Genomic DNA, 118,762 nt, shown 5'->3' with positions numbered 1-118,762 from the left:
AAGCGGTCCGACAGAGATATGAACAATATTCATCTGTGTTGAAAAAATCATTGCTCTAGCTTCAAAACCCACGGAGGAAACAGTCGAGTACGTTTGTATGGAGAAATGACCGCTCCTGTTGGCTCTTAAGACGATCACCGCACATTGGTGCTCGCATACTAATTGGAAGACGCGAGCGCTCATAGTTGCGTCCACTTTTACAAGGTATCAGTGGCGGCGCGTCAAACATATCCATAGGCAAGCCGGGGCTAATTTGGCTTACATATTTCCTTTACAACTCTGCTCAAATGTCCAAACACAGGCAAGCCGGTGGGAATCTGCTTTTATGGACGCGCCGCCACTGCAAGGTACTCAAGTCAAGCAAGTGTCAATCGCATCAACGTTGCCGATACTTGTACTCTATTAAGGTAAAATTGAGTCCTTTACTCGTGTAAATTAACAATAAAAGTGTCGGATTGCAATCGGATGTTTATAAAACTAAATGCCGAAATATCATGACATAGATATTTCAGTGCTATTTTGAAAAGTACTGGTGTTGTAGCCTTAAGCTTTGGATTCCTCCGAAAACGGTGCCGTTATATGACGGCCGTCATATAGCGGCAGCAAAAGACGGCCGTCTTTACGGTGGCGACATGTGGAAAGTACCACGGCGTCATAACACACCGTCATCCACCAAGGTCAAAGCGGCAAATTTGAAAAATGTAGGCGCGATACGATAACGTCCCATAGAAAATTTGAATTTCGCGCCTTTTCCTACTGACAAGATTTGCTTGATCATCTATAATTTACTTTGAGGATGAAATATCATCAGAAGAGGAAAATAATCGTAGTACGGAATCATTTATTCAAATCTCGTGTCATTTATTCCAAAATGGCGTCACCGCTATCTAATAAAACGTTCACGAAACTATCGACACCGTCATGACGGCCGTCATCTTAAGTTCGGTTTTCCTAGGATAGCGGTGCCGTCATATAGCGGCCGTCTCCATACTAAATAATACGGCTAAATATGGATGTCGTAGTATTTGTATGGAGACGGCCGCTATATGACGGCACCGCTTTCGGAGGAAACCAAAGCTTTACGTTACGTTGACAATCAACGTAACGTACCGCCGTCTAGGAAACCGCGCCATCTTGTTTACATAGACAACGTTCTAATGACGTCAGTCAACGCTATATAGCGGCCGTAATATGACGGCACCATTTTCGGAGGAATCCAAAGCTTTACCATAGACAAGGATAAGAGACGTGCGAAGTAATAAGATTTGTAAGCCTAGTTTTAGCAGCTGAAACTATACTTGGTCAAGCAAATCTTGTCAGTAAAAAAAGGCGCGAAATTCAACTTTTCTATGGGACGATATCCCTTCGCGCCTACATTTTTCATATTTGCCGCCTTTTTCTACTGACAAGATCTGCTTGACCAAGTATAATATGGCAAAATACCATCGTGTATTTTGCGGTATACGTTTGACAATGAAGTAAGTAATAGTGAAGCGAAATTACTTTACTTTGTACGTCTTATTCCTTTGCCTATGGCGTTGCTGAATCAATTTATAAATTAAATGGTCGTGTTCCGAACAGAAGTACGTATAAAAATGTACCTACACTTGTTTTTTTAAATAATGCGTAAAAAAGCAATTATAATCGAAGCTGTACTTTCTTATCTTATGTATTTACAATAAGGTTTACGATTGGTCAACTTATTGTGTTGAAATGGTACTTTGACCGACATGTAAATTAAATCGTACCTGCTATGTATTTCTATGAATTACATATATAATTTGCTCATCAAATTGAAAATATAACGATTAAACCTTTTTTATCGACGTCAGTTTAATTTTTTGTCGGTCGCCTATCAAAACTATATTGTTTGTAAATATATTGTTGTTTATTAAAAACCCGTTTAATTTATGTTTATTACATTTCCAAACATTTAAAGTGCTTTAAAATATGTGTAAAATATAAAATCACAACTAACTGTAAGTATTCGTCTATAACTGTTGGGTGAATTTGTAAATATCAATTGTAAAATACTTTTTATCAAACGCTGCACTGTATTATAAAGCTCATTTAGACAGTGCGAGAGCTATTTGATCGAACGGTTGAATATATTGCCACGGATCTTTATAGAAACCGTATATCAATAGCAAAGTAGGTAACAACTTTGTTTGCTATGAATAAAGGCGTGGTTAGACATTTGTGAGCACCTTGGCCGCTCCGATGTTTCTAATGGCGACTGTACCTCAAACCTCAGTATAGGTGGCAGTTTACCTAAAGGCCCCAGTACACAATAGGCCATCGCCGGCCACTCCAAGGGACGCATTTATGCGTTAGAGGGAGCAAGTGATATTGCTATCTCATTCTACCGCATGGCTGCGTCCCTTGGAGTGGCCGGCGATGGCCCATTGTGTACTGGGGCCTTAATTAAACTCGCATGCGAGTTCTCGCATTGTCTATCGGAGCTTTTAAAATTAACTAAGCAGTGATTTTAAACGCCTTAAGGATTTGGCCACTCTTTTACTATTCATATTCTAATTTATTTTCGGTGTTGTTTAATATTATGTCAAATATAGTCATAGAGCCTCCGGTACCGTGTAAGGAGGTACCTACATGTGATGTCGTGATGTTATTAACCTTTTCACTGCACATGATGCGATATAGCGTCAATGCGCTACGCCGGGTTTTCGCATCATGCGGTAAACTGTGGGTAAACTTGTAACGGGTTATCTTCGAATATGTAGGATTTGATATGATGCACAGGTTTTCTCAAGGAACTATCTATATATATAAATGCACGTGTCCTGATTGACTGACTGACTGACTGACTGACTGACTGACTCATCAACGCAGCGCCGAAACTACAAACGCTAGAAAGTTGAAATTTGGACACTAGGTTGCATTTATAAAATGTATAAGAGCTAAGAAGCGATTTTGAGAAATTCAACCCCTAAGGGGGTTAAAAAGGGGATGAAAGTTTGTATGGGGTTCAAGTTTTATTTTTAGCTAGGAAATTGAAACTTCGTAAAAAGATATATTATTAAAATACACGAAAACTAATTTCAGCGTTTTTGAAAATTCATCCCCTAAGGTGGTGAAAAAGGGGTTGAAAGTTTGTATGGATATCAAACATTTTTTTGAGTGCGAGACTTGAAACTTTGTGTATGGAAATATTATTAGAATACAGGAAAAGTAATTTTTGCGTTTTTAAATTTTCATCCCCTAACAGGGTTAAAAAGGGGTTGAAAGTTTGAATCCATTACAAATGCTTTGAAATTTCTAAGAAAGGCATAATAGCCGATTTAAAAAAAAACTTATTGCGACGTTTTTGGAAATTCAACCCCTAAGGGGGTTAAAAAGGGGATGAAAATTCGTCTTGGGGTGCATATTTTATTTCAAGCTAGGAACTTGAAACTTTGTAAAAAGGTATTATATTAAAATGGAAGATAACTAATTTCAGCGTTTTTGAAAATTCATCCCCCAAGGTGGTGAAAAAGGGGTTGAAAGTTTGTATGGAGATAAAATATATTTGTGAGTGCGGGACTTGAATCTTTGTATAAGGACATATTATTAGAATACAAGAAAAGTAATTTCAGCGTTTTTAAAAAAAAATCATCTCTTTAAAGGGTTAAAAGGGGGTTAAAAGTTTGTATAGGGTTCAAATTGTCTTTTAAGTTAGAAATTTCTTACTTCGTAAAAAGTTATTTCATTAAAAGAAAAGAAAACTAATTTCAGCGTTTTTAAAAATTCATCCCCCAATGTGGTGAAAAAAAGGGTTGAAAGTTTGTATGGAGATTACATATTTTTATGAGTGCGGGACTTGAATCTTTGTATAAAGGCAAATTATTTGAAAACAAGAAAAGTGATTTCAGCGTTTTTAATAATTCATCCCCTAAAAGGGTTAAAAAGGGGTTCAAATTTTATTTAATTCTAGGAACTTAAAACTTTGTTAAAAGGTATTATATTAAAAGAGAAGAAAACTGATTTCAGAGTTTTTGTGAATTCATCCCCCAAGGTGGTGAAAAAGGGGTTGAAAGTTTATGTGAAGGTCAAACATTTTTTTTTTGAGTGCGGGACTTGAATCTTTATATAAAGGCATATTATTAGAATACAAGAATGTCCTAAGCTAATGTAGAAGAAAATAACCACCAACATACAAATCCACGCGTACGAAGTCGCGGGCAACAGCTAGTGTATACATATTATTAAGTTAAAAAAAAGTATAGTTTCATTTAGTTGTTTTCCTGTAAGCATACAATTGATACAATTATCGAATCATATTCGAATACTTGAAACTTTCAAACCCTATGGCGTGAGCGACCCGAATCATCGACAAATGCGGTGAAAAATGGGTGAAAAACAATGTTTTAAAATTTTGCGTCTGAATTTTGAGGATTTAATATTTTTTATTGGATTGTTAAATTAATTTGTAAGTGTTTGAACCTTTTCGTTCCTATTTATTCTGGATTTGAATATGTATTGTAGTTGGTAAAGTAAACCTTGAAATGCTCAATATTTTTGATAAAGTTTTCTCGAACAAAATAAAAATCAATGGCTTGTAAATAATTTCAATGATGTAACTGATGAGGCTTCGAACAAATATGATGATTAGACTGTTTATATAACCCTTAAATGCATATATTTCTCGTAAAAATATGTTTAAAGCTTGCTAAACCACTTGCTAAACTTTAGACTATCAGCTGTTTACAAAATTGCCGCCATTATGCCAAATAGCACTTGTCATTTGTTTAAATTTCTGGCAATCATATCCAAAGACAATAGATTTGTTATATATTTTTTGTTAGGTTAACTATATTTTTCTACTCCAGCACTTAAATGTGTCAATTAAATGACTGACAGTGATATCTAAAGCAATGTCATTTGAATGATTTGTCTATAGGCTCATAAGATGACTGCTAGCAGTCATCTTATGAGTATAATACAACTGCTTTATTTTTTTTAAAGATACAAGTTCCGATCATCTTGATTGAAAGAGGTATGTTTTCATTTACAATAATAACTCTTTTTTTTTTTAAATAATAACTCAATTTTTTTTAAATAATAACTCTTTTTTTTAATAATTTTTTTGCTGCAGCTGTCATAGAAAAAGTAATGTATGCAACAGCTCATAATTGGTTCTTAAAATTCTCGGGTCTTTTTTTACAAAACTCGACTACGTCTCGTTTTGTAACTTCGACCCTTGAATTTTAAGAACCCTTATTATATCACTGTTGCATAAACTACTATAATAGGCTCATACACCATGCTTTAAGGGTTAAATGAACCGATCTCAATGTCAAAATACTATACCAAATAAATATATACGAGGGGTGTTCAAAATATTCTCGGTATGAGAATGAAAAGAAACAAGTACGAAAAGTTTGATATTTTTATTTTTCAATATACTCCCCCCCTATGTTCATACACTTAAAAGATCGATCAATTTTTTTTTTTAATCCTGCATAAAAATATTTTTTATCTTTGGTGTAAAAATGCTCCTCCACTGCCGCCTTCAATGCTTCATCATCGGAAAATTTATTTCCACGCAGATCCTTTTTAAGATTGGGGAACAAAAAGAAGTCGCTGGGGGCTAAGTCCGGACTATACGGTGGGTGAGTAACAGTTTCAAACCCACATTCAACAATAGCTGCCTTGGCAATATGAGCAGTATGGACGGGGGCGTTGTCATGCAGAAGCATAACACCTTTGGTTAACTTTCCTCGCCTCTTTTCTTTGATTGCATCCTTTAATTGACGTAGAATGTTAGCGTAGTACTGTCCTGTGATATTTACACCTTTTTCTTTATAATCGATCAGTAATACTCCTTCACAATCCCAAAATATCGTGGCCATGACCTTGCCAGCTGAAGGGATGACCTTGAACTTCTTGGGATGAGCTGAACCCTTAATGTGCCACTGCATGGACTCTTGTTTACTCTCTGGGTCATAATGATGAACCCAGGTTTCATCTCCAGTAACTATTCTTTGCAGCACCTCATCAGGATTTTCACCGCACAGGTCAATAAAATCGGAACAACAAGCTACACGCATGTCTTTTTGAAGCCGAGTCAGCATTCGCGGAACCCATCTTGCACTTACTTTTGACATATTAAGATTGTCATGGATAATATCATGTACGGTACCAATAGAGAGATTGGTTACTTGTGCTATAGATTTTACCTTCACTCGACCATCTTCCAATATAAGTTTTTCCACTTTATCAATATTTTCTTGTGAAGTAGCTACTACAGGCCGGCCAGGTCTAGGGTCGTCTTCAACACTCTCCCTTCCACGTTTAAACTCGCTTGACCACTTTTGAATGGTAGATAAAGAAGGAGCAGACTCACGGTAAACACAATCCATTTCCTCTTTTATGGTTTTTTGATTTTTACCCTGTTTTGTCAAGAATTTTATCACGCATCGATGTTCTAATTTAGTTAACATTGTCAATTCCCACATGATGTTCATGTTTGTTCAGCAATTGCAGAAAAACAAAAGAACATCTCGGTTCGAATTATACTTTTTTTTAATGTCAATGAATAAACCTTAGCGGCCAGTAACGAAAGAAATTTTAGAAGAGGTTGTAAGATATCAATACCGAGAATATTTTGAACGCCCCTCGTAACAAAATACTCGGTATTAGTGGAAAGATGAAGGCCTTCGATTATTTTATGAAAATTATTGGTTTGAGAACCCATATTGATCTGATCAAACGTATCGATTGAAAAGAAAAATAATGCTGTGTTAATCCAGATTTACTTCATTTGCCTTAGAATCTCTGCTAGAGTCCTTGTAGTTAATAGTACAGTTCGAACACGAAAACCGTGGGTCCGGGGTCTGGGGAAGCAGAATTTCGCTTTATTGGACTCGTGTCCGAACCGAAAAGGGTATTTTTATGTTTATTCTGACTAAATCGAATATACGTAGAGGAAATATGTAATATAGTTTAAATCATTGATTATTTTGGGACTGTGTCTCGGCACTCGAATCGGTTCTGGCACAGACGGATCTGTGCACAATGCGCGCTATAATCAAAATTTGGGCACATATAGCTATCTATTCTATACCTTTTGACCGCCACGCCACGACACCTTTCCTCCCGCTGACGCTCCGGCTGTGGGATGAACCTGCCGAAGTTTTCACGAGGGGCTACCGTATGGGGTTCTTAAAAAAAGAGTGTACAGATTTTTAAAGGGTTGGCAACGTGCATGTAACACCTGGAGTTGCAGGCGTCCATAGGCTACGGTGACTGCTTAAATAAGCTATTACACGCAATACTACACTTTATAGGATTGTATTAAGGTTCATTTTATACTGTAACTGTATTGTCTGCTATGGCCGACTGTGGCGGTCAAAGGGTAGCTCAAGATCAAATTTTAAAAGAAAACGTCTGATTTTGATAACTCGCGACGCCTTTTACTTTACTAGTAGTGTGCTCAAGGGGGTTCTGATTAAATTAAATTATTTTTCAAATTGGTTTATATAGTATCAAATCTAATTGGGAGTTGTTTTATATCTACCTACAATTTTGTGTTATTTTTATACTAATATTTTTCGTAAATCTCCGTATGATTTCAATAGTTACTGATAAGTTATTTAACTTTGTCGTAAGTACGTATACGGTACTTTAATTATTGTTCGTTGTTAAAATTGCTTTAAATGTCATATTTACTGTTTCGTGAAAATTATTGAAATGTCAATGCAATATTTAACAATATCTGTGATAGTGAATAGCTGCTTTGAAAGCATTATTGTCAGTATTCTATGCACGAATATAATAAGAATACACAATAACTGTATTATATTTGTTTATGTATGAGATTGTAAAAAAAACTATTTAACGATATTTTTGTAGAATAAAATGACTAAGCGATATTGTTGACTACAGAAATTCATTGTATCGAAATGAACCCAATATTTAAAATTTTAAACAAACACCAGCCTTAACAAGGAAATGAGACGAATGATAGATAAAAAAATTGAAATAGATTATGACCAAGCTGTTAAGTCCAAAGTAGAAAACTAGTCACTGATATCATACGATGTCTTATACTAACAACAATAAACAAGTATTTCGAATATAAATTAACGCTAATTATATTTGTTTTATTATGTTCCCCATGCCTATACCTACCATACCCATAACTCCTAAAGCTCACGGTCCTACTTATCCTATTAACCTTTTAACCGCCAGCAATATTTGATCGAGCGTGCTCGTGTCGCCACCGACAGTAATTGTACCACGCAGAGTAAGGTTGGCATAGTCACGGTAGTTATAAATGTGCTGTAATAATTTTTAAGAAAAAAAAACCGACTTCTATGCGGCCCGGTGAAAGATTATTGTAGATGGTGCGCTATGTAGAAAAGGAAGCATTTCGTTTCTGTAAGGCTCGCAGTTCTAACCTAACCTAACCCACTTTTGTTCGGTTCTGTGAGGATAGCAGTTCAAACCTAACCTAACCCACTTAACGGCGCATGCGGTGCGGTGTACGGGGGTTTGAGCGGGAGGGGTTTGGCCTCATCATACTTTATACCTACATTTTATGGTAGGTAATCATAGTGGTTTATTTAGTTTAGGTATCATAGTGGTTTTCCGGGTCAAGGTCGTCGGGTCTGTGTCCGAGTCCGGGTCTAGTCCAGGTCCGAGTCCAGGTCCGGGTCGGGGTCCGAACCGGATCCGGGTACGAGTCCGGATCTGGATCCGAGTCCGGGTCCCAGTCCAAGTCAAAGTCGAAATTCGAAATCACCAAACATGTACTATGTGTCGTTGAAGAGTTCTGTTCTGATCAACATCAGCAGTTCCAGTTCATCAAATGCGACAGTTTTTAATGTTAATGCTTTATTTTATGATGAAAATACAGAAAATTCTATACGTGTGCCTTTAAGATTTGAGGAGTTCCCTCGATTTCTCATGGATCCCATGTTCAGAACTTGAGCTTGACATAAATATGGCTTAAAAACCTAACTTGCTTAACAAACATAACGAAAAGAAAAAATCGCCAAACGCGAGCTATGCGTCGTTAAAGAGTTTCGTTCTGGTCATCATCAGCAGTTACACTTCCTCAAATGTTACTTTTTAAATGTATATGCTTGATTTGTTGATTAAAACACAACAATCACTATATGTATGCCTTTAAGATTTGAGGAGTTCCCTCGATTCCTTATGGATCTCATCATCAGAACTCAGAACTCGAGCTTGACAGAAATGTGGCTTAAAAACTAAACTTGCTTAACAAACATAACGAAGAGGACAAATCGCCAAACGTGAACTATGGGTCGTTGAAGAGTTCTGTTCTGATATCATCAGCAGTTCCACTTCATCAAATGCGACAGTTTTTAATAAAAATGCTTGATTTTCTGATGAAAATACAAAAATCTCTATACGCACACCTTTAAGATATGAGGAGTTCCCTCGATTCTTCATGGATCCCATCATCAGAACTCGAGCTTGACAAAAATGTGACTTAAAAACTTAACTTGCTTAACAAACATAACGAAGAGGACAAATCGCCAAACGTGAACTATGCGTCGTTGAAGAGTTCTGTTCTGATCATCATCAGCAGTTCCACTTCATCAAATGTCACGTTTCTGAATGTATATGCTTGATTTGTTGATAAAAACACAAAAATCACTATATGTATGCCTTTAAGATTTGAGGAGTTCCCTCGATTCCTCATGGATCCCATCATCAGAACTGGGTTTTGACAAAAACGGGACCAATCTGTATGCATATACATACAATCAAAAAAAGAATTTTCAAAATCGGTCCAGTAATGACGGAGATATGGAGTAACATGGGAGTAACAAACATAAAAAAAAAATAAAAAAAAATAAAAAAAAAACATACAACCGAATTGATAACCTCCTCCTTTTAGATTTGGAAGTCGGTTAAAAACCAAATCAGATCTTTGTCTTATTTATCAGACTGTGGCGAAATGAGCTGGATATGTAATGTCTTATATATCAGACTCTGGCCTCTGGCGGTTAAAGGGTTAATAAGTAGGTACTAATAGGGTAGGTTGAAATTTCACAGGAAAATTTTGGACTTATCTTGTATGGCTGGGCGTTAGAAAGCTAAGTACCTAGTCCATTCCACGACAGACCAAGAGGAAAATAAATATTAGGCAAGATTGCGAACATTGCGATGAATACGAGTAGAGAATAACAACTGCTAGGAAACGCCCTATGGCATCGAGATTTTTGCATTAAGAGCCCATCAACGTGCACCTAGCGCCACTGCTAAATAATCGTGATTATTTAAATTTAACGAAACATATTTTTAAAAAAAGGGGGCCGCTACGTACTGTATCTTGTATTAAAGTACCTTTTGAATACATCAAACTAGTTACTATTTTATGTTGCTGGATTCGTCAATCTATGCGTCCAAAGTTAAAACGGCCGTTTTTGTTTTGAGTTTCTCTGCGCGATAGAATCAGATATAGGATATCCGTAGAACATTGTTTCGTAGGTTGCAATAAATAAAAACCCAAAGATATGTTAATCAGGTTTATTACACTAATCCTAAGGTAGTAGTGAACATGATATCCAACAAATAGGTTACAGAACAGACATCCATTACTCAGATAGGTAAATTGACTTTTTGGTAAACATGTCTAACCAGTATAAAATAATTTACAGACACTCTAAAATTTCATCGAGTTTAAAATCAGTAATGTTTAACAGAGCAAAAATTTCAAAACAAATCAACAAGGGATTAAAATTAATGAACATAATTCCTATGCTGTGCAAGTAAAAACTAAGAAAATAATATTTTTAAATAAGATCGTGTTTTATTTTTATTACTTACATAATATCAAGGTATGTTCCCGGTACAAATGCATTAATAAAACAATGTTGCGAGGTAAATCCTGATGCTTGATTATGGGACACTATTGGGTACCAACATGGAAACTCCTTATACCATAAACTTACCTAAATTTTAAGTATTTCGAAATGTACACTTGTATGCCATCAGTTTAGTTAACAGAATGCCTAGAGCCAAGAATAACCTATATTTTACACATTTGAATGATGAAAACTTAATTACAACTGCAAAGGTTTTAATAATAATAGATGGGCGCCAATGCTTGATATAACATAATATTGACATAATGTAACATAATTTGTAAATTTTTTTCCTATGTTTGATATAATGACTTTGTTTGATGATGTCATGATGTGATATGATATCAGCCATTACGCCCAGCCCTAGTAACACGGTCGCATTTTTATCGTTTATCACCATGCCTGTCACGTTCTAACAAGTATGTAAGTGCGAAAATGACGGGCATAGTGATAGTCGATAAAAATGGAACCGTGCTGAGCCCGCAGGGTTCGAAATTATCCCGATAATTAGTCTTTGATAATTATCCGATAAATATCGGATAATTATCCCAGGTATGGATGGTGCTATATTTATTTTCTTACAAATCTTTGATAGTAACAAATAATGATTGGGCCGTTTTTTATTATATTTTAGGTGGTTATCAAATCTATAATGATCAGGCATAAAAATCACGATAATTATCAAAATAACTATCATTGATAATTATCCTTTCGAACCCTAATTAAGCCATGGAATATTATGAAAAATAAAGTTATATCAAGCATTCCACCTTCAAAGTCACTATTAACACTAAATTGCAAACATTACATTAACAACATGTTGAACTTATCAATAATGTGTTCTGTACAATATATGACATTGATATAAGAGAAGTATTCAGTCATATCTATTGTTTTATGGCCTCAATTTCCACAACCACATTATTAAGTCCATCTATTACATATATTGCAACCAACAGCGTAACTTTGCCATAACTGTTACCCTATTTTCTCGTGGATGCCAATAAATATTAAATATTCGAATATTATATGAAGTCATGATAGGTCAATCCAAGAGGCCAGGAAAGTCATTGCCTCGTAAGGCCCAAGGTCCTACCTATAGGACTTATTCAGCACATCAATCATATCATATCAATTGGAATAGTGTTGCGTTTGTTTTGTTTCGTTCAATTTTCAAACAATAAAATCAACTGTATTCCCTGCACTATAGGTTCAAATTTCAGTGGCAAATTTTGGTTTTCTCGTTTGTATGGCTGGGCCTCAGGAGGTTATCAACCTTTGACAGACAACCCGAGAGTTCTACTTAGTTTTTTACATAAAAATACCTGGAATTTACAGTTCCTGTAGGGGTCAAACAACACCCTATTGAGTAATAAGTTAATACCATTATTAAATTGTAAACAATGCTAAAACAAGTTTTTTTAAACTGACTTTTAGCATTTTTTTTTTATATTGCCAGTAAGAGATTTCATATTATGCTAAAACTTAAGTCCTATAATCAGTAAAATTGAACTAGCCTTTATGTTTAGGTACAATATTAAAAGATTATTTATTTATTAAAATGTATGTATGCATTTCCTTAGACTTTAGGTAAAAAATTGAATAAATTATGTTCTTTTTTTGTACATTTACAGAAATACACAAGAAATAGATTATACACAGAGAGAAAAAATACTTCATTTATATATGTAGTTTGAAAAAAAAAAAAACTCTTAACAGATAATTTTCATTGAACTAGTGAAAAATATTGGGTACATGATCTTATTGGGATAAGCCACATACATTTAAATACTACCTATGTACAGTATTGTACCTTCTACATAGGCTAAATATAAGTGTATATTACATACAAAACGAGATGTAAACTAAGAAATGTCCTCCTTGAATTTGCCTCAGCTGGCAATTACATATGATCTGAGGCTTTCTTATTTACTGGCCGAGGTGTGTATACTACTTTTCAGATTGACAGAGCCGGAAAGCATGAAGTTTGTTAAGTGCAGCAGGCCGAAAGTTGACGCTTTGCGGCCTGCCGGAAAAAAATTTTTAAAGGCTAGTAAAATTTTATGATTCCCACCTGTCTTAATGGTTTCACACACAGGCAAAGTTACATTTGTAGGCCTTTGGCTTAACATTAATTTATGACTGTATGTATACTTAGTGAGTGACTTATGTTTTATACAAATGTTGTATCACTTGGCTTCACAATTATGACCAGTTATCCTTTCTATGATGATTTCTTGCTCTGTATCAAGTAGCAAATACTTCTGACAGTCAAATTATTATTAGATGTCACTATACCTATGACATTCAAATTACCAAGCAATATACAATTATCACAGGAATTGAATAGGTACTTGTCCAGAAAATTTGGTTACAACACTAATTCAAACTATGTTGCCAGAGCATTTGGCTAATTAAGAGTAGATAAAATAAATCATATAAAAGCAATTGGGAAACCAAATTACGAAAATATAGAAAAGAAACCTATACATATCGCCGCTATACTTACTCAACCTCGTATCTGCAACACTCATTTGATGACAAAAACACCCGTATTCCGAATGAAAGAAAAGCGACATTTCCATCAAATGATTGTTGCAGATATGAGGTTGAGTAAGTAAAGTATAGCAACGATATAGCGTTTGTGTGCTTGCAAGGAAGAATGAATGATTTTAGAATATTTTGAAAGACATTGTGACACAACAGCAACTGTACCCAAACAAGTACAGTTGGCACTGTTGGATACATAGCTTAGTATCAAAATTTCCATGACCATGGCACTTTAGTACTGAAAAGTACAGTTGTACAGTGAAAGATTTTTCTTTATGACCCATTTCATACCTTGTCACAGTCACAAGGTACAAAATGGGTCTGAAATTAAAATCTTTGACTGTAGTTTTCAATTGCCACAATATACTAGAAAAGAACGAGACAATACACAACATCTAGCAATAATTTAACTGTAAGAAGCCTGTCATAGCACTATTTCATCATACAATGGTAATTTCAGAGCTTTTTGTACATACCGAGTTTCACAAGCTCAGTCATGCCCGTTTGTTTTGGCATGTGGCACAGTGCCGTTGGACATGGGGGCGCTCTGAGGTTCTCTGATGGTCTTCTGTAGCACGTGTGCGTCTGCCGGCTCTATCCTCTTGTAGTAGTGCTCTTTAGTCTCAACAATTTCAAAGCCAAACTTCTTATAGAAATCTATTGCACCCTCATTGTTTACTTGGACATGTCTGAAAAGATAAGCATGTTTTTTTAGATTTCTAAAAATAATCTAGATGCAAGTTCATGGAATTATGAACAAAATTCAACAACAAACTTCTTTAGCAACAGAGTGGTCAAAGCTTGGAACAAACTCCCAGAAGACGTAGTATCAGCCCAAAGTGTCAATGAGTTCAAGAACAAATTAGATAAGCACAACGCAAATTCTACTCAGCACGGAAAACTCTGTTGATGACTCTGGATACAGGCATTATCAGTTATTTCAACTGCCTGCCTGCTTTATAAATAATAATAATAATAATTCAAGCTTAGCCGATTATAGATTTGAAGAATCTGTGATATTGCTGAAGTAATAATATTGAAGTTTATTCATATTTTGTTGGTTCCACACTCATGAACCTGACATTTTCCTAATATCTAAATCTAACAGGGACAGGAATCACCAAGATATTTACTGAATGAAAGAAAGCATTACAATATTATTGATTTGTCACTATAAATAAAATGGATCAATATGTATAAGTTGCTTAAGGTTATGTACATAGGTGTAGTACTAATCTCTGTAATACATACAAACATAACCTTCAATTATGCTATAAGACATTTTCTTAGTTGCTTCAGACATAGCATAGTATGCTTCCTTCCACATCAATATGAAAAGATTAACTACTTGTTTTATTAAAATGCAAAATTAGCTTCAATTTAGTGTACTTACAAGAAAATGCTGTCAAAATTGCCCTCTTGTTCAACATATTTGAGCACATGTTCCACCATGAGAGACCCAATGCCCAATCTTCTGTATGGGTACAGGCACCCTAGCGTCATTATGTACAATCTCCGGGAGTTTTCCGATGTGTCTATCCTACAGCAAACTGCGCCCACCACAATATCATTGTAGTAAACTAGCTTGGCCAATTCACCTGCCTCCAATACATCCTTGTAGAACTTATCGTTGTATGACACGGGGAATACAACTGTGTTTAGCTTTTTTAGTTGCTTTATATTGTGAGGCGTCACATCGCCTAGTTCTATTTTAGCTCTGAAAAGGCAAAGGTAATCTTTTATAGCAAATATGAGGGATAGAAGTCAGACATACCTATTCCAAACCAAAATCTCTTATCTATAGGGTGAAAAAGATATATGATGGAGTATACATTTTCACACTTTGATAGCACATTTACCTAGTCATTTTTATAACTATTCTATAATATACACTAAAAATTTAAAAACTAATCTAACACAGTTATATCACACGGAGATCACTCCCGCCATCTACTACTCTCCGAACAATCGTGTTACTGAAGGGTTTTTTTAGACCCTTAAAGCCAAACGTGATAGGCAAAGATTTATTTTTTATTATATGCAACTTATCAATTTAATAATAGATTATAATTATTTTTATATCAACTAAACTAAAGCATAAAATAAGAATTTCACTTTATTGCATTATATAAATTTGTAAAAAAATACATCGAGAATAATATAAAAGAACACGTTTTCTTTTAAGCATTCCGTAAATACACCCTTAATATTTTTTTTATAATATTGCCATTATTCAAAATTAAAAAACTACTACAAATGTAGAGCATTCTCGTGTATATCAAATTTAAGTAGAGTGACGACGAACCATAGACTGATTAAGATGGCGCCAAGTTCGAATGATATTCACATTCTTTTGTTTGTATTCCAATGTCAACTTGGGTCGTGTTTCAGTCTGGAAACAAAGATAAATATTTCTGTTTCAAAAGTAAAATTTATTAAAATGTTCCTAAATAAATTGAGCGGTGTTCAAACGAATATAATCTTCAACTTATGTCAGAGGAAAATATGTTCGTCGTTTGTCCGGATGCAATCAGTGAAGGCTCAAGAAATGCCGAATAAATTAAACAATCGTGAAATCCAGATAGATTCCGCTAACGAGACGGTTACGGATATATATCCAGCTCCACGAGTTGTTCCTATGGTCGTATCAAGGACGAATAATACTGAAGTTTTGTCCTTCGATCACGTACCGGGGCCCAAAGCTTTGAAATATTTTTCCAACCTGCGTCAATATTCTTTTCAGATTGGAACGCAGTTGACAGCAGGACTTCTGACCTTAGCATTTAACATAAGTAAAACATCATCAACTATCTATATTATTAAGTGTATTAGATGTGCTATTTACCTAAAGTGTTTGCATTCTGTTGCTTTAGGAATTAGGACCTTACCTTATTCCTAGGGTTACCATACGTCCCGTATATACGGGACTGTCACAGTATTTAAGTATCACGTCCCGTATTTTTACTAGTCCCGTTTTTGTCCCGTATATTAATTTCCCGTATTTTGTCGACCGGTCTGGCCTAGTGGGTAGTGACCCTGCCTATGAAGAGTATGAAACCGATGGTCCCGGGTTCGAATCCTGGCAAGGGCATTTATTTGTATGGTGATACAGATATTTGTTCCTGAATCATGGTTGTTTTCTATGTACCTATTTAAGTATTTATATATTATATCGACTACCGTAGGCTCAAAGGGCGTAAGGGACAAAATGACGAAAATGAGTTATGAATGCAGTTATACTCAGTATTTTTTTCTCTATCGATTGGTATATTTAACGTCTCCATAACTTGAAAAAAATGTCCGTTAAGCCCTATGAAAAATCAATGCGTGAACACAATTTTCCAACGCATTTTGACGTATCTGCCAATTCAAATAAACGTTGTGAGACATTTTGGCGTAACTCCCAACTTTTTGTACGATACGCCCTTTTGCATCGGAAATTTTATTAAATTTTTGCTAATTTATTGACAGTTACGCCTATTTTTTGAGTGCACAACTAGTGGATATTTATACGAGTGTTAGAGAATTCAATGTAAGAGATACGCCAACATACTATGTACAATTTCGAGTTTATTAAGTGAGATGACCTAATACTTTCCTTGTCATTTTTTTTATTAAGTAGGTACTTGCAGTAACTGCTCATGTGCTCATTAATGCTTTATTTATAGAGTTACTAAAATTTTACAATGAAAACTGAACTAGTGGGTACTCTTTTCATCAGTTTTATGAAAATAATAAAACACGACCATATTCAAATGATAATTATGGCGATTGAGTAAGATTAAACTGATAACTTTTAGTTTTGTATGCGACTGGGCCATTTGCAATTTTGATTAGACGTAATATTAATACTTTTTTGTTTAAACCCTAATTTATAGGATTAACCTTATGAAAGTTACTGTCTATAAACGTTTACATAGAAGTACGTAGGCCTGGTCATTTGTCTTTTTTGCTACCTACTCTGATGTTATATCAGAAATAATTATATATTCATTAAGTTTTACTGAACAGACATACGAGATGTCAAAACTACTATTGTACCTACCTAATAGTATTATGGTATGTAAAAGTAAAATTGATGATCAAATTAAGATTACAAACAGAAATAACGCATACATACTGTCTATAGTAAAAGTAAGTATTATAAATTGTTTTGATATTAGTATATACATATATACAGATGGTAGGACAGCAGTGATTCTGTTGAAGTAATATAAACAAATAAAAAACAAAACATTGGTTATGTGGCTAAAAAAACGACCTTTTCCACGTTTAAGTATCCAAAATAACAAAAATGGGGAAACAATTTAACAATGAATACATCTCTATAAGTTGTAGAAAAAAAAATGTAAATTATAGTACTTAGAAGTATAGTGTTCCTTAAATTCAAGTTGCCATATTGCAACAATTGTTGGATTTACGCCAAATGCTACTGAAATAGTAATTTTTTTTGTACATTACGCCCTTTTTCGAATAAGATAATCCATAAAAAAAGAGGCGTAAGAGACGCCCTTCTTAAAAACAGTCGTGTTTTTTGGCGTAACGGACATGCTATTTTCGTAACTAAGCATTGTATTATAAGTTCAAGCAATCAGATTAAAAGAGCTCATAAAGTTAAGAATTAGCCACATACAGGCATCAGTTTATTGAAACAAACAAAAAAGTTATGATTTTTTTCTCAAAAAAAAATTGTTTTTTGGCACTCCTGAAAAATCACATTTTGTCCGTTAAGCCCTTTGAGCCTACGGTAGTCGATATACGAGGGGTGTTCAAAATATTCTCGGTATGAGAATGAAAACAAACAAGTACGAAAAGTTTGATATTTTTATTTTTCAATATACTCCCCCCCTATGTTCATACACTTAAAAGATCGATCAATTATTTTTTTTAATCCTGCATAAAAATATTTTTTATCTTTGGTGTAAAAATGCTCCTCCACTGCCGCCTTCAATGCTTCATCATCGGAAAATTTATTTCCACGCAGATCCTTTTTAAGATTGGGAAACAGAAAGAAGTCGCTGGGGGCTAAGTCCGGACTATACGGTGGGTGAGTAACAGTTTCAAACCCACATTCAACAATAGCTGCCTTGGCAATATGAGCAGTATGGACGGGGGCGTTGTCATGCAGAAGCATAACACTTTTGGTTAACTTTCCTCGCCTCTTTTCTTTGATTGCATCCTTTAATTGACGTAGAATGTTAGCGTAGTACTGTCCTGTGATATTTACACCTTTTTCTTTATAATCGATCAGTAATACTCCTTCACAATCCCAAAATATCGTGGCCATGACCTTGCCAGCTGAAGGGATGACCTTGAACTTCTTGGGATGAGCTGAACCCTTAATGTGCCACTGCATGGACTCTTGTTTACTCTCTGGGTCATAATGATGAACCCAGGTTTCATCTCCAGTAACTATTCTTTGCAGCACCTCATCAGGATTTTCACCGCACAGGTCAATAAAATCGGAACAACAAGCTACACGCATGTCTTTTTGAAGCCGAGTCAGCATTCGCGGAACCCATCTTGCACTTACTTTTGACATATTAAGATGGTCATGGATAATATCATGTACGGTACCAATAGAGAGATTGGTTACTTGTGCTATAGATTTTACCTTCACTCGACCATCTTCCAATATAAGTTTTTCCACTTTATCAATATTTTCTTGTGAAGTAGCTACTACAGGCCGGCCAGGTCTAGGGTCGTCTTCAACACTCTCCCTTCCACGTTTAAACTCGCTTGACCACTTTTGAATGGTAGATAAAGAAGGAGCAGACTCACGGTAAACACAATCCATTTCCTCTTTTATGGTTTTTTGATTTTTACCCTGTTTTGTCAAGAATTTTATCACGCATCGATGTTCTAATTTAGTTAACATTGTCAATTCCCACATGATGTTCATGTTTGTTCAGCAATTGCAGAAAAACAAAAGAACATCTCGCTTCGAATTATACTTTTTTTTAATGTCAATGAATAAACCTTAGCGGCCAGTAACGAAAGAAATTTTAGAAGAGGTTGTAAGATATCAATACCGAGAATATTTTGAACGCCCCTCGTATATCGTTGTCTGAGTACCCATAACACAAGCCTTCTTGAGCTTACCGTGGGGCTTAGTCAGTTTGTGTAAAAATGTCCTATAAATTTATTGATTTATTAATAGCGCTTTAGAATACCACTGTGTCCACTGTCCCTTATCAGTCCCGACTAATTATGGCAACCCTACTTATTCCCCCTCTTACTACTGTTAAGGTTCCGTCACACAGGCGCGTTTTCCGGGAGGGGCGTGAGCGTTTTATATGTAAACTAGCGACCCGCCCCGGCTTCGCACGGGTAAACAAATTATACATAAACCTCCCTCTTGAATCACTCTATCTATTAAAAAAACTGCATCAAAATCCGTTGCGTAGTTTTAAAGATTTAAGCATACATCAGACAAACAGACAGCGGGAAGCGACTTTGTTTTATACTATGTTGTGAAGAAGCGGCGCGCCCCGCTCACGCCCCGCCCGGAAAACGCGACTGTGTGACGAAGCCTTTAATTTTTTAGGTAACTATGTAAACTTGAAAAACCCTTTCACAAACATGTCCGCACTTTTCGACGAGTACGGTCCCGTGGTGCGTTTCGTAAGCCCTGTGGGGGCCGACATCGTGTTCGTGAACCACCCTGAACATATACAGAAGGTTTTCTCTATGGAGGGCGAATACCCTGTGAGGTCGGCGCTTGACTCGCTTGATAAGTACCGCGTCGAGAAGAACAGTATTTTGGGATTGTATTCTATGTTAGTAAAACCCTTTTTATCACAAATGTAAAAGTGGAAAAATTACTGTCTTGGATGAGACTTTAACTCACGGCCTCTACTCTGGATCGATAGGTACTCCAGCGCTCTGCCATCTGAGCCAGCAAGACCTCATCCATAGCCGGCAAATCTTTTCCATCATAAGTATGGGTCAAGACGACCCTAGCGACTTCTACCATAAAAGCGTTACACTTCTTAAACGACTAAGTACCGGTGTTCCAAGTCATATTGGACATTTTCCAACGTCAGATCAAAACGTTTAGTTTACCGCCGGTATAGTTTCCTCGGCAGCACTGTTCTCATTAAACGGATCCTGTTATCTTGATGGGACCTTGCCACGCTGCGTAGTCTGGTACGTGGCCATTACTAAAGAGATTGCATATAGTGGCCATCGGTTTTATTGAAACTTTTTTCTAACTAACTACTTATTTAAATTGTCTTACTAGGACCTCCAAATCTTTGCAGGAAAGGTGAAGACTGGGCCCACAGAAGGTCCCTAGTATGCGCGCCTTTGCATACGACAGTATCTCAAAACATGCAGAGCCTAAAGGACGTGTGTGACGTTCTCTTGCTTAAGATTTACACGCAGAGGAACCATCAGGACGAATTGAATACAGATCTGTATAAGGAACTGCATAAATGGACGTATGATTGTATGGGTACGTCATACCATGGTTATAGTTCTGTTTTACAGCCCTATCAGCCCCTCCACACTTGTGCGCGAAGCTCGTTCGCATCGCGATTCGCGCACGAGTGTAGAGGGGGCTTACTAGTTGTGCCCGCTACTCTGCCGCTGACGTCTTCTGCAGCGAATTAGGTATACTGGGTCAACCAAATCTTTTCAGTAAATAGGAACAAAAAAAACTATACTCATCCTTTTCTTTTGGGTGCTAGTACTAGTGTAATACAAAGATAGTATGACTCTATCTATGTTTGAAATCAAACAGACCTTTGACACACTATATATGTTATGTGTTGCCACTGCCACCCCTCTATACCTAAGCTTTCTACTTGTCTCATCCAAATCGGTTCAGAACTTTCGTATTTATAATATTTGGCAAGGATTATAGTTATACTTATTATGATTCGGCTTCGGCCTGTAGGTAAATTTTCCTTCCTTTATTACAAACGTAGGTAGGTATCCCTAGGGCCAAACTTTCGTATAGTCGACATCAGATATATCGGAGCGGTCAGGGTGTTCACAAATATCTTAACAAAAACAGCCATATTCGAACTTTAAGATACGTCAAATACTAGATATTGAAACGATATGGATTAGATATGTCAGTGTCAAAAGTGACGTGTTTGTTTGAAGAAACGTCACTTTTGACACTGACATATCTAATCCATATCGTTTCAATATCTAGTATTTGACGTATTTTAAAGTTCGAATATGGCTGAAAGTGTCTATTATCAAGACGCTAAAGTGCTCGTTCAGATATGTTTCAGCACCTTGGCCGGTCAGATATATCTGATGGCGACTGTACATGCTGTCTATTCACAAATTTTAACACTTGCCTACCTACTCTCACAACGATAATATTCGTTGAGATTGGCAATTAGGTACTGTTAGGCAGGTAAATAAAGTTTTTCTTACTCATTTAGGGTTGATATTATTTGCGCAAAAGTTCAACATGTTGGAGACGGAAATAATACACAACCAGAACGACGCGTCATGGCTGTACAACAGTTTGGTAAAGGCCACTGACGCCATAGTCAAGTGCGAGTCTGGGTTCCACATGTGGAAACTGTTTTCTACCCCTGCCTGGTTTTCGCTACGGAAGCATTGTGATGTTATAGATGGGTAAGTTTTTTTACAAAATATGGCATAAAAGCGTACTGCGGCGCCTCTTAATACGTCAATCGTAGACACTTTAAAATATAAATTTTCAATAATTAAACTTTTTCAAGTTTTATATTAAAGGATAAAGTTACGCTTCCGGCAGGACTTGAACCCTTGCGTTGCTCTTAACCAATAACCAACGCACGGATTGCGGAGGATGCGGGTTTAAGTCCTGCCGGAAGCGTAACTTTTAATATATAAAACTTGGAATATCGCTCGCAGACGAAACTGCTTGTTAAAAAATGAAACTTTTTTTCACAAGAATTACCTTACCTTAGGTACAGTCAGCACTCAGCAGCAATAGTTGCTAAGCGCGCGAGGTGTTCAAAATGTTATTGTTAAGATTAAGAGAAAGTCAAGGTAATTTCGAACACCTGGCCCGCTTCTGCTGCTAACTGTACCTACCATCCTAAAACTAGATTTATAATCTAAGATCGAGTGCAATAAATATTTGGTTTGCCAATATTTTCAGATATTGGCCCTCGCTCTTGAAATCTATGTACCTATATTTACCATACTTTGCATATTAGGTACAATATCTGGGTGACCGAGCTTCGCTCGGAAAACATATAATAACTCGGAAATGCGCGTTTTCCCAGAGATAAGACCTAGCTAGATCGATTTTTCGCCCCCGAAAACCCCTATATACCAAATTTCATCGAAATCGTTAGAGCCGTTTCCGAGATCCTCGAAGTATATATATATATATATATATATATATATATATATATATATATATATATAAATGAATAAATAAATAAACAAGAATTGCTCGTTTAAAGGTATTAGATACTTACTTTTTCATACCTCTAGATTGATTGGTAAGCACGTGCTGCAAGCAAGAGAGGCGTGCATCGGCGACGACACCTTCAAGAAAGGTAAGCTTAAATAAATAAGTAAGATCGACATAGCAAATATTTTACAACAGTACGCCATATTCTAGGTATGGAGTCTGTGGCAACGGCGATGATTGTGGACCAGCCTTTGAGCGTGGAGGACGTGGCCACTGTGTTGATGGATATGTTGCTGATTGGAGTTAATACGGTATGATCCCACTTCTGATGTTCGCTAGTTTCTAAATTAAGTAATGGTCTACTACGAGGGTTAGTCTTAAAAACAGGGTGGTCCAAACCTTGACGTCCAAACATTTTTTTTTAGATTCCTCACGTCGTGGGCTATCAGAATATAGGTTTAAAGATCTTTATTTCTCATAAGAATACATAATATTCACTTACACGAGAATTTCTTATTTTTTCATGCAATATACATATTTATTCGGTGAGCGCACACGTAACTTATAACCACTTAAAACTGTAGGTACTTACATATTATGACTTAAACAAAAATTTACAAATTAAACTAAATACACCTTTTTTTTGTCGGGTAAATCAATACTTAACTTAATAAGTAAACAAAACATGCAATGGTTATACTGCGCAAATTTTACTATGTGACCAACCCCGAAATCGCGGAAAAAAAAATTTACTTTTAATTAATTTATTTTATTAATTTATTTTAATTAATTAATTTATTTTAATTTACCACAGCCAAAATGTATGAAAGCCTAATTTTTTTTTCGCGATTTTGGGGTTGGTCCCATAGTAAAATTTGCTCAGTATAATCCCAAAACCTCCCTGGCAACGGGAATGCAGTTATTTTTTAGCCACCCTATATGGGAACCCCGGAATTTGATAACAAAAGTTAAAGTTTAAAAAATCATAACTCGAAAACTACGAAAAATCGGCTAACATACATGGGGTATATTCTGATAGCCCACGACGTGAGGAATCTAAAAAAAATTTTTGGACGTCAAGGTTTGGACCACCCTGTATAATAACTATTCGCATTCGTTTGAATATTTTTCAAATAGAAATAGAAAAATAGAAATAGAAATTTATTTGCTAGAAATGTGGTAGGTACAGAAATTAGGTAGTAACATGCAATTTAGCGAGTTCAGCACATTTCGCCAATAATCTAGGCATGCAAATTATGTTTTGTTTTAACCTATATTGTACTATACATTATTTACAAACTATTTACATAATATCATAAACTCACCATCGCATTACAATGCCATGGCCAAATGCATTGAAATATCCCTCACAATGGTATAAATAATATTCAAGTCGCATGAGTATAGCCGGAGCAGCAAACTACTTACTTTAGAGCCAACACTCGTGCCTTTTATGAAACTCTCTTTCAGCTCGTTATATAAACCCACACTCGTATTTTAATGCCTTCAATTATGCGACAGTCACATAACCTATAACATTGTATTAATCTTTTGTCTACTTTACACGATTTGAATCAAGATTTCATCCTCAACTTCCTTCTTAATGTACTACTTGGCGAAACACCAACGGGCACAAAACATCCTTGTGCAAGAAGTCGATGCCCTAGTGTCAAGTTCCATGGCGAGTGTGCAGACGCTGAAAGATACCACGCCGTACCTACAAGCCTGCATTAAAGAGACATTGAGGTATTAAATAATTTTGTTATACTCCTATGCAGAATGGCTAAAAAATAACTGCATTCCCGTTGCCAGGGAGGTTTTAGGATTATACCGAGCAACTTTTACTATGGGGACCGAGGACCAACTCCGAAATCGCGAAATATTTACCCTCCCATAGAAAATGAACCAGTCAAATTTCTTTTTCGCGATTTCGGGGTTGGTTCCATAGTAAAAGTTACTCAGTATAAAGCCAAAACCTCCCTGGCACGGGAATGCAGTTATTTTTTAGCCATCCTGTATACTACTCAGCAACGGGTACAAAATGCGCTCATGTAAGATTGTTGTGTGTGCTCTTGAATTATTAATTCAATAAAATCTTGTTACTGTCAGCAGCAGAAGTTACTAAGCGGGAGGTGTTCAAAATTACCTTGATTCTCTTAACAATAAAGTCGCGACCAGATCATTTTGAGCATCTCGTCTGCTTAGCAACTATTGTTGCTGACTGTACCATCCTAATGATACGTGTGTAATTAATTATTCTACTTCTAGATTGGTGCCTCCCATGCCAGTAGTTTCCAGGATACTGCCAAAGAATATAATATTGGACAAATACAAGTGAGTTGATATAATCATACAAAATCGATCGAAAATGTTCTCACCACCACGACACATAAAAAAAAACAACGGGTTGCACTCAAGGAGTGCCGGCAGAAGTGAAAACTCAATGACTAATACAAAATACACTATTGAGGTTAACGCCATCTAGCGTTAGCGTTAATTACTTGAAACCCCTAAGCCAGCGGTTCTCAATCTTTTTTTTTGACGGAACCCTTTTGGAAAGCGAAATACTTGATGGAACCCTACAATAAAACAATAGTTTTTAGAAGTGTATTTTTTAATTAAATAAGTATAATTCTAAATTCTTGCGGAACCCCTGCAGGGGTGTCGCGGAACCCTAGGGTTCCGCGGAACACACTTTGAGAATGGCTGCCCTAAGCACATCACTGTTAGTACTCCAGTTATATTAATACCAGTTACAGCGAAACTAGCTAGATGGCATTTAAATCAATAAAGAAAACTCAATGACATTACATGTAACAGTTTTTCAATCAGGTCACGTGTCCGTCTTACGGTCACGTGATCCGTCTTACGCTGTCTCGAGTTTAACATTTTTTCCCCACCTCAAAAAGTGCACAGCGCCGCTAAAGAAGTTTTCACTTCAAAATTATACATTTTCTTTCAGTATCCCGAAAGGGACACTAATAATAATGTCGAACCAAGACACCTGTCGAAAAGAGAGTAACTTCGATGATGCTGACAGATTTTACCCGGAAAGGTGGCTCAAGGAAGAGTCTCGCGGTTACCATGCTTTTGCCTCCATACCCTTTGGATATGGAGCCCGCAAGTGCCTGGGACAGAGTATGGCTGAAGCCATGATGTCTTTGCTTACAGTCCAGGTGATCTTTCCGATTTATAATTATAACAAGACGTCGTAACCCTTAGATGCATAATCAATACTCATACTAAAACAACCAAATTCACTTCATTTTAGGAGCATAACCAAAAAGAAAAATTTGGTAAGTAGGTACAACAACAAAAAAAAGCGGCCAAGTGCGAGTCGGACTCGCCCATGAAGGGTTCCGTATTTAGGCGATTTATGACGTATTAAAAAAAACTACTTACTAGATCTCGTTCAAACCAATTTTCGGTGGAAGTTTACATGGTAATGTACATCGTATATTTTTTTTAGTTTTATCATTCTCTTATTTTAGAAGTTACAGGGGGGGGGGGACACACATTTTACCACTTTGGAAGTGTCTCTCGCGCAAACTATTCAGTTTAGAAAAAAATGATATTAGAAACCTAAATATCATTTTTGAAGACCTATCCATAGATACCCCACACGTATGGGTTTGATGAAAAAAAAATTTTTGAGTTTCAGTTCGAAGTATGGGGAACCCCAAAAAATTATTGTTTTTTTTTCTATTTTTGTGTGAAAATCTTAATGCGGTTCCCAGAATACATCTACTTACCAAGTTTCAACAGTATAGTTCTTATAGTTTCGGAGAAAAGTGGCTGTGACATACGGACGGACAGACAGACAGACAGACAGACAGACATGACGAATCTATAAGGGTTCCGTTTTTTGCCATTTGGCTACGGAACCCTAAAAACTATCAAAGTTAAAAATTTTGTTAGGTTTTTTTTGTATAATTATTGGTGCAATAAGAATATTTACTTCCTTACTTAACCAACAATCATCATAACAAAGTTTTTATTTCAAGAGAATTTTATAGCCACGCCACATGTCTTGTTTCAGTGTCAGTATTGATTAAGTACATGCGTCTACGGGATAACTTTTCTACCGCCAAGTACAAGTGTTTTACACACGCCAACTGTGGCTGTCGTGAATTATAGACCTCGTTTACAAAATCTGGCTTACCCCCCTCGTTGCACAATGTACTATTGTGGCCCATAAAAGTCAATCAGTCGTGCACATAGCCAACTGTTGCAACTGACATTGCCTTCTTGTTTCAGATATTGAAAAAGTTCAAACTCGAATATCACTATGGAGATATCAATCCGACAAAACAATTCATTTCCAAACCTAACAAACCACTGAAGATCAGGTTTGTGGATAGAAATAATTAGTAACATGCTGTTAGTCTATAATGTATGTGAATTTCCGTGTTTTGGTTTCGTATTTCACCATTATTATGAACCTACTTTTGTTTGGCTATTCAAAAATTCAGTTTTCATGTTTGTCTAAAAGCCTTGTAACCTTGTTGATTCCACAAGAGTTAAAATAACAATTATCTGGTTGATTAACCTTTTCGACGCCGTGTCAAACACAAAAGCTGTCACTCAGACGCCACGTCATTGAAGTGTCAAAACTGAAGTTGAACTTTATGTATATGCACGTAGGTCGATCTTGCTCTGTGGTCTGTGACCGATTAATCGGTCTTTGGCGTTGAACCTACGGTGCGGATATATCGCTCATTGGCGTCCAAAAGGTTAATTTTTTTTGTAAAATAATCATTCAGTAACTATTATGTTACCTGTAATCCCAATTACTTATGTGATATGGTGATATCCAGCATACAACAAAATGTGTTAAAATTGAACATGGACAAAGCTAACAGACAAGACAAGACTTTTGCAAATGCTAACAGCAAAGAAATTACAGCTGAAAAATATTATTACGGCTTCAAAGTGAAATTTTCCTGAACTATATTATAAATTATAGCTGGTCAAGCAAATCTTGTCAGTAAAAAAAGGCGCGAAATTCAAATTTTCTATGGGACGATATCCTTTCGCGCCTACATTTTTCAAATTGACCGCCTTTTTCTACTGACAAGATCTGCTTGACCAAGTATATGTATATCCTATACCTCAGAATAAATAATAGTACTAGGTACAGAAGACTCACTCTCTAACAAAACGCGTCTGTTACGATCAGCACAGATATGGCCGCCAGGTGGCGACAGCGCCACGCGCGGCTTATGGCTTTCCCCAAAATTGGGGTGGAACGGATGTACTTTTAGCTACCTGTAGCAAAGCGACGAAATCGCGGAGTGAGGCCACGCCTGCCTATACCTAACTTCACTATTTCAACAAGATCAGCATGGCTTCAATTTTAAAAGTAGGTCCATGATTAGAAGTATGGAAGCTCTAAGCATAATTTATAATTGTATAATGATGTAAGACAATGTGAATTTCTTTCAAATTAATTTATTTTACAGTCTTAGCACTTAAACTAAATTTGTTAACATTGTGTAATAAAATGTTATTTGGGATAAAATAAATTGTTTTCTTTCAACATACTTTGTGTTGGGTGAAACTAGCATATACTATTCTAGGAACTGAAAATGAGACGAAATTTTATCTGACTATGGAATGGCTATAATTTTAGCAGTCTATGTAGGTACTAGCTTCTGCCCAGAACATGAACATAATATGTGCCATACTCAACCAAAAGGGTACTTATTGTTGGTTGTCAATAAGGCACTATTTCCATATAGCTTCAATTTGAAACCAACCTTATCGATATCCACCAATGTGGTACATTTTGGTTGAAAATGTCACCATATAATGATGATTTCCGACATAAATGATCATAGTTTTTTCTCTGTCTCCATTATCTCCATTCAAAACTTCATCTAAATTGGATCAGCAGTTTAAGAATGAAGAGGGAAACAGAAATTTATATTAGCTATGATTTAACTCGACAGTAGTACAGTCAGCAGCAGAAGTTGCTAAGCAGGCCAAGTTTTCAAAATGATCTTGGTGCGACTTTATTGTTAAGAGAATAAGAGTGTGTCAAGGTAATTTTGAACACCTCACCCGCTTAGCAACTTTGGCTGCTAACTTTACAATTACATAATCATACGCACATTAATAGGTTGCTAAAATCATAACCTTTACCGGATGTCGGCTCAGTCAATATATGCCTATGATAAAATTTTGTTTACGAGTATATAATGTTCAAGAAAATTTTACTGAATTAGGATTATTAACTCAGAATTATGACAACGAATTTGTACTGTAACTAAAAATATATAGCTTCTATTAAGTTTAATTATAAATCAAACAGTTAAACAGTCTGTCGAGTTTATACCTCAGGTTTTAGTTAAAACTTTGATACTTTTTGTTTGAAACATCTAAATAAAAGGAGTCTACAACAATGAACATAAACCTGAAAGATATTAACAAGTAACAGACTACAACTTATTGACTAACCTGAATAACTGCTAAGTAAATTACACTAGCGGTCTATCGATTTCTTCTTGCAAATATATTCAGATATTTCCCTCTTGTCATTTCCTTAGCCTCTTCTAGTCCCAGTTGATATGCCATGTCATGCAGTTTTTTCACTTCCATTATAAGGCCACTAGTTGAAAGAGCTGCCAGTTCTGTAAATTGTAAACAAAAACATCACCATTGATAGCATGATAACATCACATCACCACATTAACGATTCAGTAAACATAACCACAGGAAGAACATCACACTTTACTATGGAGCCTAGTTCACGATTTGTAATACTTACGTTGCATTACAACCACGTCTTCTTTTGTGAGTCCTCTGCTCCAAGCGGGAGGTGACTGGTTTGGGTTCTGAAGCGGTGCGAATTCGGACACTCCAGGCACTGCGAAATCATCAGAACAAGGGGACCCATTATCAGCCTGCGATGCATTACCGTTTCCATCACCCATGGTAAAATTAAAAGTTCAAAAGCAAATCGGTTATAACCGAAATGCCAGAAATCATAATCCGATACGTAACGTAATGGAGGACGGAATGACAACATGATGGAAGAAACCAAAATCCCGCGCTTTTTGAAAATTAATCTGCTTGGGTTATGACAAATAAAACAATAAATATCTTTATAGACTTACTTTGTTCAGGCCATAGCTCTGGTGATGCACGATCAAGCTTTTCTAGGCTTAAAAGGCTTTCCTCGAGGGACGCCAGAGGAATATCGTCGGGTGCTGCTTGCCCTAGAACGTAATCAAAACATCACCAACAAAGAACAAAGGTTCACTACCACGAACACGTAAGTTGTATTGGACAATAGTATATAACAACTTATGCATTATATAATGCAAAATAACGTAAAAATGAGATAGTTTAGAACGTAATTTGCAATATTATCACCTTCTTGTTCCATTGAACTCTGTTTCGCGGCCATTTTCCAATTTATGACAACATTGAACTATAGACTAGCTAGACGTTAAGTCCATGTTAAGACAATTATACACTTATACAGTAAATAAAATAAAGCAATAACATTGAAAATATATATTTAATTATATCATTTTCCATTAACTTTCACAACATTTTTTGAAATAAATTGCATATTCTTAAAAACATAAACATTGTTTATGGATTTCATTGATTTCTACTATATAAAACAGTAAATAATATTATTTTAAACTAAATTAAATGCTACTGATTATTTATTAAATATGCAGCAATATGAAATTAATTCGTTTCGTTTGTAATTTAAACATAATAATTCTAGTCATTCTAGATCAATAACTTAAAATTACTATTAGTAGATTTTAAACATTATAATGTCAACACTGTATCTTTTTTTTTTCGTTCTTTCTTCCGGTTGACAGCCAAAAGCAAGGTGGGTTATAGCCGCATGGGAGTTTGATTATCTTGTGAAATTATAAAACAGTTTGGTATATTTGTGATATCTGAAAGTTAAGGTAATGTCTAAACTACCGTTTTGTGCATTTTGGCTTTGAAAGAGCGAATTACTTTCATACTTGAACAGTTGGCGTATTCGAACTGTCACGACACGAGCGTAGATGCCATTCCATTAGTTTTTCTTATAATTTCAGCAAAATTATATTGTCGAACACTCGTTTAGTCAACTATACCTGATATTCTTCTATAACAGTCTAAAATTTGTCTTGCATCATATATTATAAACAAAAATCTATTTCTTATAACATAACCTAACTTTTATACTGAAGCACGAAGCGTTTCAGGTTCTTTAGTTGGAAATTCGTGGAGTATTGCCGTCAACAGCTGTGAATTTAGTAGTACCGCTTAAACGATAATTAAATGGAATATATTTAATATTTCAGATGCGTTCCGTCACGCTCAAGGATGTTGAACAAGACAAAGTCGTCAAGACCGTCGCTGCCCACTTGAAAAAGTAAGTAATTTGTGATTATTTTATGTTTAAGAAGTTTGTATGGTTGGATATAACATAACTTCATATAATAACTGCCATAAATTGTGTCCCATTTGATTATATTTCCTTAATTTCCTCAATAATGCACTACATGATCATTATTCAGGTGTTTGTTTGAAATAACTTTTGTACATTTCATTCACAGCACCTTCGTATTCTACAACTAATTTCTAAAATGTAAAGCCATTCAGAAGGCCACTCATCAGATTTCTATGAAGTTAACATTTATATCCAATATTTCAATCCAATAGTTCAATGTTTTTCTTCGTCTAATTACAGGACGGGCAAGGTCAAGGTCCCAGAACACATGGACCTTGTGAAGACCGCTCGCTTCAAGGAGCTGGCTCCCTACGACCCCGACTGGTTCTATGTACGCTGTGCCGCCATTCTGCGTCACATCTACATCCGCTCCCCAGTCGGAGTCAAGACTGTCACCAAGATCTTTGGTGGCCGCAAACGTAATGGTGTCACACCCTCACACTTCTGCAGGTAAAGATTATGGTCAAATGTTTTGCTAACACATTTTACATATACAAAATTTTTAGTTGAATGTGAATTTTCTATGAAACTTCTGAATTTTATACATAGTGGAACTACAGCATAATAAAATTGTAGCGTTCTTTGTCAGTAAGCTTGAATATTCTCGGCTAAACTGAAACTGGCTTTGTTGTTTTTGGTCAAACCACATTTGTCAGTAAATAAGAACATGTACAAAACTATACTCATCCTTTTCTTTTGGGTACTAGTGTAAGACAAAGATAGTATGATTCTTTGAAATGAGACAGTCCTTTGACAAAGTATATGATATTATAGAAATAAGGATGTGTTCTGATATATTTGATCACTTTTGCTATTACTATTTGATGGTGATTATACTAAACACATTATGGCATTTATGACACATGTACAGTCAAGGTATTAAATATTAATATACAATAGTATACAAATGTTTGGTACTTTGTTCACATCTATATTTAATATCTTGATAGTAACACAAAAGTTGTGTGAATTGCTTTCAAGCTGTTGATGCTTGTATTTGGTTACATAATTAAAATGTCAGCCTCAGATTAATTTGATTCTTGTTTTATCAATGTGTTGGGGGAACTAAAGGTTCCGTCATACAGACGCGTTTTCCGGGCGGAACGTGAGCGGGGCTGAGCGTTATATATGTAAAAGCTGCGCGCCCCCCCACTCACGCGCCGCCCGGAAAATACGCCTGTGTGATGTAACCTTAAGAGTGATGAAAATGCTAGTAAGGCCCTTTTCTCACGAGACTATTCAAAAGCTACACGACTGAGATGCAAATCATGATCGCCTACTGGTATGCTACTCGTTTCCGCACACGGTGCTACGTAAATGAGACTATTTTGTATCATTTGCGGAACAACATTCATACGACAATGTCTAGTGACTCCAGCGATGAAGACAATCTTCTTCTCTATTCTCAATTCTTTATTCGTCCAATTATTGTGTATACATTTAATAGAAAAACTAATAAGTTGAGGGAAATATTTCTCGCACATGTATTCATTGGGAGGATGAACTCAAACTCACAGCAGTCCTGAACCGGAGAAGAGTGGCCCACAACAGACCCCAATGGAAAGAGCTAGGGGAGGCCTTTGCCAAGCGGCACACTGGGTTAGGAGACATACTCAAGACATACTGGAGTCAATCTCCACACCCACGACTATACCCTCATAATTTTGTATTAAATTTATTAGTCATGTATATTATAGTATAGTACTAAGTAATTAAATAATTTGTTATGTTTAATAACTTACATGTCTGGTTTAACTGTAAATGTAAGTTAGTCAATAAATAAATAAACAATACTCTAACTCAGAATAAAAGGGCTTAATAGATAGAATAACCATTATCTTCAATTTCAGATCGTCTGGCAGCATCGCCCGCAAGGCGCTCCAGGCCCTGGAAGCCTTGAAGCTCGTCGAGCAAGTCCAAGATGGTGGCCGCATCCTCACCGTCCAGGGCAGGCGTGATCTCGACAGGATCGCCGCTCAGGTCAAGCTAAAGGCCAAGCAGGCGGCTAAGCAGCAAGTCATCGTGCTGTAAAATGTAATAAAAATATAACAAAATTTTGTTTGTTTAATTTTTTTCTTAGTACCACAACTGCAGTTTCACATTCGTCTTCATGAGGCACTTAGCACACTGGATACGATTCGCACGTCGTTACGATCAGGGACCGGAACCGGTTACCTTAACCGGGGTTTTTCATAGGGTTATTTTAGAAGTGGTTATAAAAACCCCTACCATAACGGTAACCGTCTGATAAGGTAACACTTTGATTCGGTAACCGTATCAGATCGAGTTAACCCCTGTTACCGGTAACCGAAATAAAAACCCAGTCGATTCTGTTACCTCATAATAAGGTTTTGAACCAGTTCAAACGATTGTAATCTTTACGCAGACTTAAATTCAACTCATTATTGAATAACCGTGGTTGGCATGGGCGGTCTATGAAGCCTCCAGCACAAACAAGTTTTTTTGCCGGTAACTTCGCTTATTGTCAATTCAAACAATATTGCACTTTGAGTCCTTAAGCTAAAGTTGAAAACATAAGTGAGCGATTACAGTATTATTTTGGAGCGACAGCCGCAGGCAGCGTGGTTATTCCTTTGTTTATCTTTATACCTGTGTGTTCCTATTGTTGTGTTTCGGAGCAATTCTAGTTTAGAAATGTTTAGAAAAGGGGTTGCAAGTAAACAACATCCTATCCTAGTAATATCTGCTATTATTTACATAGTTATATTTTATGCTACTTAGATTATTATTTTTATTTTCGGGTTCACACTTGGTATGTACCTACAGATTAAAGACTGATTTAAAGAAAAATTTTTACCTAACTAGTAATTTTACTGGTACATAGTTAGGTATAATTTATCTTTAGATTCCAGAGAATAGAGATAGAGTGATTAAAAAAAATCACTTTGTGATAAAGATACATGCGCTAGTGGATTGTGGTAGATATTTTACCATTGTTAACAAATGACATATGTACTAGTTATTACGAGCTTATTTTATAATAAGCAATTAAAGTCTATTCTTTATCCGGTAGACTAAAATGACATTTCACAGTATGAAATGAAATGACACATGATGTTCATTCATACTATGAAATGTCATTTTAGTCTACCGAATAAAAAAATAGACTTTAGTTTAAAATGTTTTCATATGCGGTGAGTTTGTATGAGCTAAAAGCCGTAATTTACCTTGTACCGCTTAATGCAGCGATCAGAAAATATATATCTATAGCAGTGATAAATAAACTTATTTTAATACTTCAAATCTTTCATTAATACCAGAATTCATTATATTTATTGGGTATCTATAACATTGCTAGGTGAAATAGTTTTGTTTAAATTAAATAGATACATACATACTTAGTAAGCAGTGTTGGTCATTCAAGAATACAATCATTATTTAAATAAGAATAAAAAAAAAAAAAAAAAGAATTCCTAAGAATAAAATCATGTTGATTTTATTCCCGTCAAAATTATTTAAATAAATTTGATCGGAAATAATTAGTATGTGAAAAAATTGAATAAGAATAATTCTTAATCAAATAAATGTAATCCCATCAAAAACATTACATGTAAAAAGGTGCAAGTCTCGCAACGCTTTTACTACAAAAAAGTTTTGAGATGTAATGTGAAACCAAGTCGGTTATTTTAATCAGTGCCAGGGGGTGTTAAAACCGTATCAATAAGATATCTTTAATTTGTAATACGTATAATGACTTGGCCATCGCACGGCTGCATAATGGCAAAAGGATCATCGTCACCTATTAAAATAATTCTAATTGAACATAACGCTAGCGCTAATTGCAGTTTGAGCATTACACATATTTACGAGTACGGTACGAGTAAAGCATTATGTGCGATTGCCAAGTCATTATATGTATTACAAATTAAAGATATCTTATTGATACGGTTTTAATACCCCCTGGCACTGATTGAAATAACCGACTTGGTTTCACATTACATCTCAAAACTTTTTTGTAGTAAAAGCGTTGCGAGACTTGCACCTTTTTACATGTAATGTTTTTTTAAGGGATCTCATCTCTTTTTGTAGGCAGTCCTTCTTTTCGGGTACTCATACCCATACTATGTATACACATATCATAACTAAATATATCTTCATTTATGAACTGCAACAGTAAATTTGTAATATCATATATTTATATGGGATTACAAACTTACTTATGCAGTTCTTAGATCTTTAAAACGTGAGTGATATTGCAATATTTTTAGGTGTACCCTTTATGTGGCCATTAAACCCTAACTCTGTACCAAATTTCAGCTCTCTGAGTTTATGGGAAGTACTAGTTCTATTCTGATGATCATGAGTGAATGAGTGTCATAAATGCGAAACTTTGCTTTCGCTTAACTTCGGAACTAAATGACCTACAGACTTGAAATTGGATTTTAAGTATGTGATTATAACTTACTGGATGACGAAAATTTCTGCGTTCTGGTCTTATCCAGAGGTTCTCAAATAGGGGCCTGAAAATGCGGCGAAATGGTTCCAGTAAAGGATGGTACGGCAGTGTTTGCTTCGCGCTCGACTTGGCGGGGGCACTACCGTGCCCCAAGATCATGATTTTATATTCTAAATAATATTCCTAGATTAAACATGCAGTCTGGGTGCCGTATAGGCGTTACGTATAGATAGAAGTAAATTAGACAAGAAACTACTATGTTTCTTGTCTAATTTATACCTGATTTTATGCAATAAAATCTTACAAATTTAATTTACTGCCGCATAGTCTTGGTATTGGACGATACCCGTATTTCTTTTAATGTGATCTAAATCATCAGGTACAATTCAGCTGCTATGAATAAAAAAAACCGGCCATGTGCGAGTCTGACTAGCGCAGGAAGGGTTCCGCACCATTACGCAAAAACCAACAAAAAAATAACGTTTGTTGTATGGGAGCCCCACTTAGATATTTATTATATGCTGTTTTTAGTATTTGTTGTAATAGCAACAATAGAAATTCATTATTTGTGAAAATTTCAACTGCCTAGCTATCATGGTTCATGAGATACAGCCTGGTGACAGACAGATGGACAGCGGAGTCTTAGTAATAGGGTCCCGTTTATACCCTTTGGGTACGGAACCCTAAGAAAGATGTTTTTAAAGGTAGGATAAGGAATGGCTCGATATGGTGTATTCCTATTTCTCCCCGCCGGGCACAGATGGGAATAGGGGCTTCATTTAAATCATTCCCATATGTCCCCGCCTCATGTATCGCGGCGGTCACGTTGGGCAGGAACAAATGGGGAAAATACTCATGTTTATTTTCTGTTTTCGAATTATGTTTAGTATGTGGTTTCAGTGTCCGAGTTACTACCAAGACTTATGGTGTTTTTAAAAGTTCTTCTGATATTTAAAATTTGCATTTATTATTTAGACGGAAATTAACAGATATTAATATCGTTTGACACAACGCTTGCCGCACGTGTTTAGCAAATGCTGACAAAGAATTCACCACGCCACGACTTAATCCTATTGTTATTACCAATGAGTAATAAATGACGGTCTCAAGTGGAAACACGCCTGCAACTTTCTGCAAATCTAGTGATAAGCGTAGGACTCTTTTCTTACCTGCAGTAATTTACTATCTCATTCACTTTCCGTAGGTGTGAAAGAGATAGCACACGTATGACCTCAAGGCTGATAGGAATCATAAACAAAATACATACATACTTAATACGCAAAGAAATATACATTGAACCATCATAATTATAATTTCGCAGTTTACTTTATATGTAGCTTCATTATAAAATTATCATCACCGTTTCGAAGACTTCAAAAAATGTACCTATCTATCACAATAAAATCTTTTACGCTAAAAAAAAATTCAAATCAATCCGACCATTGAAAAGAGGGGTGAAATTGAAGTGGATTATGTATTGTATATTTAAACACGTATCATCGTTGTTTCTTATTTATTAAAAAAGAATACATGTTTTTGGTGCAAATCTAAATAGAAAAGTCACACTCTTTTAATATGTCAATGTTTTAAATGTATAAAATCAATATAACTAAACGGAGAAGGTTTTAATACCGAACATTCATTTTACTATCTATCTATAGTTAACATTCTAATTGAATAAAACGTTATTTAGAATAATCCTACACCTGGAATAAATATTCCGTTTTTTATTTTTCATTTAATAAAATAAAAGTGACATGATTTATTAACTTTTATTTTATTCTAAAATAACGAGTGTAAGAATTATTCTTATTCAAATCGATTGGAATAAGAATAAAATGTATGTTCTTATTCTTCTTCTTATTCAAGTTATTTTTAGTCCAACTCTGAGACTTGAGACTTAGTATGCTTTTTACATTCCAACAAAACTTTCTTCTCCAATTCACGGGATTTTTTTAAACCCGAAAGAGTAAAAGGAATTAAGTAGTAATGTATGTAGTATAAAAATGCAAGCTATATCAATATAAGCCAGAAACCCAGAACGCCTGAATTAAAACTTGGGAACATTTAACTATATACCTAAAGGAAAATACGTCAGGTCTTCTAAATGTTTAATAGAGTAAAAAAAAATGTTTAACAATAAAATTAAATAAATAAATGCTTATGACAAAAATTAATGAACAATGGTTAGGTTATGTTTAATAAACAAAATTAATAAAATTAAAAAAATAAATAAAATAAATAAAATAAATAAAATAAATAAAATAAATAAAATAAATAAAATAAATAAAATAAATAAAATAAATAAAATAAATAAAATAAATAAAATAAATAAAATAAATAAAATAAATAAAATAAATATAATAAATATAATAAATAAAATAAATAAAATAAATAAAATAAATAAAATAAATAAAATAAATGAAGTAAATGAAGTAAATGAAGTAAATAAAGTAAATAAAGTAAATAAAGTAAATAAAGTAAATAAAGTAAATAAAGTAAATAAAGTAAATAAAGTAAATAAAGTAAATAAAGTAAATAAAGTAAATAAAGTAAATAAAGTAAATAAAGTAAATAAAGTAAATAAAGTAAATAAAGTAAATAAAGTAAATAAAGTAAATAAAGGAAATAAAGGAAATAAAGGAAATAAAGGAAATAAAGGAAATAAAGTAAATAAAGTAAATAAAGTAAATAAAGTAAATAAAGTAAATAAAGTAAATAAAGTAAATAAAGTAAATAAAGTAAATAAAGTAAATAAAGTAAATAAAGTAAATAAAGTAAATAAAGTAAATAAAGTAAATAAAGTAAATAAAGTAAATAAAGTAAATAAAGTAAATAAAGTAAATAAAGTAAATAAAGTAAATAAAGTAAATAAAGTAAATAAAGTAAATAAAGTAAATAAAGTAAATAAAGTAAATAAAGTAAATAAAGTAAATAAAGTAAATAAAGTAAATAAAGTAAATAAAGTAAATAAAGTAAATAAAGTAAATAAAGTAAATAAAATAAATAAAGTAAATAAACTAAAATTAATACAATAAATACAATATATACAATAAATACAATAAATAAAATTAATAAAATTAACAAAATTAATAACAAATAAAATAAATGAAATAAGTAAAATAAACAAAATAAAAAAATAAACAAAATAAGTAAAATAAACAAAAACATTAAAATAAGCAAAATTAAGAAAATGGACAAAAATAACAAAATAAACTATTATAAAATATGTAGTTAATTTATTATTAACAATTTTTCTTAGTATTTGACTGACGGCACATCACTAAATACGAATGTAGCAAACCAATAAGCAACCGATAATAAAGGTTACCATAACTGAATAAAAACCGGTTAAAAACCCCTAACAAAAACCCTAACGCGATGGGGTTTTGAGATTAACTCGGTTAACGGTTAAGGTTACCGTTTCAATAAGCTTACCGTTACAATCAGGTAACAGTATGATAGGGTTACCGAATGATAAGGTAACCGAATTGATTGGGTTACCGAATGGATAGGATTAAGCGTAAAGAGGGGTTTTCCGGTCCTTGGTTACGATGTGCGAGTTTCGCTCAAACATCGGAGCGTTGTGCGAATAATTGCATCCAGTGTCCCCGACCGAACACTGAAATATTTCGAAAACGACTCACGTTTTTGTATGTATAGCCTTTGTGCAGTTTTGAACCTGTAGTCTTATTCCACTATAAATTCAAAATCCGGTTTGATTACTGGTTTGATTTTGTACTTTTAAAAGGACATCGGCACTTAAGAGGACACTACCGCACCGTTCAAGGCCACGGTCTGCCGCACCCATAAGTGAGAGCGAGAAAGAGATATATGTAGATCGCTCTCACTTATGGGTGCGGCGCACCAAGGTCGCGGTACGGTGCGGTAATGTATTATGGCTTTAAAGTGAGCAGACGAGGAGCATACTGCTCGAACATTATGAGAGGCTCGTACAAGAAAGAGCTTGCTCCTATTTATTCATGCGTACATGGCTTTGGTGGACGCACCGCGACTGACACGTCTAATGCACGTCTCTATTTATTACGTATGGTAACCCTATTTGAAACGTCATTGTCAAAATTGATCTTAATGTTCCGTGACTAACTTCATGTTTTCCAATATTTTTCTCACGGCGGCGCAGTCAGATTAGTTTAGTACAAAACAAATTGCAAGTCTGTTCGGTTGGATATGTAGTGAGTGATGACAAAATGTTGGTGACACTTGATCTGCGTATCGGTATATTTGCCGTGATATATTTATTTACTTGTGCGGTGTGCATACAATATGGAAGCCCTGGGAACACTTTATACGTGGCAGAAGAGTCTCAGAGGGGCTTGGGTAAAACTTTTGTGATAAACAGAGCTGAAGAGGAGGGTTCTAGTCTAGAAAGGAAAAAACGAGATGCGTCCGAGTCAACGCCTCCCGCATTTCAAAAGAACATAACTACATGGGTAACGGTTTATTTCCTTATTAGATTCAATTAACCCCCTTTGTTATTTATTTACTACTGGGCCGGCGTCGTATGATTTATCACTCGCTGCGGCGCACTCACCTTGTAACGCACTTACATATTTTTATTTCTTTGCTTTCCTCGACCTTGACATATTATTGTTATTTTTGTCAACGTAGTTTGTATACTATTTTTGTTGCAACAACGAGAATGTTTGTAATATTTGAAATCTAATCTAGTATTTCTTTATCTAGCACTGCTTTTCTGTGCTAATAACTTGTTTAGTGTTTTTGAAGAAAAAATGATTTCCTGCTTTCAAATAGGATACAGTAAAACTACTCAACTATAGTTTCCCTACTATGGTCCAAAATTAACTGTATTTTTTCCTTCAGGTGTGTCTTTTACTGTATTTTATGTAGTTCTAATGCAAGGTATGTTTATTATAAAAATAAAACACCTTTTTTGTGCTATATTTCCTGCTACAAATATGTTATATGGATGTATGTTTGGTTAGTTAGATATTTAATTTTTTAATTTTTAAATAATAAAAAAAATAATTAATTTGTTTGTTAGTATTTTAGTTACTTAGTCTATAAGCAGGAACCCCTTAGGTGAAGGCCTCTTCCAAAGCTAGCCATGTTTCTCGGTTTTTTGCCAGTTCGGCCTGGCAATTTTTTTATATCCTCATCCCAGCGTGTAGTTGGGTTTCCTTGTCGGCGTTTGCCATCGGCGTTGGTATGTTTATTAATGGAAGAAAAAACTTGGAGTAAGCCAAAAGGAACATTGGTATTGATACTTAATTCCCTTTTGTACTTGTGGACCATAGTTGCAGTATTGGACTATATTAGGGTGGGTTTACGGTATTAATAAGTTTACAGGAAACTAAATAGTTTACTGTCTTTGTCTGTCTGGCGCTAGCAGCTGCAGGCAAGCGTTGACGCATGGTATGGTCGCGTTCATAATTTTACGTCTATTATAAATTTTTGTCTATGTTTATGTTTTTCTTTTCTTTTTGTTTTGTTTGTATTCTTAATTCGTTTTCATGTATAAATTTTTGTATTCTCTGTTTTCTTAATTACTTCTTCTGTGTATCTTTTGCAAATGTTTTAATATGTATCTTTTTGTGTTATCTGTCGTGGCATCACCGAATGGGCCCTACGGAAGACCAGCGCTGGCTTTATAGCTAGCATTATGCTGAGTTGGCTATTGTTCTCTTCTGTTCTTGCTGTTGTTGTCTGTACATGTTCGTACATGTTTTGTGAACGTCACGAATAAAAATCTTTTATCTTTTATCTTATCTTTATCTTTCAGACTACTCATCTAAATGACAGCCATCAGCAGCTCATGGTGCATTGGGTGGGCGAGGGCTCCAATGTCATCATCTGCCTGGCTCGGGACTCCAGCCCCAAGAGTAAGGGGGTGTTCTCACCCTCTGCCTTGTTCATCTCATATGACTACGGGAAGAACTTTACAAATAAAACGGATATGTTTAAACTGGATGATACACCAAACGGTGGATATGCGCAGTTGGATAAGTTCTTCAATCATCCAAAGTACCCAGAATTCGTAAGTATTCAGTTAAAATCTTTATTCTAATATTAATTTATTACCGTCTTGTGAGAACTGATGGAATTTAACCTTTATTGCACAATACAAGAAAGTACAAATGGCGGAATTAATGTCTTTACCCCTGAACTGCCTTGTCCCGTATCCGTCTCAGACAATTTGGACTGTAATGAACAGTCGAAAGGTTATTAATTCAGTAGCAAATTTTTGACACTGGCGTTCTAGGGGTTAAGGCATTCTTTGCGGTCAACCATTCAATTATTAAATAAATAAAAATCTAAACATTGTGCAACCAAATTACAATATATTTGATGGCATATTAATTGATGTAACAAACTAAAACAATAATAAACAATTATGGTTAACGATAATTAATTATTATCATGGATTATTAACAAATGATAAGATATCAACATCATAATTTAATGACATAATTTATTGATCCAAACACTGTTTTCCTTAATGTATTTGGACAAATTGGTTTCTTAATGACTTAGATCAACAAACTTAGGTCAATGACCTTTCCAATAGACAATTGGTACAGGTGGTTAAATTTGCTGCCTGATTAGATAATAGCATGACAAGCTCAATATATCTCATGATAATGCAACATTGCTCCAATTTAATGCAATTAGGATGTTATCAAACAATTCTAAAGAAGTTGTATTGATGCTTCTTTTTTATTCTATAATATTCTATGAGTATAACTTTATCTTTCTGATGAACCTATATTGTAATTTATAATATTCTTATGACTAATTATATCTTATGAATGAAGAAGCTGTTGTTATCAATACGTAATAATAATGAACAGTATTACATGTTTATAAGTTAAACGCTAATCGTCAAAAACCATTGATACCTAAATAGAAAATGAGAAGAATAAACAATTATAAATAATCAATGTTCATAATGTTCATATTGATAATTTATCTATAGACAGCTTTTGGTTTATTTTTCGACAAGTGATAACATTTTATAGAACAATGTTGTTGTTTATATATTGATACTCATTTTTCTTTGTAGTGTGTATTTGTGGACTCCACCAACAAGAAGTTGTTCTACACGAATGACAATGGGCAAAAAATTTACCGCTCGGATCTGGAGTTCCATCCGAGCGAGTTGGCCTTTGATGAGGAGTTCCCCAACATATATGTGATCTTGGATAAAGTGGATTCTAACAGACATGTAAGTTTCAGCTTAGATTCTATTGAGCTACTCAACTTTCTTGTATTATTCCTATCTATATATATATATATATATCCTAATTTCGGGTTATTATTGTATTATTTTCTTCAACATTTTCAACGTTCAGTCCACGTAGCCGGTGTCACAGAATAAATAATAGTACTAGGTACAGAAGACTCACTCTCTAACAAAACGCGTCTGTTACGATCAGCCCAGATATGGCCGCTAGGTGGCGACAGCGCCACGCGCGGCTTATGGCTAGCCACCAAAATTGGTGTGGAACGGATGTACTTTTAGCTACCTGTAGCAAAGCGACGAAATCGCGGAGTGAGCCACGCCTGCCGGTGTGCTCAGGCCTTAAACTATGTTGTTTACTACTGTACTCTCTTCCGTTAATTACTTAGGGCAAGAAAATCATATTTAGCATCAGTCATTCAAGAGTAAACTCACCATTTTATTGTGTGGTGTTTGTATTGCGTGTTTATTTGTGAAATTTAAGCGTTGATTAATCTCTAGCTAGATATAAAGTTATAAGTGTTTTTATCCCCGGAATTCTGAAATGATCCAACATCTTACATACAGTTACAGTTTATTGGATTACAAATTATTTTGAATCTTTGGTCTGCCTTAATTATTTATTTCATGCAAGTATGGTATAGTTTTTATTAAAAAAATATTGATAACATGTAGATGTTTGAAACTCTTCATGACTAAAATATTTGAAAGTCATAGTTCATTCGCTCTTTTGGCTTATATTAGCACAATGAAAACTTAACTCTAGTCCAATGTGAAAAAAAATGTAGGTAAACACCTTTGTTTCCTTATCAGTTAATTGACTGGTGATCGAACCAAAGATAATTGAAAATGTACGCACATTTTTTTCTTTTCCTGTACATTCTTTGACGTTATTATTTACATAGATAAAATCAATTTGCCGTCCCTTATTAACCCTTCGTATGTCTAAGCACTGATCAGTGTGCACAAATTTAAGTCCATTGTTTAATACAAAAGGTTTAAATTCGTTCGCACTGATCAGTGCTAATACATACGAAGGGTTAAGGGAGGGAAAGTTGAAGGAAAGAGGAAGAAAGACCAATGATAGCGTACATGAATCAAATAAAGGAAAAGCTTAACGTCTTGTCGTATCAGGCTGCCAAAGAGAAGGCAGAAGACCGCCAAACATGGAAATTGCAAAACCGACAAGAGTCTTACTCTTAAATACATGATGATTAAGGGACTTTCACCTACTGCTAACCGTGGTCCATGCTGTTTTAACACAATTCAGAATTTAAATAACCTAAACATTTGTTCCAGTTATATCTAACCATGGACGGTGGTAAATCCTTCAAGAAGATCCAGAGTTACGTAAAAACGTTCATCTGGTCCTCCGGGCCGGGTATTCAGAAGACATTCTACGTTGAGCGTTGGAAGCCGAATGGTACCAGCACGGTGCTAAGTGCTAATGACCCTACGGACTTTGAACACGCCACCACGGTCTTCCAGGATGCTAAGGACTTTCAGATCAAAGGCGACTTCATGTTTGCTACGAAGCTCAGTAAAGAGGTAAGTGAAATCGCTATAGGTAGGTAATGTAGGTATGCTTTAGTTTAGAGAAATTGAATCGGGTCACTTGTAAGAAAATTTTGTATAAAATGACCATATCATTCTCATTCGGTTGACAAAGGAAATAATAACCTAATTTAATAATTAAAGGATATTTATAAACGTTGAACGAGACTTTATAAAACCGAACCGGTTAGTTTCACTAGATTATATCGACACTCACCCGCTATCTTCAGTTACCCGTGCACAAAATGCATGTAACTGCGTCGGAATATCGGGAGCTCGAAAACAATACAAAAGGTAATCAACTAATCACGGTCCATTTCGACCATATCGCGGTCGATATAAGTCTAATAAAAATAAAGGAAATAGCCAAAAGCCTTACTAGCAAAATGGCCTGTCCTCGCGGGTTTACGCGAATATTTTGCGATATTTTGTGGACCCGCTATTTAAATGTACGTAAACCCTTATAATTGCGATCTTATCCTTAAAAATCGTTAGTTCTCTCCTTATGTCGAGAAAGGGTGAGGAGATTTGCTTTTTCAATAAGTGATTCCCGCAAACATGGCGATTTTTTTTACGTTTCTAATACCTAAGATGTTTCCACTTCGAAACAGGATTCGGCAGATTATGTGTTTTCCTCGTGCACAGTTATATTGGCATTTTTCCTATACAAAGTAAACGCGATAAGCAATTAATACACAAAGTTTCTTCAATATCTTTATATTGACACGATACAAGAATGTCTCGAGTAGGTAATATTTGCAATCGCAATGTTTCAAATGAACCAATTACCGTTTATAACTGGAAGCAATAGACTCGCACTTATTTTCCTATTGTTATTGCATAATGGCATCAATGATGTTTCTAACAATCGATCGTCATTATTGCACATAAATTCAATCACCCCTACTGTAATAGTAAAAATAATTCGGCTGGACATTTATGGAAAAAAGTCCAATGCGGGTACTGCGGCCATGGACACTTTGGTAATTACATATTATTATCAATATTATTGTTGGAAGAGTTTAAGAGATTTAAAACCCGGAAAAAAGGTGAAGAAGGGAACAAAAAGGATATAAAATAAAAAGGATATAAAAAAGGAACGGGTTTACCTCAAGTACTCCTAAATTACTTCTATAATATGTTATTAGCTAATATATACCTACTAAATATATTATTCTAATATAGCTTTATAGCTAATATATTATTCTGCTACGGTATGCAAGGTAACGATATACACCTGAAATTTTATCCTTAAGCGGAGATAATTCGACACAATCAACATTTTACAAAATGGCACTTATTGTATAAAACAGAGAGTCGATATTCCAGCGATGTCTTCGCCAACGATCCTTTAGGTTTATCGTCCAGTAAACTGAGGATGTGGGCAGTCAAGTGAATAATACGAGTGATATGACAAAATTGTCCTTGTCGACGCCTGATTCCTGTCGTGTGTGAAAACAGACGTTTGTTTTTATAAATGTGAATCGGTGCTGGGTTTTCCGATGACCAAATGTTTGATATGGGACTGATTGCATTGAAGTAATGAACTATTTTAAAAACAGACTCGATCATTAACCTATCATGCTGAGTACCTAAATAATTAGTACAAACAAAGAATTATTAAAACATAATCATAATCAATACAACAAAGGTTTCTTTAAAATAAAATATATTCAAAAGTTCATAATTAAGTATTTTAAGGAAGCAACAGAGCAGACATAGGTAGTAAGTTAAACGCAAATAAATAGATATATGATTACACAAATGTCAAGTGTTTAAGTGCAGAAAATTGACACAAAACGAAAAAAAAAATTTGCAAAAGCACCATCCAAGCATAGTGCAAAATACGATGAACTGTAACTTTAAGGGATAGGAATCCTATAGACCGTGGTCTTAACAATTTGGTTATACCTCGTTTGTCGCACAGTTTCCGTGGGATAGTTAAATTTCATTTTCTGTATCTTTCCATATCGAGGAATATCAACTACACTTGGAGAACAATTCGGAGGGCAAGCTTTCTGTTGTACGTGGAGCTTCCATCCGTTGCTATAGTGCATGTAGGCATACGCGTGCGAGTTTTCTATGTATCCATCGCCCTCTTTAATGTATCCATACTCCTTATATTGCAAGGCATAAGTGGTGGCACCTCCCTTTTGGTGTACATCTAAATTGTTAAACTCGTATGTTTCGTTGTTACCCGTGACGTGTCGCAGTCTGAGTTTACCGTTACGCATGGGGGTGACGGTCCAGGAACATCCCCCAAAGTTGGGGGTGAACACGAACTTTGCGTCGCGGGGTCCGGGCCTCGCGGGGATGTCTATGGAGCCCCCTTGAGGCAGCCAGTACGCGTAGCTGCCGGTACCGTCGACTTGGAGAGCGTAGACGGTCACCCATTTGCTTGTTTGGCTGTGTGAGAGAAAAAGGCGTTTAAAATAGACATTTTATTTACAATTTTTAATTTTATTCTGTCGATTGATGCAGTATAAGATGGGCTTAGCAATGCATAGGATTAAAAAAAATAGGCAAATTTTGTACCACGGGGGCGTAGCCGGGATAGAAATCGTTTAACGCCTATCGAAAAGTAAAAATGTCGGCTGTTGCAATGATTTAGTTTGATACAATGAAATGTTCTATATTACAGTCATGATTCTAATTTTAAATAATAATAACCAAATATTAACATTAGATAAACAAAATATTTATAAAATAACATAATATTAATAAATAAAATAAATGAAAATTAAAACTAAATATGTATTGTGATATTCTAATCAATTCTAATTCGTTAATTATACAAAACCCTCATTTTGCGGTAAAAAAATTCTTTTAATTTTACCGACTAACGCAGAAGCTACAATACAAAAAAAAAAGTTGAAAAAAATAGTTAAAGACTTACCTGTCAGTGTGTCTTAATTCGGCAAATGAGAATTTTCCCATTCCACCATTCACTAGTGCGCCTATCTGAATATTCATTGCGCAGGTATCGTAAGGGTAGTTTCCGAAATAGGCAGTCAACGCAGTGTTAGGGTCATAAACGGTACCAGAACTTGTAAATGAGTGCAAGTCAATATTCCAATCTCCACAGTCTGTCCGTCTTGAGTTAGAGTGATACCTGTCACCACGCGTTGCCAGCGTATTCCTTTCTAACTTTGGTAGATTGACCGTTCTGTCTCCGTGCACTCCGGAAAAAAATATTATTAAAAACAGAAACTGCGTTATACGTAACAACCCCATCGTTGTTGGTTTCAATGTAAATTGATGATTGTACATAGTTCCGGCTTTATATAGCTGACATTTGGTCCTGTGAATCACTGTGCGTATTTTCCCGGTCCTGATAATCATAACCGGTGGGTTTAACGTATGTTTGTGGCTATTCAATTATAATATTTAAACAAGGGATTGAGGTTAAAATTTTAACTGCAGCGGGTAGGTACCGATTGCAGTATTTTCCCGTATATTTCTTTTGTTATGAGGTAAAATGTATACTTAGTATGGACAAACATGCGTGTTCGGACGAAGACAATAACAATAACTAGGCCTTAAAATTCGTAGCTCAGAAGCACAAAACTAGGCGAGCTGAACCGTTCTTACGTACCTAGCTGTTGCATAAAATACTACGTATTCTTTATATCTTTGTAGGCTTAAAAATCAAACTTTATGTATAGTTTTTGCTAACTATTAACGCTTTCGTTTTGTATTGCATCTACGTCAATCAAATCCATAAAACTCTGCAATTTTTTTAGCCAAGTCATGAAATATTACCAGATCCAACATCGCTTTGTCAGCATTTTCGGACGTATTCGACGAAGGCGTTACGTAGGCGACATTCTCGTGGAATACCTGGATAACGAGCTGTATCGACCGATACTATAATAGGAGAAAATAAGTTTCCAAAAATGTTCGTTACTTACAAGGTACTTAACTATTTGGAAAGTAGTGAAAAAAAGGAAAGGCATTCGGAACTCTTTTTGAACTGATCTTTTAATCTATATAAATATTGCCATTACGTCATTGTGGGTTCTCTTGGCGACGGCCAGGAGTCTAGACTAGAGTAGATATAAATACTAAAAAATCGATACCTACGAGTACGTAAACACTAACTGAATTGCGTTTCAGGACTAACGCGCATGCGTGACATCATGTTTTTAGGGTTTTTAATATAAAATGATCAAAATTACTGTCGGATGGACGGACAGACACACGAGTGATCCTCTAAGAGTTCCGTTATTTCCTTTTGAACACGGAACTCTAAAAATAGAGTTTTGGAATACAAGAAAAATAATTAAAGAAAAGATACGTTTTTTTTAAATTAGTAACAGATGTACGACATGATCGTGTGATTCACTATATACATAATTTATGACTCATTTGGCTACTGTTTGTTTTATAGTAAGTGTTCTATTTTCACGGCGGTAAATAATATAGGTATCGTCAAGTATGCTATAATGCTATTTCAGAACTTAATATTCACTTATGTATAACTATGAGTCATATACATAGTTGTGCGTTCCATAATTATGTAACTTTGTTACAGCGCAACACACTAGACCTCTACATCTCTCACATGAAAGGTCCATTCTACAAAGCCGAATTCGAAACCGAACTCGACATGAAGAAATTCCACATCGCCGACGTGACCGACAAACGTATATTCGTCTCTGTCATGCACACGGAGATTCTAGCGGATCTGTACGTGTCTGAGATCAGCAATAATTTCACTCGGTACAACTTTATGCTGAGTTTGGAACAGATCCTGTGCTATTTCCCTGATGGGAACTGGAAGGATACTTGGCTAGAGTAAGTATTCTCTTGTATTTCATGTATCTTTTACCCCTTGAAGACTCAAGGGGTCCATGAGACCATGGACTAGATATTGAGATTGAGTCAGCAATGACAGTCAAAAATCAATTCTAAATTTAAAACTTCAAGGTAGTATTTTGTCTGGCAAAATATCCCCGGGACTTAAGGTTTTAAGCTCTGTTTTGATCCCAGATAGGTACTCAAATGGGAGTTCAATTGGCCAATTTTCTATACAATCATCGTGCTCTTGCACCAATTTACTGAAATGACAAATCGGTCGGAAAAACTTGGGGAAATCGGACTGTCATTTTAGTATCTGAGATACAAAATTAAGGATTAGTAGAAAAAGGTTGTATCTCATTCTGACAGATAAGAGAAGTGAGAAGAACTGTAGAAACTAATTTTAACAAATTAATTTTTAAGATGTAGGTATAATTGCTTATGAATAACGCCGTTACTGTTCACGGTCTGTTTGTCTTAGTATTAAAGTTGTAATTATTTCTCTTAAGCGAATAAATTTCGTTGTGTCGCTGTGTCCGATTTACTAAAGCTACAAGTTACAATTTTATGCCAAAACTGGCAACACTAGTCAAAATACCTCTAAATTTTGGCCAAGCAAATGTCAATCACATCAATGTTGCCAGTTTACACCCGCAAAATGTAACTTTCACTTTTATTTAACGGGAGGTGGACGGAACTGTAACTTTATTAATCAGGACATACAATTAAGAATTAAAATTAAATCACCATAAAGTACAAAAAACTTATTATTATTTGGAGCCTGTCGTGTCCCACTGCTGGGTAAAGGCCTCCCCCATTTCTCCACAAATCTCTGTCTAGTGCTCTGTCTGGCCACTCCTTTAAAAACTCATTAACTTTAAAAAAGTTTTCCGAACATTCTTAAGTAAAATATTTGTCGCAGGGACATGACCGAAGACCCATTCACGGACCTCTACCGCGTCGAGGGTCTTAAAGGCATCTACATAGCGTCCCGGGTCGACTCCAAAGCGCAGGTGTCCCACGTAGGCCCTGAGCACCTTATATCGCTCATAACCTTCGACCACGGCGTTACTTGGTCGCCGGTCAACCCGCCTACTGAGGACGAGAACGGTGAGTTTGACTAACAGTGTGTTCGTACTTTTTCCTCATACAGGATATTTACATAGCCGAAATTAAGAAGAGTAAGTCATAAGGGAGAACGGTGAGTATGACTAACAGTCTTCATAGCCCATGAGGGCCGCAGGTGACCCACGCGGGCACGACTCATATCGCTCGATTACGGTGTCGTCTGTACGCCGGTCAACCTGGCTACTGAGGACGAAAACTGTTCGTATCTGACCATTAGTGTATAGTTTGTAGCTTTCTAGTAGAGCCCGAAGGCTTATCCTATTGTCTATTGTTCAGTAAAACCGCAGTGGCTACTTACCTGCAAAAAAGGGTCTTATTTATTCTAATTGGCACCTGAGCGCAGGTAGTCCAACGCTCAAAAAACCAGTGTAGGTGCGCTCTCCGATAACGCGCCTTTGTTACGCATCTCAATGACACATTTTAGACTGGTTCTGTAACGTTCGACTCGCCGGCACTCAGTAACCGAAGTACTGACCACACACATCGGTACAAAATATTTATCCATTAGTTCATTTTGAATCTTATTGCAATTTCCATAGGAGTTGTAATTCAATTACCTGGGTAAAGTGAACGAGCGATTTTATGCAGGTGGTTGTGGCACGTGGCACGAGCGGTTTTACTAACAATAGACAATAGGATTAGCCGTCGGGGTCTATTAGAAAGCTACAAACTATACATAGTGTACGTTCCGAGTGGAGATGTCCCACGTAGGTCAAGGCACAGGTGTCTCGTGTAGGCCCTGAGCACCTTATATCGCCCATAAAATTCGACCACGGCGTTACTTGGTCGCCGGTCAACGCGCCTACTGAGGACGAGAGCGGTTCGTACTTTTTCCTCATACAGGATATTTATATAGCCAAAATTAAGAAGTAAATCATCAAAAGTAGAAGAGGCATGCGATAAGGCGGTAATATATTAATATTATATGCACGAAACTGTCAGTTTACTCGTTCGAATTGCGGATACAAGTAGCTGTATGTTCTAAAGGGGGCAATGAAAAAAAAAAATACAAGAGGGCTAAAACTCCTAAAAACCTCGATGCGATATAAGTAGTGAATACGATAAAATGACCACATTTCCGTTTACTTTCCTCGTAATAGTGAACTCAAACATCAAACACAAAATATTGTTATCCGCTTAATCTTTAGGTATATCTTCCGAATACCTCGGATAAATGGGTTGTATTATGCTTTCATTGAGCAGTTTACTAATCTTGCTTACAGTCCGTTCTTTGGAAATTAGATATCCTGTCACTTAGAGAGGTTTCAATTACATGTGAGTCATATAACACGAGTCATTTAAGGTCGCGAAAATAAACACCGCTGTTATGATATCTTTCTTGGTTGTCCCATTTGGAATGCCTTTATACCTTGTTCTAAGGTTATCGTTGCCATTATAAGTTCATGGATATTGTAATAAATAAAAAACCGGCCAAGTGCGAGTCAGACTCGTGCACGGAGGGTTCCGCAACATCAACAAAAAATAGAGCAAAAAAAAATCGTGTTTTTTGCATGGGAGCCCCCCTTAAATATTTATTTTATTTTATTTTTAGTATATTTGTTGTTATAGCGGCAACAGAGATACATCATTTGTGAAAATTTCAACTGTCTAGCCTCTGGTCTAGCTATCGCGGTTCATGAGATACAGCCTGGTGACAGACGGACGGACGGACAGCGAAGTCTTAGTAATAGGGTCCCGTTTTTTACCCTTTGGGTACGGAACCCTAAAAACGATAGACACGGCAACTTAAAAAAATATACTAAAACATGCATGAAAATAATATTTTATCTGGAACTAAATATTACGGAATCAGTGTCATTGATTATTTATTTACACATTAAATGTACAAATGTTCGACTTAATGCCTAAAGAAATTGTCTCTACCAGTCAACCATCATAATCGTAATACTTAATCGTTATGTGTAGAGATTTATCAATAGCGCGTATATTTACATGATTAAAAAGTAATTTAATCTAATTAGGTACTGATACAAATCGGGTAATATAACGATACTGCAAATCATACCTACTTAATTGAATTTTCCGGTTAAACTAACAATTTATATTTATTCGCGCGATATACCTATTGCGACGAGTTTAGGTGCCCTAGGTCTTCATTTTGAAACACCAAGGCGAGCAAGTCGCACGAGTGACTAAAATACACTTGTTTAACTATAAAATAAATTTAATGTCAGTATGACTATGACTCATGACACTTTGACTCATAATCATAATACTGCTACTCGTCACCTAAGGTCGCGAAAATAAATTTTATCGGTTGTCGTCTTAGGCCTTAAAGATTTCTTTATATTTTCACTTTACCTATAATAAAGTGAAAGGACGTATAATAGTTATTTGTTTTACAAGGGGGCAAAGTTGTTGTTTAACCGCTCGTGCTAATATTGATACCCGAGTATGCGAAAGATTCCAAAATTGAACCACGAGCGTAGCGAGTGGTTCGAAAAATGGAATCTTGAGCGTTGCGAGGGTATCAAACCCGAAGCAAATATTAAATGTAAAATATCAAACAAAATCAAACCAAATCAAATTCAAATGAATGGTATTAAATATTTATCATCCAAAATCATCATTTAAAAGTCAATTCTACCAGCAAACATAAGAAAACAACTCAAAATTTGCATTTGATACTATACTTTGCCTCACATGTGAATAAAATGCAACTTTGCTATCAGTTTTTGAAGTGCAAAGTAAGCCTTTACGAGCTGGTGTGGTGAAAATAAAAACGTTGTAAAACAAAGCTGAAAATTAAAAACATTTACTAAAACATATGCGTGTATTGTAAAGTTATTCATGTGAAACGGAATGAAGCGTAATCACATCAATCATTATGCGATTAATAAACGTTTATGTTTCGGTTGAATTTTTACATTAATTGAGCTTCGATAACACCTTTAAAATAATTGGGGGCAATAAATTATGCGTATTATTTATAAATAAATAAAAGTTTATCGATACACTTGTCACATGATTCGTTTTGATCTGATAGGAAAATAAAAATACCTAGGTATTTACAGTTATACTGATGTAATAACTATAAATAAGTAGTACATTATCGACCATCATGTATTTATAATATACACATAGGTAATTACTAATTTACCATCAGGCGATTTGTCCGTTTCTCTAAAAAAAACCAAATTGTGACAACATATAGTCAAAAAAACAGCTTCTTACCGAAAATCAGAGAAGTGCTCTGATGCAAAAGTGCCCATAACGTTTGGGGGCGTTTTTTTTTGCTGTCCCCTACACTTTTTTTTCAAATTTGGGATTTTTTATGTTATTTCTACTCAGAATCACGAGCTCTTTCTATCCTAATAGGAGAAAAAAAGTGTCCTAAGGTTTTTATTTCCATTCCAGACTTTATATGGCGGTCGCGAAATGGAAAAATCGAAAAATGTATGGAAATTTTGGACACTTTTTTTCTCCTATTAGGGTAGAAAGAGCTCGTGATTCTGAGTAGAAATAACATAAAAAATCCCAAATTTGAAAAAAAAGTGTAGGGGACAACAAAAAAAAAACGCCCTTGTGGCATAGGTATCACTTCAGACACAATATCTAATGTTCTTTGTAAAATTGGGTAAAGGAAACCTAAATATCACTAATATTTATTGTTTTTTTTTTCAAGTAGAATGCAAGAAAAACCCGCAATTTAATGAAACAATAGATAATAAGGCATTCTTGGCATAGGTAGCTGTAAACTTATACTTATGTTTGTTTGAATAAAGAATAAAGGAATATAATACGAATAATAGGTATGTGTCAAATGTATCAATCTATTAACAATGTCATGAGCGGAGTAGCACCAGTGATATTTTACATTAAATTACATAAACATGTAACTGATAAATACATGTGTAAATAATGGTGTTGTCTTTACCCAAACAAATCCATTTAATCAATATTGCTCTATCTACATACAAGTACATACAAGTACATACTCGTTGATACCCACGGCCCTGCCCATTTTCAATAGGGTATTTTACTGTATTTAATTAAAAATAATCTATTTTTATTTTAAATAAAGCACCAAAAGATTAATAGAGAAACGTAGACAGCAGTTATTTTTAGACACAGTTTCTATTTTAAAACCCGTATAAAACTATAAAGAGAAGGTAATTTGATTGTGACGTCACATGCTAGTGTTTAGTGTCCCATTTTAACTATTTAGTGTAAACTGTGCATTGATAAAAGCTTTTAAAAATTGTTTTTGGATTTATTAAAAAAACAGCTAACGTAGTATAAGAGGCATGTGAAGTGACCTTACATTCCTAACTATAAGTATTTACTTAACTACAATGGTCCCACTTAACCATAGCAAAAACAGATGCCTCATTTATACAAGTACCTAGTTTAAGGACCAACGATATAGGACCAGTCCACTTAAGTCCACTTGTTATACTAAAATGTACGTAAATTAATGCACTATTGTATAAGTATGTAGGTGAGTAGTGCATTGATTTGATTAGCAAGCATACCAAAAACATATTATAAAATTACGATTATTTGATCATTTTACAGTTTTTGAAGTCCCATAATTAAAAATTACCACACAGGAAAGTTTATCATATTAAATATGTTCGTCTTGATATTTGCTTTCAAGTCTTTCGGTAAAAATTGCCTAGGGACTTACTAGGGGACTTCAATAATTCGTTCTAATCTTATCGCTTAGTATAAGTACGTTTTATAAGGTTTCGTGCTCTGAATAAAGTTAGGTCTTCCATGAGTCATGTTCACTAAAACCTACGCAAACCTCGTATGGCGCCGAATTAATATCTTCTGTAGAAATATGTATTATGTACCTACATTACAGCCGTGGTTATTTGGTTATTCCGATCCTTAAATACTTTCATGTGACAAATTACGCACATGATAATCGGTAGAAAGCGATTGTTATTAACATTTTTTGAAGTGAAAACTTCTTTAGCGGCGCTGGGCAGTTTTTGAGGTGGGGAAAAAATGATAAACTCGAGACAGCATAAGGCGATCACGTGACCGTAAGGGGTGTAAGGCGATCACGTGACCGTAAGCCCCGTAAGGTGGCCTGACTCATAATTTAGATGACATTTAAATCAATAAAGAAAAACTCAATGTTATTTGACATTTATGTTGCGGACTCCTTTTCAAGACTCTTTACCTATGTTCAAATAATTTGACGTTGTCATGGCAGTATGTAAATAAACATGTCAATGAAAAAGTGTGATCTTATTTGAGAATGATAATAATATATAATAAGTAAATAGAATACCTCCGCTAAACATATGTATCGTGTTACCGGGAGTCGGTGACATAGTGAGGTGAGTTTTCACTTCTGTCGGCACTCCCGGAGTGCAACGGTTGTTGCTTGTTTTTCGTAATTCTGTCCTGTAATCCAGGCGACAATACTAGCGTAGTTTGTTAGAAGAAATGTTAAAACACTACGCATATTAATGATAAGTAGATGACCCATTACGGCCATTACATCGGCATTATAACTGCCATAAAAAAATATGTTTCGTTATTTCAAATACCATAAAACCAGCGTATTAAGAGTGACCCAGAAGACTAACCACGGCAAAGAGTGACGAAATGTTGATTCACACTTGTACAATCGTGAAACTTGTAATTTGAAACATACCAATATAACTATTCTTCAAATGTTGTAAAGTTCCAAGCAATAGACTCGTATTTTAGAAATATGAGCTTAAAAATAGGGTTGAACTTTTTTACACAAAGACCGCGGACTGTCGCTAGTCTAAACATACATAACAACCCAACGGACATTGCCCTGTTTACTGTTTGCTCAACCTTCGCTAAAACGACCTTGTTTTCAGGCAAGCCGCTCAACTGTCACATCGAGAATTCGTGCAGCCTCCACTTATGCCAGAAATTCAGTCAACTGTACCCGGTGACGAGGTGAGAATTAATTATTAATTACTTACTGAGATGCTAAAGTGATCGTGTGTTGGTTAAGATACCGTTAACTGCTTCAACATTGCCAATCATTGGCTGGCTTGAAAAAACATTGACTCTCTATCAATTACATGTGTATGTCGTATTCCCATTATCACAGAATAAATAATAGTACTCCCGTACAGAAAAAACATTTCCTAAAAAACCGAAGTTTGACAGCGATTCAGGGATGAATTACGCGGTACCTTTCTAATGTAAGGCACTATCCCTTTCGACTATTTAGGATTGTCATAATTCAAGTCATTATCTTATTTGTGGTCGTGCACGCAGAGGGACGTCAAGTTGTGTCAACCCTAATAATTGCGGAGCAATGCTATGCCGAACGGAGCCGAGAAAGCCCGAAAGGAGGAATGTCCTCCCACTGCCATTGTTAAGAAATTAATAGATAGGGATTTGGTAGAGTGCCACTCTTTTTAAAGCCAGGCAATGTTTGGCATGGTCAGGTAATGTTGAAGCATTCGACGTTATGTGACATTTCTGCAACATATTCTCTGTAGAAATGGCACTGCTTTAAAAAAAAAAACTGTTTAATTCTACATGGAATACATTGTTATTGATATACAGGGTGATTCACGAGACGTGAGCAGGACTAAGCCTACACAATCAGTAAATGTAAAAGAAACGTTTACCACAATATTGAAGTAAAACAATCGCGCTTTTTTCTGTTTTTATACTTTTTGGTAAGGACAAATTTAATTATCTACAATCATGGATACCCTGCAACATTTAAATAACAAAGATAAAACCTTTTTAACCGTTATGACAGCAATTTGAGTATGAAGAAAATGTCACACTTGAGTGAAATACGATTTTTCAAAAGTAACCAGACCCCGATGACATTCAATTTGGCACTTTTTATGGATAAAACAAAGAGGGTGACCATAAATGTCGTAAAAAAAATTAAAACTTCTTTTGTAAACAGGTTAAAATAAATTTAAGTTAATGTCACAAATACTGGTACAAAACAGTTTGCAGTTGTTTATAACTTACTGTATGTGTAGGCTTGATCCTGCTCACGTCTCCTGAATCACCCTGTATAAGTATTGTGACTGTGTACTTTTAACGCTTATATTTGTCTAGAATTTGATAAGAAAATCAGATTAATATTTTCCAAGGGATTTTACGTATATATGCGTGATTTTCATTAAATACTGGTACTAAGTTGTCACCTAAAATTGCTATAGTCATTAGAATTGTGGCTCTTCCATTGTAGCTAGCACTAATAATTGTTGTTTACGCTGCAGTCGTTGTTTGCATATATAGTACTTATATATATGTACTAGGTATTATTATACATTTAATAGGTATTATTTTGTAACAATAATTTCCTGAGCTACCCAAACTAATTTGCCAGTCAACAATTAGGCTTAATTTTCACTCAATAATATACTTTTATAAATTATGTATTGAAGAGAAGTTAGATATTTACGAGTATTTATTCAATAATATATAGGTCATCGGACGGTTTAGACTGTTATCAACCTAAATCAGTTTATATTGATCGAAAGAAACACTTGAAAATGAATAATACACAGAATAAAAAAGTTTTGACTCGATTTTTTTTGTAAAATTTAGTATGTTTGAAGAGCTGCTCATTCTGGGCGGAATAAACATGAAGTCCCAATTTGGGACTTATAAAGAAATTAAAATTAACAAAAATAAATTAAACTAATAAATGTATGTGTTTTGTAAACAGGTTAAAATAAATTTAAGTTAATGTCACAAATACTGGTACAAAACAGTTTGCAGTTGTTTATAACTTACTGTATGTGTAGGCTTGATCCTGCTCACGTCTCCTGAATCACCCTGTATAAGTATTGTGACTGTGTACTTTTAACGCTTATTCTAACGTCTAGAATTTGATAAGAAAATCAGATTAATATTTTCCAAGGGATTTTACGTATATATGCGTGATTTTCATTAAATACTGGTACTAAGTTGTCACCTAAAATTGCTATAGTCATTAGAATTGTGGCTCTTCCATTGTAGCTAGCACTAATAATTGTTGTTTACGCTGCAGTCGTTGTTTGCATATATAGTACTTATATATATGTACTAGGTATTATTATACATTTAATAGGTATTATTTTGTAACAATAATTTCCTGAGCTACCCAAACTAATTTGCCAGTCAACAATTAGGCTTAATTTTCACTCAATAATATACTTTTATAAATTATGTATTGAAGAGAAGTTAGATATTTACGAGTATTTATTCAATAATATATAGGTCATCGGACGGTTTAGACTGTTATCAACCTAAATCAGTTTATATTGATCGAAAGAAACACTTGAAAATGAATAATACACAGAATAAAAAAGTTTTGACTCGATTTTTTTTGTAAAATTTAGTATGTTTGAAGAGCTGCTCATTCTGGTCGGAATAAACATGAAATCCCAATTTGGGACTTATAAAGAAATTAAAATTAACAAAAATAAATTAAACTAATAAATGTATGTAACTTTCATCTTTAACTGTTCATCATCTTCCTCGCGTTGTCCCGGCATTTTAATTTTTGCCACGGCTCACGGGGAGCCTGGGGTCCGCTTGGTAACTAATCCCAGGAATTAGCGTGTATGTAATTTTCCGTATAGTTACGAAAATTCCATACGTTTTTGTAACTCGCAGGGAGATCGTTAGGACATATTACGGCGAAATTGCGCTTGTGTTGTTCAGAATAGGGAGCTCTATCCTTTCACCAAAAATCGTCGTTATACTTACTCAACCTCATATCTGCAACAATCGTTTGATGGAAATGTCGTTTTTCTTTCATTCGGAATACGGGTGTTTTTGTCATCAAATGAGTGTTGCAGATACGAGGTTGAGTAAGTATAGCGGCTAAATGTAGTCGTAAACAGACGAAAAAAACGACTACAAAATAAAAATTGGCCTTTTAACCTTTCCTTTTAGCTTTGCCTTAGATACTTCTTTTGTTTTTCCTCTTAGCCATTAAAAAAACAAAGATCGGTTACCAGTCATTATGTAAGTTGCAAAGGCTGGTACAAAGAAACTAGTGTTATCAACAACTCTCGTTTCACGATAAAGTGTAACATTACACTTGACAACCGCTTAGTAGCGATAACATTGTTTGACCTCGAACTCGGAATAAGGATGCGGGCTGTGAGCATTTCAACTTGTGGTTTGTTATTCTGTCAGGCAAAACGGTTGAACAGGCTTAGATGACATTTGCCATATTTTAGGTATACACATACGATACTATATGGCGATATTAAAGCTTAGAAACCTAGTTCCTAGAGGTCGTTCTTATAAAACGAAGCCTTACGCATGCTGTTGCAAAAATCCTATGAAAGTGTGATTATCGTAGTATGGATACTTACAATTAACCTGAATGACCTGAAAATGGCTTCACTATGGCCTGGACTCACCTTCTAGGCCTGATGATTAATCTATAATTATTGGCTTATTGTATCGCGAAATCGCGATATGCACAAGAAATCTTGCTTGTTATTTAATAAATAAAATTTAGGTGAATTAAAAAAATAGGCTTGGCTTATCTTACTAGCGTTATCGAATTTTGAACAATAGAATTAAATAATATTCCAAATTCTTAACTGCAAAAATTACCCTGAGACTTAAGAGGCTATAGTATAAACTATAAACCGTGGTTCGAAATCGTGACTGGATTGAACACAAACCTATCAACAAAATCATGAGTCAGTTAACCTACTGATAAAGTGTTTCCTCTCGTTCGGTTCGAAGAAATCATCGGCTCGACTTACAGTCCATTGTAGGAAGTGAACTTCCTGTGTATAGACGAAATCACCGCACTGGTTACTAATCTTCTGGGCTTATATAAAAATAATACGTTATAGGTGCCTATTGCTTGTTGTTTTCTTTCGGGAATACAATAGGTACAATATAATACAAAGAATCTTTATTGCACGGGAATGTCAATAAAGTCACGAACTTTGATTTAAGGCTCATTTAGACGGCGCGCGAACTCGTATACGATTTTAGTTACATTGCGGACCATTGAGGTTACAACAATTCAGCCGACCGATCAAATGACGCAATGTAATGAAACTCGCATGCGAGTTCTCGCACCATCGAAATGAGCCCTTAGTCTGGCTGAAATATCTCAATAATTTACAAACACCTGCTTTTATGAAATATACTCGTAAGATATATATTATCTTTTATGCAATACGGACCATCAGATGATTTTAACAGACCAATGTATATTTTATATGGGGCCTACATATGTATACGCAAGATGCAGAAAGTTTCAATAAAGTTGGAAAAATTCTAAGAAATTTCAGGAAAATTTCACGTGATACCAGGAAAAATTACATTATAGAAAAGGAATATTTCGATTCTCATACATAAATATGAGAAATTCTCAAAATTTTTCCTTGTGGGAATTTCGCAATTTTGGAAAAGGTTTCTGACTTCTGACGGCACATCAGTACATGCCTATTATTCCGACCCCATAGGAACATGGCAAAGTATAGTAATATTTTGATAAGCAACAGAACATCAAATTCCAAATAGGTACACTTGCACTTTTTAGGGTATTTGTTTATAAACACTGAACAAGATCGTATTCTGTACAATCATAGTCTGTGAATCATATGATAGCGACGTCTCGCGTTCGTTCGTTGAACTCTCTCATTGTGCTCGCCTACGATTTATATCTTCTGCTTAATAATGCTACTCGTGTTCTCGCCTTTTGTGAATGGATCCTTTGTAAGGGTTAATTACCTACCTGACTACGCGAAAACCGAAAAAGGAAAAGTGCTTTTTCTTGCTTGCTAGGAGGGATCAGTGGCACATGGTTCCTCCCTGCTAGGAGGAATAATGTGGCACTTTTTTGTTCTAGGACACTATATTTTTTTTACTTTTTTGCATACTATTTTTGTAGATTTAATAATATTTTGAAACATAATAATTTCCTCATAGGTGATGTGAAAAGCTGTATGTGTCACATGGTGGCAAAATTATTTCCACCTTAGGCGTTAACACTCGAATCCCTCACTAAGCTCAGGATTATATTTTAGATCCCCTGGCTACGCTCGGGATTTAATTATAGAATCCTTCGCTTCGTTCAGGATTCAATGTACACTCGCGCCATCTTTAGCTGGTGATGTGTTATTGACGCCATTGATGCCAATTATATATTAATAAATAACATATTAATGTAGGGTGTGTAATTATATATTAATGTAGGGTTTCGGAACAATACTCGAATAAATATGTATGAGCAAATGAACGAATCATCTCGTTTATTTTGATAAAGGATGGAACTTGATAATATCCTGTTTAGTATTTTGACACGCACGAATTTGATTGCGACATGCATAAAATTCAATATCCATCAGTTATCATTAGTTATGAATGTAAAAACAGTTAACTGATCGTTCGTAAGCCTTATTGTATAGACAATAAGGTCCAACAAATTTTAGTGAAAGGTGTTGTTACATTGTAAACCAGACAACAGGATAAATTACAAATTGTGCGGTAGAAGGTTTTTTGCCGCCAGCTGTGATTCGCAGAATCTATTGGTTTATCAATGCCATATTGGTTTTCCTGGTTGAAAAATTATTCCTTTATTTTCTCATAAGTATTTTTTCAACGCTGAAAAAAGATGTTTTGTATGTTTAACTACGACGATGGCAAACCAGCGTGCGGCAGACATACTGATGTGCCAACGGAAATTTAAAATTTGCCGAAGTTTTCACATTTTCAAAACTTTAAATTTATATGCAGTAATATCCAATTTGGAAACTTAATTAACTTAATTTTCTGCTACTTGCACATTTGTACCACGTGATAGTAAGTGACTCCGTTTTTACTTGTGACATTAACTCAGTAGGTGCATATGTCGTTGCCAAAGTGTATGTTTCCGGATCCTGTTTACTGACACCTTATAATATGTGTATGCTGTAGAAACAAGCCAGGGCAACGCTAGGCAGATGAAGATGAAATGTATCGTAGTCATTATCTAATAAAATAATGTATAAGCACTTTATATCTAAAGCAAATGACTAGGTATTGTTTATATATATTGCAGCCCTCCAAGGAACGTACGCAACAGCCTAAGGTAAATTAGTGAGGTGTAATCAAAGTGTTTTCCCAAGTTGGCAAATTGAATGAAACAGGATTTACTTGATTATAACATATTGCTCTTCGAATTGACTTTGTAGTTGAAGTATGTAGGTATATTAGGGTTGTGATATGACAAGATGAGCTACATTAAGAGGCTTAGCGCCGCTTGCACCATCTCACTAACTCGGGGTTAACGCGTTAAACCGTTAACCCAGTGTTAAATTGTACTGGTAGGTAACCATGATGACGCCAGATTTAACCAGTTAACCCCGGGTTAGTGAATGGTGCAAGTGGCCCTTACAAAAATAGTTTGTCGAATTCGACTTAATATTAAATTGCGAAAAAACAGACTTCTTTCGTTTTACTTTAGATTTGCCTGTAGACTAATTTGTGTATAGAGACCAAATCAAAGTGGCAAAAGGTGATAAACTGATTGCACACCAAGTTGACATCTCAATACAAACGTTCTCGATTGTCCCGGACATTGCCCGTCCACTGTTTCATTTAATTCGCTAACTATCTTTTGCAATTGTGCTTAACAGGCTAAATATCGTGTGTCTATGTTTTGCAACGATTCATTTTTTGTTTATTTACGTACGTTCACACAAAAACGTAGGATTTGATTGATTTTATTTTATTTTATAATATTTTGTTAAGTTTATTTGCATAGTAATTTCCTAGTATCAAGCCTTATTATTGATTATTTATGCATGACATGTCGTGGTTGCTGTGTAATAATGGTAGTTTGTAGAATAAAAGCGTTTACATATTATTATTTATTGGTGAAGTGTCATTATGTCATCATTATCCTATCCAATGTAATCACTGCAACATAAGTCTGCTTTTATAAATTATCCTTTGTATATCTACCATGCCTTATATCTGATAACGAATATAAATAAAGTATATAAGACGTAGTATTTATGTACATATGACCGACATCGAAAATTATATTGAAGTGCGTAACTAAAGTAGGTATGCTTAGTATTTCTACAAGAACATTTTTAAAATCACATATTATACACAATATTATTTATTTATTATACATATACAGTTATGTGCAATATAATAGCAGTCAATAGGAAAATGAAAATTAGGGGAAAACTATAACTTTAGTTCAATTATATTGGATATTTTCTTATAATTCTTCTGCATTAAGTACTAGACATTGTTTCAAAATTAGCTGTTGCCTCTTTACTTAAATAATATTGGAAGTAAATAAAATATCATGAAAATCGGCTTTTTTACTACCTCGCGGAAACTCTTATATAAAAACGTAACAACCTACGAAAAAATACAATTGTGTAATATTATTGTAACTTAGTGTTTTGCCTATTATTTCCAACCAAAGCTTTACATCTAAACCTAAATCATCCAGAAAAAAATATTTTTTTCTATAAGACGATCTTTTTTACTTCCAATATTATTTAAGTAAAGGTTACAGTTAATTTTGAAACAATGTCAAGTCAAGTAATGCATAAGAATTATAAAAAGCGGCCAAGTGCGAGTCGGAGTCGCCCATGAAGGGTTCCGTATTTAGGCGATTTATGACGTATAAAAAAAACTACTTACTAGATCTCGTTCAAACCAATTTTCGGTGGAAGTTTACATGGTAATGTACATCATATATTTTTTTTAGTTTTATCATTCTCTTATTTTAGAAGTTACAGGGGGGGGGGGACACATTTTACCACTTTGGAAGTGTCTCTCGCGCAAACTATTCAGTTTAGAAAAAAATTATATTAGAAACCTCAATATCATTTTTGAAGACCTATCCATAGATACCCCACACGTATGGGTTTGATGATAAAAAAAATTTTGAGTTTCAGTTCGAAGTATGGGGAACCCCAAAAATTTATTGTTTTTTTTCTATTTTTGTGTGAAAATCTTAATGCGGTTCACAGAATACATCTACTTACCAAGTTTCAACAGTATAGTTCTTATAGTTTCGGAGAAAAGTGGCTGTGACATACGGACGGACAGACAGACGGACAGACGGACAGACAGACAGACAGACATGACGAATCTATAAGGGTTCCGTTTTTTGCCATTTGGCTACGGAACCCTAAAAAGATCCCATATAATTGATCTAAAGTTTCAGTTTTCCCCCTGATTTTCATTTTACAATTGACTGCTTGTTTAAGTAGATTCAAAAAGTCTATGACAATCTTCATCACTGCTATTATATTGCACACATCTGTATATTACTCGTACATGTTCACATATTATTGAACATATCAGTGTTGTTATAACGACAACAACAAACTACCCAAATCCGTGTTACGTAATCATACTAACACAATTTCACAAAAAAAATTGTGATGAAATTTGTGTTTATGGTTGGTTTGAACTGCTTTCTTCACCTCGAATCGTTCATGATAAAACGTAGGTATTTAAACTCCCAGGGTAGATGGAATAGTCAGAATTATGAATGCCAATGTCTGTCTCTTTCAATATTCAATCGCGCGGTCTACAAAAGTTAGGTCGTTTTGTCACATTGATAATTCAGTCCATCATATTTTTCTAAAATAAATATCTAAAACCCGATTCTCCCAGATCCTGGTGTTTTTGGGTTCTTTCAACTCAGAATCACTAGCATATTCAACCCTGATGATAGTGATGATAAAAAAAATTGTCCCAAAATTTTGTATGAAAATTGTACATTCCACTTCGTCACGTTACATACAAGTGAAAAAATTTCTCATACTAAAAACGTGACGTAATGGAATGGACATTTTGGGACATCTTTTTTTAATGGTAGGATGGAGAGTGCAGTCGATTCTGAGTAGAATGAGCCCAAGAATGTCCAGATTTGAAAGAATCGGGTTTTCGATATTTATTTTAGAAAAAGCCCATATGCTCACAGGACGTTCAGACATCGTAACTAATTAATAAGTAATATTACTAACCCTACATTTGAAAAACATGATGGTGATGGTTTTCTTTGCTAGTTTTCAATCCTTTTTGTAATTTTAAATGAACTGCTGAGTGATTATTTATATCGGTTGAAAATAATAATGCGTTAATAATTTGACTTTTAATAATGAATACAGTGTGAAATGGTGACACATAGTAGGTTATTTGTTTTGCCATGTATTTAGTTTATGTTTTAATTAATAAATTAATACATGCTTCATTCTAGTTGACATAGTGATTCATGAGGTCATTGTTTATAAATTTTATAATAGTCTTTGTGTGTTTTAATATCGTTATTAAAAATGATTACGAACCAATATCTAAGTCGAGGGTCCATAGGATCCATGGAAGTTGATGACTCGCAATATAAGTGGAAGTCTATTTACAAGTTTTTGTTTACTACCTTTTTGATTACCAGTTTATGTTTGTTTATAATCGCAAGTACAATTTTATGGCAACAATATGTATTAAAACTTACGGGTCTCGTTAAATACATTCCCAGTTTGCGTGACATCCTTGAAAGCATTTTTATAAACTATTTATTTCACAGATCTGCAAGTATCATGAGTTCAAAATCAGCGCCAGGGATCATCATGGCCACCGGTGTGATGGGGAAGTCCCTCAAGGGTATCCCCGGCGTCTACCTCAGTCGCGACGCTGGCCTAACTTGGAAGAGAATACTTAAGGACTACTACTTCTTCAACTATGGCGACCACGGGGGCGTTTTAGTCGCTGTTAAATACTTCAAACTGCGCGGGGAAACGAATAAAATTCTATATTCGACGAATGAGGGAATCGAGTGGAATTCTTATCAGTAAGTTTTGTTTTGTTTATTCTTTCATCATCATTGGCCACAGCATCTTGACAGATGATTGTTGCAGCGACAGTTTATTAAGAAGAGGTCTGTGCGCCGTCAGAGATCGGAGGTGCGGCACACCTTTTCCTATGGATGTATAGTTTGTAGCTTTCTAGTAGACCCCGAAGGCTTATCCTATTGTCTATTGTTCAGTAAAACCGCACGTGCTACTTACCTGCAAAAAAGGGTCCTAATTATTATATTTGGCACCTGAGCGCGGGCTAGTCCAACGCTCAAAAAACCAGTGTAGGTGCGCTCTCCGATAACGCGCCTTTGTTACGCATCTCGATGACACATTTTAGACTGGTTCTGTAGCGTTCGACTCGCCGGCACTCAGTAACCGAAGTACCGATTTTTTATGCAGGTGGTTGTGGCACGTGGCACGAGCGGTTTTTCTTAACAATAGACAATAGGATTAGCCTTCGGGGTCTATTAGAAAGCTACAAATTATAAAGTCCAATCGCAGCACGACACTTCCTGCCACAAAGATCGCAGGTGAAACGCGAATCCGTTGATGGTTCCTGTGAAGCCAGAAGTGTTTTCTGCTTTAAATCATCGAGCCAGACTTCCTCCACAACGACTGGTTGTCTCTGCCGCCATTCAATAGTTCCCGGCTATTATGATCGTCCATCTTGTTGAGGTAAATTCCATCCTGCATTTTTTGGTGCGTTTGAAATGACACTGCAATCATCCGGTACATCATTTTGAGAGCAACGAAACCCAGAGGGGTTCTTTGCTTGATATTATTGCTAAGGGCGTCTGATAGATGTTCATTTGTGGACGTCAGTATCAGGCCAGCAAAGAGCTCTTGGTTCTGAGATCATTTTAAACCGCCGACAGCAATATACTACGACTACGTTCTTTTCACCGACCTTGGACTATACGGTGGCAAATTGTTTACCACTAAAATATGTAAAATACGAGTCTAACGTAAATAAGTAAACTTCGCGGTGAAACTAGAAAGACGCTATATTCAACAAATTGAAAATGTAAGCGGGATTCTTATCAGCGATAACTTGTGTTTTGCAATTAGCACGTAGTAGGTATTTTACATGCGTAATGTGTAACATCGTTGCAATTTGCTAAATATTCTATATTTAAAGTGGAAATGCTAATACTGTATTTAAAATGCATGTCCCTATATTTTTGCATAGAAGCAAACTTCGAGACTTCAATAGATTTAAATACTTGTACCAATAAAATTATTATATTGGTTAGCATCGGCAAGGTAATATGAGGATAACAAATTTAGAATTTCGGACTTCCCACGTAACAAAGAAAAAATGTTAATGCACTTTTTGAAAGTTCACTCGAAACAAGGTAAATAAATGTTTAGTCAACTTATTTATTTGTGGTTTCTCCAGAGAAGATAAGGAAAAAACAACAAAGTTTTTGTTAAGCTTAGAATATATTTAAAAGTGTATAAATTACTGTCATGGATGGTTTTTCCACTTTTAAATTTATTCTAAGCTTAATAGCATCGTTCGCAGACGTTTCTGCTTGTTAAAAATTAAAGTTTTTGTTGCAACGACATATAGGTAATTTGTGTTTGCATATCACATGTTGCACGGACATAATTATTTGTTTTCCCCCTTTGGTGACGTCAGCCCTAGTAGCACGGTAGCATTTTTATCGTTTATCACCATGCCTGTCACGTTCTAACAAGTATGTAAGTGCGAAAGTGACGGGCATAGTGATAGTCGATAAAAATGGAACCGTGCTGAGCCCGCGGTGTTTTTGTTTATGTTTGCGGATTCTGATAACCTTTACGTATTCTTTTGTTATTTGTGACGTGTTACGTTAAGCTGATTAGATGATAGTCTCTCGTCCAGTCGTTGCTAGAAGTCGCTACTTTGTCTTTACAATGCGGAAAATGCCGTAAATAAATATAGTGATAGCGGTAAACCGCGAAATTCAGTAAAATGCTGTAAATGTTAAAACTATGAAAATTGGTACGATTGATCTTTAGGTAATTTGAATCTATTTGACCCAAAGCACGAAAAAAGGAGAGGAATTATGACGTCATCGTTTTTTTGGTGCTTCGGGTGAAATTGATTCAAATGGCCTAAAGATCAATCGTACCGATTTTCATGCCTTTAATTTAACACCATTTGCAGCGATTTTTGGCGCTAATAGTTGTATAAGTACCAAAGAAATGACAAAGTTCCAGTGACTTGTGGTTGACTCCGATCTCCGATCGCACATTTTCCTTGTATGTACTCGTATACGGTCAATAGGGATGATGAGACATGTTGAATTTTATAACTAAATCTAGTAAAATAGATTTGAATTTCGCGACTTTTTTACTGACAAGATTTGGTTGACCAGCTATAGCAAATGAGAAATTTATCAAAATATTGTAGATGATAAATAAATATATGGAAATAATACAAAAATACAGCATCTGAAAGTTTCAAAACTAAAGTTTTTTTTTTACTTTTAAAAACGAAATAATAAGGATACCATTCGATTCCTCACATTTTATCCAAAAAAAGATTGTATAGCAACTATATACATAAACGCAATATTTCACCGACAAAAATGCAATTTTCTTGTTTTGTTCATACTTCAAGATGCGCTCTCAGTGACCTTGACGTCACGTTCACATAGCGTCTTGTTAGGGGCGTTTCGCGAGTGAAGTACGATAGTTGGACTTTGACTATCATTTCTGACTTTTGTATTGCTTTAATGCAATGGGTCCCATATAGACATTTGATCGTAAAAACAAACTTGATTGATTGATACCATAAATGAAAATTTGTCATTATGCTTCTGCAACAATATATAATTTACGATTTTAAATTCAACATATCTGATTTTACAGGTTCAACGCAGACGACCTCCGCATATACGGGCTCATGACCGAACCCGGAGAAAATACAACTACCTTCACGATGTTCGGCTCAGCCAATGAGCAACATCAGTGGATTATCATTACCATAGATTTGCAAAACGCCTTCGCCAAAAACTGTACCCCGGACGACTACAAATTCTGGTCACCCTCGCCCCCTAACTCCTCAGTATCCTGCGTATTAGGAACTAGAGACACCTTCCAAAGAAGACTAGCACACACAAATTGCTACAACGGCATTAATTACGATAGACCCGTTAAAAAAGAACTATGCGAATGCAGCAGACGAGACTTCGAATGTGATGTCGGTTTCCAGTTAAGTAATAACGCTTGCGTTCGCAATAAATCAGCCAAAAACGACCCCTACGCTACCCCGTACCCGTGCCGACCTGGCACCCTTTACCAAAGAACTAAAGGATACAGAAAAATCGATGGTGATGTTTGTAAATCATCAACTTACATACCTTATGCGCCTGACATGGTCCCTTGCCCGTTAGACGAACCCACAGAGTTTATTCTAGTTGCTTTAAGAGATAAGATCGCACGGATAGATTTATCCGACAATTCTACGATATTCCCAGTCAAAGGACAGAGCAATATAGTCGCTATAGAGTTTGACTTGAAAAACAACTGTATTTACTGGGCTGACATTGAAACTGATAAAATTAATCGGCAATGCTTTAACAACGGTACAGTACAAGAAATCATTGTTGATACGGACTTAGCGAGCATCGAAGGAATGGCTTTAGATTGGATTTCGAACGTGTTATTCTTCGTCGATGGAATGCGTAAGAAAATCGAAGCCGTCAGAACTGACTTAACTATCGCAGGCAGAATGAGGGTTACTATCCTGGATAATAAGGCCTTATCCAAGCCTAGAGGTATCGCTGTTCATCCTAAAGCGGGCTACCTATTCTGGACTGATTGGGATAGAAGCAATCCCACCGTATCCAGGTCTAACCTTGATGGTAAAAACGTTAAGAAACTATTCGGAAAACCGATAGTCCAATGGCCGAATGGAATAACAATAGATCAGATGGCCGAGAGAATATACTGGGTAGACGCTATGGAAGACTACATAGCCAGCGCAGATTTGGACGGCAGATATTTCAAGCGCATTCTTTGGAGAGACGAGAAAGTATCTCATCCGTTTGCTGTGGCTGTATTAAAAGGGAAGATGTATTGGGACGATTGGAAAGCGAAGTCCATATTCATTGCCGACAAGGATTCCGGGGATAACGTTATAACGATCAACAATTCTTTCTCTGGTTTGATGGATTTAAAAGTGTTTGCGCATTTCGTTCAGCATGGTAGCAACGCGTGCTCTTACAAGAATACTAGTTGTGATACTATGTGCCTGGGCGGGCCGGGGAAAGGGTTTAGTTGCCTGTGTCCGAACGGGTTTACTATGACAAATGGGAAGTGTATGTGCTCTAACGGGTTGGAGCCATCCGGTAATATGACTTGTAAGAAGAAGGAGGGTGCTTCTTGTGATGCTGTAAGTATCTGTTGTTATATATCAATTAAATTCTTTCACTAATGTGTTTAAATTTTACACACACATACAATTTAAATTTGATTTATACACGAAACTGATACAGTGAAATGTAATTTCAAATAATACTTTCTTTAAGCTTAGAATAAATTTAAAAGTGGAAAAATTACTGTCTTGGGTGAGACTTGAACTCGCGGCCTCTGGATCGATACTCCAGCATCGATCGTAGACGTTTCTGCTTGTTAAAAATTAAATAGTATGGGTAGCGCATCGTAACTGGTGAATTTCCTATATGACTTGGAACTCCGGTAGCCGTTCAAGAAGTGTAACGCTCTTATGGTAGATGTCGCTCGTGTCCCCTTGACCCATATTGTGGAAAGATTTGCTGGCTATGGATGAGGTCTTGGTGGCTCAGATGGCAGAGCGCTGGAGTATCGATCCAGAGGCCGTGAGTTCAAGTTTCAACCAAGACAGTAATTTTTCCACTTTTAAATTTATTCTAAGCTTAATAGCATCGATCGTAGACGTTTCTACTTGTTAAAAATTAAATACTTTTTAACTAGCCTTTTTGGTTAAAACTTAGCTCAAATGTACATAATTTCTTTTGTAATGTATATATGCCAGTCAGGATTTCCGAATAAATAAGTGAATCATAATTGTGGGTCAACAGTGTAGGATAATTGCATAATTTATATATGAATCAGATGCATATTGTTCGTGCCACCACAAATCAGAGAGGTTATTTGTGTTTTCTCGGTACCCTTTTGATAGGCTAATGCGTTATGTTAATAAGCCATATTAACAGGAAATTCGATAAGTTATAAAGTGTCAAAGTAATTGGAGCTACACTTATAATTTGTCTTTCTGTTATTATAATACCGCTATCGCGGTGACTATATAACTAGTAAAATACAGAGGGAAGTTATTCCGTTAAGATTTAATCAAATTAGATCATAATTTTTGTCGTTTTTTTTGTCATAAAAAGAAAGTTAAATCACGTAGGCTTCAAAAGTGAACCTTTTCAACTGTGACTTTAGTCGCGCCCATGCAAGTGACAAATGTGGTGGTGCTGTGAGTTACCGCTAACGAAGAGGTCGCCATTTCTAATGCTGTCTCAGCAAAATACAATATTAGTAACAGGAATCAGTAGCTTGTGAACATGTTTAATTTAGTGTGACACATGAATTTCAAGGCGTTAGGAATTATTGGGTACTTTCCTCTACTTAAAATAAATTATTTCACACCGTGCACGAAATAAAGGACCAGATAGTTCTTAGAAAACCATAGATAGTTATTTTTAAACACAATTTCTATTTAATAAATCAGATAGTAGATATATAAAAAGTAGGCGAGATGACCGTGACGTCACAACACACGTTTTTCATAAAAGTTCCATATTGGCAAATCGTTTTGACAGTTCTAAAAAAGAAGCTGATTTGACTAGTAGGAAAGTACCCAAGTACCCAATTATGTTAGAGTATAACAGTATCATTGGTTCAAATACTTTACTCTCTCAGGACCAATTCACCTGTGCAAACGGCATGTGCATCACAGCATCATGGCAATGCAACGGCAACAACGACTGCGGGGATTTGTCCGACGAGATAGGGTGTCCCCTCTGCGCCGCGCCCATGTTGTCCTGCGATGACGCGTCGCGTTGTTACCTGCCGCAGTGGAAATGTGACGGCGAAGCGGACTGTCCCGACTTTAGCGATGAAAAGAGTAAGTACTATTAGATATAGTGTATGAAACTGTTAATATCTAATGACGAGATAGGGTGTCCCCTCTGCGCCGCGCCCATGTTGTCCTGCGATGACGCGTCGCGTTGTTACCTGCCGCAGTGGAAATGTGACGGCGAAGCGGACTGTCCCGACTTTAGCGATGAAAAGAGTGAGTACTATTAGATATAGTGTATGAAACTGTTAATATCTAATGACGAGATAGGATGTCCCCTCTGCGCCGCGCCAATGTTGTCCTGCGATGATGCATCGCGTTGTTACCTGCCGCAGTGGAAATGTGACGGCGAAGCGGACTGTCCCGACTTTAGCGATGAAAAGAGTGAGTACTGTTGGATATAGCGTATGTTACTGTTAGTATGTAATGACGAGGTAGGGTGTCCCCTCTGCGCCGCGCCCATGTTGTCCTGCGATGACGCGTCGCGTTGTTACCTGCCGCAGTGGAAATGTGACGGCGAAGCGGACTGTCCCGACTTTAGCGATGAAAAGAGTGAGTACTGTTGGATATAGCGTATGTTACTGTTAGTATGTAATGACGAGGTAGGGTGTCCCCTCTGCGCCGCGCCCATGTTGTCCTGCGATGACGCGTCGCGTTGTTACATGCCGCAGTGGAAATGTGACGGCGAAGCGGACTGTCCCGACTTTAGCGATGAAAAGAGTAAGTACTATTAGATATAGTGTATGAAACTGTTAATATCTAATGACGAGATAGGGTGTCCCCTCTGCGCCGCGCCCATGTTGTCCTGCGATGACGCGTCGCGTTGTTACCTGCCGCAGTGGAAATGCGACGGCGAAGCGGATTGTCCCGACTTTAGCGATGAAAAGAGTAAGTACTATTAGATATAGTGTATGAAATGTTAATATCTAATGACGAGGTAGGGTGTCCCCTCTGCGCCGCGCCCATGTTGTCCTGCGATGACGCGTCGCGTTGTTACCTGCCGCAGTGGAAATGTGACGGCGAAGCGGATTGTCCCGACTTTAGCGATGAAAAGAGTAAGTACTATTAGATATAGTGTATGAAACTGTTAATATCTAATGACGAGATAGGATGTCCCCTCTGCGCCGCGCCAATGTTGTCCTGCGATGACGCGTCGCGTTGTTACCTGCCGCAGTGGAAATGTGACGGCGAAGCGGACTGTCCCGACTTTAGCGATGAAAAGAGTGAGTACTATTAGATATAGTGTATGTTACTGTTAATATCTAATGACGAGATAGGGTGTCCCCTCTGCGCCGCGCCCATGTTGTCCTGCGATGACGCGTCGCGTTGTTACCTGCCGCAGTGGAAATGCGATGGCGAAGCGGACTGTCCTGACTTTAGCGATGAAAAGAGTGAGTACATAGTAAGGGTATAGCGTATGTATGTTTGTTACCAGTGAAGTTAATATATATAAGTGTGTTAAAAAGGAGGTCAAAGTTTCAGTATTTTATTGTGTCAGCTAAATCATATAATATATGATAAACTAACAACACATATGCTTTTCTTTGTTTTACCAGACTGCACGAGACCGAACTGCACCGATAGTCAGTTCCAATGCGCCACGGGTATGTGCATCTACAAGAAGTGGGTGTGCGACGGAGACAACGATTGTCACGACGGTTCGGACGAACGCAACTGTAATGTGAGTTTTGTGTGCCACCAGTTTCTGTTTCGTAGAAAATATAATTATACAAATAAATTACGTTTTCATGTAAATTTGCGGTAATTGAAAAGAGGTAGCCTTCTAAAAGTACTTTGCTTGAAGGCAAGAAATACAGCCTGGCGGGGTCGCCATGTGTTAGAACGTTAATGATACAATGTTTTAATTGGAAGGGCGTCTGACTTTAGTTCTTATTGCTGTCGCTTCAGAAGCGCGTCGTCGTGACAGAAGAAAGCGTTGCTCTCTTTCTAACGATCGTTAACAAAATGAGAAGTCTGCATTACGTCGATAACCACGCCTGCAGAACCATTGTTACTCACGCTCAACTTGATTCGAATAAGTTTAAACCTCAAAAAGTAGCATTTTCATATCATTGTCGCCTCGGAATTTCTGACAAACAAAATACAGCTTTATTGATTCATACATTAAGGTTTTTTTCTTATTGGTCCCATAGTCGACATCAAAACGGCCCACCATAAGCACTTGCAACGAAAACGGTTTCCCCTGCAGCAAAGACGCTAATCCCATATGCATTCCCAACTCGTGGGTGTGCGACGGAGAGAGAGACTGCCCCAGCGGCGAGGATGAAAAGGACGACAAATGCCGAAACTCGACATGTGCGCCGTCTATGTTTAGATGTCCGAGCGGGAAGTGCATATTTAAGTCTTGGGTGAGTTTAACTCGAAAGTTTTAATTCAACTGATCAGAACTGTTAGAACGCCATTTGACTTTGACCCTTATTCTTTTACTGATATGTGTTAATTTGTTAAATATTTAAATGGCGCCATAACCTTTGGCCTACTGTGGCTACATAATTTATAGTTTGTAGCTTTCTAATAGAGCCCGACGGCTAATCCTATTGACTATTGTTAAGTAAAACCGCACGTGCTACTTACCTGCAAAAAAGGGTCTTAATTATTATATTTGGCACCTGAGCGCGGGCTAGTCCAACGCTCAAAAAACCAGTGTAGGTGCGCTCTCCGATAACGCGCCTTTGTTACGAGTCTCGATGACACATTTTAGACTGGTTCTGTAGCGTTCGACTCGCCGGCACTCGATAACAGTTGAACGGACCACACTCATCGTAACAAAATATTTATCCATTAGTTCATTTTGAATCTTATTGCAATTTCCATAGGAGTTGTAATTCAATTACCTGGGTAAAGTGAAGGAACGATTTTTTATGCAGGTGGTTGTGGCACGTGGCACGAGCGGTTTTACTTAACAATAGACAAAGGATTAGCCGTCGGGGTCTATTAGAAAGCTACAAACTATACCATAAGTTGCCATGACAGTAACTCTCTATACACTCTATTCTCTTTGGCTGAAGGAACTGTATACTCTGTATAGTCAAACATTAGCGTTTTGTTACAGCATATGTACGGAATCGCACAACGCCACCTACTTCGGTTGTAGTATTGTACTCTCCACTTCCACTCCTATATTTACATGCATCCATAGTCGAAAATCGCTTTACTGCTTATCATCAGTTATGTTTGTCACCAACTTAGAGGATATTACCAAACGGAGTAGACATTAACAGGCGTCCCCTCTGTCGAAAATAGGCGGCCAATGGTCATACACAACGTATGGACTGACGTTTATCTGACATGACTATTTTTACGTTACGCATACATTTGACGTGCCCCTCCCCCGCAAAAATCGGCAGACTGTATCGTACAGAAAATTACAGACAAGGCGTCTCCGTTTGGTTATATCCTCTAAGGTCACAAACGTCCTAATAAGGTTTTCTTTCAGGTATGCGACGGTGAGAACGATTGTTCCGACACAGAGTCATCCGACGAACAAAACTGCACATATCCAGGCACCAGTGGACACTCCAAACTGATCCCTCGACCGCCTGAGAAGGCAGACTTCCCGTCAAACGGGACCTGCTTGGACTGGATGTTTAAATGCGAGAATAACAACTGTCTGCCTTACTGGTAAGTCTGAATAGTGTAGTTAACTGTCATAGACAAAGTAAATGTAGTGCACGAGCAAAACTGCACATATCCAGGGACCAGTGGACACTCGAAACTGATCCCTCGACCGCCTGAGAAGGCAGACTTCCCGTCAAACGGGACCTGCTTGGACTGGATGTTTAAATGCGAGAATAACAACTGTCTGCCTTACTGGTAAGTCTGAATAGTGTAGTTAGCTGTCATAGAAAAAGTAAATGTAGTACGTGAACGAAACGTCACGTATCCAGGCACCAGTGGGCACTCCAAACTGATCCCTCGACCGCCTGAGAAGGCAGACTTCCCGTCGAATGGGACCTGCTTGGACTGGATGTTTAAATGCGAGAATAACAACTGTCTGCCTTACTGGTAAGTCTGAATAGTGTAGTTTGCTGTCATAGACAAAGTAAATGTAGTGCACGAGCAAAACTGCACATATCCAGGGACCAGTGGACACTCGAAACTGATCCCTCGACCGCCTGAGAGAGCAGACTTCCCGTCGAATGGGACCTGCTTGGACTGGATGTTTAAATGCGAGAATAACAACTGTCTGCCTTACTGGTAAGTCTGAATAGTGTAGTTAGCTGACATAGACAAAGTAAATATAGTACGTGAACGAAACTGCACGTATCCAGGGAACAGTGGGCACTCCAAAGTGATCCCTCGACCGTTTGAGACTTAAGGCAGACTTCCCGTCAAACGGGACCTGCTTGGACTGGATGTTTAAATGCGAGAACAGCAACTGTCTGCCTTACTGGTAAGTGTGTAGTTTGCTGTTTGTTACAGACAAAATAACATGTGCTAGTAGACTTATAGTACCTAAGTATTCTTTTGTTCGAAATTTCAACTACATAGAAACCATTCCAGAGGCCTTTGAGGTGCGAAGGCAGCTTCTCCTGACTGCCAGGGAAAGGCTAAAACACATTCACGCGCACGTAGCTCTTTTGTTGTTGCGGGTCTGTTTTGCCGTTCCCAAAGTGACTTACTTCTTACGCACCGTACCGACGTGGCTTTACCCCGTGCATATTGACTCTTTTGATTGTGTGTTGAGGGAGTCATTAGAATTTCTGTTGAATGTCTCCCTTGATTCGAAATATTCGAATCAATGGGACCTGGCCTCACTTCCCATTCGGACCGGTGGTTTGGGCGTTCGGCGCGCGCGGGATGTAGGCCTGCCGGCCTTCTTGGCATCGGCGGCTGGGGTGGGTGGCCTTGTCACTCAAATTGTATCTTCGAATGGTGACGAGGTAGCCATACCCTATGCTGCGGATGCTTTGGCGGCATGGTCGGCTCTCAACCCGGGTACACCAGCGCCAGAGATACCGGATCGTCAGCGCTCATGGGACGATATTGGGGTGAAGCGGGTGTTCGGGGGCTTGTTGGAGATTGCGGCGGGTGCGGATAGGGCAAGGCTCAACGCAGTGTCGAGGCCAGAGTCCGGTGCGTGGCTCCAGGCGCTTCCTTCCCCGCATTTAGGTACCCTTCTTGACAATGACTCGATGCGGGTGGCCGTGGCTCTACGCCTGGGCTGTGATGTGTGTGAACCCCATGTATGCATCTGCGGCTCTATGGTGGAGAGGGACGGCCATCACGCGTTGAGTTGTTGTCGGTGTGCAGGAAGGTACCCACGCCACCACGCCTTGAATGATATCTTTCGGAGGGCGTTGGTCTCGGCGAATGTACCTTGTGTGCTGGAGCCACCGGGTCTTAGTAGGTCTGATGGGAAGAGGCCCGACGGGTTGACCTTGATCCCGTGGGAGAGGGGCAGATGTCTCTTGTGGGACGCCACGTGCGTCAACACTTTTGCCGCTTCGCATGTTAGCCGCACTGTGCGTTCGGCAGGGGCAGCGGCTGAGTTAGCGGCGGCTCGGAAGCGGGAAAAATATGCAGTATTGGGGAACTACTTGTTTGTCCCTCTTGCTGTGGAAACCACTGGCTGTTGGTGCGCTGAGGCAAGGACTTTTATTGGGGAAGTGGGCAGGCGTTTGAGACAGAGTGGTCATGATCCTCGTTCCGGGTCGTTCCTCATGCAAAGGTTGTCCATCGCGGTTCAGCGAGGCAACGCGGCGAGCGTGATGGGCTCCTTTGCGTCTGGAGGGGCGCGGGGCGAGTTTGGTGGGTAGGTTACTTGTTAGTTGTTAGTTTAGATTAATATTTAGTAGTAGTGTTTAGTTTTAAGAGTAGGTACCTATAGTTGATTTTAATGTAATTTTTTTATTTTGTTAAAAAGAAGGAATTAACCGATTTATTTTTAGATAGTTCCTCTTAAAGTGGATGGAGAGGTTATGCTGATTTATCGTTGCTATGTAAATTCCAGCCAAGCCATCTCTCCCATTTCATTTGAGCTTTTTTGTTTCGACTTTGGACCTCAGTTTTGGTCCTTAGTAAATGTGGTTAATATAAGATAATAAAACTACATAGTGTAATTTCGAACAAAAATATCAACTATTGAATTCGGCTTTTGATTCAAAAATCGACACGGTTTTCTTATTATTAAAAAAAGTAAATGTAAATCTCCCGATGATGCACTTAATCAGTCAACACGGTTAATTCTTGTATTATTGTATTTGTATCCCAATTTGCCGGCCAAGAAATAATCTTAAGTTTAGGATTGAACTTTGATGCCCTTATGTCGGCTGTACACACTTGTCGAAAGCGCCAAGAGAGAGATCCAATCGGAGAAGCGCGAGACGAGACAAGGAAGAGCGAGACGAGAAGGGAGCTGCATGTACACACTCGGTCTCGGTCTGTCTCGGGATCTCTCGACGAGTGTGTACAGCCCGCATTAGAGTCGGTGGGAATCTGGGTGGATATCAAAATTGTATAAAAAATTACTTTTTAATTGACCAGGTGGCGTTGTGACGGTATCAACGACTGCGGAGACAACTCCGATGAGTTAGGCTGTGGTTCCTTAATTATCGACGCGAGCACGCCAGCGCCTGAGCCCGAATTTAAGGACAAGAAGTGTTCCAAGACTCAGTTCACTTGTTCGACTGGTAAGTTTACTTTTTTTGATTATTTTCAATAGGGAGTAAGACTGCAATGTTATGCCGCTGGAGTGCAGCACTAGTGCCTTTAGTAAGCCATAGAGTAACTTATACATACATATTGACAAATTTTCACAGACAGTAAAATATGACATCGAATCATCAAGGCGGTTTGTTTACAAAGGGCCTACCGGGAAATGCGAAATCGAAACTAAGCTATCTGCCTCTTTATCGCTCGAATATGCAAGAGTGATAGAGAGGTTAGATAACAAAATTTCGACTTTCTCGTTTGGCCCTTAAATTGTGACTTATTGTGGAAGTAGCGCCCCCTACGCAGAGTTTCGCGTAATATTCCCTATTGTCTATACTGTAGGTACCTACTGTCGTTGCATCGTTAATGATGCGGTTCATGTCGGCGCCTGAGGGTTCAAGGTCAATTAAACCAAGGCCGTATTTTATGACTATTATTTCCCTTCATCCAGGCATATGCATCCCCCTATCCTGGGTGTGCGACACTGCCGAAGACTGCCCGAACGGCGAGGACGAGCGCAACTGCCAGCGGCGCGGGCCCGGCGCGCGGCGCCGATGCGGCCCCGACGAGACGCCCTGCGACGACAACCGCGGCTGCGTGCGCTCCGACCGCATCTGCGACCGCCGGCAGGACTGCGCCGACGGCAGCGACGAGGTGCACTGCGAGGTGTGTACCCACGTGTATAGCCGACCAGACGCCCTGCGACGACAACCGCGGCTGCGTGCGCTCCGACCGCATCTGCGACCGCCGGCAGGACTGCGCCGACGGCAGCGACGAGGTGCACTGCGAGGTTTGTGTCGCGATATATTGGAGAATTTCACTTTAGTCTAAAGCCTGAGTGGACGCTCGAAGCGGAGCGTTCGGCGGGGCGTGCAGTGTGGCGTCGGGTTCACGCGTGATGTGAGCAGCGTGCACTAAGGCCGCTCCTATACGTTTGCATTTGTTTCATGCACGCCGCACGCCCCGCCCCGCTGCACGCCCAACTCGAGCGTCCACTCAGGCCTTACGCTTAGAATCTCATGAAGACAATTAAATACAGAATTAGACTTTATAATCTCATAGAGACAATGAAATTATAGAGCTTCGGCCGAAGTATTTTTATTTTTATTTTACTTTATTAGGTACACTAAACAGACATCGTACAATATCATGGGTAATACAATTGCACATTATGGCTTAAATCTAGCACGAGATCCAAAACAAGTGTATACAGCATGTTTTACAATTTAGCGGAAATATTACAAACTAATTAACACCATATTAACACCATATTATAGCTACAGTGAAAAATATCAGAGAAGAAAAAACTATCTAAAAGTTCGGAAGGTTCTGAGCGTTCTGGTACACCGGGCTGTTGTTTAGGCCAAACATGCCCGCAGAGTGATGATATTACTGTGTCTATAATTATTAAATAATATGTATAATTCAGCGAGTGAGTGTCATTCGGTAGGAGTGTAACCCAACTAGAATAACTATAGAAAACTGACTAAAGCTCAGATATGAGGGGTCATGTATCACGTGGGGACGTGTATTGTGCTGCAAGCGATTCAACTGTACAGCGCGTAATTACGCGCTTGGCAGATTTGCCAAGCTATTTTTTTTTGTTTGTAATGCCGCGCCAGAGGTTTGACTTATAGAATTTTATTTAGCCAATCAAAATGAATCACAATTGTGTAATTCATGTCGGGCGAGGTATATTTATGAAGATGGGATAGCCTCCTAAGGCCCAAGTTCCTACCTATAGTACCTATTCAGTTCGATGTAATTTAAACCATGTTCAATTGGAACAGAGTCCCTTTTCCTTGTTTCGATCAATTTTCAAACAACGCAAAATCAACTCTATTTCCTACAGTATAGGTTCAAATTTTGGATGTTTCGTTTGTATGGCTTAGGAGGATAGACATTTGTCAGTGATATATGTCACCTCATTAAAAAAGCTTATTATACATTAAATGAATTTTTTCACGACCAATAATTGCAATTAATATAGTACCCCTATACAATAAATAACATTTAAGTATATAATCTTGTATAAAAACTCGATCTCCTCTTGAATAAACTGTTTGCTGTGCCCTACAGGGTGTCATGTTGTACACAATAGGGATGATGACACATGTTGAATTTTATGACAAAATCTAGTAAAATAGATAGCAAACGAGCAATTTATCACAATAATGTGGATATTAAAATAAAATATTGAAAAATTACAAAATTACAGGACCTGAAAGTTTCAAAATTTAAGTTTTTTTTAATTTCCAAAAACGATAAAAGTAAGGTTACCATTCGATTCTTACATTTCATCCAAAAAAATATTGTATAGCAACTATATACATAAACGCAATATTTCACCGACAAAAACGCAATTTTCTTGTTTTGTCCATACTACAAGATGGGCGATGACGTCACGGCCTCTGTCCGTTTTGTATAGGGCGTTTCGCGAGTGAAGTGCGACTGTCGGACTTTGACTACAATTTCTGACTTTTGTGTTACTTTAATGCAATGGGTCCCATATAGACATTTGATCCTAAAAACAAACCCGATCGATTGATACCATAAAAAAATTAGTCATGTAGCCTATTCTATGCAATAGGTTAAGATACAATGTGATATGCAATAAAGATTATGAGTATGAGTATGTGTCAGTCATACGGACCGTTTTCCGAAGTCTATTTCAGAGAGTATATTTCAAATCATATTTAAATCCCCGATTTTTTGTTGTCAGGGCCTATATAACACACCTATTCAACAGGGCCGGCCAGACATCACAAAATGCCCCCAGGGCTACACGCTTTGCGGCGACGGCATGCTCTGCATATCGGAGGTGTCGCTGTGCAACGGTCACCAGGACTGCTATGATGGTAGCGATGAAAGCAACTGCACCAGCGAAGCTGCTGGGCATGGTATCCAGGTATTTTTTTTAATTTATTAAGTATTTAAAAATTAAACAAGTTAAAAAAAAAATTAAATTGCACTAGCGAAGGTCCTGGGCATGGTATCCCGGTATTTATTTTATTTTATTAAGTATAAAAAAACCGGCCAAGTGCGAGTCGGACACGCGCACGGAGGGTTCCGCACCATCAACAAAAAATAGAGCAAAACAAGCAAAAAAACGGTCACCCATCCAAGTACTGACCCCGCCCGACGTTGCTTAGCTTCGGTCAAAAATCACGTTTGTTGTATGGGAGCCCCACTTAAATCTTTATTTTATTCTGTTTTTAGTATTTGTTGTTATAGCGGCAACAGAAATACATCATCTGTGAAAATTTCAACTGTCTAGCTATCACGGTTCGTGAGATACAGCCTGGTGACAGACGGACGGACGGACAGCGGAGTCTTAGTTATAGGGTCCCGTTTTTACCCTTAGGGTACGGAACCCTAAAAATAGCGTTACGACGCATAACGATCTATTCGTAAAATCTTTCTGTGTACCTTTGACAGAACATCCGCACTGCAAAAATGATCCTTTTGCTAAAACTCTTTCTACTCTCCTTTTATTTTTGTCGGTAAAAATGAACTTATTGAATGTAAGCCGATGGTACAGTCGTCATCAGATATATCGAAGCGGCTAAGGTGCTCACAAATATCTGAACACGCGCCTGTTGTCAAGGTGTGAAGAGTGCGTGTTCAAATATTTTTGAGCACCTTGGCCGGTAGATATATATAATGGCGACTGTACAACCGTCTTGTTCTCGCTTAAGATCGGTTTTCCTAGGATAGCGGTGCCGTCATATAGCGGCCGCCTCCATACTAAATAATACGGCTAAATATGGATGTCGTAGTATTTGTATGGAGACGGCCGCTTTCGGAGGAAACCAAAGCTTAACAGTGTAACCATGAAACGCAGACATATTAAATACTAAAGAAAATAAGAATCACTAAACACAATGACATGATTACCTCATCTAGATGTTTTAAATGTGTTGTCTGTTCCTTGTAACACTAAGGTTGACCGTACAATTAACTATGTCTAACTATAACACTTTAAACTCTCGCGTTTTGTACACATACAATACACATACAATGAAACTATATCGCGGTAGACCCGTTTGTGTAATGAAATATATGTCTAACTAAGCAACCTAATTTATATTTCTATTCCTCAGATCCTTGGAATCGGCGTGGACCAGACATCCATAAACGCCACCAGCTTCCTCATATCGTTCTGGATGTCGCAGCAGAAGATGTTCATCTACAGCTTCCTCCCATCCATAGCTAAGGTGTCGGACGGCGTGTGGACCAACATGACGTGGATACACGACAGCACGTTCAGGTAAGAACAGAGGGCCTACCGCGAACCACGTTCGACGTGTTGCCTCTCTGTCGCACTTGTAAATTCGTACGTAAGTGTAGTAAAGCAGCTTCCTCATATCGTTCTGGATGTCGCAGCAGAAGATGTTCATCTACAGCTTCCTCCCGTCCATAGCGAAGATGTCGGACGGCGTGTGGACAAACATGACGTGGATACACGACAGCACGTTCAGGTAAAAATCTTATACCGTTTTTCAATAAATACAAACATACACATAAACATATTAGTTTCTCTGTCAAGAACTATTCCAGGCATACCTTTTTCAGACGAGTTCCTAGTTACTATAATAAACATCTCTCGGAAATAGATTGCTTCCAAAATTCGATGTCTAGTCTAAAAACCATAGTTAAACGTAAGTTGTTTTAGTACCTAAGTATTGATAGCAGTTTTTTTTTTCTATCTGATATGTCTATATGCAGTAGTTATAATTGTACTTACACAGTTAACATAATTTATAATTTATGAACCTCCAGGTCTTTTTTATTGTACCTTTTGTTGCAGTACATCTTTTGTATTGTATTTTTGATATGTTTATGTGACTGTTTGGTTTTCTAAAAAAAAAAAAAACATCAAGACTATGAGTCAGAGATAGCGCAGACAGAGAGCGGTTTGGAGTTCCGAGTTCCGCGTTCAGAGTTCTGCGTTCTTTCGAATGTACGCGAGTCTTTACGATAACGCATACAGCAGGCGGTCAAAGCGGAACACCGCGTTCAAAGCGCAGAACTCTGAACGCAGAACTCCGAATTCTCCGAATCGGCCGGTTTCAGATTCTGGCGGTGCGTTGTCTGACCAGTCTGACAGTTATAACGCGATTATTCTATATTTTTATATGAAAATCAATAAACATACTTATTATTATTTTCAATTGTTGCAGATTTACCGGGTTGGAGCCTTACACGGCATACAACGTGACCTTCTACATCCGGGACACCAGAACGAATAAAACTTATCCGTCTTTGAAGTTTGCGAATACTTCTACTAGCGAAGGACGTACGTATACCATTGAAGTTATAGTATACTAGCGACGCGCCCCGGCTTCGTACGGGGTAACAAATTATACATAAACCTTCCTCTTGAATCACTATCTATTAAAAAAACTGCATCAAGATCAGTTGCCTAGTTTTAAAGATCTAAGCATACATAGGGACAGACAGACAGCGGGAAGCGGCTTTGTTTTATATTATGTGGTGAAGAAAGCGTGATTTGATCCTTGCACACTTTAAAATTTCTTTCCAATTATATGCGGATTTCAATGTCTAATATAAAATTGACTGTTCTTTCTCCCAGAACCCTCACCACCCTTAAAAGTGAGCGTAGCTCAGCTGACCGGCAGTCGCATACTGGTCGAGTGGGACCCACCGGCCTCACCCAAAGGAGAGATCCAGTACTACACGGTGTCCTATAGCCCACCCGTGCCTCCCATGGACAAGAAGACCAAGGGAGATGACACGAACATAACCATTAACGGTTACTTCAGACCGAACATGAACTATTCCTTCTGGGTAAGTTAGCAGTCGCTTCTACCTCGAATGGGACCTACCGGCGTCACCCAAAGGAGAGATCCAGTACTACACCGTGTCCTATAGCCCACCCGTGCCTCCCATGGACAAGAAGACCAAGGGAGATGCCACGAACATGACCATTAACGGTTACTTTAGACCGAACATGAACTATTCCTTCTGGGTAAGTTAGCAGTCGCTTCTACCTCGAATGGGACCTACCGGCGTCACCCAAAGGAGAGATCCAGTACTACACGGTGTCTTACAGCCCGCCCGTGCCTCCCATGGACAAGAAGACCAAGGGAGATGACACGAACATGACCATTAACGGTTACTTCAGACCGAACATGAACTATTCTTTCTGGGTAAGCTAGCAGTTGCTTCTAGGTCGAATGGGACCTACCAGCGTCACCCAAAGGAGAGATCCTGTCCTGCAGCCCGCCCGTGCCTCCCATGGACAAGAAGACCAAGGGAGATGACACGAACTTGACCATTAATGCTTACTTCAGACCGAACATGAACTATTCCTTCTGGGTAAGTTAGCAGTCGCTTCTACCTCGAATGGGACCTACCGGCGTCATCCAAAGGAGAGATCTAGTACCACACGGTGTCTTACAGCCCGCCCGTGCCTCCCATGGACAAGAAGACCAAGGGAGATGACACGAACATGACCATTAATGGTTACTTCAGACCGAACATGAACTATTCTTTCTGGGTAAGTTAGCAGTCGCTTCTAGGTCGAATGGGACCTACCGGCGTCATCCAAAGGAGAGATCCAGTACTACACGGTGTCTTACAGCCCGCCCGTGCCTCCCATGGACAAGAAGACCAAGGGAGATGCCACGAACATGACCATTAACGGTTACTTCAGACCGAACATGAACTATTCCTTCTGGGTAAGTTAGCAGTCGCTTCTACCTCGAATGGGACCTACCGGCGTCATCCAAAGGAGAGATCCAGTACTACACCGTGTCCTATAGCCCACCAGTACCCCCTATCGACAAGAAGACCAAGGGAGATGACACGAACATGACCATTAACGGTTACTTCAGACCGAATATGAACTATTCTTTCTGGGTAAGTTGGAGACCCACCACCGTCCAAGGGACAGGTCAAATACTACACAGTGTCTTACAACAATCATGTAACCCCATGCCGCCTAAAAGCCTATAAAAAGACCACCAATCGCATTGTAAATCGAATCTTTATTTTGACAAATGAAAAATGCATTACTTTTGGCAAGTTTTGATTCATCGGTGGCTAGAAAGTATAAACAAACTGTCGGCGTCAATTTCGATTTAATCCTAACCTCAATGTTCTTTATGTGACTCCGTTCAATCGCAATACGTTTCTATTACCGTTCTTAAACCTTATTGCAACGAGATAAGGTCTGGTATGGTTAATTAAGTTACTCATATTAGTTATTTTGTCCTACAGATAACAGCCACTAACGGCGCATACACCTCCGATCCTTCCCCCGTAATGACGATCACCTTCGATGACGTGGGAGATGTTGACGATCTCAATCACATCGGCGTCACACGCATTAATGAAAGCACAGCCCTATTGACGTGGGATAAAATTAAAGGCATTGAGGGCTTTAAACTGATTGTGAGACCGCCCGCACCTAGCTACGTGCCTTGGGAGCCTATTACTACCAACGCGACCAATATTACTTGTAAGTAACAGACCGCGTAACGTGACTAGCGCGATATAATTGAAGTCGCACTAGATTTATGGAGTCGCGCGCGTAAACGCAAGTCATGCTAGGCGGTCAGGAGACTAGTGTGTGAACGCTAAAGTATATATTCTCAAACAGCGTGATTCGCATCAATGAGTTTTGAAAAAAGTCAAGGTTTAAAAATGATTATTCGTTCATAAATATTTATGCCACGAGTAGTTCTTAACCATTTTGAACGCCAAGAAGACCTAAATTCATCGTAAGCTGTGGCACAAAGGACGCTTCTAATAGGCGTACACTGTCAATCCAATCTTAACGCGTTTAAATAAAAACCGGCCAAGTGCGAGTCGGACTCGCGCACGGAGGGTTCCGCACTATCAACAAAAAATAGAGCAAAACAAGCAAAAAAACGGTCACCCATCCAAGTACTGACCCCGCCCGACGTTGCTTAACTTCGGTCAAAAATCACGTTTGTTGTATGGGAGCCCCACTTAAATCTTTATTTTATTCTGTTTTTAGTATTTGTTGTTATAGCGGCAACAGAAATACATCATCTGTGAAAATTTCGACTGTCTAGCTATCACGGTTCGTGAGATACAGCCTGGTGACAGACGGACGGACGGACGGATGGACGGACGGACGGACGGACGGACGGACGGACGGACGGACAGCGGAGTCTTAGTAATAGGGTCCCGTTTTTACCCTTTGGGTACGGAACCCTAAAAATGTTAGTTTACAGCCTTCAAAATGTTTATTATTTATTTATTCACGAGCGCCCACCAGGTGAGTTCCTGGCAGTGAACACGAACACGTATTTCCTTTCCAGTAACAAACCTCCCAACCGGCGTCCACATCGACGTTGACATAATGGCGTACAAAGGCACCATCGCCGGCCACCCGCTCACCATCTTCCTCAAACCTGAAGGCACAATCGATGACGTCATCAACAGTACCGCCTACCTTATCAAGGAGAAACGAACTTCGGTTAAGTTGGAGTGGTCGCCCCCGACTAGCGACAGATATAAGGGGAAGGAGTTGGAATACGCGGTGTATTACAATGATGTGATGCATACTAGGATTCCAGGGAAGGAGAGTTAGTATCTTACAGTCTTACGCAGCCACTAGGTGTTGGAACAACATCCCACCTCCTGCAAAGCATTCACAGTTTTAAATCAACTTTAAAAAAGTTTATGCTCAATCGATGGTTGAGCATGAACTTTTTAAAAGTTGATTATAAGATACATAAACGAAGAATGCCTCAAACTTGCAACTTGTCAGTTATAATAATGACGTGTCTTTTATTGTTTGCTTTATATATTGTGTTACACTTCGTCCTGCACATGATGGCCCCAACGGAAAACCAGCGCTAGCCCAGCCAGGCTAGCACCATGCTGAGTCGGGACCATTACGTGGCTGATATGTTAAGTTGTGTTACGTGTTGTTTTATTTTATTTTGCCACGAATAAAGGCTCTCTATTCTCTATTCTAGAAATATCCGAAAAATAACTTTTCATTCCCAAAACTTCAGATTAAGATTCCAATGCTGCCATTGCGTTTCCAGCTAAGATTACGACCAAGCAGACGAGCATGCAGATCGACGACCTGCACGCGTGCGAGAGCTACATATTCGCCGTCACGCTCGCCAACGGACCCATCGCCAAGATACACGAGATCATGACCCGTGAGAATGCCAAGTAAGAGTTCCTTTTTTTTATATAGCCCATATTGTGTCCCACTGCTCCATATTGCCATATTGTGTCTGCTGTTTTTCGGAACTTATGTACGAAATATCATTTGATATTTACCAGTCGCTTTTCGGTGAAGGAAAACATCGTGAGGAAACCGGACTAATCCCAATAAGGGCCTAGTTTACCCTCTGGGTTGGAAGGTCAGATGGCAGTCGCTTTCGTAAAAACTAGTGCCCACGCCAATTACTGGGATTAGTTGCCAAGCGGACCCCAGGCTCCCATGAGCCGTGGAAAAATGCCGGGATAACGCGAGGAAGATGATTGTGTCCCACTGCTAGGCAAAGGCCTCCCCTGATGTCTTTCGCCACTCGTCACGGCTTTGTGCATGCTCCCGCCAGTCGCCACAAAATGAGTCCAGGCGGCCTAGCCAAGGTTACAATCGCTATCGCTTCGACAACGAAACGCTTTGTGTCTCTCTATCCCTCTTTCATATTAGTGCGAGAGTGACAGTTGCGTTTCGATCGCTACGGAGCGTAAGCTACACGGCCAGGTCGTTTCGCCATCTCATTTCCTTTCCTTCCTTTCATTCCTTCCTTTCCGTCTTTTCCTGTTTCCTTTTAATTATGGAAATTTATTTTAATTTTTAAACAGGCGACATCATTTTAGTCGACTAAATAATTTTGATCCGTTTCGAGGATCATTAACCGGAGCAATACCTGCCAGCAAGTGCAATGCTTTTTTGAAGCCGCCTTTGTGAATCACGGCCCGGTCACTTTAGTTATTCATTTAATTTAATTCAAGCAATACGACTAATGTGATATAATTCGTCAACAGGGCCCCTATAAAGAATCTTCACGTCGTATTCAACGCCAACAAGACTAAGATGGAAATCTTATGGAACGCAAACTGTGACGTCATACACGAGGCAGTGGCCTACAGGGTTAGTATTTTCTATTCTATTTTCAAATTCACGTGGTAAAAATTGAGCCCTGTTTTAATAGTCGGACGCTGGCAACCATTTTATTATAATAATATATTTTTCACCACACCAGCTCGGAAAGGCTTACTTTGCACTTCAAAAACTGATAGCAAAGTTGCATTTTATTCACATGTGAGGCAAAGTATAGTATCAAATGCAAATTTTGAGTTGTTTTCTTATGTTTGCTGGTAGAATCGACTTTTAAATGATGATTTTGGATGATAAATATTTAATAACATTCATTTGGATTTGATTTGGTTTGATTTTGTTTGATATTTTACATTTAATATTTGGTTCGGGTTGGTGTGGTGAAAAATTTTGTGTTTCACTCGGGGGCAAATTTAGTTTAACCCTCGTGCTTTGAAACCCTCGCAACGCTCAAGATTCCATTTTTCGAATCTTTCGCTTGCTCGGGTATCAAAATTAGCACGAGCGGTTAAACAACAACTTTGCCCCCTTGTAAAACAAGTAACTATTAACCAACGGTAGTTAACAAAGATGTACTCATTATAGAGTGGATTCTATGTAGTTACATTTAAGGTTCATATTCGTTTGTAGCTGGACATAACGGAGCTGACGCGCAACAAAGTTAGCCGCTACGAGTTGAAGCCGAGCACGAAAGTATCGCTGTCTCACTCCATCGAGAACGTGGCGATTGGCGGCCGCTATAACATCTGCATATCTGTGAGTAATATTTGTATACACTCAAGGTTTTTTTTTGTGTATCCTGAAACCTGAAAGTAACATTTTATCAGGCTATAATAACATAGAGTCTGTAATGTATGGGGCCCAATACATTCCACGAATCTTCTCTTTCCGCACATATCTACCTTTTGCTTGAAATCGGCATATATACTGTTGAGGTCATCATCAGTCTATGTATATCTATATCATTGCCTCATTGAACTGTTGATGGGTGAATAGCAAAAGCATTTGTACATAGTTAAGGCCTGGCTTGTTTAACAATGTAATATATACCTTTGCGTACAGGCCAACGTGCCATCAGCGGCCGTGACGTGTAAACACGTCGTCGGGCAGCAGCTGCCGACGCCGTCCGCCGTCGTGGCGTGGCTCGCGCCCAACGGACACCTCATGGTCAACTGGGAGAACCGCCGCCAGGACGTCGACCACAAGTGAGTGTCTAGGCACGGGATAGTGTGAATGAGAAGTTTGTGTACAGGCCAATGTGCCATCAGCGGCCGTGACGTGTAAACACGTCGTCGGGCAGCAGCTGTCGACGCCGTCCGCCGTCGTGGCGTGGCTCGCGCCCAACGGACACCTCATGGTCAACTGGGAGAACCGCCGCCAGGACGTCGACCACAAGTGAGTGTCTAGGCACGGGATAGTGCGGATGAGAACTTTGTGTACAGACCAACGTGCCATCAGCGGCCGTGACGTGTAAACACGTCGTCGGGCAGCAGCTGTCGACGCCGTCCGCCGTCGTGGCGTGGCTCGCGCCCAACGGACACCTCATGGTCAACTGGGAGAACCGCCGCCAGGACGTCGACCACAAGTGAGTGTCTAGGCACGGGATAGTGCGGATGAGAACTTTGTGTACAGACCAACGTGCCATCAGCGGCCGTGACGTGTAAACACGTCCTCGGGCAGCAGCTGCCGACGCCGTCCGCCGTCGTGGCGTGGCTCGATGGCAGTGAAGAAATGACCCGTAAAGCCTCGTGTTATACTGAGATAACCGCTTCTTAAGTAAGTTTTTTTGGCAAAATTCGCAAATCGAGAATCGCAAATGTCGAAAGATAATTATTATCAATATGTTTCTTACTACTCTTCTTTTTTAATTCCCACATTAGGTGGGGAGGGCTCTCCTAATTTCTGTCTAGGTTTGTCGGATCAGCAAGCTTTTTAACAGGCTGGTCATACTGGTCCACCACTCTTCTTAATGACATGCATATTGAGAGTCAGATTATTGTACTCCAAATTCTGGCTGATTGTGATGTAACCAAATGCTAACCCTACCACCATTTATAACCACTCACATTCAAACAATAAATAATTTGTATTTGTACTAATTCTAAAAAATAATGTTTTTTCCGGTCCAACTAAAAATACTCCGCGTGTTCACAAATACAAACACGCGTATCAAATGGGCAAAAATTGCCTAACCTTCACTAAATTAGATAGTTGATGTGTCGATACTAAACAAGAAAGACCGCCATACTCCATGTCCAATGTCATATTTGCCAATTATTACTCACTTACCCATCTTTAATTTCAGTTACAACTACGAAATCATAGTCTCCGAGACCGAAATCCCTGAAGACCTGCTACACCCGACCGCCTCAATGCGGACGGAGATCGCCTCACACTCCCCTCGACTCATCACCGTGCCGGTCGCGCGCGGCCCGCTGTACTGCGCGGTGCGAGTCGTGTCCGAAGACGGGTATTACAGCGACATCAGCGAAGTCCACACTCTTGAGATGTTGGGTGAGTGTCTTAAGAAAAAATACCAGGTTAAATTAATAGAAGTAAAATTTAGCACATGTTTCGAATGCATTGGGAGGCGGAGATTGTTTCACACTCCCCTCGACTCATCACAGTGCCGGTCGCGCGCGGCCCGCTGTACTGCGCGGTGCGAGTCGTGTCCGAAGACGGGTATTATAGCGACATCAGCGAAGTGCACACTCTTGAGATGTTGGGTGAGTGTCTTAAGAAAAAATACCAGGTTAAATTAATAGAAGTAAAATTTAGCACATGTTTCGAATGCATTGGGAGGCGGAGATTGTTTCACACTCCCCTCGACTCATCACAGTGCCGGTCGCGCGCGGCCCGCTGTACTGCGCGGTGCGAGTCGTGTCCGAAGACGGGTATTATAGCGACATCAGCGAAGTGCACACTCTTGAGATGTTAGGTGAGTGTCTTAAGAAAAAATACCAGGTTAAATTAATAGAAGTAAAATTTAGCACATGTTTCGAATGCATTGGGAGGCGGAGATCGCCTCACACTCCCCTCGACTCATCACAGTGCCGGTCGCGCGCGGCCCGCTGTACTGCGCGGTGCGAGTCGTGTCCGAAGACGGGTATTACAGCGACATCAGCGAAGTCCACACTCTTGAGATGTTAGGTGAGTGTCTTAAGAAAAAATACCAGGTTAAATTAATAGAAGTAAAATTTAGCACATGTTTCGAATGCATTGGGAGGCGGAGATCGCCTCACACTCCCCTCGACTCATCACAGTGCCGGTCGCGCGCGGCCCGCTGTACTGCGCGGTGCGAGTCGTGTCCGAAGACGGGTATTACAGCGACATCAGCGAAGTCCACACTCTTGAGATGTTAGGTGAGTGTCTTAAGAAAAAATACCAGGTTAAATTAATAGAAGTAAAATTTAGCACATGTTTCGAATGCATTGGGAGGCGGAGATCGCCTCACACTCCCCTCGACTCATCACAGTGCCGGTCGCCCGCGGCCCGCTGTACTGCGCGGTGCGAGTCGTGTCCGAAGACGGGTATTACAGCGACATCAGCGAAGTCCACACTCTTGAGATGTTAGGTGAGTGTCTTAAGAAAAAATACCAGGTTAAATTAATAGAAGTAAAATTTAGCACATGTTTCGAATGCATTGGGAGGCGGAGATCGCCTCACACTCCCCTCGACTCATCACCGTGCCGGTCGCCCGCGGCCCGCTGTACTGCGCGGTGCGAGTCGTGTCCGAAGACGGGTATTATAGCGACATCAGCGAAGTGCACACTCTTGAGATGTTAGGTGAGTCTCGTGACAATAAAAATCAGGGAAAGCAATTGAAGGGACGTTTACAAAAACAACATAACTGCTTAGAGCGGTTGACACTTTTTTAAGAACATTGTTAATCGTTTCAGGTGTCAACCGGTGTAGTCAGTTATGTTGTTTTTGTAATCCCTTCAATTAATGTATGTACCATCGAGCTGATCTAGACAAAGTTGGTGGTAACTATAGGAACTGTGATAAAACAACGCCACCCTATTTGTGTTTGGGTTTGTTAGAATTGTCTCGATGTATATCAATTAGTTACCTGTCAAAAGAAAAGTACAGGAAGGAGTGGAAGGTAGAGTTAAGGAAAACAATCTCCATCTCCATATATCAAAAAGTGTCCGTAAAGATACAATACCTAGAATATTTGATAAAAAAATCGATATCATTGATAGTCCACTTCACTCCGTCCTTAGCTACTCTAGTGCTACTCTGGAGAGATTCGGAACATAATATAGCTGACAGCTACTTTTGCAAATATTCTCCCATAAAAGAGTTTTCTCCTTACCTGTACCCTCTAGCTTGTATTTTTTGTTAAATAACTTAGTAAGCAGTGTTTTTTCCCCTAGGTTCGGCGGAACCGGAGGTGGCAGCGACATCGGCGCTGTGGTGGGGCGGCGGCGCGGCGCTGCTGGGCGCGGTGCTGCTCGGCGGCGCGCTGCTGCACGTGCTGCTGCGCAACCGCAGGCTGGCCAGGTCGCTGCTGCGGTTCAGCTACGACAGCAGGCGCGGGCAGGCTACCATCGGCGACCACGGTATGATAACAAACTTAATATAAGTACATAGGTCTACAATCGTGCTGCTGCGCAACCGCAGGCTGGCCAGGTCGCTGCTGCGGTTCAGCTACGACAGCAGGCGCGGGCAGGCTACCATCGGCGACCACGGTATGATAACAAACTTAATATAAGTACATAGGTCTACAATCGTGCTGCTGCGCAACCGCAGGCTGGCCAGGTCGCTGCTGCGGTTCAGCTACGACAGCAGGCGCGGGCAGGCTACCATCGGCGACCACGGTACGATAACAAACTTAATATAAGTACATAGGTCTACAATCGTGCTGCTGCGCAACCGCAGGCTGGCCAGGTCGCTGCTGCGGTTCAGCTACGACAGCAGGCGCGGGCAGGCTACCATCGGCGACCACGGTATGATAACAAACTTCATATAAGTACATAGGTCTACAATCGTGCTGCTGCGCAACCGCAGGCTGGCCAGGTCGCTGCTGCGGTTCAGCTACGACAGCAGGCGCGGGCAGGCTACCATCGGCGACCACGGTACGATAACAAACTTAATATAAGTACATAGGTCTACAATCGTGCTGCTGCGCAACCGCAGGCTGGCCAGGTCGCTGCTGCGGTTCAGCTACGACAGCAGGCGCGGGCAGGCTACCATCGGCGACCACGGTATGATAACAAACTTCATATAAGTACATAGGTCTACAATCGTGCTGCTGCGCAACCGCAGGCTGGCCAGGTCGCTGCTGCGGTTCAGCTACGACAGCAGGCGCGGGCAGGCTACCATCGGCGACCACGGTACGATAACAAACTTAATATAAGTACATAGGTCTACAATCGTGCTGCTGCGCAACCGCAGGCTGGCCAGGTCGCTGCTGCGGTTCAGCTACGACAGCAGGCGCGGGCAGGCTACCATCGGCGACCACGGTATGATAACAAACTTCATATAAGTACATAGGTCTACAATCGTGCTGCTGCGCAACCGCAGGCTGGCCAGGTCGCTGCTGCGCATCAGCTACGACAGCAGGTGCGGGCAGGCTACCATCGGCGACTAAGGTATGAAACCATCTCCTTACCATAGAGAAATATAAGGTGTTGCCTGTAACACGAGCAATTAATTAAAACATATATTATATACCACAAACTATAAAACTTTCGTAAACAACTTTTAAAAATTATGAATCCTTTAGACTTCCTCTTTTTCATATAAAATAAATATTGCATTCAATGTACGCTGACATCAGTGTGAAATTTGCAATACATTGCGTCTCGTCTTAGAATAAACTTTAAAGTGTAATGAAAATCAAAACATAAGTTGACGAAGCCTGAGGTGGATGAGCTTTCTGTATGATTTGCTTTGTTATGAATTTCATTTCGCTTCGCAATAAATTCTTTTTTTATAATATGAGATGGACTTGAATTGTTGAATAAACACACATAACAACAACATGTAAACGTTGGCAAGTATGATGTAATATAATTACTAATGGATATTATTTTTATTATTAACTGTACTTTTTATTGCAGAAACGAACTGTTGTAATGATAAATGAAATATATCTATATCAGTTATTTTTTAAAGTTGCTGAACATAGGTTGGTCAGTTTGAGGAGTACAGCCTACAGTTTAATTTATTACTCCTGTTACAGGAAACACCCTGTATAGTAAGCATACCGAAACGCCTATAATATCGTATTAACTAGAAAGCGGTCGGTATCTAGTACGAGGGTCGGCAACTTTTAAGATGAATCACAATTAAGTATTTAAACTTTCAGTTTACTTTTCCTAATTCTTAATCAGCCAGCCTATTATGGATAGCTTTATCCATCTTTATCCACGTGATAAAATAACTGTCACTGTTTAACACCGTGGGAAAGAAAGTGACGGACACCGTTTTATCACGCTGTCACGTAGACAAGAACGACCATCATATCCGTACAGTATACGTCAGTCGATACAGCGTTCGAACGACAAACTTAGTGCTTACTCATGTAATTAGGCATTGGAAATATCAAAATTTGAGATCAAGTGGTCGATCAATAAAACAGCAATAGTATGAATTATTTTATTACAATCTGAAATACGAACACTACTACTAATTAAACTATACTTATTTCAAGAATACTATTCAAATAGAGAACTTGTACGCATATTTACCTTATATAAATTAATTTTTGTGATGTACTAAGCAGAAATGTCTTCTAACGAAATTATAATTATATTTTAATTTACCGCATCAATCTAAAACAAAACCGGCCAAGTGCGAGTCGGACTCGCGCACGGAGGGTTCCGCACCATCAACAAAAAATAGAGCAAAAAAATCGTGTTTGTTGTATGGGAGCCCCCCTTAAATATTTATTTTATTTTATTTTTAGTATTTCTTGTTATAGCGGCAACAGAGATACATCATTTGTGAAAATTTCAACTGTCTAGCTATCGCAGTTCATGAGATACAGCCTGGTGACAGACGGACGGACGGACGGACGGACGGACGGACGGACAGCGAAGTCTTAGTAATAGGGTCCCGTTTTTTACCCTTTGGGTACGGAACCCTAAAAAAATGAGATTTATACATTGCCTTTAGTCTAAGAAAATAGTATCAAGATTCGAACTTGATTTTCGTAACCCATTGGATAAGGGCCCGTGATAATGACCCTCTTATGTAATGGGCTAATGGGGTCACGGGCGTTTCACGCCTCATTTCTTTTGACACATTTAATGTTTCCTCATTTCCATTATATTTCTAGTTATGTGGAAGTATTCAAAGACTCAAAGTAGAGAAGTAGTCAAAAATGTGTCCAAAGCAATTTGGACAAAAACGCTCCGATATGACAATGTGTAAGTATAAGGCCTGAGTGAAAGCGGAGCGTTCGGCGGGGCGTGCAGCGTGGCTGTGGGCTCACGCGTGATGTGAGCAGCGTGCACTAAGGCCGCTCCTATACGTGCGCATTTGTTTAACATGCACGCCGCACGCCCCGCCCCGCTGCACGCCCAACTCGAGCGTCCACTCAGGCCTTACACTAATCTGTCAGTCTGTCACTATCAGCGATTGTATTGTTTGTATCCATATTTGTTTGTAACCAAATTTTTTGTTTACAGACGATGACGACGTGCCTCCGATCCACGGCTTCTCAGACGACGAGCCGCTCGTGATCGCGTAGTGAGGCCATGTCATTAGTCAATAGCTGGGGACATAACAATGTTACATGAACAAACAAAATAAACTACCACACCCATTGACGTATAATATCTAAGGACGGGCTAATGGGGCACTAAAAATCGTACTAGTTCAGCGGTGTTACTCACGAATTCCAGCCAATCGTGCAGTCTAACGCAACTAGTTGCGACCAATAGCGCGCGTAATGCGAACTCGTCAACCAATCGCGCGCGTGATGCGAACTCATCGACCAATCTCGTTGTAGCGGTTTCACACCGCTGTACTGGCCCCTGTCATGCCTCATTTTTATTGCCCGTAAAGCCAGTCCCTAGATATCTATGTCAATGACCACACCTTATTGTAAGTTACTCAAATTACAACTTTTTTCGATGTCATAGGGTATTACTGTAAAATAAATTATTTTACACCATGCAAGAAATAAAGCACCAGAAGATTAATAGAGAAACGTAGACAGCAGTTATTTTTCGACACAATTTATATTTTAAAACCCGTAAACTACAAAGAGTAGGTTATTTGATTGTGACGTCACATGCTAGTGTTTCATAGAAATTCCATAGTAGCAAAATCGTTTTGACAGTTCGTAAGAAGAAACAGATTTGACTAGTAGTCAAATACCCTATTGTTGGTTCTTAACACGTCCACTGTCCCAATCTGAATCGTTAACCTTACAGTTTTGTAATACAGGCTTGCCGTGACCTATTACGGGGCATAGCCAGTGAACGTGTTAACTTTTTACGCTAGTCTCATCCAAATTGAGCCATTACTCAATAGCTTTTTTGACGTATAACTTAAGTTCAGGCATTTGAAGAGACATATTAAAAAATCAATCCAAATACGAATAATGAGAGTAGATTGGAATTTTTTGACAACGGGATTCCTATAGGTTATTGACAAATTTGTTGTATTTTGCTTTTTAACCGACTGCAGGGTTATTTTTTTTTTCATTAAGTATGCATTATATCATATCGCGGTAAATTCTAACTAGCTTTTTTGACTAACGCAAAACAATATTGATAAGCGATTTAGACAATTACTGACTCTGTGTAACATTTTTATATTCCTAGTTTGAATAGTAACGCATACTTACGCCCTAGCCGGAAAATACCTCGATGATAAAATGTGTTAGGGCGGCTGGCATATTACATAAATTAGTGTCTTATTACAAATACAATAAGGTTGATGTTTATTGTCATTACTCGATGTGTCAACTTACATGTGCTTTTTTTGGTACAGTCAGCAGCAGAAGTTGCTAAGCGGGCGAGGTGTTCAAAATTACCTTGACACGCTCTTATTCTCTTAAGAATAAAGTCACGTCAAGATCATTTTGAACACCTGGCCCGCTTAGCAACTTCTGCTGCTGACCTAACTTCAACTGTGCAGATCGATGTTAGTCTTATGAGAACAGTTTTAAAATGTTTATCTTCTATAGTAGTTTATGCAACAGTGATATAATAAGGGTTCTTAAAATTCAAGGGTCGAAGTTACAAAACGAGACGTAGTCGAGTTTTGTAAAAAAAGACCCGAGAATTTTAAGAACCAATTATGAGCTGTTGCATACATTACTTTTTCTATGACAGCTGCAGCAAAAAAAAAAAAAAAAAAGTCGAGTTTTGTAAAAAAAGACCCGAGAATTTTAAGAACCAATTATGAGCTGTTGCATACATTACTTTTTCTATGACAGCTGCAGCAAAAAAAAAAAAAAAAAAAAAAAAAAAAAAAAAAAAAAAAAAAAAAAAAAAAAAGAGTTATTATTAAAAACAAAAGAGTTATTATTAAAAAAAAAGAGTTATTATTAAAAAAAAGAGTTATTATTAAAAAAAAAAAGAGTTATTATTTAAAAAAAATTGAGTTATTATTTAAAAAAAAAAAGAGTTATTATTGTAAATTAAAACATACCTCTTTCAATCAAGATGATCGGAACTTGTATCTTTAAAAAAAATAAAGCAGTTGTATTATACTCATAAGATGACTGCTAGCAGTCATCTTATGAGCCTATAGACAAAGCATTCAAATGACATTGCTTTAGATATCACTGTCAGTCATTTAATTGACACATTTAAGTGCTGGAGTAGAAAAAATTATTAAGAAATGAATTAAACATTGACTTCAGAATTACATTAGAGCTCTAAAGTGAAAGTAAGGATGCTAAGTACAAAGAATTTCGTTCATTTACCCGCCATTTCTTATCTCTCGCACGCGCGTAATTACATTGCTGTCCCGCTCACACAGTGGCGTTGACCGCCGGCATAATGAGCGAGGCAGCAATATAATTATGCGCGTCCGATAGGGATAAGAGATGGCTGGTGTACGAAATTCTTCGTATTTAGCGTCCTACGAAAAGTTGGAAAGTTAAGTTGAAAATATACGACAGTCATCTGCGTTTTCGTAAGTTCTCATAATTATAAGAAATCTCAAGTATTTTATTTGCCAGTAATGCCAGTATGCGTTTAGGATATATATTATTTTTAAATTGTAATTTTATTTATGCCTTGTATTGCAGTTGTTGAAATTTATGCGTCAGTGAAATAAACGAATTATTAGTTTTACAACAACTTCAGTACATTATAAATTTATTTATGTTAATAGCTATTGATTAGCCCAGAGTATTATTATGTTTTAAACATAGTTATTACCAGTGATCGGAATTGGTAGTGCCATTTCACGGGACTTCGGTGCGTTAGCTTAGTATGGATATACCTTTTCACCCCGGGTTTTTATATTACCTACTTCTATAAGGATGATGACACATGTTGAATTTTATAACAAAATCTAGTAAAATATATAGCAAATGAGTAATTTATCATAATAATGTGAATATTAAAATAAAATACGGAAATGTTACAACAATACAGGACCTGAAAGTTTCAAAATTTAAGTTTTTTTACAACTTCCAAAAACGATAAAAGTAAGGGTACCATTCGATTCCTTACATTAAAAAAAAAATAAAATTATAGCAACTACCTGTGAAGCCGCGGTCCTGGGTTCGAATCCCAGAAAGGGCATTTATTTGTGTGATGAGCACAGATATTAGTTCCTGAGTCATGGTTGTTTTCTATGTATTTAAGTATTTGTATATTATATATATCGTTGTCTGAGTATCCACAACACAAGCTTTCTTGAGCTTACCGTGAGGCTTAGTCAATTTGTGTAATAAATGTCCTATAATATTTTATTTTTTATTATTTATTATATACATAAACGCAATATTTTACGGACAAAAACGCAATTTTCTTGTTTTGTCCATACTTCAAGATGGGATCTCAATGACCTTGACGTCATGTTCACTTATCCTTTTGTGAGGGGCGTTTCGCGAGTGAAGTGCGACTGTCGGACTTTGACTATAATTTCTGAATTTTGTGTTGCTTTAATGCAATGGGTCCCGTTATCAGACATTTGATCCTAAAAACAAACCCGATCGATTGACCATAAATGAAAATTAGTCATGTGGCCTATTAAAGACATGCCAAGAAATATTTTCGTGAAAAAATAAGAGTCTTGGAATCCCGAGTCTTATCCATGTTAAGTACAATGTTTGAGGTCATTGACCCCAAATGGCACTACCTATTCCGATCATTGGTTATTACAGAATAGTGGTTGTAATTCTTGTTTTTCTTAACATGAAAAGTTCGTAGAGTCCGTCCAAGTTAACTTTGCATTTGCACCGACTTGAACAGAACAAAGTGAGGCAGTGTCGGTGGAAATTTGACATGAATAATGACATTGCCACACTGTGTCATTGCAAATACAATGCAGAGTTAGCTTGGGCCGACTTTATTAAGAAAAATGTGTAATGAAAATGGGCTGTTATTTGTAAGACTTGTTTTTTGTATTGTTTAAATGTGGCTTTCCATAGAGAAGGGTCCTTATGCACATGTAGCATAAGGTCCCTTCTCTATGGCAAGCCACAAATAGGGTTTTATTCGCCTTGCTCATTTCGAAATCGTTGTAGTTATAAAAGACAACCCAACTTTGAGTCAGGTTCCACGCCAAAGACCTATAATGTAGAAGTACAATTGTATTTAACTAACGTATTCGTGATACAAGATCTCTGAGGTACTAGTGTGATACGTTTGTCCCTGTGTTGATATCTGTCTTTTTTCACTCTGTTCAGTATGACAAAGTTAGAACACATTGAAATAACCCGAACTATTTATTTAGTGTCAAAATGTAAAAAAGTAGATTTATACACACCATCTATCTCTATGCTTGCACTTGTTATTATATAGGCTCACTTATTTCGTTGATATAATACGGTAATACAGGATGATTCAGGAGACGTGAGCAGGATCAAGCCTACGCATACAGTAAGTTATAAACAACTGTTTCGTACCAGTATTTGTGAGATTAACTTTAATTTATATTATTCTGTTTAAAAAAAAAGTTTCAATTTATTTACGACATTTATGGTCACCCTCTTTATTTTATCCATAACAAATGCCAAATTGAATGTCATCGGAGTCTGGTTAAAAGAGTCTGAAAAATCGTATCTCACTGAAGTGTGACATTTTATTTTCTGAAATTTAAATACTGAAAGTGCTGTCATAACGGTTAAAAAGGTTTTATCTTTGTTAATTAAATGTCGTAGGGTATCCATGATTGTAGATAATTACATTTGTCCTTACCAAAAAGTATAACAACAGAAAAAAAGCGTGATTGTTTTACTTAAATATTGTGGTGACCGATTTTTATACATTTTCTGATTGTGTAGGCTTAGTCCTGCTCACGTCTCATGAATCACCCTGTATAATGTGGTTGTTTAGACTATTATCATGCTAGGACCCTCGATGAACAGTGGTCGTTAGTTTAGATCTCGACATTCCTTCAGTTGGGTCACATAGAATAGTATGCTTAGTTCCTATAGGACATTTTGTGAAACGCTGTTTTATATATGTTTCTTATGATGCGTTCGATTATTTTTCGTTAGGCACGAGTTTTAGTCATAAAATTGTAAACAAGTAAACGGAGAAATAAAACTATCATATTTATATTGGTATTTTCTTTTCATAGATAGTATCACTACATGGTATAAAACAGAATCGCTTCCCGCTGTCTGTCTGTCCCTATGTATGCTTAGATCTTTAAAACTACGCAACGGATTTTAATGCGATTTTTTAATAGATAGAGTGATTCAAGAGGTAGGTTTATGTAGGCGGGTCGCTAGTAAATGATATATCCCTATGTGCTACGCATCGTTCCATGAGTAGATGTTTATACATGTGATTTTTTGCATTTTCCTTGCTTTCAATCAATCGTGCATGCGCAGAATAAGATTTTAGTATGTTTTAACAACTTGGTGCCCAGTGACATCATATAATGTCGTAATAGAGATGTAATATGTCGGTATAAGATATGGTATAATTAAGTACATAAATATGTGGATTCCTAAGGGTTAATATCTAGTAGTCACCCTACGATTGAAGGTATCTTCTATTTAACGGGAAAGAGTGTATGTGTAAATACCTTGTTCATCGTATACGCAGCGCGGCGATGACTCGCACGACCCACTCGTGGACAGGTAGCAACACTAGAGCCGTGTCTCGCCATACAGCTACGCCCACCACTGAGTGCCGGTCGCCTATGTTGCACGTTAGACCAGTCTGACGACACTAGTACCTTGTTCATCGTATACGCAGCGCGGCGATGACTCGCACGACCCACTCATGGACAGGTAGCAACACTAGAGCCGTGTCTCGCCATACAGCTACGCCCACCACTGAGTGCCGGTCGCCTATGTTGCACGTTAGACCAGTCTGACGACACTAGTACCTTGTTCATCGTATACGCAGCGCGGCGATGACTCGCACGACCCACTCATGGACAGGTAGCAACACTAGAGCCGTGTCTCGCCATACAGCTACGCCCACCACTGAGTGCCGGTCGCCTGTGTTGCACGTTAGATCAGTCTGACGACACTAGTACCTTGTTCATCGTATACGCAGCGCGGCGATGACTAGCACGACCCACTCATGGACAGGTAGCAACACTAGAGCCGTGTCTCGCCATACAGCTACGCCCACCACTGAGTGCCGGTCGCCTATGTTGCACGTTAGACCAGTCTGACGACACTAGTACCTTGTTCATCGTATACGCAGCGCGGCGATGACTCGCACGACCCACTCATGGACAGGTAGCAACACTAGAGCCGTGTCTCGCCATACAGCTACGCCCACCACTGAGTGCCGGTCGCCTATGTTGCACGTTAGACCAGTCTGACGACACTAGTACCTTGTTCATCGTATACGCAGCGCGGCGATGACTCGCACGACCCACTCATGGACAGGTAGCAACACTAGAGCCGTGTCTCGCCATACAGCTACGCCCACCACTGAGTGCCGGTCGCCTATGTTGCACGTCAGCGGACCGCCCACACCTGTCTGGATATAAGACAGCTTTTAACACATTCAGTGCCGAAAGCCCGACTAATTGGGTATTTTATGATTTCGTTCCCAGGCCGGACGACCCGATATTCGGGATCGTGGTATTACAGCTTTATATGACGAAATTTTTGTGGCCTGGTGCGGATGTCTTGTTTGGCTGGGTGGCAATGAATGTGTTAAAGTTAATTTGATTTCGTTGGACAGAGTCCAGGAGTTAAAAATCAGATTAGCAGTGCTTAAGCAGTAGGTAGGGAAAGGTGCGTCAAAATTTAGCGAATGCGCCTCGAGTATGCACGCATATTTGCTCCAGATTGTGCGTCTAATTAGCACTAGTTTTACTCATAAAGCGCGTAATATACGACATACCTACCTAGACGCGTGCGCACTCACTAATATTGGACAGACCTTATAATGTCTGTTATAGGGTTATCTCGTTCTCTTCAAACTGTGTTGGAAAGCAGTGCAATAGAAATTATAAATAACTGATTAACAAATTAATTTCGTCACGTTTATTTTCTTCTCGCTCTTGTCGTTGGATGGAGCAACTTACCACAGACGCTCGGGACTCTATCGAAGCGCAGAAAGTGTCAGGCGGCAGTGAGACTCTGTGCTTACTGGACGAGAGCCTGTCATTACACTGGCGTGGTGTCAGAATCGCAGCTCGCTGCCATCTCGGGCGTTCTCTGATAGCTACAAAACATTTTATTATTATTTTTAGAGTACGGAGGAGGCACTGCGGAATACCCATCGCGTATCTGGACTCCTGAGGCGTGATAACAGAAAGAATTATAGGTCCTTTATCAATTAATCCTTTATCAAATAATACTTAACGCCGAATAGGTCATCACAGCATACATTAACTCATTAACTTTTCGAAAAGCATTAGGACATTATTCTCCCCTTTGGTTCTCTTCTCTAATAGCTCTCTTATACCGAATGGAGTATCAATGAGCAAAGTAATATTATGTGTAGTTTAGTTTCTACCTTGATCGTAACCGCCCCAGCCCACGAACTTGCAAGTGTCACCCACGTGAGGGTCCGCCACGCACGCCGGCTGAACATTCACTCCTAGCTTTAGAGGCCGCTTCCAGTGCTGAAATGTAATTATTAAAATGAGTATTGTGGTATTTATTAGAAACGTGTCCGGTCACCACTCCGCATAAAATTTTCTAAAAGTTCTTTCACACATTCATTGCCACCCAGCCAACCAAGACATCCGCGCCAGGCCACAAAAAAATCTCCATATAAATGTGTAATACCACGATCCCGACTATCGGGTCGTCCGGCCTGGGAACGGAATCATAAAATACCCCCGATAGTCGAGTTTTCGGCACTGAATGTGTTAAAAGTTTGCAAATAAGTATAAGTAGTGTCACTTCACCGACGGCGGTCCTGGTTGTGGATTTGGTAAGCATTTAACTACTTGCCGTTTAATTAATGAAATCCAACTTGTCAGGGACCGAGTGGCAGCGTTCGAAACGTCATGTTTTCATAGGTTTTTGACGCTCTTCCACTCTCTATCTTGTCAAGTCGTATCGGTGCAGTTAAATAGCCTAGACGGATTCTCTCACCAGCAAAGCCAAGTTGTGAGCCAAGTTCCCCGGTCTGTAGTGCTTGTCGACGTGAATCTGAACCATGCGCTGCTGTGTTCTCACACTGCTGTCGTCTTCCAGGTCCCAAATGCCAGCTAGGAGTGTGACCTCTCCCGGGGAGGTCCTGCTGCAAATTTCATAATGTTTTGTCAATTTTTAGGTAAGTGAATAGATGGTAAAGACTATGTATAAGTCAGGTATCGCAGCTACACGGCCGTATTGTTGTCGGCGCACGGTTGCTTCGTAAAGGGGCCCACTAATTACCTGTCCGCCGGACGATATCAGCCTTTCAGTTAGAACAAAAAGTTGACAACTCGGAACAACTGACAGGCCGATTTCGTCCGGCGGACTGGTAATCAGTGGGCCCCTTTATAGAGCTACTGGCCCCGTAGACAACATGCCAATCGCTAACGCTCCGTAGCGAACGAAACGCAACTGTCACTGTCACACTAATATGGAAGAGTGAAAGAGAGACACAAAGTGATTCGATGGCGAAGCGCAAGCGATTGTCCTATCTGTGTATCAATAAGTGTTTTACTTTAAAATAATCTATTTAGTAGTTTTTAGCTTTACCCGTAGATGCAATCGGCAGCAGTGACTGCAGCACGCGGATGCACAAGCGATGCATAGCATAGAATGCTCTGAGGGCTCTTTGTGAGAACCGCCAGCGCTAGCCATGGATGAGATCCCACGTCTGCTTCGCCGGTTTGCTTGTCTTTGGAACAAAAAAATAGTTTGATTGCGTACGAAAGTAGTTAAACACAAAAAAAGAAGTGTACCTAGAATATAACATCTTCAAGAATAATATAATATATCTTCGAGATTGGTAATTAGGATTGAAAGTAACTACAAGAGATACGATGAGACGCTTTTGAAACCACTATTGCTGGGACTGGAGGTGGGTGGGACTCTGCTCAAGACTAACGGGGAGAGAAAGCCAGCAGTGTAGGTACCTACTTTGTATTCATGAAAAAGTAACTCTGTATGTTTGTTACCTTTTAGATAGTAAGGTAGGTATACTACCTACTATAAACTGATTTTATGAAAAGCTAGTAATAAATAAAATTACCATGTTCACATTCCTTCAATGGGTCTTTCGCGGCTTTACCGCAATCTCCGAATACGTTCTCATTCACGTCAAAAACATCGTCGTATTCAGAATCCTCACTCGAATGTACCATTATCGGCCTAGTCTGTACACATTCGGAACTATCTGCCACCCTTTCCGTTGTGGTCGTCCTCCGTCCATTCTTGGTGTAGAGAGTCCTACTTGTGTTTCGCACCAGATTGAGGAGCTTGAAGCCTTGAAGGATATGAAAGTCTGGATGTGCGTGGTAGTTGACGGTATGACTTTGACTGTCGTATGAGATTTCGTCTGAGTCTTGAGCTATAAATCCCGGTCTCCGTTTTGGAAGTTTAGCGGTTCCGATAGCTTGTCGATCAACTGTAAAAAATGTTTAGGTACATAAAAAACTAGGTCTGACTTAATGTGCTGTATGCATATTGATGTGCCGACGGACATTTTCCAAAATTGCGAAATTCCTACAAAGGACTTTCAGAGTTTCAGACGTTTCCGACTTTTCCAAAATTTAAGTTTCAATTTTTCCGAAATCTTCACATCTCTATGTCAGCTCAACGTACTCTTTGGGAAATAGGGACACCGCATTTGTTATTATGAGATTAATTAACAATTACATTGGGTTAGCTTCTTACCTAGCCTGGGATCAAACGTAGAATATCCTGGTGCCTCATTATCTTCCGTATCATCATTGTCACCTACTGTACCGTAAGGCGAATCAGTTTTTCCACTGCTAACATAAGTCCAGCTTGAAACAGGCCCATGATCGGAATACAGCCCGACTAAGCCAGGCCTTGGCAACTCCACCACATAGTCTTCTACATAATCTTGGTTACCGTATTCATACTTTGTCTCCGTAATCGGGTACGGATTGCTTGGTGCGTAGGATTTCTTGAAATTTGAGTTTTTAATGTTTGCATAAGGATCTACATAATCTTCTTCGGGTGTGACAATCTTATGTGTTACTTTAGCAGGTGCAGGTAACGTTGGAGTCTTATTGACTTTGAGAGTTGGGACAGGAAATCTACGACGCATTAGAGCGAGTCTTTGTTTCAAAGCTGTTGACATGTCGCCACTGTTGGCTGATCTTTTGAAGCGCTTGATCGGAAAGTCGTCAGCAAAGTAGATTTTAGTTGGTTTGTCCGACGGTAAAGGAAGAATGCAGCAAATAAATTGCGAATCACTTGGTGTTTTCTTAGGAGGTACCCTGGAAATGATTACTTTATTATTTAGTGATAAAAGCTAAGAAGAAAATGTGCATGAAACTGTTTTTTTAAACCTTATACAAAGGCCCATGGTGCTAAATGGACTCACCACTGGACCAATGGACGCTTTCAATTAATTTTAGCTACATTTATGCAGCAGTATTGTAACGTATAAGTTATACAAAATAATCCTTACCTGTCTCGTTTAATATAGACCAGTCCATTTCTGCTCTTGCATTCACTTTTCTTCAAATATGTGCATATATTTTGCACTTGAGTCGTCTCTTCCTTATAAACTTTGAAAGTTACTTTGTCAGTGATCAAGACGGTTTTATTCTTCGTTGTATTTGCTTCAATGCTATAAGTAGGAGTTGGTTGTGGTATTGTATGCCTGTTAGTATTGGTGACGTCTTTCCAAACGAACTTATCGCTGTCTGGGAATTTGAAATCGAGAACATCTCCAATCGTTGTGTCAGGTTTACTTGTAGTGCTTGGTAGTACAGTTGATTTGGCTTCCCGCTCACGCGGCCATGTTAACTTGGTATGATCTTGAAAGCGAATGTTCCATTTATCATTGCTCCTAGCTTCATTGGCAGAGTTATCATCATTGAACACAACTTTGTCAGTCTCATCAGTGTCAAATTCGCTGACTTCTTCAAACGTCGGTTCTGGATTGGCGCCTTTTATTTCAGCAAGTTTGTCATTGAGCCACCAGAATTCTCCGTCGATTTGCGCGTTTGTGATTGCTACGAGGAAGATGATTAAGAGCATGTTGCTTAGTGGTTGGTCAGTTGGTATTGTGGTTTGTGTCAGTTGAGTCGGAATAAAAAGGCAACGAGGCAGACGCGCAGGATGTTGCAGGTGCGCAATTATTGGACAATTCGCGAGCAGTTAGTCGCGTATTATTTCGCGGCGATTACGTTTATTCGCGATCGTGCGCGCTCACGCCCTGTGACCGTTTGTGGCCGATCACTGAACTGCTCCTCTTTTGTTGGGGTACGGTCGGTAGAATATACACGGAAACTGGGTCATGAGGATAATTGTATGTTATTAATTTAATAAAACTTTAGTTAAGTACCTACATGTAATATCGCGTTAGATGAATGAAAGCATTGTTTTAAGTAAATAGGGTGCACATACTGCACATTATAACGTTTCGTAAATTTCGTTATTTTACGTACCACACAGTTATAGGAAATGTTTTTGAAAAAAAAAAACCTCTATGTTGATTAGATTTAATTTTATCCGTAACTGAATCCGTAATGAACAACTAAAGATAGTTAAAAAATTTCACAATATGCGCAAACATAAAATTTCATCCCATTTTTGCAGACCGTATCAGATAATAATTAAGTAATTACAAACATAACAACTTTGTGCCCGTGTGTATTCGTAGTGAATATGGGAATTATTATTTCTCTGAATGTATCTATCTGGTGTCCGTGACACACTTGTTTAAATATATATATATGTTAGTAATTAAGACGTAAACAATTGGTCAGTCAGTTTTTCACGAAATTAAGTAGGTCAATGTTAGACAATCTGTTTGTTATGGTGTCAAAGGGGGCTGTTCATACATTACGTCATCTATTATTGACGATTTTTGACCCCCCCCCTAAAATCATCCGAAAATCATGCTTCGAATGACCCCGTTTCCTCCTACGTCATGCTACCATCATCCGATGTCCAGACCCCCCCCCCCCCAATTTGAAATGACGTAATTTATGAATAGCCCCAAAGGTCATTAAGTCCATATTGTATTAAATAAGCTACGTGCGATAAAAAAAATTCAAAATAATTATAAGTGCTCTTTATCTTTAATTACCTATAGAATTTTTGTCAAAGGCTATATTTAGTTTTAGATATTTCCTCGTTTCTTGGTTATCAGTTTTTACATTAATTATTTCCGTTTAACTTTTTTGGTTACTTTTCGCTGCTTAAGTTTCACCCTATTTATGTTCAGTTGTGAAGTTTGTAAATAAATATGTCTACCTATTAATCAGGTAACAATTATATTTGTTAAAACAACATAACATTGGTAAACTAATTGATAATGAATTAGCGATTTGTGGCGTTTTGGTAAACCAATATCCAATCAGCTTACAGTCATTAATGTATCAATATCCAATGATGGGATTATTACGTCTAGGGTGGTTCGATGGTCACACGTAGGGTTTGCAAGATCCGTAAATTTTTCGGATCCGGATATTTCGGATATTAAAATTTGACGGATCCGGATATCCGGATAATTCGGATAATACGGATCTGTATAAAGAAAGGTGACGAAAGAAAAGGATTGGGTAAAAAAAGGCAATTTTCATGGATAGTAGGATTTATTTGAAATTAACGTGCATTAGTGCGTGTGAATTTTTTGTGTGGCTACCATAAAGCGACAACCATAGGTGGTAACGAAAGGTCCGATCGCTGTGTATCGCTCCAACCTATGGTTATCGCTGCCACGACATTGAGCGACTTGCGACGGTGGCAGCGATAACCATAGGTTGGAGCGAGACACAGCGATCGGAGCTTTCTTTCCCACCTATGGTTGTCGCTTTATGGTGGCCACACAAAAAATTCCAATCAATTTTTTCTTAAAAAAATTCAATAAGTTTGATCGTTTGTGGTGAAAAAAAAAAATGTATGGAGAACAGAATGGCCAACTTTCTTAAAAATAGTTTATCTAATACTGATTCTAAAATGGTATCACACACGCTAATTACATCTTTACAGACAAAGATATGGCCTAGATTGTGATTAAAGTGAAGTATGGAGCTAGCCATTAAAAAAGACAGAAAAGTTCGATTATCTCGAAAACCACGAAACTTTTACTAGACCTATAAGTGCATTTTCTGGACCAGCCTAAGGTGCTCTGTCGGTGGTTAGAAGGTTATCCACTAATTACTGGGCACCCTGTATAAAACTTATATAAATCCAGTTAACTGCAAAATAATGTAAAATTATTACAAAAGTTTCGCGAAATTAAGAACTTTGGGCTACAGCTTCTTAATAACGAGAAAAAAATATCAATATTACTTACTCAGTTAGCAGCACATCAAGCACATGTTATTTATGTTAACAGAAGACTGGGAACCGACACGATAACACAAAAAAGTCACTGATAACAACAAGCACAAGCACTAAAGATGTTCCAGGTAGACGACCCAAAGGCGACTGAGCGAAAACCTGATAACAATTACTTTAAAACATACAAATAATTACCCTTATTCCAGTCAGGAGGCATAAAGGTAGCTAGTTTTAAGACTGTTACTGTTACTACTGTTTAGTTTAAGCAATATTTGCATTTATTTTATGACGTTATCGCGTACCAATAACGCGACCAATGCAATATTTAACGGATCCGTGAGATCCGAAATATCCGGATCCTATGAGATGTTGGATCCGGATCTTAGATTTGACGGATATCCGGATATATCGGATATCCGGATATCCGGATCTCAAACCCTAGTCACACGCTGTAGCTATGATAAACACAATGATACACACACACACACACATACACTAACACACACACACACCACACAACACACTACACACTAATACACACACCCTAATGATAGTCAGCAGCCATAGTTGCTAAGCGGGCGAGGTCTTATTGTTAAGACAATAAGAGCGCGTCAAGGTAATTTTAAACACCTCGCTCCCATAGCAACTTCTGCTGATGACTGTATATATAAATACAAGCGAGCAGGGGAAGAGCTTATCACGGAAAACCTAGGTGTTAATAAAGAGTAGAATAAGTTAGTAAAAAAAACTGCCAGAGTTAAAACGTTCACGCTTCGCTGGCAAAAGATTTCGCGCTGGCTCGGTCAATTATGGACTGAATAGATAGATAAAATAGGGAAATTCCACAGAAGTAAGCATTGCATGGGAGTTTGTGGGCACTTTAATGCGGTAAAACTAGGAATGAATGGTTTGTTATATTTATTTGCGTATTTCTTTTGGGGTGGGAACATTAATTGCATGAAAAAAATACGCAAGTATAAGGGGTTAGCTTAGCTTATTAGGTTAGCACTAATAATTGACACGCGCAGGTAATTAAATCCCAAAGCAATTTAATGTTATTGTTTTGAGTATTATGGATTTTCCAAGCTATTTCCTGATGTATTATAAATTATTTTTTCGCTTAATTTGAAAATCAGCGTCGTTTCATTTTCACACATCATTTCGTCGTTCTCGTCTAGTCGTAAAAAATAAAAATGTGCCACTTTCAATTGAATTTCCATACAAAGTGACTCATTTTCAATGCTCTAGAGTGTATACCGTCCAATTTAGGTGAACAAGAACCCTGGAGCGTAAATCAGATACGTCAGTCGCAGGCCAATGCCGCCGACATTGCAATTGATTCCGAAAATGAGCGCACTCCTACTACAATTTGGGCTCTGATCTCTGTTTAGGCTTTGGGAAATAATGCGTGGCTATCTCTATTTAAATGGAAACTGAATGTAACAAACAAAGCAGATACGTAATTAGACTATTTAGAGACTCAATCCTGACAATATATTATTCAATTAGTACCGTAGGTATGGTGTATTCCTAATATGTATTCCTAAACATTATCTTCATATTCTGCAAATAAATGTCATGGTATGAGGCAGAACTCTAATCCATCTTTAATTCTAGAAAAGCTAAAAATACCTATCGTTTGTTTGTAGGTAAGTACACAACAAACCTTATGTCTGTGTTCCGACAAAACAACGTATTCAGCTTAGAAGTTAGTGCACGCCGTAATAAAGTACCAGAAAATGATTAGCAAAACGGATACAGCAGTTATTTTTTAACCGACTTCCAAATCTCAAAGAAGGAGGTTATCAATTCGGTTGTATGTTTTTATTTTTTTATTTTTTTTTATTTTTTTTATTTTTTTTTTATGTTTGTTACTCCATATCTCCGTCATTACTGGACCGATTTTGAAAATTCTTTTTTTGATTGTATGTATATGCATACAGATTGGTCCCGTTTTTGTCAAAACCCAGTTCTAATGATGGGATCCATGAGGAATCGAGGGAACTCCTCAAATCTTAAAGGCATACATATAGTGATTTTTGTGTTTTTATCAACAAATCAAGCATATACATTCAGAAACGTGACATTTGATGAAGTGGAACTGCTGATGATGATCAGAACAGAACTCTTGAACGACGCATAGTTCACGTTTGGCGATTTGTCCTCTTCGTTATGTTTGTTAAGCAAGTTAAGTTTTTAAGTCACATTTTTGTCAAGCTCGAGTTCTGATGATGGGATCCATGAGGAATCGAGGGAACTCTTCAAATCTTAAAGGTGTGCGTATAGAGATTTTTGTATTTTCATCAGAAAATCAAGCATTTTTATTAAAAACTGTCGCATTTGATGAAGTGGAACTGCTGATGATATCAGAACAGAACTCTTCAACGACCCATAGTTCACGTTTGGCGATTTGTCCTCTTCATTATGTTTGTTAAGCAAGTTTAGTTTTTAAGCCACATTTCTGTCAAGCTCGAGTTCTGATGATGAGATCCATAAGGAATCGAGGGAACTCCTCAAATCTTAAAGGCATACATATAGTGATTGTTGTGTTTTAATCAACAAATCAAGCATATACATTTAAAAAGTAACATTTGAGGAAGTGTAACTGCTGATGATGATCAGAACGAAACTCTTTAACGACGCATAGCTCGCGTTTGGCGATTTTTTCTTTTCGTTATGTTTGTTAAGCAAGTTAGGTTTTTAAGCCATATTTATGTCAAGCTCAAGTTCTGAACATGGGATCCATGAGAAATCGAGGGAACTCCTCAAATCTTAAAGGCACACGTATAGAATTTTCTGTATTTTCATCATAAAATAAAGCATTAACATTAAAAACTGTCGCATTTGATGAACTGGAACTGCTGATGATGATCAGAACAGAACTCTTCAACGACTCATAGTACATGTTTGGTGATTTCGAATTTCGACTTTGACTTGGACTGGGACCCGGACTCGGATCCAGATCCGGACTCGTACCCGGATCCGGTTCGGACCCGGGCCCGGACCTGGACTCGGACTCGGACCTGGACTAGACCCGGACTCGGACCCGGACTCGGACACAGACCCGGACCTTGACCCGGAAAACCACTATGATACCTAAACTAAATAAACCACTATGATTACCTACCATAAAATGTAGGTATAAAGTATGATGAGGCCAAACCCCTCCCGCTCAAACCCCCGTACACCGCACCGCATGCGCCGTTAAGTGGGTTAGGTTAGGTTTGAACTGCTATCCTCACAGAACCGAACAAAAGTGGGTTAGGTTAGGTTAGAACTGCGAGCCTTACAGAAACGAAATGCTTCCTTTTCTACATAGCGCACCATCTAATTGTAACAATAATCTTGCACCGGGCCGCATAGAAGTCGGTTTTTTTTTCTTAAAAATTATGACACAACGTCTATTTAATAAATCGGATAGAACTATAACGTGTTGGTAACTTGACTGTGACGTCACTTGTTCTGTTCCTAAAAAATCCGTGGTGGCTAATGGTTTTGACATTTCGACAAGGAAGGAACTGATTTCACTAGTCATGCACATGACTGGCATCTGGTATTCTTTCATGAAAGAAAATCAAAGGGGTTGTATATACCTATTTAAAGCATATATGTGGTAAATACCACAGTTATCCTGATAATGGTTTTCATGTTACACACCGTGTAATTACGGCATTAATTGCGACACAGGATCGCATAATTTGGGGGCATGCGGCGTCCAAACGGATTAAATGGTAACGTGATCTTGATTGAGAGTCGCCACTGGCCTTATGTCAGTTTAATTTTTTTGTCGTTATATTTTTTCGATGAGGTAAATTGTACCACAAATTTGGTCGCACACAGGAACCTGCCAACACAGGATTTGGCCGACCACTTTTTTTTTACTCTCCTCAAAGTCAGATATCCTACATTATATACAACTTTCATTTTATTTTTCGATGATTTTTTTAAATTTTATTTTTATAAAAGTGGTCGGACTGCAAAAACTGCCAAGTTAAGGTGAGGCCGACCAAGACATGTCAACAGGGTTATTTTAGCTATTATAATCCGTTTATTTCATTCTATTTTACGATGAGGTAAATTGTAGTTATCACGTGGTACCATAAATCTGGTCGGACACAGAAACCTGCCAAGACAGGATTAATGAGTGTTAAAATACCAAAAAAATTTTTAACATAAAACAAGTATTTCACCTAATTGTAAACTTCTTTATTATGCTTATACATGTTGATATACCATTATTTACTCGTACTGTCGTCATAAATACGTGGTTTAAATCTTTCGTGTTATTAACGCCCACGGTGTTATATTAATTTCTACGATTGTTGTAATTATTGTGTCGTTAATAACTGATGATCACTCGTAGCTTTAATAAGCATGGCGTAAGAGGCAACAAACCGATTGCACACGAAGGCGGACGAGGAAAGAGAAATAATTTCCGATGTGTTAGCTCTACAGTACAGCTTTCATACAGTATCATTCAATTGTTTTAACGTTTTGTAATGCCACAAAAATTATATGCTGGTAAAACTTAGCGTACCTACTTTTGGTTGACCATACAATTTCTCTCACCAATTAGGTAGGTATGATTGAAGAAAGTCATCATCTTCCTCGCGTTGTCCCGGCATTTTGCCACGGCTCATGGGAGCCTGGGGTCCGCTTGGCAACTAATCCCAGTAATTGGCGTGGGCACTAGTTTTTACGAAAACGACTGCCATCTGACCTTCCAACCCAGAGGGTAAACTAGGCCCGACCTCCGGATTGCAAGTCGCACGCTCTTACCGCTAGGCCACCAGCGCTTCGTATGATTGAAGAAAGTGTGAAAAATATTTCATTCGCCTAAGCAACTTACTTAAATTAAATCTTTAATATTTAAAAACACATAAAGGTAAATTAATTTTGTATTAAGCAGAAACGTCTGCGAACGATGCTATTAAAGAAGAAGAAGTGTAGGACTCTTACGGTAGATGTCGCTAAAAGCCTCCCTAGGGCTCATATATATAGGGTGGAAATATTCGCTGAATTGGGTACGGTCTTGGTAGCTCAGATGGTAGATCACTGTACTAGTGATCCAGTGGTCGTGGGTTCAAGTCCCACCCAAGACAGTGAATTTTTCCACTTTTAATTTATTTCGAAGCACATATAAAGGTGTCAATGAAGCATATTTACACCGAATAAACTGTGCCTAGAGTTCTCTTCTTCAAAAATGCAAACCTTATTACGTTCTCCAATCTGCCTCCTACGTATCAATTCGTCCGGATCCCTGTTAATACATATGTAATTGTTCCCCGATTCTTGAAAAGGGCTGGATTGATTAAGGATTTTTAACAGCTCGATTTAAAAAGAAAAGTTCTCAAAACTAATAAAAAACATTATTTTCTTGAGAGCTGGTGTGGAAAAGGGCGTTTTTTTTAAAGTTTTTATTTCCATTCCGTCACCATTTTTCATAGACTTTGTATGGCGGTCGCGGAATGGAAAGATCGAAAAATGTATGGAAATTTTGGAACACTTTTTTTCTCCTATTAGGATAGAAAGAGCTCGTGATTCTGAGTAGAAATAACATAAAAAATCCCAAATGTGAAAAAAAAAGTGTATTAGGGGACAACTTAAAAAAAAACGCCCAAAAACAATCTTTACGACCAAGTGTGATGAATAGAAAACTAAACCAATCTGTTGCAAAGTAAACTTTTCTTAGTGACTACGCAATATCAACTGCGGTACTCCACTCAGTTCATCGGCTATTAGACTGCATGGCAGGACAACGCTGCAGGCTCATACAGTTTTTTAGGTCAAAGAGATTGCAATCGGAACTAACGACCCCATTTGCAATGTCTGACGTCATTCTCTTTCTCTGACACTGGAAGGCTTGATTGTCCGCCTTTGCATGTTGATTGGTTTGCCGGTTCATCAGGCTTTCTTTTATGTTGAATATCACGAAAATGCAAATAGGTGGATATCATTTTTGTTCCGCTGTGTTAGTTTAACTAGTTTCATTGCCGAAAATAAAGAAATACTGAATATGACGGTGTTTTTCACGTGTTTTTACTCGAGTAAAGACTCGGACTCGAGTCCGATAAAGCTTTACAATAATATTAACCGCCTTTTTAATATAAGTCTAAAAACTTTTAGTGCTTTCCTATCATCTAGATGTTAAATTGTTTTTATGTCGTAAATGTCTCAGAAGTTTGATATGATGAATTGATGGAACCTACTTACGATTTTCCGCAATAATAACGGATATCTGATAGCTATAATTAGTTCGTATTTTCTTTTAGAACTGTATAGACAAATCCATGTCTTAGTGTAATATATCGCCTAAGAGATTCAGCGCAATTCATTCAGCAAGAACCGTACGTGGGTGCACTAGATTTCGATAAGAGGAGCAGGCAAGATTGATGAGTCCACAGATCACTTGCATTCTAGATGTACTATGAAGGTTAGCGCCGCGGTCATCACACATTGGCGCTACTAACAAAATTTGAGCGTCATGCCATGCCCATGAATTCAGTCATGCCCATTTTTACGATATTTAGCACGTCGCACATTGCACAAGTTTTCACACGAAGTTTACTCATCATGGTCGTGATGGTCGTCCCACTGCTGTTATAAATATCTTTAATCTAATGTCTTGCGCCTAGCGTTAGAGGCTTGCTTGCGCTTGCGCCTTCTGTTAGAGTATGTACCAATGTTGTGCGGGACTGCGAAAATGTGGAGTCTATCAGTGGTAATCCATGCTAGTATCTCTTAAGGTATTACTGGGTCGAGAGTAGGTGCGCTGGATTGGAATGGTACGTACTTTTTGGTCTAGATTATTTGAGATGAGACTAAAGTGCAGTTTACAATACAAATGCTATATTTATGACACAACCCCAAAATAGATAAATTCCTGATGAGTCCCACGGTCCTTTCCGTACTACTAATTACTTCAATGTAATTTAAACCATTTTCAATTGGAATAGATTTGTATTTCTTTTGTTTCGCTTAACCTGAAAAAAAAAACCATATTTGCTATTTTTTGTATGGTGGACCTTAGGAGGCTAAACCTACGGAGGGAAACAACGGGCTTATAATTTGTGGCTTTTTTAGAGTTCCGTACCCAAATTTTTTTTATTTATTTATTTCGTCCGTATGTCTGTCACCAGGCTGTAACTCATGAAACGTGACTTCGTGCACGAGTCCGACTCGCACTCGGTCGGTTTTTTTAAAACCTTGCAACACTTGATCAAAGTATCTTCAGATCTCCGAATAAACAACATTGTATAGAGGAAACGAGGAAATCCAGATTCCCAATCGTTAATCTACGAAACAGGCAATTTACTATTCGTCGGAGCCGGCACTAGAAATATTGCAGTAAATACGCGGAAGAATTCCGTGCAGAATAAAATTTCATCTTGAACGAAATCCCGAACATTGTTTCCGAAAGGTTCTTAGGTGGATGCTATCATTGCTATCTGATAGTGTTGCCAGGATTGGCTAATAAAATATCTTGATCGGATTATACCAGGATCTTATACAATACAAACGACCGTCCCAAAAAAAATTAAAATGTTTTGGGACGGTTGTTTGCGTTGAAGTCAACTGCTACATCTCCTCTTACGTATAGGTACCTTTTCCTATTTCCACTTAGCATAAAAAGTACCTATAGGTACCTACCCAATTCGTACATCGCATTATTTTTTACTTTGTATATTATTCAAATATGGTTGAAGGTAACTAATAGCCAGCGTAATTTAGTATTAGTTTTTAGTTCTAATTTCGTTTTATTTTATAGATAAGTTAGTTTATTTAATTTTTTTTAATGTACAATTACTTGTAATCATAAAGGTATAAAATTAAATGCTTAAATAAACGTTTCTTCAATGAGATAGCCAGCACACAACAGATATACGGAAGGTCCTACATTACCAGGCGTGGCTTACTCCGCGATTTCATCGCTTTGCTACAGGTAGCTAAAAGTACTTACATCCGTTCCACACCAATTTTGGTGGCTAGCCATAAGCCGCGCGTGGCGCTGTCGCCACCTAACGGCCATATCTGTGCTGATCGTAACAGACGCGTTTTGTTAGAGAGTGAGTCTTCTGTACCTAGTACTATTATTTATTCTGTGGTATTATTATAAGTTTAGGTTACAATATACCTACTTTAGAGTTAAAAAAAAACCGAAATAGGTAAAATTCTTAAGCTAGCAACCCGTCTCCAGTGCGGCGAGAGAGATTTGTGTTGAGTCTCGGGAGGAAATAGCCGCATGCACGGAACTCACGAAGTACTTGATGAATGGCGAGCCAGCCCTAGTAGCACGGTCGCATTTTTATCGTTAATCACCATGCCTGTCACGTTCTAACAAGTATGTAAGTGCGAAAGTGACGGGCATAGTGATAGTCGATAAAAATGGAACCGTGCTGAGCCCGCAGGTCACTCCTGAATGTGTTACGTTATTTATATTATATCTTCTTCTTCTTCCTCGTCCGTTATCCCGGCATTTTGCCACGGCTCATGGGAGCCTGGGGTCCGCTTGACAACTAATCCCAAGAATTGACGTAGGCTCTAGTTTTTACGAAAGCGACTGCCATCTGACCTTCCAACCTAGAGGGGAAACTAGGCCTTATTGGGATTAGTCCGGTTTCCTCACGATGTTTTCCTTCACCGAAAAGCAACTGGTAAGTATCAAAGGACATTTCGTACATAACTTCCGAAAAACTCATTGGAACTAGCCGGTTTGAACCCCCGACCTTCGGATTGAAAGTCGCACGCTCTTACCGCTAGGCCACCAGCGCTTGCTTGATACATTATTTATATTTATATTATATGTTGGTACATTATTAGGTATT

General features: G+C 38.0%; 6 protein-coding genes across 8 annotated transcripts; 3 read left to right on the top strand and 3 right to left on the bottom strand.

Moving 5' to 3' along the window:
* Positions 1–13,769: 13,769 nt before the first annotated feature.
* LOC134653435 (probable N-acetyltransferase san) lies at positions 13,770–15,398 on the bottom strand. Its single transcript, XM_063508798.1, has 3 exons — positions 15,251–15,398; positions 14,785–15,108; positions 13,770–14,080 (listed from the first exon to the last, which is right to left on the bottom strand). Exons 1-3 carry the CDS (start codon positions 15,256–15,258, stop codon positions 13,882–13,884), a joined length of 531 nt encoding a protein of 176 aa, XP_063364868.1. The 5' UTR covers positions 15,259–15,398; the 3' UTR covers positions 13,770–13,881.
* A 315-nt stretch (positions 15,399–15,713) lies between these two features.
* Positions 15,714–27,243, top strand: LOC134653411 (probable cytochrome P450 301a1, mitochondrial). Of its 2 annotated transcripts, none has more exons than XM_063508766.1 (10): positions 15,714–16,183; positions 19,939–20,170; positions 20,654–20,847; positions 21,794–21,992; positions 22,845–22,909; positions 22,975–23,075; positions 24,344–24,510; positions 25,033–25,098; positions 25,727–25,940; positions 27,022–27,243. In XM_063508766.1, exons 1-10 carry the CDS (start codon positions 15,832–15,834, stop codon positions 27,133–27,135), a joined length of 1,704 nt encoding a protein of 567 aa, XP_063364836.1. In that variant the 5' UTR covers positions 15,714–15,831; the 3' UTR covers positions 27,136–27,243. The 2 variants fall into 2 exon arrangements, with proteins under 2 accessions (XP_063364836.1, XP_063364835.1); XM_063508765.1 differs by having other exon boundaries at positions 22,960–23,075.
* A 1,902-nt stretch (positions 27,244–29,145) lies between these two features.
* Positions 29,146–30,210, bottom strand: LOC134653241 (protein lin-52 homolog). Its single transcript, XM_063508567.1, has 4 exons — positions 30,142–30,210; positions 29,883–29,984; positions 29,534–29,632; positions 29,146–29,396 (listed from the first exon to the last, which is right to left on the bottom strand). The coding sequence occupies exons 1-4, from the start codon at positions 30,173–30,175 to the stop codon at positions 29,257–29,259; spliced, it is 375 nt and encodes a 124-aa protein (XP_063364637.1). The 5' UTR covers positions 30,176–30,210; the 3' UTR covers positions 29,146–29,256.
* Positions 30,211–30,534: 324 nt separating this feature from the next.
* LOC134653437 (small ribosomal subunit protein eS19A) lies at positions 30,535–33,288 on the top strand. 2 transcript variants are annotated; one of them, XM_063508802.1, is made up of 4 exons: positions 30,535–30,619; positions 31,086–31,156; positions 31,475–31,684; positions 33,085–33,288. In XM_063508802.1, exons 2-4 carry the CDS (start codon positions 31,086–31,088, stop codon positions 33,263–33,265), a joined length of 462 nt encoding a protein of 153 aa, XP_063364872.1. In that variant the 5' UTR covers positions 30,535–30,619; the 3' UTR covers positions 33,266–33,288. The 2 variants fall into 2 exon arrangements, with proteins under 2 accessions (XP_063364872.1, XP_063364873.1); XM_063508803.1 differs by lacking the exon at positions 30,535–30,619 and adding an exon at positions 30,677–30,701.
* Positions 33,289–39,756: 6,468 nt separating this feature from the next.
* On the top strand, positions 39,757–96,713 carry LOC134653445 (sortilin-related receptor-like). Its single transcript, XM_063508811.1, has 29 exons — positions 39,757–40,105; positions 41,416–41,670; positions 42,697–42,858; positions 44,173–44,421; positions 48,962–49,224; positions 50,150–50,337; positions 56,187–56,268; positions 62,357–62,386; positions 65,858–66,121; positions 68,988–70,512; positions 72,027–72,231; positions 73,740–73,864; positions 74,337–74,552; positions 75,641–75,825; positions 78,691–78,836; positions 79,310–79,536; positions 81,608–81,766; positions 82,962–83,128; positions 84,042–84,157; positions 84,455–84,669; positions 86,104–86,344; positions 87,174–87,440; positions 87,909–88,041; positions 88,870–88,975; positions 89,573–89,698; positions 90,195–90,337; positions 91,248–91,456; positions 93,322–93,507; positions 96,583–96,713. The coding sequence occupies exons 1-29, from the start codon at positions 39,863–39,865 to the stop codon at positions 96,642–96,644; spliced, it is 6,495 nt and encodes a 2,164-aa protein (XP_063364881.1). The 5' UTR covers positions 39,757–39,862; the 3' UTR covers positions 96,645–96,713.
* Positions 96,714–102,824: 6,111 nt separating this feature from the next.
* Positions 102,825–107,971, bottom strand: LOC134653381 (uncharacterized). Its single transcript, XM_063508714.1, has 8 exons — positions 107,110–107,971; positions 106,344–106,915; positions 105,700–106,074; positions 105,204–105,345; positions 104,610–104,757; positions 104,023–104,131; positions 103,589–103,728; positions 102,825–103,035 (listed from the first exon to the last, which is right to left on the bottom strand). Exons 1-8 carry the CDS (start codon positions 107,682–107,684, stop codon positions 102,892–102,894), a joined length of 2,205 nt encoding a protein of 734 aa, XP_063364784.1. The 5' UTR covers positions 107,685–107,971; the 3' UTR covers positions 102,825–102,891.
* Between the last annotated feature and the right edge of the window lie 10,791 nt (positions 107,972–118,762).

Source organism: Cydia amplana, chromosome 13 (assembly GCF_948474715.1).
Source record: "Cydia amplana chromosome 13, ilCydAmpl1.1, whole genome shotgun sequence".
Classification (NCBI taxonomy): Eukaryota; Metazoa; Arthropoda; class Insecta; order Lepidoptera; family Tortricidae; genus Cydia; species Cydia amplana.
The sequence above is the reverse complement of the archived record's forward strand: the minus strand, read 5'-3'. Positions and strand labels throughout refer to the sequence as shown.

Bases quoted from the DNA above. Each gene is read 5' to 3' on its own strand.
- LOC134653435 (XM_063508798.1), bottom strand. The intron at 14,081-14,784 runs GTAAGTACACTA...TTATCTTTTCAG, and splicing joins AATTTTGACAGCATTTTCTT to ACATGTCCAAGTAAACAATG.
- LOC134653411 (XM_063508765.1), top strand. From the start codon at position 15,832: ATGTTCCTAAATAAATTGAGCGGTGTTCAAACGAATATAATCTTCAAC. The intron at 20,171-20,653 runs GTTAGTAAAACC...AAATCTTTGCAG, and splicing joins ATTTTGGGATTGTATTCTAT to GAAAGGTGAAGACTGGGCCC. The intron at 24,511-25,032 runs GTATTAAATAAT...TTCTACTTCTAG, and splicing joins TGCATTAAAGAGACATTGAG to ATTGGTGCCTCCCATGCCAG.
- LOC134653241 (XM_063508567.1), bottom strand. From the start codon at position 30,175: ATGGCCGCGAAACAGAGTTCAATGGAACAAGAAG. The intron at 29,633-29,882 runs GTAAGTCTATAA...ATGATTTCGCAG, and splicing joins AGAGCTATGGCCTGAACAAA to TGCCTGGAGTGTCCGAATTC. The intron at 29,397-29,533 runs GTAAGTATTACA...TACAATTTACAG, and splicing joins AGACGTGGTTGTAATGCAAC to AACTGGCAGCTCTTTCAACT.
- LOC134653437 (XM_063508802.1), top strand. From the start codon at position 31,086: ATGCGTTCCGTCACGCTCAAGGATGTTGAACAAGACAAAGTCGTCAAG. The intron at 31,157-31,474 runs GTAAGTAATTTG...GTCTAATTACAG, and splicing joins GTCGCTGCCCACTTGAAAAA to GACGGGCAAGGTCAAGGTCC. The intron at 31,685-33,084 runs GTAAAGATTATG...CTTCAATTTCAG, and splicing joins ACACCCTCACACTTCTGCAG to ATCGTCTGGCAGCATCGCCC.
- LOC134653445 (XM_063508811.1), top strand. From the start codon at position 39,863: ATGTTGGTGACACTTGATCTGCGTATCGGTATATTTGCCGTGATATAT. The intron at 74,553-75,640 runs GTGAGTTTAACT...GTTTTCTTTCAG, and splicing joins AGTGCATATTTAAGTCTTGG to GTATGCGACGGTGAGAACGA. The intron at 90,338-91,247 runs GTGAGTGTCTAG...CTTTAATTTCAG, and splicing joins CGCCAGGACGTCGACCACAA to TTACAACTACGAAATCATAG.
- LOC134653381 (XM_063508714.1), bottom strand. From the start codon at position 107,684: ATGCTCTTAATCATCTTCCTCGTAGCAATCACAAACGCGCAAATCGAC. The intron at 104,758-105,203 runs GTAAAGCTAAAA...TGAAATTTGCAG, and splicing joins GCTGCCGATTGCATCTACGG to CAGGACCTCCCCGGGAGAGG. The intron at 104,132-104,609 runs GTGAGAGAATCC...ATTACATTTCAG, and splicing joins CTCACAACTTGGCTTTGCTG to CACTGGAAGCGGCCTCTAAA.